This window comes from Pantherophis guttatus, chromosome 2 (genome assembly GCF_059756535.1).
Source record: "Pantherophis guttatus breed Tessera chromosome 2, ASM5975653v1, whole genome shotgun sequence".
In the NCBI taxonomy this organism is placed as follows: domain Eukaryota; kingdom Metazoa; phylum Chordata; class Lepidosauria; order Squamata; family Colubridae; genus Pantherophis; species Pantherophis guttatus.
Window position 1 is genome coordinate 175,774,568 of NC_142064.1, and position 144,179 is coordinate 175,918,746.

Sequence of the window (144,179 nt, forward strand, 5' to 3'; positions counted from 1 at the left end):
TCTGTGTTCAGGGACCTCACTCTAAAAATTAGGCAGAGCTAAGAGAGAGAAGTGGTGAGACCAAAGCAAGCACTACACTTGATTAGATGTACATTTAACAACCACAACCGACAATAATTAAACTTACCTAAATAAATTCATTCTAATGGGTTAACTGAATGTCATCAGTTGATTTCTTTCCTTATCTTCTTCTTCTTCGTAGGGTATTCCCGCAGGTGCATGGTCCACTTTTTGGATCATTGAACACCACTTTGCATGGTCAGCTGCATTTCCAGTGTCCAGGCCTGTGGGCTTGCATAGTTTTGTTCATGATGTCTTGCCACCTCAGTTTTGGACACCCATAAAGTCATATATTTTCATTTATCACCTTCTGTCATATTGGAAAAATAGTTTGCAGAATTTTAGCAGGATTATCCTCAAAGACTTGGGGAGCCATATTTGACCTTTTTATTTAAATTCTAGGTCTTCTGATATTTTCTCCTCATAGAGTTTTCGTATTTTGGGCATGTGATGCGACACCCAGAAAAATACAGCATCCTTCACTTAATCCTCCAGGGAAAAATTGAAGGCAAACGAGGTCCAGGCAGAAGAAGAACATCAAGGCTTCAAAACCTAAGGAACTGGTTTGGACAAAACTCAGCAGCACTTTTTCATACAGCTGTTGACAAAAATAGGATTGCCAACATGATCGCCAACGTCCAATGACGGACATGGCACAAGAAGAAGAAGAAGAGTTTGCAAATCAAAAAATGGAAATGGACATGATTGAATCAAAGAACCCATGGTTATAACTATATTATTAATATGTTGTCTGGCCTTTTGCTAACTGTTGGCTGAATAATTTATTTTGCTACGCTCATTTGAAATACAATAAATCAGAGATATGTAGAAGTAGGAAAATTTTAGGAAGTAACCATTTAATCAACATTTAGTATAGATCTTGGATTAAATTAAACACAGTGTTAAGGCAATGCTCATTTAACTCTTTTTCTCTGTTCCTTGGCTTTTTCAAATTTACTTGCATGGTATTTAGCAGTCCAAAAATGACTGCTGGTGCCTTTCACCCTGCAATATACTTCTTAGGAGTGTTAAGGAGAAATAAACAGGTATCTGAATATCTCCCATCTATTGATTTGTCTCTCTGTGTTATATATATGGGTAGCATCTGTTGCTCAGAGCAGTAAACCTCTACAAATAATCTCAAGAGTAAAGTTCCCATTGAACTTTATAATTGGGAACGATTTCTTACACACATCCTGCATCCTGCAGTGCCTCTGCTTTCATATCGGTTTCATATTCACTATTGTTAAATCTGCATGGAGCTAAATTTGCATGGAGTGAGGATTGAGGAAGCTGCGCGTGACACAATTGGCAAGCCTTGGTCTTTCCTAGCACTTTCCTCTTTCCTAGCACTTGATAACCATTTCAGGACGAAAGAGTTTGAGTTGATAATGCAGTGCCCCAAAACTACATAAAAGGTTTTCTGTCCTTGGGTTTCCCTGTGTATTTAATACCTCCCCTCATCTGTCACATTAAAATGTGCAGTTTAGACCAGACAAGGAAATCAACTCCACAGGAAAGGTAAAACTGCTTTGATTGACAGCATTTTGCAAATCGGATTGTGCTGTCCTTCCTTCCCCTTTTTGTACTTCAGATAATTGAATTAATTTCAATTATCTGTTTAATAACGTTCTTCTTAAACTTCTTCTTAATATTCTAACCAATGTGTTTTTAAATATCTGGATGGGGTTTGTTGGCTTCCAAGTCCTCTTGCAATTAAAATATAAGAAGTTGCAGACTACTGCAGTGAAGCTCATGGCCTTTTGGGCACCTTGTAAAATACAAAGTGAAAGCAAGAAATCCATGTTCTGCTCATGAAAATTTAACCAAAGAGTTATTCTCTTTCAAAAAATAAAACAGGAAGTCATTTTTGTTCCAGTATGTTCAATGAGAACGGGGTGGGGGGGATGATATTTTTAACACAATACAAATGAGAAGTCTACCAGCTGCCTAATCCAAAACTCAAAAGAGATTAGGAGACACTATAAATGATGCATGCAAACTTTTTTGTGCTGAACGCCACATTGCCCTTTGAGTAGGATGTAGGTATAAGGGCCACATTTCAAAAGATAGTGAGGAGCAGGTCCAAAACTAAATTTGATGTAATTTTAATTTCATGAATTAATATGATTAGCATGCTTATATTTAACATATTAAATACATATTAAACATATGTGTATTTAATACCTCCCCTCACCTGTCACATTAAAATGTGCAGTTTAGACCAGACCAGGAAATCAACCCCATAGCAAGAGTAAAACTGCTTTGATTGACAGCATTTTGCAAATCAGATTGTGCTGCCCTTCCTTTTCTTTCTTATACTTCAGTGAATTAGCTACTGTCAGTCTCAGCTGCTTCTGAAAATTATTCTATTATCCTGAACTTTAAAAAAAATATTTTAGTCCCTTTGCCTAAGTAATAGTTCCTGCATCACCATCAAGGTCATCTTCTTTACTCTGTCTATATTCTGAGGACTGTACTTAAGCTGTTGTATGTGGTCCATGAACTTAAGCTGTGTACTCCTGATTTACAATAACATTGTAAGCAGATCTAACATTTTCTTATCTGTCAGAATATTGTAGGAATTATGCTTTAACATCCTACATGATGCTAGAGATGGAATTTTACAACTCACACTATTTCTTGACTATGAACTGGAGGGAAGGGGGATCATGTGTTTCTAGATATACTCAATCAAACCTTAAAAAGTGAACAGTATTTTTTTTAATGAATAGGAAGCAATAGATGAAAATGGATATCATAGATTCTGGCACTCCAATAATTTATACTTTGGTAATAACAGAATAGAATGGCTATTTTTCTAACCAATCTTTTCTAATCTTTTTTCCCTTTGAAATATCTAAAAGTAGAAACACTGAAGGAAACCAGTCATTTGACTATGTATATTTAGTCTTCTCCAGCTGCTTGATGGGATTCAAGTTCTTCTGAATTTTGGCTTAGGCTTGCAGATCTTTCTTAGCAACAGTTGCTATGCAAAAATATTCAGATAGCTTCTTGTAGATTTGATGATTTTTATTTTAAAAAATCTGCACATTTAGACAGTTTTGAAAGTCTGTATTATGCTAGTTTTAGCAACCTAGCATTAAACTATTTGCTTTTCTCAAGGACTTTGGATGAGCAAGATTATGTAGTGAACTCAATATCCTACTTTTCATGTGATTGCAAGTAGTGATGAAAGAGCATTTCCTCCAATGGCTCTCTGCAGAATTGGGTACTTCATGATTTTTCTGGTGATGAATAGATTATTAAAATTAGACCTCCTTTCTTTAAGGATAAGCTCACTAAACTCGATTCCATCTCGAATGAATCCTTCTAAGACAGGTTATATTTTTGATCCTTATCTCCCTTTGATGTAAACAAGTAGCAAAAGAACTTGATGAATGAACTGAAAATTGCTTTTTTCCTTGTGAATCATTTTTGCATCAGTGTCCTTAACTAGTGGTATATTCAGCCCTGGGATGAGGGCATATTAGTTTCTTGTACATGGTCTGGGATAGGATTGCTCAATGCTACATCCAATTGAATAAAATTATTATTCTGGAATTCTCCAAATGCTTAGTATTACATCATTTTAGAAAATGCTAGGTTGTTTATCCCTGATCCACTTCTATCTAATTTTAGATATCACCAAAATATACTTGTTTGCATTCATAGAGATAACAAATGATTTTAATACTAAGATATCTTCCTATATTAGTTCTAAAAGTTGCATACCGAAGGCATAGTTGTTCTCTATTTTCCTTCTGAATAAGTTCCAGAAATAGATGGTAGATGATACTAGTGATTATGATAATGCTAAGGATCGGTAGCTTTTGACTTATTCATCTTATTCTCCAGCTTCTCCAACTTCTATATATATAGTCAGTTGGTGATAGGATGTATTAAATGTCCTGTCTCTGTTTGTGATTGAATATAGTGGGACTGGGAAGATGAAATGGCCTACAATCTAAATCAAGTATAGATTGTATAGTTGAACTAGACAATATAATTCAATATATAGATTGGGTATGTCTAGTCAAGTGAAAATAAGGACTAGAGGTAATAGCAGTGTTCCAATATTTGAAGGGCTTCCACAAATAAGAGAGGGTCAACCTATTTCCCAAAGCACCAGAAAGCAGGACAAGAAGCAATGATGGAAACTAAACAAGGTGAGTAGCAACCTAGAACTAAGGAGAACGTTTCTAACAGTGACAACAATTAACCTGTGAAATGGATTGTATCCAAATGTGTGGGTGCTCTATCATTGGAGGCTTTTAAGAAGAGGCTGGACAGTCACATGTCTGAAATAGTATAGGGTCTCCCGCTTGAACAAAGGGGTTGGACTAGAAGACCTCCAAGGTGCCTTCCAACTCTGTTATTCTGAACTGGTATTTTAACAGAAGTCCTGGCCTTTTATAGCAAAGATATAAGCATGTAGCTTTTTCTGAATGGATTTTTCCTAAAAGAGAGAATGTGCAAAGCTAAGGGCACTGATTTAAATAGGTATATGATGTGCCGATTTTTATTTACTTGAAAATTGATTGCACTTTGGCTTATATAAACAAGAGCAAACTGGTCACTGCCTCAAAAATAGTGTCACTTTCCTCTTAAGCTTTCCACATAATTTATAATTCATACAAAGGGATTTCATAATCTCATGTATATATGTGTGTTAAGTTTGCATCTTATTAAAAGTTCACATTAGATCACTCACAATAGTATATATAAAACAAAATTAGTACACAGAGTAAGTTAAGGAAGAGTCCAGAAAAACACAAACAATGTACAATGAGATGAATATAAAATTAAAAAGTAAATTATTAAAATCTACATTATAGGAAAAGAGCTGAAAATAGAATTTTTGATAAAATGACTGTTGATAAGAGAGAAAAAAAGAATGAGAGAGCGCGAGAAAGAGAGAGAGAGAGAGAGAGAGAGAGAGATGGATTTATAGAAAATGAATGTGATGCAGGAATAAAAATTAGTTGTAAAAATTAAGATAAAGTGGAAAACTAAGATATTCAGAGGATATACTGTATAGCCACAAGGAACTCCTGTTCCTTGCCATCAATTCTATTCAGAAAAGATAGAAACATGCAAAGAACAAATATTATTTGAGATCAGCATCACTCCCACACCCTCCCAAATATCTCTGGAGATTCCATATTAAAATTGTTCCCTACAATTAGAAGAAGTCATCCATTCTTTCATTTTACCCACCCCTGAAAGTTAAATTAGGTTACATCCCAATGCAATCTGGCACACTGTTAACCTTTCTGTGACTTTTTCAAGGACTACATTACTACAGAAAAGACATCACGGAATCTTGCTAGAATAACCTCACTTCTAGTGTGGTTGTATGATTACCATCAGAAATCATATTTTAAAAATGTTATATAGAGTTAAAAAATGTTGTTATTTTTTTAAAAATTTGATTTATATGCCGCCCTTCTCCGGAGACTCAGGGCGGCTTACAATGCGTTAAGCAATAGCCTTCATACTTTTGTATATTTATACAAAGTCAGCTTATTGCCCCCACAAACTGAGTCCTCAATTTACCTACCTTAGAAAGGATGGAAGGCTGAGTCAACCTTGAGCCTGGTGAGATTTGAACTTACAGTAATTGCAGACAGCTGGTGTTAATCACAATGCTTTTAGTCTGCTGAGCCACCAGACCCGTGCTTTATGCTTTAGTCCTTCATTCATTCCCTAGTCTTTATAATTTTTGTTTATGAATGCTCATTCAAAAACATAGATGGACTTCCTACTATAAAAACAAACAGGGCTTTTTAAATATTTTCTTGATTTTAAGAAACTTAATTTTATTTATGTTTATCAGTAGAACAAAACATAGTTCTGAATTCAATATTTTGCAGATGTTAATCGTATGAACCTTCAAATTTAATATTATGATATTAATACTAGTATTAATATCAACTGGAAAGAAGTATATGGAATTTGAGAACTGCAGCCTATAATGATAGAAATCTTTTATATTGAGCTGGCCCTCCACTTCCAGGTCTGAGGACAGCAATTGTTTCACAATAGCACAGAAAGATCTCTAATAAACACAACTGCAATTAAAATATAGATCTTAGATTGTGATGGCCTTTTAGGCATTTGAAAATTAAATGAATTTAATTGGAAATCCTTTTAAATATATTTGGCAGCCAGAAAAGTCCTTCCTTCCTTCCTTCCTTCCTTCCTTCCTTCCTTCCTTCCTTCCTTCCTTCCTTCCTTCCTTCCTTCCTTCCTCCTTCCTTCCTTCCTTCCTTCCTTCCTTCCTTCCTTCCTTCCTTCCTTCCTTCCTTCCTTCCTTGGCAAAGAATGCAATATTAAGAAAAAGGCCTTGGCAGCAGAAGTTTAGAATAGATTTCTTTGCTCATCAAAGAATGGCTATGAGCAAGTAAGAGATTCAGCAGAAAAGAATTAGATACAGAGTGTTCTTTTTAAATAAAATACAAACTTTGTGCTGGAAGGTTGTCAATACTGCTTAATTTGTAGAAGAAGAAAAAATAAATGTTGGGGTTTAAGTCTCTCTAGCAATGCTATTCTCTAATCTGAACACTCTTTCTTTCTTTCCTGATACACCTTGATATTTCTGGCTGTGATCTAATACTGGATTAAATGCATCTATTGATCGAGCTTGAAATTTTTTTTACATGCTTAATTGTGTATTGGATTGCGATCTTGTAGTTAGTAATGTTGCTGAGATTCATAATCACCTGATTTGGAATAGAAAACAGTCCAAGTCACAATGTCAGCGTATGTAACTTTTTAATGAACAGAGCTTGAGAAATATTTCCCTCCAAATATGTCTCTAACATTGTAATCAGTGGTGGGTTACCCCCAGTTTGCACCGGTTCTATAGAACCGGTAGTAAAACCGGCAGGAGGCTCCGCCCACCGACCCTGACGTCATCAAAACGCTTCTGCACATGCGCAGAAGAGCACGCGTGCAGCCCCACTGTGAACTGGTAGTAAAGGTAAGTAGAACCCACCCCTGATTGTAATATACAATGCGTTGTATTGTGGTTTAGCATGAAGATCGTGTTCATGATTTTCTTGACTTGCTTCCGAAATTTCAAGATAGCATTATCCGAAATAAAACTGAAGGCAACAAACAGGATTTTGTCTGCCTGCCTGCCTGCCTGCCTGTCTGCCTGCCTTCCTTTCTGTGTATATGTCTCTCTGTGTGGGCGAGAAATCTTTTATTTTTTCCCTCCAATATTGACCCTGTGGGGTAGATTGTGCTAACTAGCCCAAAGTTATCCAGGAAACGTCTTATGGTTGAAAGTAATTTTGAATCTAGGTCACCAACAAGACAGACACAGACTTCAGAGGATAATTAGAACTGCAGAGAAAACAACTACTACCAACCTGCCTTCCATTGAGGACCTGTATACTGCACGAGTCAAAAAGAGGGCTGTGAAAATATTTACAGACCTCCCTCACATCCTGGACGTAAACTGTTTCAACTCCTACCCTCAAAACGACACTATAGAGCACTGCACACCAGAACAACTAGACACAAGAACAGTTTTTTCCCGAACGCCATCACTCTGCTAAACAAATAATTCCCTCAACACTGTCAAACTCTTTACTAAGTCTGCATTACTATTAATCTTCTCATCGTTCCTATCACCCATCTCCTCCCACTTATGACTGTATGACTCTAAGCTTGTTGCTGGTATCCCTACGATTTATATTGACTGTTTCCTAATATGATTTGATTGCTTATTTGTTCCCTATGACTATCATTAAGTCTTGTACCTTATGATTCTTGACTAATATATCTTTTCTTTTATGTACACTGAGTGCGTATGCACCAAGACAAATTCCTTGTGTGTCTAATCACACTTGGCCAATAAAGAATTCTATTCTATTCTCAGCACCAGTCCAACATTTAACCACAATATTACACTGGGGGACATAACAGGTAATACAACTTAATTTAATAGATCAGTAAATAAATGCAATATGAGACGTGTGTATTTTATGTGGCACTGCAAACAAGTATAGGAGTTAAATCTCTGCAGTGCTTGGTCATATTGACTGATTTTTTTTTAAACTCAGCAAAATGATTAGTATTCTGAACTTGAATCCTGCATAAAGTTCTTATATCTGAAATGAAGAGGATGTTTGATATGTCTTCCTGGTCAGGTCTGAAGCTCAATTTGATTTCCAAAGCTCAAAGGACCAGCATGACAGCTGGTTTATGGGGGGAAAAAATCAAACCTATTTTAATTTGTAGTACCATGCTCTTCTTGTATCTTAGCACTGCATTAATAATAATCTATTACCGTGATGGCGAACCTATGGCATGCGTGCCACAGGTGGCACGCGGAGCTGTATCTGTGGGCACAGAAGCGTTGCCCTAGCTGAGCTCCAACACGCATGCGTGCGCCGGCCACCTGATTTTCAGGCCTTCCGGGCCCACTGGACGTCGGGAAACGGGCTATTTCCAGCCTCCGGAGGGCCTCGGGGGGAGGGGTCAGGAAGGCAGTTTTTGCCCTCCCCAGGCTCCTAGAAAGCCTCTGGAGCCTGGGGAGGGTGAAAAACGGGCCCACTGTTCCATCATTTGCCAAAAGCTGGGGGAGTGGGGGGGTCACGTGCGGATGTGTGGGATGCATTGGATTATGGGTGTGGGCACGCCCCCCGCAAACCCCCCACTCTCCCCCCATTTTTGGCACGCGACAGCAAAAAGGTTAGCCATCACTGATCTATTATCTGTGCATCATTATGCCTCTCACCATAATTTGATAATTTTTGTGGCATTATTCATATATTATTGATGAGAATCAACCTCATGCGGTTCGGTATCAGAAAAAGAGAAGGAAGGAAAAAGAAAAACAATCCAGTGTATCTCCTGCTAATTTTCAAAAGAATTGTTTTTCTCTTTACATCCATGACGTATTCCTTTGTGGCAGAAGTTCCTCGGTGACAACACAAAACATCCTTCCCCATCAGGCTTGCCAAGGTCTTCCTACTTCCTACTTCATAGACTGAATAGGCTTGGTTATATTCACACATCACAAGAATCAAGATATATCATTGTAAGTAGGAGAGGGGTTGAATCGAAGCACACCACTCTTTTTGTCATGTTCCAATTTAGTCCGATTTAATTACCTTCACAGAAGATGAAAAGGTTAATTCTTTCTGAAGGTTTACTTTCAGGGGCTCTCAACATAATTTACAATAGGGGGAAGCAACGTGGTCAAAACCCACAAGGGACTTTCTCAAGGTCATAATGAAATATTGCAAGTGAATACATTTGGCTCAGTTGGATAGGAATATGAGCTTTTGGCCTAATAAAACTGGGACTAATAGTTGTAATATTAGTAGGAATAACATTCAACTATATATAAATTATATATACAGTATATCACAGAATCATCTGTGACATACTGTGATACAGTATATCACAGGCCCCATTTGGACATTATTACTTAGGGGTGTACTCACTTTTGTTCCCACCAGTTTTGACATTAATGACTGTGTGTTGTGTTATTTTGAGGGACAACACATTTATACTGTTATACAAGCTGTATACTCACTACTTTATATTGTAGCCAAGTGTCATTTCTTCAGTGTTCTCACATGAAAAGATATACTTCAATATTTACAAAATGTGAGGGGGTGTACTCACTTCTGTGATATACTTTTGTGTGTGTGTGTGTGTGTGTGTGTGTGTGTGTGTGTGTATGTAATTATAAATAATATAAAAAATATAAAGAAATGAATAACATCAATATTTAACAATGTAATATAATTAAGAGGAAAATAATAATATTGGACTCACGCAGAACTAATAGCTCTGGATAGGAGGACCAGAAAAATAATGACAATGCTCTTCATCCTTGCACTAATGTTGACAGACTCTTCTTACCAAGGACTTTTGTAGGTGGGCATGGAATGTTGCAAGTATATCAGACACCTGAAGAAGAAAAAAAGAGCATAAGAAGGTTATCTGAAGAACAATGAAGAAGATGTACACCATGAAGGCTTACTGAATACCAGACAGACCAAAGTGGCCTAAAAGAAAGACCAAACAAAGACATGACAGAGCAAAGTATTACATGACCAATACATTAAACAAACAGATAACAACATGACCTGGCATTAGCTAAGAGCAGGAAAGTAGAAGAAAGAGACAGCGGCTAATTCTGGCTGCACAAGACCAAACCTTAACAACAAATACATACAATGCTGGAATTAAGAAGATAGCAACAGACAGCAAATGCCATTTTTGCAAAAAAAGCTGAAGAAATAGTGGACCACCTGGTTATTACAAACCACAATGTAACAAAATATGGTGCATTGGAATATCTTCAAGACATACCATTTGCCTGCAAGAAAGAACTGCTGGGACTACAAAATAGACAAAGTAATAGAAAATGAAGAAGCTAAAGTGCTCTGGGATGTTAGAATTCAAACAGACAAGCACCTGCCACACAACACACCAGATTTAATAATTGTTGATAAAAAAGACAAAAGAGTCTGGATAATAGATGTGGCAGTACCTGAAGACAGAATAGAATAGAAATAATTGAAAGAAAATCACAAAATACAAAGACCCACAAGTTAAAAATAGAACAACTGTAGCAAAAGAAAGCAAAAATAGTACTAATAGTGGTAGGTGCTTTAGGTGCAATCCCTAAACATCTGGAGCACCACTTGAACACTATTGGCATTGACAAAATCATCATCGGTCAATTACAAAAGCAGCTTTACTTGGAACAACTTGTCTGCTACGATCATATCTTTAATGCCATCAAACAACATCTGCCTCTCCCAAGTTCTTGGGAAGAACTCAATAGATGGATAAATATGCTAAATCAAGTCTAAACATCTGATTCACCATGTGATCCATAATAATAAAAATGACAATAATAATAGCGAAGATGGTGATGATGATGATGACAATGACAATGATGTTACCATAGGACAATGGTTATCATACCATTAAAGTAGCAGGTGTTTTATTTTCCCTTTGTAAAAGGCAATATGGCAACTATGGATGTCAACTTTCTTGGTACCTATCTGATACATTATTTCAAAATGACAACATGAAATAAAATGACAAGCTGGTATGGTATAGTATAAAGCAACATACCAGCATCTGTTTGTAGAAATTTTCAGTCATCCAGGTCATGGTTGTCCCAAAGGTGCTTTTTCGGGAGTCAACTTGACTTCCTTGTGTTTTCTTCTGAAGACATTTCACTTCTCATCCAGCAGCTTCTTGGATGAGAAGCCAAACATCTTCAAAGGAAAAAACAAGAAAGTCCAGTTTCCTCCTGAAAAAGCACCTTTGGGACATACCAACATCTGTATCAACTTTATTTCCCCAGAATGTTTTGGCCCTACAGGAACCCACCAGCATTCTTAGGAGCTGTAATGGATGGATAAATATGACACAACATCTGATTTATGACCACCTGCCCAGGGAGGGGGGGGAAGGGAGGAACCCAAGGAAATGTGAGTGGGTGGGAATTGGGAGCTAATCAGAACACTTATACTCACTATCTATACAGATACATACATTTTTGTCACCATATTTAGCAAAAGAAGACAGTTTTGAATTTGGAATGATTTCTTGCCTTAAAATGAAAGTATACAGAAAAAAAAACTATCATTCTACATTATGCCCAGCTTATCAATTTTGATTTTTAAGGCTGACAACTCCAGCTAAAATCAGTGAAACCTTGGAGATTTGATGTGGGCAATATTCAGCTATGTTGACTGATTTGAAAAAAAGTTGTTTCCTATATCACATTAGAATCATAGAACTGGAAGGATCTGTTTAAGTCATCAGGTCAAAGCATCTACCACAACTCTCTCTAGTCTCTCCTGTCAAATGAAAGGGAAACTATGAACTCTCTAGATCACGGGTGTCAAAGTTGATAGCGTCATGTGACATCATGTGACATATGCTGTTTTTTCCTTTGTGGAGCTAGGGTGGGTGTGGCCTGTGAGTGATGCATCTGGCCCACGGGCCACCAGTTTGACACCCCAGTTCTAGGTAATGGGTTTCATTTTCAGTATGCTTATTATTAGTTTCCCTAATATTTAACCAGACTCTGATTTCCTAAAGATCATTATTCTGTGTCCTATATTCTAGGTCATGACTTTTTTTGAGGGGGCAAGTGGGGGGGATTATACAACCATTCAGTTCAACCATTCATTCAAGACATCCAGTTCAGGCTTTAGGCCAGAGGGCTAACAATTCCCTTCGATGGTGAAAGGACTGAGAAGTGAGCCAAGGTTTTTTGCATTTGCTTGGGTGCTCTCTTGAGGGAGATTCAGGTTTTGTCTTTCCCAAGCTTTTGCTGACTCTAAATTTGCTTTTCATCTTCTTAAAGTTCCAACTCCTTTCAGGCTTTTCTCTCTTTTTATTAGCAGAATGTCCTTCTTCATATTTCCTGCATTTTTCTTTCCAGGAAAGTGGTTTGAATTGGTTTTGGAGGTTGCCAGCTGCCATCACCTCCCCCCTTATGGTAAACTTTGTTCTTTTCTGCGGCTTTTGGTTCCTCTGCTCTCTATTCCTGGTGGTATTTAAAATGGTTCTGTTCTAAGTCTGCGGTTTCAAGCCAGTACCCAAGGATCTTGTCAATGGTAAGGGAAAGACAAAGTTGCAGAGAAGACAGGAGGAAAGCAAAAAACACCATGTCAAATTCAGTGGTGGCAGCATGCTCAAGCCACTGGCATGACGAAACGTGGTTGTGGGTTCAGACACACAAGCAGCATGGAGACAATGCTATCCTAAATAACCAAATTTTAAGCTATGGATAATATGATTGCATGTTACAACCATTTGGTATCCTGGCTCCACTCACTGCATTCTCCTTATGCCTCAAGGGGAGCTTCCAAAAGGTTGCAGATTAAATGCACAGGCTGCTCCTTTTAGGCAGAAACTTCTATCTTCACTGACCCAGCTTGGTGCCATCCAAAGTTATTAAGTTCACCTTATTGTCTGAGCCCAGAATCCAATTTGCTTTACCTGCTTTGTTTAAAAGTTGGTCCCACTGAATTCAGCAGGATATCTGCCAAGTTTTGTGTGTGTATATAAGTGTAGCTCTCCTTCTGGGAAAGAAAAATCCCTACACAGTCCCTTGAGTTGCTGAGTAAATCAGCAGCTGAGGATAAATCATTTGACTCAGTAGATGGGCCCAAGGGACAGCTCATTAACTGTTTTTTTAACTCAGCTGAAAGGGAAAAGATGCCGCTGATTTAGGATGACAACTTTAGCAAAGGAATGCTGGGGAAGACTCTCTTGAACCTGGCAGAGAAGTCCCCTGAGCCAAAAGGAAGGAGATAGTGAATGCATGGGATAGAGTTTTTGTAGGGCCACACAACATCTCAAAAGGACTGCAGAGTTGATACACTAGTTATCGGCATCACTGCTGTAATGAGCGAGTGGTAAAACACTGTAAAGATGAGAATGCAAGAGACTTGAATTTCATTACTGTGGAAGAAAAGAAGAAAACCTGAGATTTATGGAGATTGATTTCCATAAAGCAACAATAGCTAAAATGAATGGAATTTGCTTCTGGAATCAAATGCCTGCTCAGAATGCAACAGAAAAAGAACCCCCAATCCTAAACTGAACAGATTTTTGAAAAGAAAAAGTTTAAATCGGTTTCTCCATCTGACATTCATACTCTCTACAAACTTCTTATTGCATGGATGCAAATGAAGTAATAGGAATAAAACCCAAGAAACAATAATTTTGGGGAAAGTATCAAGTATTTATTGATATTAATCCATCGGTAAATTTCCCAAGAGTCTCAGGGAGTTTAGCATAGGAAAATAAGAAGGGGAAAAAGAGTGGAATTCAATGTTTGCAAGGCTTCCTTGTAAGAAAGTAACTTTCACTAAGAAGACTTAACCCATAGGTCACTGTTGTCCTAGGCAAAAAAACCTTAGGACTGTGGTCAGAGACACCTTGGCTATCATCAAGGTCTGGAAAGGCTTCAATCCAGACTACAGGTTACCACCATCCTTCAGTTCCCTTGCTATTGTACCCTCCCAACTTTCTCTTCTAGAAAAAGAGATGGACATGGATATATCTCTAAATTTAAATCTAAATCACATGCATATAAACAAAATTAAAAGCATTAAAATATAATATATGCAGGTACAACAACTACCTTTTACAACCTATACACCCACAGACATAGTACATGCACCACCACACCTCAATTCTAATCATTATTAGAACATAAGCAACAAATATTCCAAAACATATCAAACTCAGTTCCTCTATCCTCACAAATCAAATAGTTAAATCAGGGGTGAAATGCTCCCGGTTCGGACCGGATTGCCCAATCCGATAGCGATTGAGGCAGGTGGCTTGGAGAACCGGTAGCAAAAATCCCCGCTCCCCCCCCCCATGCCCAGCTGAGCAGCACAATCATCAGAGGCTTTTTTTTTTTACTTTTAAAAGCATTTTTTCTACAACTACGGCCGAAAAATGCTTTTAAAAGTAAAAAAAAAAAAAAAGCCTCTTATGATCGTGCGGCTCGTCAAAGGCATTTAAAAGATCGGCAGCCCCTGCCGATCAGGGAACTCAGCTTGGATCGTCAGGGCATTTAAAAGAAAACAAGGGTTTTTTTCTTTTAAATGCTATGACCATCCCAGCTGAGTTTTAAAAAAGCCTCTGCCAATCAGGGAACTTAGCTGGAATTGTCAGAGCCTTTTGAAAACATTTTTTTACAACCTCTTAGCCAAAGAGGTTGTAGAAAAAATGGTTTTAAAAGTAAAAAAAAAAAAAATTGCCCACGCCCACCCAGTCATATTACCCCCCCACCAAGCCATACCCACCGGTAGTAAGAAATTTTAGATTTTTACCCCTGAGTTAAATAAATGTAATTATCATTAAGAGGTTAGACTACAGTGGATTACAACTCACCTTATTTCCCAATCAGGATTGCCAGTAGGAGAGGCTATCCGAGAAAATATTACAAGATTTTCATCAAGTTGCAAATGAAAAGATGCAGAGAAGCTGTTGCTTCTTGAAAATGACATGGATACCAAAGGCTGGCAGAGCTTCATTACAGACAGTCTTCATCTTACAACAGTTCATTTAGTGACCATTTGAAGTTACAACAGCTCTGAAGAAAGTGACTTATGACTGTTTTTCACACTTATGACCATTGCAGCATCCATAATCCATGGTCATGTGATCAAAATTCAGACGCTTGACCACTGACTCATATTTACGACAGTTGCAATGTCCGGGGGTCATGTGTTCACCTTTTGGGACACCTGATGAGCAAAGTCAATGGGGAAGCCACATTCACTTAACGATCCTGTTACTAACTTAATAACTGTAGTTATTTATTTAACAACTGTGGCAAGAAAGGTTGTAAAGTGGGGCAAAATTCACTTAACAACTGTCTCACTCAGCAAGAGAAATTTTGGGCTGTGTACAACTGTGTACAACTGTGGCCGTAGGTCAAGGACTATCTGTACATCAGCATTAAACCAATTCAAGGAAGATTCACCTTTAATGGGAAGAGTTGTGATAAAACAAATGTATTGCATGTTGAGGGTCCAAGACAAGGTCTCTGGCATTTTTATATATTCCTGAGAAATATTCATAAGTGAAACCTTGGAGATTTGATGTGGGTAATATTCAGCTATGTTGACTGATTTGAATAAAAGTTGTTTCCTATATCACTTTAGAATCATAGATCTGTTTAAGTCATCAGATCAAAGCATCTACCACAACTCTCTCTAGTCTCTCCTGTCCAATGAAAGGGAAATTATGAACTCTCTAGATCACGGGTGTCAAAGTTGATAGCGTCATGTGACATCATGTGACATATCATGCTGTTTTTTGCCTTTGAGGAGCCAGGGTGGGCGTGGCCTGTGTGTGATGCATCTGGCCCGCAGGCCACCAGTTTGACACCCCAGCTCTAGGTAATTGGTTTCATTTTCAGAATGCTTATTATTAGTTTCCCTAATATTTAACTAGACTCTGATTTCCTAAAGATCATTATTCTGTGTTCTATATTCTAGGTCATGACTTTTTTTGAGGGGGCGAAGGGGGTGGATTATACAACCATTCAGGTCAACTATTCATTCAATTCTTTTCAAACTAAACACATTTTGTTCCTTCTTTTTTCAACTCAACATTTTGTTTAAAGCCAAAGACATCCAGTTCCAACTCCTTTCAGGCTTTTCTCTCTTTTCATTAGCAGAATGTCCTTCTTAGTATTTCTTGCATTTTTCTTTCCAGGAGATACCCTAGATCCAAACTTCCAAGAGACTGTGAATAAAGTTAAACCAGCAAACCTGAGATAATTCTATCTCTTCTCATTAAAACAGAATGCAAGCCCACACAATACTTTCAAGAATAACTAACAAGATTTGAGTATACTCTTATTTAGAAGTGTTGTGGCTAAAGAACAAACAATTAAATTTAAACAATTTAACAATTTAAAACATTAAAATGGCACATCTGATTATTTTAAGATATGCATTATGCAAAGAAGGAAATAAATTGTACATTTCTTATGCTACCAAATTGTTTTAAAGCCTTTTGAAATTACAGAACTTCTCACTATCCCAATGCCATACCACTGAAATAAGCCAAGTACACTTTTTTTAATCTGATTAAACCTCTTCCACTAGACTTTATAAGCGTAGAAAGATTCCAGCACTGTTAAAAAAAAAAAGCAGAAGCTTTTGGTTAGCAATTCTCTCTGTAGCATCAGCCATTTGAAAACTCCTAGGTTAATATTCAGTCTAGTGTTCTCTGAATAATTTAAGGTTCTATTTCCACAATATCTTAAAACAGGCCATATTTACGACAGTTGCAATGTCCGGGGGTCATGAGTTCACCTTTTGCGACACCTGATGAGCAAAGTCAATGGGGAAGCCACATCCACTTAATGATCCTGTTACTAACTTAATAACTGTAGTTATTTATTTAACAACTGTGGCAAGAAAGGTTGTAAAGTGGGGCAAAATTCACTTAACAACTGTCTCACTCAGCAAGAGAAATTTTGGGCTGTGTACAACTGTGTACAACTGTGGCCGTAGGTCAAGGACTATCTGTACATCAGCATTAAACCAATTCAAGGAAGATTTACCATTAATGGGAAGGGTTGTGATAAAACAAATGTATTGCATGTTGAGGGTCCAAGATTAGGTCTCTGTCATTTTTATATATTCCTGAGAAATATTCAGAAGTGAAACCAGGGCTGGGTTCTAATTTTTTTTACTACTGGTTCTGTGGGTGTGGCTTATTTTGTGGGCGTGGTTTGATGGTCATGTAACAATTCTTTAGGATTTAGCAGAGGTACTGGTCTACCAGGCTTTTAACTGCTTGCAGAACTGTACCGGTCTACCTATTTGTTTTTGAGTGCACTGGTCTACCACCACACTGCCTTTTAACACTGATTAGCTGTAGGGCGTCCCTTTGAAGCCCTGCGGCAAAAGTTTAAACAGTTTTTTTTCTTTCTAGCTGATCAGCTGGGAGGCAGCGAATAGATTGGGGGTGGGGCCAAATAAAAGGTAACAATAACATGGGGGGGCGGGAGGGCCCAGCTCCCGAACAAAGAGAACCGATTCGGTGACATCATATTGTCACCGCTACCGGCTTGGCAGAACCGTGCTGAACCGGTAGGAACCCACGGGCAGGCCTATACAAATAAATATACTGAATGAATTAATAACTAATTGAAGTTAATTGACTCTAAAATAAGGTATCCAATTTAAAACCTTAATTGCTCCCCATTGGCATATACTAAATATTCTCTCTCTCTCTCTCTTTCTCCCTCTCTCATACACACACATACACTAATCCATAGATAGTTTCCTCTCTTCTTCCACAGAAATAGTATAGAAAAAGAGCATTCTTCCAAAGCAAATATTCCATGTTGTTCCTTGTGCAGAAGTATCTTGACGCAATTTATAATAAAAGCAAAAAGTAATCTCCCTATTAAAATAGCACATGGAAATAATATATAAAACAACATGAAATGGAATGGAAGGTGAGGTGGGAAAGGAAATTTTCCACAATTTATAGTGGGAAGTCCTGGGTAAAAATACAAGTTTTCAGCAGGTGCCCTAGAGGCAGAGGCCAGAACCTGTAGGAAAGTTTGAAAAGAAGTTAAATGCCACATCCTGAAATGGGAAAAGCAAGACGGGGAAATGGAATAGATAATAAAACAGGCCAAGCTTCCTGGCATGCGTATGGGGATTAAAGTATAATGGGGAAGAGAGGGTGTCCAAAAGATTCAATCTCAATCGTGCTAGAAATCTTGAAGGTCGGCAAACGTTTCCATGGTAAAGCATTCTCCTGCAAGAAGTATATAAGTGTATCTGCTGATTGTATTGATAAGACTCTTTGCATTTCCCATCTTACTTGTCTAACCAGGGTCCCTTGGATGCAAGGAAGTGTGCAAATATATTCAGGAGAATATGGTTACAAACCTGTTGTGCATTTTTGCACTGGACAGAGAAAGGCTAAAGTGGGCCTGAGAATGCGGCTATGGCAGGGCATAACCTATACAAAGTCACATATTATCTCTTAGATATTTTTCATTTATATACCGCTTCCCCTCCCCCCCAAGAACTTCCTGTTTCTAATGTCCTCTGTACCCTGTGAGTGTTTATTGAGTTTTCCCAGCCCAGCATCTTAACCACTGTACCAAACTGGCTCTTTTAACCCTCAAGGATGCAGGCCGTATACATCTTAGGAACTGGAATATCCACTATTAGCATCTATAAACAGGGAGGGCAAGGGACCAAAATACAATCGAACCTCTGTGAGTTTTTTATTTGGATGAAATTCCCCTCAGGGTCCTGTTCCTCTTCCATACATAGCTACCATATATTTTTGTATCAAAATAAGGAGGAAAAGAAAAAAAAAGGAAAAAGAAGCTAGGCTAAGATAACAGCTTTCTCCAAGACAGGAAAAGTCTATCTAGGCTCTTGGGTTCTCTTGAAAGGATGAACAATGAAGATGATTCTAATAGCAAACCAGGCAACCTCTTGGGGGATTACAGATTTTGAATTAGCCTCCTGGCAGGAAAAGATATTGGTAGCATTGGTTCCCAGGCACTATCTTTACTTTTCAGAAAGGGGAACAAAGACAAGATGGCATTCTCTATTTTGGGGAATGTCAAATAGTCAAGAATCCTATTCAGATTGATTTGCCAGCAATTCAGGATATTTTTTTTTAAAAAAGGAACCTTTCAAAACTTTCTGAGCTGCTTATTGTATTGACATCACTGTTATTGAACTGATTTTTTTTAAAAAAAATAGTGTTAAAGGTGCTTAACTTTGCTAAATTATGACCTTTGCCTTATAAAGCTTTTGTTTGAGTACAAGGAGCTGTAATATATTGCCAAATCAGTGGTGGGTTTCTACCAGTTTGCTCCTGTTCAGGAGGCTCTGCCCACCTGCGTGGACATCTCTGCTCATGCGCAGAAGCATTGCGTGCACGCACACCCACAAGCGAACTGGTAGTGACCGAAATTGAAACCCACTGCTGGACCAGAACTATACTTTCTGTTTAGAATTATCTTTGTATGGATAACAATATTGAGCTAATAATACCAGCTGAGACTTGATATCATTTCCAACATCAGCTAAGATCTTCAAGGAGAGTTCTTGTGATGGAATCTGCACCTGGAGAAGCAGTGGAAATGAGTTTTGGCAGCAGAGTTTTCCCAGGGGCAAAGTGCACACTATAAGAGAGAAGCACAAATAACGAACTGTGCAGGCCTGAGCTGGATGGGGCAGGGAGGAAGAGATTTGGGATAGCCACATGCTAGAATCTTTCAGAATATATCTAGTAGAAGGTTATAGTATTATTTTGGGAAGATTCTGTCGATTAGGTGTGAACAAATAAAGGATTGGACTTGATTGGATTTTGTTGTTGTTTTGGGGTTTCGGTCTGACAGTTTTATAAATTCCTCTATCTGTGGAGGAACTCCTAGAACTAGACCCCATCATCTTTCAGAATAGTAAGCCAAAGTTCCTGGATGTCAAATATGAGGTTGCACTTTTCCCTACACTTTAAAATCCATTTAAATAACATCCTAATCTAGTCATTTCCAACTGTGTTTCAAGCAGCTCTGTGGTTCTTGGATCCTTATCACCAAGGACTTAGCAGCAAGGAAACCCACACCCAAGCTTTTTTGAAGAAGAATTTTTATATGGCTATTGATTTACTCTCTGCAAAAGGATAAAGAGGCCTGCGGATAAGTTGGGATGTGCTCTGAAATCACCTAGGTAATTATGAGGCTCAATAGACTTGACTGATGCTTGGACTGTTTATCTCCCCAGATTCTCTAGAAACCTAAAAGTCCCTTGAATGTAGAATACTGGAAAAAAAAAAGCAGCTTTAATCCAATATGATTTGAAAATGAGTGTCACTGAAATCAAAGAGCCATGTAATGCGTTTATGATTAGACTATTGTACGTCAGTTTAAAATCCATTGTTTTAACTGACTTGGGAATCGGGCTTTTGTCTAAAAAACAAATCCAGAGTTCCCGAAAGGAAAACAACGCACACACAGTTATATACAACCCCCTAAATTCTATTGTTTTTCTGAAAAAAATACCTTTTGGGTAGATGCAAGATCAGCTCGATTATACTGCCAGAAGCAGCTGCGCTTTATCTCCAGCAAATCCCTTCTCATGACATTTGTTAAAAATATCAAATATTCTTTTCATAGCCTGAGTTATTTGATGTTCTCCTATAACAGTCAGAAAATTGAAACAGCCACTGTGCAGCGTTTTGTGAGTGGTCAACGATTGGAAAAAAAATAGCGACTGGTGAGGAGAAAGGGAAATGGGGATCAGTGGGAGAGAAAAGGGCTGCAGACTTTCAAAAGGTATCTTCTGCAGGAACTACATTAAGACATCTATAACAGCCACTCTTATTTAATATTTTGCATTAAAAACAAAATTGTCACTTCCAGTGGATCATGCCAACAAAATTTTCCTCCAGTTCATAGGCTTTAATAGCCAGCAAATGTATGATGTGTTGAAGGTGTACACGGCAACCTAGTAAAAGTTTTCCATATATAAGGTTATGGTCTGGACTGCCGCATGAATTTCAATATGCTGGTAGCAGTATAAGGGAATGGGTTACAGAATCATTAATATCCATTGCACCTGGCTGTAGATAATAATACAATCAGAGGACCACATAACCTGCCAGAGAGAAATTCCCCGAGGATGGGCTCCAGCACGAGTCTGAAAACTCAGAAGACTAAACCTCTGATCCCAGTAATCAATCCAGATTGGATCCTGCACTGTTATCCTACGACACGTATCTTTGCCTTCATTCATGAGTAACACAACCAGTTTGCAAGTATTCTCTACAGAAATGTGTATTTATGTATGTGTTCTGTCCCCATCTCACACACGCACACAAACAGATAGCCAGGGGTTAAATAAAACTGGCAGACAACAAATTCTTTCGATAAGAGGATTGGCAGCAACCCAGTAGCTGCTTGCCAAGTACTTTACTCATAGAGGGAGGGGTTGTTCCTCCGACAGATAAACCCAACAAGATACACACAGTTCAAGAATTGTCAAGTCCAGTCTGTATTAAATCCAAGGCAGATAACGTTGTTTCAAAGATACAATGTGACTCGCTAGTAGTTAGTTTTATCCGTCACAGAGTCTGAATGGCCACCTCACCCCCTTTTATCCCCTGTGGGGTGTGGTTCAGTGACTCAGCTTAATCTCTGGCACGCCTCCTTTTCTGCTGCGTGTGCTTGTCTCTCTGACGCTGGCATGGATCCAGCCAAGACTTATCTCCGTCACTATCTGACTGTGAGGAGATACCTGGCTCCTGGCCAATCTCTTCTCCTTCAGGAGACACCTGAGGTATTGCCAGAGAGGAGGGTCCTGGAGAGGAAAGCCTGGCCAACTCCTGTCCTTCATGTTCGGAGCCTTCTCCCTCTGATAAATCAGGCTCGGGGGTCGGAGTCACAACAGTATGTATACATACAAGACATACATTACAGTGTGGTGCAGTATCATCTGCGAAGCTCTGCAAAGGCATTCCATAAAACTGGCAACTGGAAACAGAGACAGGAAAATTTTCCTTTTGGCACACTCCTGATTTCTGTATGTCTAAATCAGTTTGATCAGAGACACCTACTTACCTTTCTGAAAGATTCTCTTTTGTGAATGTTTGTTGAGAGTAGGAATTTGCTTGCAACATTTCCTCTTCGCCTGATGGTTTCTATATGGAAGAGGATACTGCCTTTCTCCACATCCATTCCATCAGTGTTCGAGCTGCATTGAAATGCTGTTACAGTTTCTCCCTTCCCCAATGTTCCTCGGTCTTTTTGTCCATCAAAACTCTCATTCGCCAAGGGCTGCTATTGGCAGACAAGCAAAGGACTGGACAAAAGGCTCTTTTTTTCCTCCTGATTCACTGCTGAATAAGTGAGGAAGAAATAAGATCAGTTCTTACCCTGGCTTAGTTTTTCAAATGTCTGGTGCCCTTCACTTGCTTTTTTCTTTTGTCCTTATCATTTCCCCAAGCACATGGGGAGAAGGGAGAAACTGAGTCACTTATCATCATCAAATGAGTTCATGGCAGAGGCAAGATTCAAACTGGGATTTAGAATGAGCTGGAAGAAACCTTGCAAGTCTTCTAGTTCAGCCTCCTGCAGGACTAGACCTATAGCCGTGATGGTGAACCTATGGCAGACGTGCCAAAGATGACATGTGGAGCCCTCTCTGTGGGCACACAAGCCATCACCCAGCTCAGCTCCACTGCGCATGCGCACGTGCCTTCCACCGGCCAGCTGATTTTTGGGTCTCTGGTGTGGGGGTGGGACACATGTGGGAGACATGCACTCATGCGTGAAAGTCTAATGCACATGTGCGGGGGCAGGGCAGGGTCTCACACACATGCATGGTGGTAGTGGGAGCACGGGGGAGCGGTGCAGTCTCCCACACCAAAATGGGCCATGGGGGTGTGTAGCGCTCCCCCTGTGGCCCATTTTTGATCTTAGGAGGCTTCAGGGAGGCTTGCCAGGCCCAAAATGGGCCGCGGGGGGTCACGCGCACATGCACGGGTGGGCAGGAGTAGTGCAGGGGGTCATGTGGGGGCATTGCATTATGGGTGTGGGCCAGTGGTGGGTTGCTTCCAGTTTGGACTGGTTCGCAAGAACTGATAGTAAAAAATTTTAGTAGTTCGGAGAACCGGTAATAACATTGGCTGGCCACGCCCCCGAACTGGTCCCCGGCCTGGTCACCACTTGCTTACCCCGCCCACCTCATCAAAGGCTTTTTTTTTTACTTTTAAAAGCATTTTTTCTACAACTCTTTGGCTCAGCTGGGTCTCAGCTGGGATCATTAGAGGCTTTTAAAAGCATTTTTTCTATAACCTCTTCAGCCGAAGGGGCTGTAGGGAAAAAAAATGCCTTTAAAAGCCTCTGGCGATCTCAGCTGAGTTGCCTGATCGTCAGAGGCTTCTAAAAGCATTTTTTTTCTGCAACTTCTTAAGGTTGTAGAAAAAAATGCTTTTAAAGTAAAAAAAAGAAAAAAAGTTGGCCACCGCCACCCAGTCACATTACCCCCACCAAGCCACTCCCACAAAATAAGCCATGCCCACAGAACCAGTAGTAAAAAATTTTTAGAACCCACCCCTGGTGTGGGCATGCGTGCGTGCCCCCTTGCTCTCCCCCCGCTTTTGGCACACGACGGCAAAAAGGTTAGCCATCACTGACCTATACTATTTCAGATAAGGTACTAATACTTTACGTGATCTTGATTCTATGCCTCTGTTTATACAACACAGGATTGTATTAGCTTTTTTGGTGCTGCTGCACACTGCTGGCTCATATTCAAATGATCATCCACTAAGACTCCAAGGTCCCTTTCACAGTTACTATTTTTGACGCAGGTCTCACCTAATCTGTATTTATAGCTTTGGTTTTTTCTGCCTAAATGTAAAACTTTGCTTTTCTCCACATTGAAATTCATTTTGTTGGATAGGGTGCATTGTTCAAGTTTGTCAAGGTCTTTTTGGATCTTGAACTTGTCTTCTGGAGTGTTGGCTATTCCTGCTAGTTTAGTGTCATTTGGAAACTTGATGAGTTCCCCTTCTATTTCCTCATCTAAGTCATTTATGAAGATATTGAAAAGTACTGGGCGGAGCCTTGTGATACCCCACTGCTTACTTCTCTCCATGTGGATGTAGTACCATTAAGGACTGCTCATTTGTCAGCCGTCTCCAAATTCATCTGGTGATGTTTTCTATTCCACAATTTTCTAGCTTATCATGAAGTAGATTGTGGTCTACTTTGTCAAATGCCTTACTGAAATCTAAGTATACTATGTTCACAGCATTTCACTGGTCTACTAATTTAGTGACTTTATCAAAGAGTGAGATAAGATTGGCTTGGTATGAAGTGTTTTTAACAAACCTATGCTGGCTACTAGTTATAACTTTATTTGCTTCTAGAGGTCTGCTTTTTGATTATCTTTCCCTGAATCTTCTCAGGTATTGATGTTTGACTGATTGGTCTGTAGTTTCCTGGGTCTGTTTTTTGTTTTCCTTTCTTGAAGATGGGAACTACATCAGCTTTTCTCCAATCCCCAGGTACTTCCACAGTGTTCGAGGATTTTTGAAAGATATGGTACAATGGTTCTGAGATAACTTCCCAATTCCTAACTCAGTCTCTTTAGGAATTATGTCACATCAGCTCCTTAAGTTCCTGCCATGATTCCTAAACCAGGCTGTAATTGTGAGCTACTCTGAAAAACTGAAATAGTGGGTAAAACTAGGCCTGCCAGTTCATTTACATGGATAAAAGAAAACTGCAAACTTTTATGCGGTACGATGCTAGTTGCATTAAAAGATGAGGATGACTCAGCAGTTTGCCTGTCCTCATCCTCCAGCCATGTTTTGACTCTAGTTGGAGAGCACTTTGATATTGCTGGAACTATACCAGGAGGAAATTTTCTGTCCCTCCCTGTCCTGCCTCCATTGTCTCTTTAAAGTCATTGCTATCATCTGGCTTACGTCCAAGTTGGTGGCTGACAGATTTAATAGACCCTAAAGCTGTCCTTAGATGGTGTCAGGCTAAACCTAAGATTGTCTCACACATAGGCAGGGGATGAGATGAAAATAGAAAACTCACATGTGGCAGAAAAAAAGATATCCATTTGTGCAAATGAAAAAAGACCCTAAATAAATATGCAGGCTTGGTTCCTTTTTCTGGAGACAGATCCCATCATCCTTTCTGGAAGGTTATAAGACCTTCCATTCATCGAGACTGGCTCAGACAAGCCTTTTCATACTTACATCCACAAGTAAAACAACAGGAAGGCAAATACTGAGTTCTTGTACCAATTGAAGATGAGGGAGAGAGTGGAGAAGGGGGAGATGTAAACAGAGCCTTAATATGGACGTTCTAATTCTACTTAGGCTTGGGGGAAAGGGCAACTGAGCAGTGCTGGGGTTGAACCTGTGTTCGTCCAAAAAAATTTTCGTGCCTCCTTCTTTGTGTCAGGTCCATATCTTTCTGAATCTTGCAAACCTTTTTCTTCCAGGCTGCAAAAGTCAAGGTAGCAGGATAAGCTCAGGTTTCTAAAAAAAATGGAAGAGTAATTTCAGGAGATAATTATTTCCAATAACGATATTGCTGAGCAACTCTTACTCTGATTTAGATAGGTTGCACAATCTTACATCAAAGTGTACTTCACTGAGCCTATTGGGTGTCTTCATTATTTCAGTTCACTATTTCAGATAATACATTTGACACATCTCATAGGACAGGCTTTGAAAATGTCTAGAAGCCATTTTTACTCTCTCTTTGATCAATTTCCAGGCTCGCTATAAAGTGTACTATACTGTTCAGAAAGCTGAGATTAGCAACTCCTGTTTATTAACGTTCCTGTTTCACCCAGTTTTTGTAAGGGTTGATTGTCCCTGTGAATATGGCTGCTTTGTGTGGCATGGAAACTATTTCTGGAAAAGAAAATGTCCACTCTTTCATACATTTTTATACCACATCACAAACTACCCGCCCCCAATCAGATGCTGGGTGTGGGCGAGGGAGAGCATTTCGTGAATATTTTCAGTCGTTGCAAAAATGCAATCTTCACTCCCTTCCCCTTTGCACAGACTGTATTTCTGTGGTCAGTGCAAAAGGATCTGCATCCTTGTTGTTGAGGCAACAGATTAGAGTATCCCTCATATCTGGATGTGTGTTACAAATGTACTTCTCAGAGAAAAGCACAGCAGAGGACAAACATTTGCATGCAGAGGCTAGTCCAAATGCAGTTGTTATTCTCACTGGTACAGTATCCTTCATTGGATGCATATTTGCAGGTGCATCTTATTGCAAAAAATATTGATCTCGGTTGCTGGATTTGTTCCCTATTCTCTTCTACTTTCTTCCTTGGAAGCAGGTTGCAAATATTAGCTCAAACACATTAAGATTCACACATAATATTCAATCTTAAACCTGGATTAGCAAAACGCAGTCACAAGCCTTAAACAAATTAATTGTAGCATGAAGCATCATGTTGGCTTGCTTCCCTCAATTATGCTATGACCATGGCTGTGTTCCCATCATGTGTTAAATGACAAACTACTCAGCTCTGTTTAATTAATACCTTGGGTGAACCCAGTCAATTAATGTTCGTGAGTTGGAAGTGGTTAGCAGTTTCCCCCCCAGATTTTAACTCAATATTAACTGGTGTGGAACTAAACATAATGCAAACTTTGAACAGTTTTGCTTCGTTTCCAAATGTGATTAAAGCTGAATGAGGATTACTACATGTGGCATGATGAAGGCACTAATATATCTATCTATCTATCTATCTATCTATCTATCTATCTATCTATCTATCTATCTATCTCTATCTATCTATCTATCTATCTATCTATCTATCTATCTATCTATCTATCTATCTATCTATCTATATGCATATATATATATCCTGCATTGGGTCATTTAATAGAACTGTGCAGAGTTTACCTGATCTGGTGCAGGTATCCTACATCTACATTGCTCTGGAAGTAGTTTGATCCAAGTGATACCAACATCCAGGGTGAGATTTTTTTTTTTTTTAGGGTATGTTCAAGGTATGGTCTGGTGATGGCAAATGGTTTCTATACAGTTGTCAAAAAACTGCAGTTTTTGCCCATTGTAAAATAGTAGTAGGAGCTGAACTCAGTTTTTAACTTTGCCTTTAAAATCTGTGTTCAGTAATGTGATTTGGCACTGATTATGATTAACAAACACTATGTTTCAGGAACATAAATTGACAAAAGAAAAGTTTTCTGCATGCATAGAAAAGAGGGGTTTCTAAGGCACGATAACACTTCCTGAATGGACTAGACCTCATCATTGGCACTGCAGCAGAATAGTAAGACATGAATTGTATTGTAGAACACTATCTTTCCTATAATATAAACTCATTGCTGAGCCAGATTAGAAAAGCCCATCATATGGGATAAATTATGGGAAAGAAATTACAAAGTTACAATGGGGGTAGCATACAAAGAAAATCTTTACAAAATGTTTTATAGATGGCATTTGACTCCAGTGAGATTGGCCAAAATGTTTCTAAATTTATCACCCAAATGTTGGAACATGCTACCACATATGGTGGATCTGTCCCAATGTAAAAAAATTCTGGTGTAAAATTAAGAGATGGTTAGAAAAAAATACACTACAAAAGATAGAATTTAAACCGGAGCTGTTTCTACTGGGAATAATAGACCCAAAAATTAGTGAAAAATTTGCAATATATAATACTGCACATATTAACGGCAGCTAGGATTACCCTTGCACAATGGTGGAAGCAGATTAGCATACCATCAGAGGAAATAGTGATTATAAAAATTCTTGAATGCGCAGAAATGGATAAAATGACTATGGAAATAAAGGAAAGAGAAGATTTGGATTACTAGAAAGTGTGGAATAAAATGTACAAGTCGCTAGAAAACTGAAACCAAAATAAAAAATAGGAAATTTAATTTAATATTGATTAAATAAGAACCAAGAGCTACTAACTATTGTTAATGTTAAATCACTGACTATGTAAATAGGTATAATGTAAATATATGTATCTAGTGTGGTTTTAAGAGTTATCAAAGCTATAAAAGATAGAAAGATAAAGTAGAAGAGTTGAATATAAAAGCAGAATATACATGCCTATGCAGAAAGTTAATGATAACACTAAACATTTTTCTTCCCTGCTCCCCCAACAATCTCTCAAAGTTATGCCTAAGGCATCACGATTGAGTTGATCAATAGCAATTCAACTGCATAGCTGACTTTGATTTGATGGCAGATCTTTTGGTTGCTGAACAATGCCTTTCCATCTCCCTCCATGTCATAACTGATGAAAATGCTTGATAGTTCTCTCTCATCATTTGTTATCACTCAGTGTTGCTATCATTTCAAGGTTTTGTTAAATGAAGTCATAGGTGAATTGAAAGGGAATATATTCAAACCATTCCTGCTCCACCCCAAGGAAAGCAAAATCTTTCACATTAACTTGCTCCAACTGAGACAGAATCTGATATATACCTCTAATGTTTAGTGTTAATAAAATCCAAAAGTGGAACAATATAATGCAGGGCTTGAAGAGTATCACAATACTATTTATTTATTTTATTTATTGGTTCGATTTATATGCCGCCCTTCTCCGGAGACTCAGGGCAACTTACAATGCATTAAGCAATAGTCTTCATACTTTTGTATATACCTGCTTAGTAGGGCTTTCGCCCCCCCCAAGCAGTATTCTTTTTTATACAAAGTCAGCTTATTGCCCCCACAATCCGGATCCTCATTTTACCTACCTTGAAAGGATGGAAGGCTGAGTCAACCTTGAGCCTGGTGAGATTTGAACTTGCAGTAATTGCAGGCACCTGGTGTTACTTAACAGCACTTTAGTCTGCTGCACCACTAAGGCTCTTATATACAGTATTACACCACCAATACTCCCTATACAGTTAAGTTTGTAGGATGTGGACAAGCTTGATTGGCTTGCAAGATAGTCTCCAGATCAGAGACTCTAACTTGCATAGAATAGCTTGAACCCGCTAAGGAAAACTGGCCTTCCTTATGTTTACCACGTACTGCCTAATATGTGCCATAACTGACCTTACTTTTAACAGGGAATGCTGACAGTTATACAGATATAATTATGGCTAGCAACCTAGTCTATACACTCTCTACCTTATTAAACAGCATTATATAAATACCTTGATTAACCAAAGACATGGTACATGGAAGATTACAACTTGGAAGGTAAGATGAGTAATTGATAAAAAATATGAATTAAATGAAATGAAAAAATATGTCCTGTGTCTATGAAAGTAGAGAAGGGGAAGGACGTTATGGATTTGAATGAAGGTGATCTGATCTTGTGCAGCAGAGTTGAGGAATATATGCAGAAAATTAAAGGCACAAGGTGAATCGTGACTGAAAGTGCTAAATTGTAAGACAGAAAATTTAAATTGGCATTATCATTGTTATGAGTGCATGTGAAAATATAAATTTATAAATTTTTAATGTTGCATGTTATAGTCCAGTGAATTATGACAATGGAAGAACACTGGATGTGTTAGTAAAAATGTGCCACATTCTAACTGAATTCAATCCATATGAAACAAGGTATTGCGTTAAGTGACCTGAATGGATAAGTTGGAATAAGACAAGAAAATACAAAAGAAATTATTGGAACATGAAAACTCTCAAGAATGAAGTAGAAGGCTGAATTAAAATAGTGAATATGATCTGTTTATTTTAAACACAAGATTAAGTAAAATCTTTTCATATGTATACATGGTAAGAGATTGAATATTATAACTGATTTGTTTATGAAAGGCTGAGAGAATTAGTAAACGATGCAAAGCTGAGGAGAGGTTCCTCTTCTGAAAGCAAAGTCTGAGAAACTCATGATTGGAAGTTAATGAAATCCTGAAAAAAAAGAAAGAAAGAAAGATGAGAAGATTAAAGTGCACCGGCAGCATATGAAACGAGCTATACATATGGTGGAATCATATGGATTATAAAGGCCGAAGGATATGGAGCAATATATTGAATAGTCTAAAAATATGAAAAGGAATAAATAAAAATACAGAAAGGAATGGTAGCCAGGGCAGCTCAAGAAAGTTATATAGAACACAGTAATAGACTCTTCCTCTATAGGTTAATTTAATGGCATGACCTTAGCATTTCAATAGCTATCCTTTCATCCTCCTTCAGCTTTGCTGCAGATAGACTTCAATCTATACATCACATTATTGAAGAATCTCATCATTCACTGTAAAACACAAGGAAAAAACAGTAGTCCCTTCTGTATGCCCAAGCTGATATGCACACCCTCATCTCTTCATTAGCAAATAATGGTCTTGTTCTGCCTTGCACCGATGTTGATGATGATCATAGTTCAAAGCATGCGTAATCAAGCTGGGAATCAAAGCAAAAATAAAAATAAAAATGGTAAATAATATGGCTAGGAGGAAACAGATACTTTAAATCATATCAGAACTACAGTTCAGTACGTTATAGATCTGTAAGAAAAAAACAACTTTGCCTGTCCATAAAATTCCATGTTGTGTTAGAGACAGAAAAATATGTAGAGGCAATCATGAAGTCTATAGTCTTTTTGTTTTTATTTTAACATCTGTATTTAGAGTAGGGAAGAATCAGATCCCTCACATATATATATATATGGTGAGGTAAACAACTCTCTTAACTTTATAAACTCTGTTTCACTGAACTGGGCAGGCTGGATCACATATTTCATTACTCAGTAATATTATTGCAGTCTGAATTATTTAAAGTAGTTATTCGAGCTTCTTGAATTTTACATTTGTTATTCTTTTTACTGACTTCTCCACCATGAATCCAATACAGATAATAGGATGCGTAACAGAAGTGTAAGGAATTAGTTACTCATAACTGGTCAAACAGATTATTTTGAGTGATTTGTGGGGCTTAATTTGAACAAGCCTGGGAAATCATTTGATGCTCTTATTTAAAAAAAAAAAAAAAAAGGGGGGGGGGAGCAGTTCTTGCCATGGAACAACTGCTGCCTATTCCTTGCTAGTATCTTTGCTATCTTCACTGATTTTCTATCACACTTTGAATTTGTTCATTCCAGCAGTTCAGTTTATTAGAAATGTGTTAAGGAAAGGTATCATATTATGAGGTGATCCTTAGTCAAAGAATGAATATGACTGTGATTGACAATGCTTGACTTTCTTGACTTTTTCCTATGGATGTCTATAGTATAGTAAAAGATAAATGTTTGAGAATGGGACTAAATAGTCAGTATAAGAATGACTCCTGACAATATACATTTACAGTAATTGTGGGATGACTTAACAACAAAAACAACAATTAGGTTGTGAATTAAATCGAATCTATGATGAATAAAGGTTAAAGCTATTCTTCCGAGTTGGACTGTTGTAGTCTTCATCCAAAGGGATAATTTGGAGTCTGATCTACTGTCATAAAATTGTGTTCCCAACTGGACTTAAAGGAATTTCAGCCAGTTTGGTGTTTGTTTGTTTGTTTGTTTTTGCAGTGATCAGCTAATGCCCTGATATATTTTGCCAACATTCCCTAGGAACATCTGTTCTTGAAAAAGACCAGGCTTGACAGGAGCTGAATTGTCTTTAATAGCTGAATGTCAGGAAGAATGTCAATAGTGCAGATTTCAAAGGATTACTATCATGAGCTATATTACTTCCTTGCAGCCAGAATCTATCATCTTGCCTCTCTGTCAATTTAGTTATCTGTGGATTCCTTCCAGCAGTACTTGGCTTTTAACCCAGCATCTGATACAACTGGTGAAACTAGAAAGAGATGGGACTTTTGCAGATTTCTTCCTGAGGCTCCTCCCACTGCTGTTGTAGAGTTTTTTTTCAAACCTCCATAGCCTTGTTTCAGAAGGAATTAAAATGCTGCCAAGAGAACCCAATATCCCTTTCTAGTGAAAGGAGCATTCTTAATAGCCTGTGTTCAGTGTCCATCAATAAGAATATAGTTAGGATCCAAATTATGCATTCTGTAAAGTGCCAACAACCTGTTGGAACAACAATAGTAGCAATTCAATACAGATAGTCCTCAACTTACAACCATTTGTTTGGAAATTATTTGAAGTTACAACGGCACAGAAAAAAGTGACTTATGACTGCTTTTCATACTTATGATTGCTGCAGCATCTCCCATGGTCATGTGATCAAAATTCATATTTTGGCAAACTAGCATGTATTAATGCTGATTTCAAAGTCCAGGGTCACGATCACCTTTTGCGACCTTCTGACAAGTGAACTCTGTGATAAAGACAGATTCACTTAACCACTTTAGCAAGAAATATAGTAAAATGGGAGCAAAACTCACTTAACAACTGTTTGCTTAGCAACAGAAATTTTGAGCTCAATTGTGGTTGTACATCAAGGACTATCCGCATAAACAATTGCAACAGATGCTACTGCTATTAATACTGTTGCTAATATTACTATTCTGTCTTCGCTAATGTACTTTAAAACCCGAAATGGCTTTTTTCATCTCGAAATTGCGTAGTGGTACAGTGGTTACAAGTCTGTATTCCACGCTAATTCTGCTGACTGTTAGCAGTTCGATTGACTCTGGCTCAGCCTTCCATCCTTCCGAGATTAGTAAAATGAGGACCCAGACTGTTGGGGGAAATATGCTGACTCTGTAAAACCACTTAGAGAGGGCTGTAAAGCACCATGAAGCAATATATAAGTCTAAGTGCTATTGTTACTGCTAAATTGAGAATTTTTGTCTGCAGGAAATGATAGAGCAATATGAACTTTCAAGGCCTCGGTAGTGTTTGACCAAGAATACTGTACTTCTGTGGCAGTAGACTGAAGATTAATACGTAGATTGCCACCTACTTATATTGATCTCTGAAAGGATGAATTGAACTGTACACTTTAAATTTAAAATAGAATATGGGTCAGAATGGAAATTGATGACAAAATTACAACTGCTTGGAATTAACTCCTATTTTCCTCTTTTAGTGCATGATAAAAAAAGGTCTTACCAATTGTTGGCTGAGCACTACAGAGCTTCAAAAATATGTATTATTAAAGCAGCAATTATCAGTTTATATAAATAATCCAAGACAGTGCCACAAACCAGTAACTTATCCAAGTCAGAATATTGGGTCAATGTGTTCTTACTTTGGAAGAAGATCAAACCACTACTTTATTTGAAACTCAGGGGACGTTTACGTATTTTTAGTAGCATCATCTAAATTACATGAAAATAGACCTGTGAGGAGGAAAAAAAATGTGAAAAACCACATTATGGAAGGAAAAAGGGGAAATATCTGTTTTAAAATTTATAGACTTGCTTCAAAATACATAGATGCATCAGGGTTGAATACATAATTTGCATCACCCCCTTTTTTTCACAACAAATTTATTAAGTCAATGTTTCTGAAATCTGGCAACTTGAAGACATGTGGGCTTCAATTAGGAGCCTGAGTGGCGTAGGAGGCTAATGCCTCCTACTAAGGCAGCATTTAACATCCAGCTGCCTGCAATTACTGCGAGTTCAATTCTCACCAGGCTCAACGTCGACTCAGCCTTCCATCCTTTCAAAGGTGGGTAAAATGAGGACCCGGTTTGTGGGGGCAATAAGCTGACTTTGTATAAAATATACAAAAGTATGAATGCTATTGCTTAACGCATTGTAAGCCGCCCTGAGTCTCCGGAGAAGGGCGGCATATAAAAATAAATTAAAAAAAAAAACCTATCTGCTGGCTGAGGAATGCTCAGAACTGAACTCCACATGTCTTCACATTGCCAAGGTTCAGAAACATTGCTATAAAGTGCATTAGGCTGAGAAACTGTGAATGACCCGAAGTCATTCAGTTTGTTTCAGGCCAAGTTTGGATTTAGGTCTATCCAGTCCAGTGGTGGAATTTAATTTTTTTTTACTACCGGTTCCGTGGGTGTGGCTTGGTGGGTGTGGCTTGGCTTGGCTTGGCATGGCAGGGGAGTGATACTGCAAAATCCCCATTCCCTCCCCACTCCTGGGGGACGGATATTGCAAAATTTCCATTCCCATCCCACTCTGGGGTCAGCCAGAGGTGGTATTTGCTGGTTCTCTGAACTACTCAAAATTTCTGCTACCAGTTCTCCAGAAACTGTCAGACCCTGCTGAATAGCACCCCTGATCCAATCCTATTTTCTCTCTTCATATACAGCAGGACATTTGAAAGCACACCCGGGGTTCTCCTAACTGCCATGGAGACAATTTGTTGCCTAACTAAGGGATAAATTGTTGTTTCTTTTAACCAGGCCTTGGCCTATTTATTATTTTAAGTGATTGTTTTATTGTATTGTGTTTTCGTTTTGTTTACTAGCCAGAGTTCTCTTTTAGTAAATGGGCTCCTGTATAAATTTGTTTAGTAAATAAATAACAGAGATGGTAAGCATCTCACACAATTCACTGTGGATCAGAGGTGGGTTTCAGCAGGTTTTGAGCAGTTCTGGAGAATCAGTAGTGGAAATTTTGAGTAGTTTGGAGAACCGGTAAATATTGCCTTTGGCTGGCTCCAGCCCCATCTATTATCTGCCTCCTGAGTCCCAGCTGATCAGGAGGAAATGGAAATTTTACAGTATCCTTCCCCTGCGATGCCCACCAAGCCATGCCGTGCCACGCCCACCAAGCCATGCCCACAGAACCGGTAGTAAATTTTTTTGAATCCCACCACTGGTGTGGATGTACCTTTCTTCAATGCTGGCAACAGAGTAGCATTGTCCCTTTACTTGAGTACATACATACAATTCACTGTTCAATATCTCACCATTTCTTTCCTTATTCCCAATACCTGCTTTAAGAGTGGCTGATGCATTCTAATGGAAGACAGGATATACTGAATATACTGAATATTACAGGAAAAGGTTTAAGACATTGCAATTCCTTTCATATTATACCACTGTGTGGAAGGACTTTTCAGCATACTCCATCTATAAAATAGGGGAAAACTTTTACCAACTCTCTATCAAGGGCCAATTTTCTAAACATTTATTCCAAACATAATAGTTCATAGTTTCATAATAGCTTCAAGTGTTCAGATATTCCTGGAGTAATCAACAGATCTCTTGGAAGCACTTACTGGAATGCAGGGGAGTTGTTAATAATAATAATGAAGATGAAGTCTGGCTTGAATCCAAGAATGATTTTAATAGCATAATTGTAATTGGTAGAACGAGTACGTTTCCATAATATATTCCATAAAGTACTTTTAGGCCAGGATGACTTAGATGTCTACTGTGCGTGACCTGTTCAGAATAAACCTCTGTTTTGAGATTATATCCCTTCCCCACCCCAAAAAAGTAATAAACCAATTTAAACAATTCAATGCTAAGTTTGCTATAAATCCTTCATAACTATTGAAACATTTTCAGTTATTACAAACTAATATCTGAACTAGACCGGGTGATTGATTTAGAAGCTGATTTATTTTATTTTTTTAAAATTAACACCATGTTCCTTGAAAAATTAATCAAAAAGACAATTCACCAAAAGTATGAAAAAATGCACTTATAACCATGCAGAAATCTTAGGTGCTTCTATAAATATATTCAGTTAGCTTATTAACTATGTCTTAGTTTAGATCCGTTTTCAGTAACCTGAGATGCCAGAATCACATGCAGCTCTCAAGTAACTTTTTGTAATTTATTCTAGTAATTCTGGCTGAAAATTGATAGCACGATTTTCTTGGCCTTTTGAAATGGGAATTGCAAGAAAACGGAACATCCAAATGCAGCAATTTCATAATTAAATATTGATAACAACAAAGGAAATTCTCAGCACTTCAAAAATAATGAATTACATCTTTGGCCAATTAAAGATTGCTCAATCCTCTGTGCATTTTAGCTAATGAATCAATAGCTCTGCTTATGAATTAGTATGTAAATAGTTCATTGATATGCTCAATTTATAACATTTAATAGGAATTTAAACAGTAAGTCTAAGGCAAAAATTATAGACCTTTAGTTTTAAGTTGGGCATCTGCCCTTAGGATACTTTGGACTGAAACAGAAAAATGAGCTTCTGATTCTGAGAAACATGTCTCTGTGACTGCTTAAAGCAGTTGCATCTTTCTTCTTCTTCTAGAATTGGAGCTACCTTCTATAGCTGCAGCTCAGTTTGGGGAATGATGTCTTTTATTTAAAGATTTGTAGACCGATATTGTTTGCATGTCCAAGTGCATTCCAAAGGACCCTTTTGCCTTTGGAACTGAAGTGTAATAACATATATAGCATTGGTGGAACTACTTTTAATGCAATCATCATATATATGTGTGAGTTAATAGTAGTCGTTGTTAATTGGTTCCAGGAGCTTTACTTTACTTTACTTTTATTTGATTTACATACCGGCGGTGAACAGCCAACAATAAAATACATACATACAAAATTTAAAAAGCAGAGATAAAATCGAATTAAATAGTTCGGCCCAGACAGATTTAAAACCCCAATCAATTTAAAACAAATTTAAACTATGAATATTAAAAATACTAAAAAATATTAAAAATGTTTAAAAAGAGGGAGAAAGTTAGGCCAGGCCCGCCTGGTGAAATAAAAAGGTCTTTAGAGCGTGGCGGAAAGTACGCAGATCCGGGATCCTCCATATCTCCGGGGGGAGCTCGTTCTGATAGTAGGTGCCCCCACAGAGAAGGCTGTCCCCTGGGGGCCGCCAGTCAACATTGTTTGGCCGATGGCACCCGGAGGAGCCCCTCTCTATGAGAGCGTACCAGCCGGTGGGAGGCTATTGGTGGTAGTAGGCGGTCCCGCAAGTACCCAGGTCCTGAGCCATGGAGTGCTTTAAAGGTGTTAACCAAAACCTTGAAGCGCACCCGGAAGACCACCGGGAGCCAGTGCAGCTCACGCAGGAGGGGTGTTACATGGGAACACCATGTCACTCCCATTACCACCTGCGCGGCTGCACTCTGTGGCAGTTGGAGCCTCCGGGTGCTCCTCAAGGGGAGCCCCATGTAGAGAGCGTTACAATAGTCCAGGAGCTGTGATAAGTACTAAAAGTGATGAGTACCATGTGACTTAACACACAATCTTTTGTTTTGTCAGGAAAGGGTAGCAAGTCATGGGACAGCTGACACTGAGAAGTTCTAGCTTGCAAACAACAAACAATGAGTGCCAGGACAAAATGTTTACGTCAAAATGCATCGAGTACCAAATTTGACGAGTTTCAAAGCAATCAAGTAGCGAGATACGACTTTATTTGATAATTGACTTAAAAAGCAATGCTTCCAATGTTGTAAGTTGCCAACAGATGGCAACTGATAGCTCTAACACGTTCTATAGCATCTGTTCTTTCATTTCAGCTGCTGGGAAATTGCTGAAATGAAAAAGTTCTGACTATCGTTCATGAAATGGAAGCTTGTACTGAGCAATGATCACATCACTTCAAGCAATGAGCCATGGTTGAATTTTTGACTGCCGAAGGAGTCCCTCAAATTGAAACATTCTTCCCTAAATGAAGATTGTGATAATGATTACAATACAAGATGACCAGGCTGAGCCTGAGGGAGGGGCCAAAGAAGTCACCAGTCACAAGTCCCTTCATGTCCACAAAGGAACTAAGTCTAGCCCACCTTGAATTCTGTTGATTCTTATTTCTGCCAATTTGCTTGGACCATTAGTAGTTCAATTAGTATTTCTTGTAGAGAGGATAAGCTGATGTGAGTACTGTGCGTTGCTAAGCAATAAATAAATAAATAAATGGTGAAATGGAAAGCGCTGATTTGTGACAGCAACTGACAAGTTTCATGTGAGAAAGGTTGATGAACTGATTGAGAACAATTGGCATATCGTTCAAAAGGAAATTGCTGATCAAACCAACTTTTAGCTATTGCATGACCATCTACGTGGAAGGATCAAAATAAATAAATAAAATAAATCAAAGTGATAGTTGCAATTGCATGCTTGACGCTTTTTGTGATGATGTTGTCTGAAAGCACAAAGGGGATTTATTACACATTCATGACCCCCACTTTGTCATTTTGACCCCCTCCCCCAGTACAAATGTCCCTGAGCTAGTGCAGGTGATGAAGCACTGGCATAAAGTGATCAAATGCTTGGTTTTCTGCGCTTTCCAGCAGTGACGTTCAAGATATAAATCTCATAAATAATGGTGGGGGGGAAGGGAACATAGTCCTAAAGAGCAGATTTTTAATACCTTCAAACTTTAAGCCTGATCTTTTAGCATGTCTGCAATCTATTTAAAATTATCTGGACCAGAATGAGATGTTTCAAAATTTATTTGGGAGAGCACACATAATCTCAACCGCATTTGAAGAAAAAGAAAGGCAAATCTGCGTATCATCTATATTCATCTTAATCAACCAAGTTATCTCGGCATGTACATTTCCTTCATGTGCTTCACATAAAGAAAATTTTGTTTGTTGACTGTCAGTGTTTTTGTTCATTTACCCCAGAAGAAATGTTTGCAGACAGATGGTCCTCGACTTACAACCACAATTGAGCCCAAAATTTATGTTGCTAAGCGAGACAGTCGTTCAGTGGGTTTTTACCCAGGGGTAAAATGCTCCCGGTTCGGAACAGATTGCCTGATCCGGTAGCGATGGCGGCGGGTGGTTCAGAGAACTGGTAGCAAAAATCCCTGCCCACCCCCATGCCCAGATGAGCCGCGCGATCATCAGAGGCTTTTGTTAATTATTTTTAAAAGCATTTTTTATACAACCTCTTTGGCCAAAAAAATGCTTTTAAAAATAAAAAAAAAAGCCTCTGATGATCAGAGCTCAGCTGGGATCGTCAGAGGCTTTTAAAAGCATTTTTTTCTGCAATCTCTTAAGGTTGTAGGAAAAATGCTTTTAAAAGTAAAAAAAAAAAAAGTTGGCCACGCCCACCCACTCACATTAAACTTCCCCCACCAAGCCACGCCCACAGAACCAGTAGTAACAAATTTTAAATTTCAACACTGGTTTTACCCAATTTTACAACCTTTCCTGCCATAGTTGTTAAGTGCATCATTGCTGTTGTTAAATTAGTACCATGGTTGTTAAGTGAATCTGGCTTCCTCATTGACTTTGCTTAATGGAAGATCGCAAAAGGTGATCACATGATCTTGGGACACTGCAACCATCATAAATATGAATCAGTTGCCAAGAGTTCAAATTCTGATTGGATGACCATGGGAATGCTGCAATAGCCACGAATGTGAAAAATGCCCATGCCACTTTTTCCAGTGCCGTTGTAACTTTGAACAGTCACCAAATAAACTGTTGTAAGTTGAAGACTATGTCTACTTTGTCCCAACAATTTGATTTAGCACTTAAAGCCCAGAGGAGAAAGAACAGAACTTGGTGATTATATTGAGGCAAGAGTATTAATACCACAGCATATCTCTCTGGAAATAAGATTCAAAGTAGAGTAAAACCACTCATAAAGGAAGTTTCCTCACTATTCCAAACTGCTGGTCAAAGCTTGGTTGACTGAGTAACTGCTTTCTGCAAAGCAAGTAAACAGAGAATCTGTAGATAGAATTTATAGCTAAAAGAAGTGTTCCTAAGAAAATGCCTGGTAATTCTGATCAGAAAGTGATAATGAACAAAATTTGACAAGTGCAATGTAGCTTTATGCTTGGCAGAAAGTGTGCAGGCCAGGGGTGGGTTCCACTTACCTTTACTACCAGTTTGCAATGGGAATTGCGGGTGTACTCACTTTGTTCATGCGTGCATGCATTCTTCTGCACATGCGCAGAAGCTTCTGCGCATACGTAGATCACCCATGATGACATCGTGGCGAGTGGATGGAACCTCCTGCCGGTTTTACTACTGGTTCTATAGAACCGGGACCGAACCGGGAGCAATCCACCACTGGTGCAGGCCCAATTTTTGGTGGTTAGCAGTTCACTGAAAAGTGCATGGACATGAGAAAATCTACTGTACATTTGATTTTTTTTAAATCAAATGTAGAATTACTCCCTCTGAAAGATTCCATTACAGTACTTCACTTGTTTGATCTAAAATCTGGCTACTCCAGTCCTTTCCAGGCCTTTTCTTCAGGTACTCCTACAAGCTCACTGCGACCATATGCTAAGTTTTTCTTTTTCCAAGCAGAAATATAACCATCCATATTGTTGGAGTTTTGAATTCAGCAGGAACCATAGTTAGTGGCTATGTGCCTGAATGTTTGCTGAAATAATACTGAAAAATGAATCAGAGAATGTAGCATCAAGAATAGAACAATTAGAACAATTAACCAGTGGAATAGAACAAGCTAGAACAATTAACTAGTGGAACAATTTGCCTCCAGAAGTTGTGTACTGGAAGTTTTTAAGAAGAGATTAGATAACCATCTGTCTGAAGTGGTGTAGGGTTTCCTGCCCTAAGCAGCGGGTTGGACTAGAAGACCTCCAAGGTCCCTTCCAACTCTGTTATTCTATTCTATTCTATTCTATTCTATTCTATTCTATTCTATTCTATTCTATTCTATTCTATTCTATTCTATTCTATTCTATTCTAATTAATAATGCTCATAATACAGTTGTCTTTGATGCAGAAAGTAGCCTTAGCTATCAGGCCCAAGAAACGTGAATGACACATGGAGTTACTTCTGAAAGTTCTTTATTGTTGTTTGCCTATTTTAACAGAAATCTTGCCAAACTAAAGCAACTATCTGCATAACTATTAGACATATTATGTGAATTGTTCACATTAGCCCTCTTCCTGTCTGTCAAAGATTCCAAACCCTGCTGTCTCCTTGCTCTCTGGGTAAGACCCTCTTCCCCCTGTGACTCTGAATGACGTTCCACCACATCAGCACTGTTTTTAATTAATGCTAGCAGACATTCATTATATTTGAGGCAAAAAGTAAACTTCTTTGGAAATATGAAGTCAGAAAAGCCTACCTGTGGCTAAATTACATCTTGAAGAGAGACAGAGCAACAGAAAGTTCTCTTTATCTGTTAAACAGAAAAAAATCATTTGACTAAAAGGCTAGGTGACAGATAAACAGAGAAAGTATGAAGATTGTTCTCTTTATCTAGAAATAGAAAGTGGTCCAAACAACTCACAGATGGAAAAAGATAATGAACTTGCCAACAGCAGCAAACATTGCAAACCAATGGCATGCAACAGACCCTTTATTACCCACTACATTTTTATCAGCATTTGCATCCCTTTTTTTCTATTTCTTTTTCAATTTCTATATAAATTAATCTATGTTGCAATTATTCTTTATGCAGGTAACTATAGGTGCATTAAACAATCAAGATAACTTCATACACTGTCATAATTTTAAACTGTTTTAATAGGGCTGCTGATTTTAATTTTATTTCATTGTGATTTGTATTGGAATTTGTCATTTTGTAAGCCGCCTTGAGTCCCCAGGGAGAAAGGCGGCATATAAATCGCAATAATAAATAAATAAATAAATAAATAAATAAATAAATAAATAAATAAATAAATAAATATCTCCTTGCTTAGTCCCTGCTGATTGCTGACCTATTAACTAGTTTCCATTCATTCTCATGACGATTTTATTTCCATTGTATAATCGCTTATAAATTTCAGCAACAAAGCTGCAACTCCACATTTTGTATAAAACATCCTGTAATTCAAGCCTATTCCCCTTATTATATGTCTTCTCTCTTTCTTTCTGCTAAGTCTTCTCTTTTTTCTCATCATTCCCCCCCCCCCCAGGTTTTTCCTTGCTTGGAGGCAACAAATTATTTAAGCAGAGGTATGAACTGATTATTTCTACATGATCCTAAATTGCCCACTATTGACTCAGTTGTTTAATCTAACATTGATTGATTAAACATCACTGGAATCTGCATTACAAATCTTCTTTGCTTCAGAGATATCCCTGATAAATTTAACATCCATTTGATTCCCTATAGGAATACGTGATATGCCACACATCATTGTGTACCATTCTACATAATAGCAGAAGTGGGTAGTGATTTCTCAGCCATGGAAGCAAAATTGCAACATTGCATAGTGTTATTTTCTGTCTTTATTGTGGTGGTAGTGGTGCTGCTCTCTAATTTTGCATTTGAATGGGAGGAAGTTGTAAAGTACGTCAACTGAGCTTTAACAAATATTGTTTAATATTGCCCTAGCCCGAATCCATATTATTTTATCAGACAATGGTTTTGTTTCAGTGCCAACATATTGTTTATGTTTCACTGTAAAATATGGTTTCCTCTTGCCCAATTTCCAATGCACATGACAGAATTATTGCAGAATTATTTTCTTTTCAGGCACCCTTATAACTTTTAATGATATTTGGGAAATTTCATCTTGAGAAAAAAATTCATTTTCTCTTCCTCTAAAGTCCATATTAAGTTCTTTCTCCTCTTCCTCCTCCTCCTCCTCTACAAATCAACATGTAAAATTAACATCTCCCTTTCCAAAACTATCCCAGGTTTCCCCTCTTTTGTTTGCTTTGCTTTGCATGGTGTGCTGAATGCTTACTTCCTCAGAAGTCAGCACTATTTAATCATAGCCTTGATAGTAACAGCAGTTTCCCCTGTCAGAGCAGAAAGTGGGATGATAGAGATCTTCCACTATTATCATCTTTTACCCTTCCTTTGCTGTCTTGTGAAAAACTATAAATCTTTCCAGACTTCCCATTGTCATAAAGTAAGACAATGTCATTCCCAGTTGATATTGATTTCAGACATATCAATGTTGTGCATAATTGATTACAGATAGGAATTATTTTCAGGAACTATCCATTTTGATATGATAGGAACAAATTAATCATTTTCAGATTAAGGTTTACTCAATGGACTAGACCATAAAGGTTTACATTAAAATGGTTAACACCAAATCCTTTAATAATAGTTCTTTTTTCCTTGCTCTTTTCCTTTGTCTTCAGAAAAGGAAGCCTGAGAGCAAATATCTTATCAACATCTGCCAGAGATTAGGGGGGAAGTGCCTCAGCTTCACAAGTTTGGATATTATCATTTCATATATGAATACATTTTATCTGCATAGATAAAAAGTGGAGCGCCAAACTAGAGTTGCAATTTGTATTGGTCTCATCTTGCAGATAGTTTTCAGTATGCCTCTGATTTGACTTGCAAAAATACCCAATTTATTGTATTTCAGAAATCATCTCATTTGGATCATGTCATTGCTTTTAACTACCATATGTAGTATCAGTCATGCAACCATACAATCATTGGAACTGGCCATTCAGAGCAAAAAATTAGAGAACTCTTTTTTTTATATAATGTTGTTAAGCATTTGGTTCTCTAGAATTGTTGGGAAAAAAATGTTTTGTCCTATGCTGTTTTTGGAGACATGCTGACTTTGGAAGATTTAATTTGTACTTGATTTTACTATTTGAGAAAATAACAAATTTCATTGAATCAGAGCGCCCTGTTTTAATTCATACTAAATCATAGTAGTGGTACTTCTACTTTGCTGAATAGTACAAAACCCCCAAAATTATTTACTAACGAAATAAAAATAAAACAACAACTTTGTAGTTGATTTAAGATGAAACTTTCAATGAGAGTAGATTCAGAATTATTCAGTAGATTCAGTAGAGAATAGATTCAGGATTGAAATGGACCTTGGAGATCTTTTAGTCCAACTACCTTCTCAAGGAGGCCTTAGACCATTCCAAATAAATGGAATCTCTTCTTCAAAAGCTCCAGTAATGGTGCACCCACAACTTCTTGAGGCAAGCCATTCCACCGATTAAATGTTCTCACTGACAGGAATTTTTCCTTAGTTCTAGGTTGGATCTCTCCTTGATAAATTTCCATCTGTTACTTCTTGTCTTAGCCTCAAGTGCTTTGGAAAATAGGTCGACCCCCATTCTTGTGAAATTTGAGATGCGTCCAATGTCAGAGAAATAACTGTCATGAAGACTTCCTCACAAGTCCCTGTCATGCTAGTTTTAATGCTCGGGTCTTCTTCCGAGTTAAGTAATTTCTGAGCTTTTAAGCCATTCATAATTTTAAAGATTAAAACCAACCCTTTTAACTGAGCTCATAAAACAATTGACAAGTAGCACAGGGCTTTTAAACCAGTCATGATAAATTCCTGATGTCTAGCTGCCATATTCCAGAGTGTCTGAAGTTTTGGGCAAGTTCAGGGTTAGCACACATGAAGCACATGACACAGCAGACTATTGGAGTTATAATGAAGGTATTCCTTTCTATCCTTTCTACTGACAGTTGAGAAGTGCTTGAAGAGAGTTAATGAATAGAAAGGGCTTTTAAAGTAGCATATAAATGCAAAATGTCATCACTGTCATTCAGATCAGTTAACCATGCAAGGTAATTATTGACTTTTTGAAGCATTTTATGAATACAGATTAATAAATAAATAAATAAATAAATAAATAAATAAATAAATAAATAAATAAATAAATAAATATATCCAGCTATCCTGTGAGCGAGTCTGTATTTGCCCCAGAATTCCTCCAGGACCATTTCATCAGAAAGGTGACTTTGAAAGGAAAAATGAAATCTCATCCACAATATAACATAAATATTATCTGGATGCTATGATTAGGAACATTTAACACAGCAGTCACACCAACAACTGTGACAGCCATGCTATGACAGAGTAGGCAGAATTACTTGGGGATTTATGTCATCATTTGGGCACTTGATCTACAATTAACTGCTTTGGCATTCATAAAGCACACATTGTATTATACTGGTGGGCATATCTATCCAGATGAAAAGCACACAGATTTCATATTAAAGAATAGTATTAATATTTTACCAAAGGATTGTAGGCCCTTTCTTTGCATTTTTATGCATTGACTAAATAATGAAGGTATGAGATAACAGGTCATATCCAATTTTTCTTGATGTTAAACTGCTTTGTGCTGGAATCAGTTATTATGCCAATCTGACAAGTTTACAAATGGTACTGTTATTAATGCATATTTCTTTACCTATTTATGCACTGCTTATGTTTTAAGTCAGGAACAAGTAACCAAGAAGCTCTCAGACTACATGCAATCCCTCAGCTGCATTTGTGTGGCCTTGCTTGCTTGCAGAAGAATTGCAATGCATTTCCATCATTAGTTGAAATGAGGAAAACTAGGATGCGTGTTAGTTTTCAACTAACAAATAAGAAAAATGCAACCTCTGCCAAATATTTTGCTTCATTTATTCCACCCTTGCACCTGAGTTACCATTTGACATAATAACAAAGATATTTATTTATTTATTTATTTATTTATTTATTTATTTATTTATTTATTTATTTATTTATTAGATTTATATTGCCTCCTATTCACCCATGGTGACTCAAGGCGGCTTACAGAATATAAAAAAAACCACATTTAAAAAACTAAAACTCATAAAAAAATCAAATAAATTAATGTAATAAAATCATCCCTGACCCACACCTCCCACCCCAGCAACAGCCAATCAAACGAGCCATTTAATGGGCTCCATCCCACTCTGGGTTCCCTAGGCCCGCTGGCAGAACCAGGTCTTCAGTGCCTTCCAGAAGAGAATTAGGGTGGGGGTTGTTCTAATCTCTCGGGTAATGATGTTTCAGAGAGAGGGAGCCACCATGGAGAAGGCCCTTCTTCTGGGTCCCACCAGGTGTATCACCCTTGGGGATGGGACCTGCAGAATTCCCTGCCTCCCCGCTCTAATGGGTCGGGTAGATGTAACCGGCAGGAGATGGTTCCTCAGATAACCTGGTCCCAAGCCATGAAGGGCTTTAAAGGTGACAACTAGCACCTTGAATTGCACCCGGAACCAAATTGGCAGCCAATGCAACTCCTGCAGGAGAGATGATATATGTGCACACTGGGATCTGCACAAAACCGTGCAGGCCGCTGCATTTTGCACCAACTGGAGCTTCCGGATGCTCTTCAAGGGCAGCCCCGTGTAGAGCGCATTGCAATAATCAAGATGGGAAGTGACTAAGGCATGAATGACTGGGAGTAAGGATTGCCGATCCAAGAAAGGGTGTAACTGGTGCACAACTCGCAGTTGCACGAAGGCCCTCCTAGCCACGACTGTCACCTGCTCTTTGAGCAGCAGTCGTGAGTCCAGGAGAATCCCCAGATTACGCACAGGGTCTGTTTGGGGTAGTGCCACCACATCCAAGACCATAGATGGCAATTCTCCCTAAGCCAACGATCCCCAAACCCAGAGCCACTCGGTCTTGCCAGGGTTTAGTTTCAACCCATTGCTCCCCATCCAACCCCTAACAGCCTCCAGGCTTGACTCTAACTCTTTGCTCCCATCTAGTGGTAAGCTGGAATTTTGAAAACCAGATATGGTATCCCTCAGGGGTGGGTTCTACTTACCTTTACTACCAGTTTGCAACGGGATCACGTGCATGCTTGCTTCGCTTGCATGCATGCCTTGCTTCTGCGCATGCGCAGATTGCCGATGATGACATCCGGGATGGTGGGCGGAGCCTCCCACTGGTTTTACTACCAGTTCTTGGTAGTAAACTGATCCGAACCGGGGGTAACCCACACTGGTATCCCTACCTCACTTAAAAACATTTGTTGAAAGTATGGACAGCAAAGGAGCTGAAACTCCATTTCTATGAGCTTTGAGGTGGCTTTCTCCCCTACATTTACTAGTTTTATGCCACTGATCTGAATACGTATCTGCTTTCTGGACAGTCTCTCTGTTGGAAGATGGGACTATTCCTTTGTATCATTGTAAATGACAATTTGCATTATTGCATGAACTGGTGCAGTAGTTCATTTGCCATCTATCCAAGGACTATCCCTACATACTCTTTTGTGGTTGGAGCATTGAGGTACCACCTGATTTCTTATGGCAAGCATATGTCAAAATCACAACTCAGCATCATGCTCTTACAAATAATTATTGGAAGCCATCAAATGATGGGGTTATGTTATCATAAGAATTGACTAAAGGAGTGCTAAAATCACCATTTTCAGGATGATTTGGGAGTATTTGGAGGAGATGAGAAATTTTAATGGTAGGAATAATAGCAACGTGGAAGGCTTCCTACTTTAAGGAAATCTTATCTAAGATTTCTCCAAAACAGAAATATTAAGTTATTGGGGCAATAAAAAGGGTGAAATCTTCCACTTCTATTTCCATTCTAACTTTGGGGAGAAAGACACATTTTTCTACAATTTGATCATTTTGATGCTTTATTATCATAATGTATTATGGAGAGAGGCTGCCAATTCCACCTAATAGGGACTCCATTTTCCCACAGAATATAACTCAACTGGTTCTTTGACTATGAGACATTCTCTATGTACCAAATCTCAACCAAGGAAAGTCGTGACAACTTGAGTTTATAGAACTCAACAAGAATTGTATTAACAAATTTTCTTGGAAACAAAAGGAAGAAAAACTAACTCCAGAAAAGAAATAGTGAGAAAAGTCTTATAGAGGTTTCACTCTATAGTCCAGATTGGTTTCACTCTATAGACCAGATTGATTTTCAATTTCACCCACTCCTGGCTTGGGCACTAGAGAAAAAGTGTTGTTTTGCAACTAAATATGTTAAGTTATAATTTTTGGTATGTACAAGAGTATTTATTCCTCAGTTGCAGAACTCTTGGTAGCTTTTCAATTAGACAAGGTCTCCCAAACAAATTACTTATAGCTAGGAATAAACATATTATAGTAGTAATCCTCTAATTCACATTCTTCCTACTGATTTTAGCTTCTAAAATGAATGGTTTCAAATTTGAAAGGTCTATTTGCTCTGCCCTCAGTGAAGTCCTTTGATACTGAATTTATTGCATGCTTGAAGATTCACAATTACCACAATATAGTTTCCTCCTCATTTCAATTATTTTCTGCACATTTTTCATTTTTTTCCCCCTGCAAAGATCTCAGACTCCGCAGGGAGAAGTCCAACAAAGGGATACTTAATTTTCAGATGACACAGCTGGGAAGTTGTTCTACATCTTGGTGAGAAAAATTAAAGGCACAAGTATAGGATGGAGAAGGCTTGATTTGTCAGCAGTACTGCAGAAAGTAGTCTAGTTTGAGAGCTATAAGTTAATAGGAGATAGCTATGTACCTGTTAAAAACAAATGTGATTTTGGGAGGACAAGTCACTGCAGTCAACTCATGGTGACCAACTCACCCCAGGATGATTTGCCTTGGGACAATTCAATGCTGTGTTAATAATTTCATTCAGTTACTTTTATTATTGATGTCCATGTTTTCATCAAAAATTTATTGTAACTCTTGTATTTCTGGATTGACTTTCTTGATTTATTATTATTGGCCATGGTCTCTTGAGATTAATTTAATTTTTGTATTTGTTGGATTGTCCCACAATGAGTTGTCCTATGGTAAATTGACCTGTAGCCAGTTGGCTGTGGTCAGTTGGCCGTGGCAAGTTGTCCCATTCCCTATTTTTGGATTCATTAATAGCTGACAGGAAACTGTTCTGCTATGTCTGAAACAAACTTCATTTACAACAGAGTACCTAGTTGTGGGTACCAGCTACAAATAGGGAATAATAAACCATAACAAGTTTATAGGAGATGTGCTAAGGCAGTGAAGGTCTTGAAATCAAGCACTTTGAGGAATGGTTAAAATATCTTTAGATTACAGATGAGATGACTGAAGAATGATACAATGACTGTTTTAAAATTTTGTAAGGTTGTGTCACACACCCAAAAAGGAGTGGACTTAATTTCTATTGAATCAGGGGCATGACTAAAAACAATCAATTAAATTTACAAGAAAATAGTTTTTGAGCTAGTTGTCATGAAGAACTTCCTGATTGCTTGATCTATAGTCAGTGGAATAGGAATTCTCCTTTGCTAATCTTCAAACAGAAGCTGCATGGTCATCTGTTAAGGATGATCTAGTGGATCCTGCCCTGGATAGGCCAATTACTTTTTTCTATATTCTCTCATGTCATTCCTGCCCATCCATTCATGCTACCTAGCAGATATTTTTTTCCCCATTGGATCTCATTCATTCACAATATTGAATACTATTTCTTCAAAACTCAACTGTGGTTCTTCCAATACCATAATGTAACTACACTATCTATGACTCTTACTTTCATGCGGACTCACAATAATCTAGATAGCACCATATTTTACTCATTCTATTGAGAGAAACTACCTTGTAATATGTTTTAATAGAGGACTCATATTTTCTCTTTTTGCATACTCTGTATCTAATTGGCTTCATTTCCAACTGGTTTAAGTTGCCTTTTCTTCAGTATATTGACATTATCAAATAATAGTTTGTCCCACATTCAAAAACTCTTATTACTTTTGTATTATCCATTAATTCTAACAAGTCAGACTGTGTTATTTCTTCTCAGGAATTTAATGGTAACAAAGTTGGAAGGAACCTAGGAGGTCATCTATTCCAACCCTCTGCTCATGCAGGAGATCTGTACTAGGGATTCGAACTGCCGAACTGCCGACCTTTCTGATCGACAAGCTTAGCCACTGAGCCACCTAGTCAGGCACTGAGTCAGCCACTGAGCCACCTAGTCTCTTTCATCACAATCCGTGAAATCAATCATGCTTTTTTTATTCATTCCTTTTGACATATGTACACACATGACTAGATCCATGCTTAAACTACATATATAAAACAACATTTTATTAAGAAGCTATTCACTGGTCACCATATGCCTTATTATTGTACTTCTGAATGGCCAATCACTTTCTCTTTTACTTTCTCATTTTATTGTCATATATATGTATACTCCCACCAACCCATAAATCCATGTCACTATTTTCTAGACCCCACCCTTCCACGATTACCTTTATTTTCAATGGAGCTCAATTTTTCCTAAAAGCATCCATGGATTTTTCTTTATTACCATTCATTGGCAAATGGCATGAGTTATTTCCAAGCTATAGATTCATAATTTCATATATGTTCATATCAACCTATGCTGATTATGATGATTAGAATTACGATGCTAATTCATATTTTCTGACATAAATTTTAGCCATTTTGTTCATAGTTTAACTCACATCTGCCTAGATTTTTCAACTCACCCTGTCGCACAGCACACGGGTCTCAAACCTGGGCTGTCGGCTTTCCAGCTGACCAGCCCAGCATTTTAACCACTGAGCCACTCCACCATCCCTTGTTGACAGTTGTCAGTATAAATACTGAACTCCCATCATGGTTTGGATCAACTGAGGCCTCCCAATTTTAATAAGATGGAGGAGGGGCAGATTAGATTACCAGCCTTGGTCATTGTCATCCCACAGTGAAGATTTCCATGCTAATAGTAAAGCTGGTACTAATCAATTTGGGTACATTTCGACTATCCCACTTCAAACACAACCAACATCCAGTTTTACTTCAAATATGCTCATGCCATTCTGTGCAATCTAGAAAATGTCTAGCAAACCAACATTCTATTGCTTACACCTCACCATTTAGAGAGTATGTGGAGTGTACTGACACATAGACAGGATGCTTCTATCTTTTATATATTTCTTTTCCTCGTGCCTACTGTATTTCAGGGAAGAAATGAAATTGAATCTTTCTCAGTGATTTGGAAAATAAGATGATGGAATCCATTCTAAAGTATTATTCAGTCAAAATCTCTTAAATGTATTTGAACTTAAGGTCAAGGTGACATATGAAACTACCTTTAAAACACCCCTCTCCCCCTCTCCCTCCCCCCTCTCTCTCTCCCCCCCTCTAACTCCCTCCCTTCCTCTGTATGTGTGTGTGCATTTATGTGGGTTAAGTTAAATCTGGGATACAGTGCTTTTTAGAAAATTGCATTTTGGCTGGACAGAGAGGAAATGAGGTTACATGCTTGCTTCACAGAGGCCACTTATAATTTGCCATTCACTATGTATACTAGTCATATGCTATTCAAATCTATACCATAATTTCAGGAGTCTTTAATACATTAGGATTGCACTCTAAGATTTTCAAGGGCATTCAATGGAGAAGATTGCATTTTTTTACATACTAAAAAATGAGTTAAAATAAGCTGCCTTCTTATGCTCATATATTTTACTAATGAGAAGTATTGTCTTCTTATGCTCATACATTTTACTAACGAGAAGTATTGTGTCATTAGTTCTCATGTAAAATATTGAATTGGATCTAATAATACCTAATAACAAAGCTTCCTTTTAAAGAACTAGAACCCTGTAATCATTTTTCTACAGTAGTCGTTTGTTTGTTTAATTCAAAAGGCTCACTGAATTTAGAAGAATTTTATCTCAAGCAACCACATATGTTTGCAGTCCATATGGCTATTTTCTACATAAACCAAGTAAACCAATAAATTCTTTAATTCAAACAGCACAGAGCTCTGTATGATGAAAAATATGTTGACTGGAAAACTAGCTCTATGGGTTTCTTTTAAAATCAATCTAGTATTCAAAATATTATAACAAAACATGAAAAAGATAAAGGGAGTATTTAAAAGATTCCTGAGTTATCTATTGCCACTAAAGATCAAAGTAAAAACTCTACCCATATCACTGTGGGTAAATATCAAAACATTCGGGAACAACTAGTGAAAAATCTTTCCTTCCCTTATTCAAAAGACCTTCATCAAAAATCCCCCAAATTTCCAACTCCATCAAACTGAATGATTACAAAAAGAACTGAATATACAACTATAAGACCTTTTAAAATGACTATATCCTGATTGCCTTTAAAATACTGAGCACTTTCCTGGTCATCTCACTTCAGAATGTTCACCTAGAAAAATACAGAAGAAAGCAAATATGACAAATATGAGATTTTTAATTTATGTTACCTTATGGAGAAACAGATTTTTAGCTTAGAAGGGTAAGAAAAGGCATAATATAAAATCATGTAGTATGAAAAATGTGGACAAAGGTAAGTTTTTATCTCCCAATATTAGAATTTGAATCATTCATCAAAGCTAATTGAGAGAAGATTCAGAGATAATAAAATAAATTGCTTCTTTATATAACATAGTGTTTAACAGTGGAATTAGATTTGATGATGGCTTTCAACAGAAATGGCTTCAAAAGGAAACTAAATAAATCAATGGAGGATAGAGCTATCAGTGGTTCTTAATCATGATGACTTGTATATTTCCACCAAAATTAAAGGCAAATGGTACTTGGTACTGGAAGAGACTTTTGCCTTTACATCCTACTTGGATATACTTGGTCAGCACTGAATGACAGAAATGGTCGTATTTAGCAAGCTGCTTCTTCAAACAGCAGGAATATAAGTTATTCACTCCCACGACTTTCAATACACAGAAAAAAACACAACTCGCAAATCTATACCCAGAAGATGTTTCTTTAATGTCACCTCTGTTCTCTTGGTTTACATCTTGCAAGCCACTAGACTAGTCATAATGACCACTATATTGGGAGCTTTGACTTGGGCATGAGATTACTCCACGAGTTTCCTGTATTAATATTGTTGGAAGTGCAGGATTCTTTCCCAAGACCTCTATTTTGTTTTCTGTGGCATAAATTCCACATGCCAGTAGAAGGAGATACAGGGATGAACTCAACTGCTATTCTTTTTGCCTTTTATCCAAGTAGGCAACTATCTGTGGAATATATCCTCTTTTATTAAGGCATCTTCTAGGAGTTTAGAATGCCAATATTCAAGCACTTTAAATAACAGAAAAAAAGCTTCTGTAGATTGAGTAGGCTTTCCTCTATAACAATTGCCTGATATGCAGAGGTTTATAACAACTGCAAGGGAAACAGCATAGGCAGAATGTTGGTTTATTCTTCCTTTCCTTAGGTGTAATTAACTTATGTGCAATGTTAAAGATTGATTTTGAGAAAGAATAAAGAAAAAACCTGCATAGTTCTATATTTTACCACTACCCTCATCTCATGCTTCAGAGAAGACACTATATTTCTGCTGCTGTCACCCTCCCAAGATTAGGTATATGCTGATAGTTTGGAAATTGCTAAGTTAAAACCTAACAAAAAAAGTCCATCCAAGAGGTTAACATCTTCATCAACTTTTTCATATGGTAATAAATACTTCGATAAATTATTGAACAATAAAAATCTCAGCATCAGAAAAGGCTCTGAATATTTGCAGAATACAGGAGGTTTATTAAAATAATGATGCAATTTTCTTTCCAAAGCGGGAGGGAATGACATTGACACATAGTATAGTGAGGAAGAATGAAGTGGAATTACTCCCCCAAATCTTTCAGTAAAGCCCCAGTGTAAGTGTCTCCTTCTCTTCTTGGTGTATTGCTTTCTTATTCACATGACTTATTGCCAATTATTTTTATTTTCAGCTCAGGACAATTCTACCATCTCTTTCCCAATGCCCACACATTCCATAACAGACCACTGTATCTAAATCCAGTAAAACACTTTTTCTTAGAAATTTCCAATTATTAGCTTTTTGGAAGATTTGCATCCTATGCAAAAAAGCATTCACAAGTGGGCAGGTTTTTCCCCCATTCTGTTCAGTAGGGTTAGGTGCTGCACGAAAAAAGCACCTCCTTCCCTTTTGGCTTTCCAGTACCATGGAGAGCACCATTGTTAATCAGCTGTTTTTTGCTTTGAGAAATGCACCCATTCATAAAAGGAGCAGTTGAATTCCACAGATGAGTAGTAAGAAAAAGGAGAAGGAAGGCAATATAGCTATAGGAAGGTATATGTATACTTAGAGAAAGTCTAGTATTTAAGGCCTAATAGTTTGTTATTGTCCAATTGATTGTCTTATTGTGCTGGGTACTGTGGAGAGTGAGAGATGCTTCCTTGAAAAGAAACAGCATTAAAAGGATGCTTAGCTGATAAGGGACTTTCATTCAAAGTGATATTAAAGGATAGTATTTTTTTTTTAAAAATGCTGCCTTTATTACTTATTCTCCTGCACCATTTGGCAAAGTAAGTGAACTGTTCATTCAGAAACAGAAGTGGCACACACACACACACACATCCCTGTCAAAATATACCCCCTTCCCAATAGAGCTTGCCTTTCTCCACAATATTGTAAAGATCACTTTAGAAAAATGTTACCTCCCAATTAAGAGTACCCAAAGACGTAGAGTGGCTTAAGCATTTTATGCCTTGAACAGATCTTTCTTGAAGCCCCAATTAAGCACCCAGTGCCTCTCTGGCTGTACAAGACCTTTCCAATGAAATCACACGCAAAACATACCAAATGGGTGCATGTAACGAGAGAAAGAGAGAGGGGGGAGGGAGAGAAGGAGAGAGAGAGAGAGAGGGAGATCTTTAATCTCTTCCAGGTACCCTGTATATTTATAAACTGGGAGAATATTTGCCAAAGATTGAATAAGAAGGGAGGCAGAGTGAGGCGGATGAGTGGTGAGGGTGGTGTTTAGTGACGGTTATCGTTATTCCGCACCAGTTTTCGGTCGCAACTCTCTGAAGATTGTAAGTGTAGTTTCTCTCCTCCATCTGGTCTCCCAAATATTTCCCTTCCTTTCTGCCACAGCAAGCACCACAACAGCAACAGCCATCGTGATGCAGAGTGTAGAAAGGATCTGAGCATGCAGCCAGAGAGAAAGAGATTAGGGCGAGAGCGTTGAAGTTAAATTGTGCTGCATATTTGGACAAAAAAAAAAAAAAAATGGGCGGATTGGTCTCTAGATGAGAGCTTGGTACCACCTTCCTTTCTAAAATAAAATCTCTCTGGCATGAAGTCACAGCCTATTTCACATCCGGTTTACCCCGGGACGTACTACTACTGTCTTGGTAAAGTGCAAAGCTTTTTGTTGTAGAGCTGCGAGCCGAATCTCACGGAAAGGGAATCTGGGTGTTAAAAAAATCGAAGCGAGCAAAGCGACGGCGGCGGCGGCGGCGGCGGCAGAGTCCATGATGGCTAAGAGCTCGTGAATGACTGAGAAGAGCCGCGGAGACTCAGTGCTGTAAAGCGCCCTTTTCCCTCCTCGCCGCCCTGGCTTCTTGGCGGAGCCTCTCGGGCAGACTTTCCCGCTGCATCGGCGACACCGTGCCCAGAGGGTCTCGAGGTGAGTATCGCTCTAGCATCTTTTTTTCAGGCTCCCTCCCTTCCCCTTCTCCTTCCCCTTTGCCAGCCCGCTCCCTTTTTCACAGGCGGAGCATTTATGGACGGATGGGGGCTCCTTACTGCTGCCTTCTTGCTTAGCAGGTACCTCGTCGGAATGCTGGACCCAGCTTTCTCCCCCTTACCTCCCCCATCCCCCGACCCCCGGTGAAAATCCGCAGCGGTGGATGGGCAATTGATCAGGCTCGGGGAAGGAGGAGGTGGGTTGGAAGGCGGGGGGCGGGGGACTAAAACGGAGGAGATGGAGACCCTAGGATTAAGAGGGATTATTTCAGACGTTTCCAACCAGAGCTGGATGGATTGGGGGCAATGGATGACTTTCTCAGGGAGAGGAGAACAAAGTTGCTATGCTGGCTGCAAATCCATAAATACCCCCCCTCCCCTTTTGACCAAGTCTCCATCTCTGGCTCTGAAGCAGGCAGAAATCACTTAAGGCAGAAATGCCTCTTGAATGATGGCTCCAGGTTTGAACGGATGTGCCCATAGTGGGGGAAGAGATGGACTGGGATTTCCCTTTTGCTCTTTTATTTCGACTATTCCAAGATTAGGGTGGTAGAATGGAACGGCAGGAAAGGATCATGAGTGGATTGGTTTGTTTGGTCGATTTGTTTGTTTGTGTGGTTTGTTTTCGCACTTGGTGATTTCCCACTTTCCCCTCTCATCTAACAGGCAACTATAGCAATGTATCTCCCTGCCCCCATTCCCATTAATTTTTTTAAGGATGGTGGTATGGGAGAGATGTAGAGTAAGACGAAAGCATCTTGCCATCTGCCAGTATCTCTGAAATGACTTGCTAGAGGAGGTTCAGTGCAAAAGTTCAGGCTGAAAAGAAGTGGAGCTTTCCTCATCTCTCCTAGAGATGCAACACTCTTCTTCTTCTTCTTCTTCTTCTTCTTCCAGGAGAAGCAGCATTGTGAACCTCCATCTATTACACTCCACCTGGACACCTGTCATCATTTTGTTTACCTTGCCCTGCCTTTTGCTTTAGGTTTTTGGACATTTTATACAAGGACCATCCTATTAGGTTTTCTTCTTCTCTGCCTTTTTTTTTTTTTTTTTTTTTTGCGATGGTGGTTATGTTGTCTGGCGTTCTGTTTCTCTCTTAAACTGTAGTCAGCTTCAGGGCTGTCAGGAGGTTTGGGAGGAGGAGGGAGGAGGAGGAAGGACATATCTGGTAGAAACAGTGCAACCGAAGTGGATTTCAGCAGTAAATATGGAGCAAGGAGCAAGCAGCTAACCCTGGGTATAAACACGAGAATTACAATGGTCAGGCTGCCTTGCAAATTACCAGTTAAGTTTGCAAGGGGTGGTGGTGGGAAATATAGGGCAGGTTTGCTTTTAGAAAACATCTTTTAACTGAAAGTGGACTGGACTCAGTCATTAAGTGAAAAGGTGCCATATGGAATATTTTGCAACAGGATATTCTAAAAAGGAAGAGAGGGAGGAAGGAAGGAAGGAAGGAAGGAAGGAAGGAAGGAAGGAAGGAAGGAAGGAAGGAAGGAAGGAAGGAAGGAAAGGTTTGAAGGCAATGTGAATGCAATAATCTTCATCATTATTTCATATTTATTTCATATGCTTTGGGGATTAATGAAAATAATACTAGTCAAGGAAAGCACTAAAATTCTGTATCTTATACTCCTGTTCAGCTTTTTAAATGCATGCTGTTGTTCAACTAGCTTGCTAAATGGGTATGTTGTTGGGTCTCTCTCCAGAAGAAAGTTCTGTCTTTTTCAGGACCTTCTACAGCTTTCAAGGGCTTTAGGAGAAGACCTTTCCTCTTTCCCCCCCCCTGATATAATCAAGCGGTGGGATCTGACTCATTAAAGCTAAAATAGGTTCTAAGTTCTGTGTTATTGTAAAATAGATATACAAATTGTGAACTTAACAGTAATCCTTTTTTAGGGATGAAATGTATACATAAATACATATACATATACATATACATACATACATACATACATACATACATACATACATACATACATTCACATATATATAGACATTTGGATTCCAATGCTCTTGAAAAAGAAAATAAAATGATTTAACCTTTCTCTATGAAACTAACTCAGGGATGAGCCCACTTTCAAGAAAATGAAACACAAAGGTATACCTGGAAGGGACCTTTCCCTTTGAAAGTCGTACCATTGTGAGATTGCTCCTTGCTTTTAAGGAAAACCATCACAAGTTCTTTTAAACCTGTTGTATTTTCCAATCATTTGTCAAAGGAAAGAATGCTTACTTCTGGTTTTCTATTGTTTTCAGCTTCCATAATCTACTAGCAAAATGATGCATCTCCCTTATGACCGCTTTTGGGCCTGGGTTCTTCTTATGAGCACCTTACCTGGAAAAAGGTGGGAAAGGAGTTTTGCTTTAAAAAGAAATATTTTGGGTTGTTTTTTTTTATCATTGCTTAAAAGCAAGGGTGGAAAAAGGTTTGATTCATACATACTGTTTTTTGGAGTGGGGAAGTTGATTCTGCTTGAATCCCACCTGAGCCAAAATATGAGGAAATTAAAATAAAACTAAAGTTTGATTGCAAAACATCTTAGGTGGAATTGTGGTTGAGAAACAGTTTAGCCAGGACTATTGAATCCAAATGATGAAGAGATTAATGCCTTCAATGGGGAATAGTCCTCTTTGCAGATAAAGTTTGCCAGCAGTTATGCTGCATATAGCATTTTACATAGGAATGTTTCTGCTCCTATGATCTTGTGCTTTCACTGAAGGAATGAGACCAGGCTGCCAGACTTTAAGATTGGCTTTTCTTCATGAAAGTAGACGTCAGTAAAGATATTGGGTTGAAGATAATAATAATAATAATAATAATAATAATAATAATAATAATAATAATAATAATCTGGTTATTATACGTATGAATTGAACATTTCATATCAGCAGACAGTTTGCAAGATTAGGATGCAATCTACAAGCAGTAACTTCATTGGGAAGACTGTCACTAACATTAGTTGAATGAAATCCACTTCACCTTCCTGAACCCTCCCTGAATGGTAAATGGAAAGCCTTCTTATGCTGAAATCTATCTATATAGACTGCATTTCTGTTAGCAATGGAACTATTGAATGGAAAATACATATTTTCCTTTAAATTGCAAATACCAATATTGGTGCACTGGTAATATCCGTTGTTCAGGAGAGTAATTTAAGTTAACCTTATTTCAAATAATATACATTTGGAAAAAGAATCTGAGTGTCAGTTTTACCATGTAATTCAATTTTACCATGTTTTCTAAAAGAATAGAACATAAAAGGATACAATCCTTTATATAGCAGTTCAGTGATGAAAGATGAAAAAGCTGATCTCCTGAAGAGAAGAGAGAACAGAAGGGCTTCTGTTTGTTTTCTCAGTTTTTCCATACCACGTGCTGGCTTGCATGTTTCACCAGAACTATGATTTGCACCAGAAAATCAAGAAGCATTTCTCTGATTTTGAAAAATTGTATGAGGTGTTACTATTATAATGACCTGTAGATGGAGTCAGTGTACAGTGTTTTATTATACTTTTTTTTTTTACTGTGAAACACAAACATGTTAAATGACATTTTTCTTCAAGTTGCTTAAACTCTACATTAAAAAACAATCACTTTTTAGATAACACATTTGCCTGATCTTGATTCTAACCACTAACAAATCAATAATACAAAGGGAAAAAAATTACAAGGATTGAATGACCTCCAATTTTGTTCAATGTATCTAAGAGATCCTTCCTTCCTTCCTTCCTTCCTTCCTTCCTTCCTTCCTTCCTTCCTTCCTTCCTTCCTTCCTTCCTTCCTTCCTTCCTTCTACAAAGCTAAGTAAAAGTGAAAAACCTGAGCAGTATTTCATATTGTATTATTTTTTGGATCAGGCTATTAATGTTAAGGTACTAAATACTAGCAAAACATGTGAATGCCCACATTAACACAGAAATATCTGAACATGAGCACTTTTTATTGTAAAATAAATGGATATATGAATATACTTGCATTTTTTTTTAAGAAACTAATAGTAGCAGCTTTATTTATCTGGAACTTGATATTTATGATACATTTAAAATCCCATTCCTAACTTAATCACATCTCTAGTTTATTACTGGTATATCAGATTCACACTTGTCTTTTCAACATGCATATTTATCTGTAAAAATATAGGCTTGCCCACGGAATTCAATGCTGTTGAAGGCCTTCACTGTTCATTGGAAATTCCAATTGGTTTTATTGAAATATTCAAGCTTTAAAATGAAATGTGTGGCTTTTGGAGTGGTATCCATGGTTAAACCCATCTTAAAATTCAATTTGACCTCCAAAAATCAGGCTGATTTTCAACAAATTGTGTTGGTATTGAAAATAATGGTAGCCTCAGAAGACAATCCAACTTGCTTTTAGATAGTGCAAAAGTATACTAAAGTTTGATGCATAGACAAATCATTCCACCTCATGCATTAAAAAAAAGAGTGGGATTTCATTACATTTCGGTGAGAGTTTGTCTTCACTTTATTTGAATGAATCTCTGTGTGAAAATACAAGGGGATATTTTGTTTTACCAAATGGTTGTACAGTTGATAATAATAATAATCTGATTTTAATACAGAGTTTGGAATTGTATTCAAACTGGGATGACGCTCTAATATGCAAGTTTATATTAAGGCCATTTTGAACCTTTAAAACTAATTTTTAATGTCTGTAATTTTATCCTCTTTTTGTTTTGTCTTTTTTAAAATCGGTCTCTTGGAATTTTTTCCGCTTAGGAAAAGAAAAAATAAATAAATACAGGGAATTGCAAGCTTGGTACCTTCTGCCAGTCTTAGCTATTAATGACACACTCATAGTTAGTTTTCTGAAGTGAAAATAACTTTCAAATGCTACCCACCCGCCCACTAAAAAGACATAGTTGATAGATGATGCAATATGGAAGTGGGATTCCATCTTGAATGTATGAAGGCACTCATTTTTTTTTTAACCAAATAGTATAAGATAACTCATTCTGGTTCTCAATTTAAATTTAAAATAAATATAAAAGGTTATCTACTATCAAAAGAAGAAATATCCACTGGATTACCAATTTACACTTTGAACAGAAATGTAAGACATGGTCCCCTAGAGATGAAGTATTATTAATAAACAATCAATTAAATGTTATTGCTAATGATAGATAGACACCATTAGGCTAAAGGCATGTAAATTATTATAAAAATATGAACCAAATTTGCTTTTCTAATCTAGGATTTCACATTGTTCAAATTTATAGCGTATACAGTACACCCATGCACTGTATGCATATATATTATAAAACAATTCTATTCTCTATTATGATTACTGGTTAGAAACAGCTCACAGACTTCACAGAGTGAAGTTTAATTTTTAAGATTGCACAATTCATTGCTTAAAAGACATATTTCCTAGATTAACATTCGTGAAGCTCCATAGTTTGGAAGAGATTTTTTTTCGCTAAACTATGTTTGTTAATCACATCACATCGGATATCCAAGGAAGGCTGATTCAGTAATAATGTATGTGACAAAATGATGAAGAAGGAAGCAGCTGGAGGTTCAAGGGCTAAGTCCTGCTGAGTTTACATGGCAAACATCATATTTTACAAATGGGATCTTCCCTGGTTAAAGGGCAGAGGAAGGACTCTAGGATTTGGCTCTGAGATAACTATGATAAATAATTAGGAGAAAACAGTGTAATTTACTGTAGAAAAGAAAATACAGGACAGTCTTAATAACAAGAACAATACAGATCTGAAGATGAGACCAAAATTTGGCTCGTGGCTATTACAAAAACCTGGAAATTATTTGCTACAGGTATTTAAATGTTTTGCTACATACAGGCATGGGCCTACATATAGACATATGCAGTATATACTTTCAGGAATGTTAACTGCCAAATAATAGCACTATGGGAAAAGGAACAAGGATACAGATCCCTGGGCTATTGTTATAAAATCTGGGAAGAATGAGGAAAATATCCATGTTACTCAAAAATGGAATTTCCAATTCACCAGGAAACGAATTCGCTTTGCTTTCCTAAATCAATTCAAATATCAAAAAAATCCAAAATATTTAGATTAAAAAGAAAATGCATTGGACTAAACATAATAAAATCATTGCATTTTTTTTCCACAATAGGGATTGTAGACTTTACCAGTATATAAAAAAGGCTGATTATATGGAGCTATCTGTGCTCATAACGTTCAGTGTATTTTTCTTGTAGGCAAGAATACTAAATTATTTTAGAATTGGGTAGGTAATGGGAAGATATTTTGTTATACTTGCAAAGCACTCATTTATAAATCAGAAATACATAAAAGAGGGACTGAACAATAAAACCCCCAGTGTAATTTATGTAGGTTTGACGTAAGGTTTTTAAAGAATATGAATACTTGAAAAGTGAAAGGAGAAGGAATTGTATAATACTCCCATAATCCAGGTTGATGGAAGAGCTTCCGAATCTACTGATCAGTAGAAGAATGATCGAGTAAGTTTCAGAAATATCATTGGACAAGTTTGTTGGTGGATTAATGACTTAAGTTAATAGCATTAGTATCTTTATTTTAGGCATTAATCAGCATATAACATGGTGGCTTTGTTTTCAGCTACGGACAAACTTCCTTACAAGATGAAATTAAAGACAACACAACTATATTCACCCGAATTCTGGATCGCTTACTCGATGGTTATGATAACCGTCTAAGACCAGGATTGGGAGGTATGTATTGTTGCAATTTTTGAAAAATCTGCAAGAACAATGTTGTTTAACATGCTTTTAATGCATTTTAAGCCATTTTGTTTTATAGACTTATAAAATGGTAAAATTATTAAATTACTAAATGATGAAGATGGTTAAAGACACTGAGCGTGTTAGCTGGAATGCCCAGTTTGAGACCTGAGCGCATGTGACAGGATGAGCTCCCATTACCTGCCCCAGCTCCTGCCCATCTAGTAGTTTGAAAGCATGCAAATGAGAGTAGATAAATAGGTGTCACTTAGGTGGGAAGGTAATAGCATTCTGGGTGCCTCGGTGTATAGTCATGCTGGCCACATGACCACAGAAGTGTCTTCAAACAGCACTACCTCCCTCAGTTAAGAAACAGAGATGAGCACTGCCCCTTAGAGTCAGACACAAATGGACAGGGGAAACATTTTACCTTTACCTTGAAAACATACCAGATTCTTTGATGCAAAGCTGAAGAAAGGGGTTTTCTAGGACCCCTTCTAATTCTGAATTGAAACATATTGGTTTTTCATTATTATTGCATTGAATCTGGAAATAATGTTTCAATCAAAACAAAACAAAACCAAAAAAGAAAGAAAATTGGGAGATCCATTACTTACATTCCATGGCACCAATCAAGTATTTCCCATTAAACTTGATTAAAAAAAAGAAGAAGACATTTTCATATTAAAGTGTCTGATTGGCTGCTAGTCCTCCGGACAGATTGGTTTAAGCAGTATCAGTTCAATTCAAATGAATCTGAGGTAAAAAGCTCAAAAAGAAATAAAATAAGAATTTATTCAGTTCTAATTCTTACTAACAGTTCTTCAGTTTGTATGTGAAGTAGAATGCACTTACTCTCAAATATGTACTTTTTGGTATTGCCCAATTTAGTCCACAATTTTTTAAGCATTCTTAAAAATATGTATATTATGGAAGGGTATGATGCTTCGAAAGGTTGCCTATTCTTAGTTCTGTATGTACACATTCCTGAACATAAAGAGAAAGTAAAACTGTAATTTAGATCATGCATAAAAAATTGTATAGACTTGCAATTAATGACAGTTAATATCCCATATGGTTCTAGACATTACTATTAACATTTAATTTACATTTTCTATTGGAATTCTCCAGTACCCTCTAATATTTAGGGGTAGATTTTATTTTATTTTCCTATTTTTAGCATGTGTGTGTTTAGGGTCAAGGATGGGATGGAAGCATGAGATTTTTGGTGGGCATGGCTGGAATAGTCAAGATTGTCACACTAAATATAATATATAATATAATTATAGTGCTGTTTGCAGTTTTGATTGTTAATTTATATAGCAACCAGAAATATGAATTTCAGCTGAAACTAATATTTCATGATCTCATTGACTTTCAAGGGAAAGTCAATCTAAGAATCTTAGAAATCTAAGACTAGGAAAGCCCTATATGTGAAAATGGAGGAAATGGAGTACATAGCTGAGATGTCTATCTGCTTCAGGAATTATAATTCTTGGGAAAAAATAGATTGCATCCAAAGGTCCTATAAGCATTGTCTATCCTGAAAAGTTTATTTAAAAAAAAAAAGAATAATTGAAAATTCAGGAACAAAGTAGGAGGTAAAGGGCAACATCATAGTGCGAGATTTGAGGGCAAGCTTTTTCCTCTTCTTCCAATAAGAACTTTTACTAGATGATGGCCACTTACATAAACTAAAGAAACCGTTCTGTTCATACAGGAATAGTCTGGATGCAAACTGTATCTGTTTAAGGTATTGTTCATTAGTTTCTGCAACTGCTGTGCCAAGAGCAAAAAAAGTAATTTGTTTGTTTGTGTAGCCCTCACTTCAGAAGCGCAGTATGGTCTGTCTAGATCCTGAAGCATCCACTAAGAATAAAAATAGTAAACAATTTCAACTCTCACCTATGCATCCTTCATAGAAATCTAAAGATTTGACCAACTGCCGCATTTAATTGTAACCAAAAATCATTAAAGAGTTCTGTAGTTAACTAAATATTCAGTGCCTTTTTCACTTTCTGCAATCTATTTAGAATAAGTTATTTGATCATATTGTGTCCGGTTTAGTTAAGCAGTGTTGATCATTCATTCCACTGATGGGTATTCTAGAAGGTAATGTATCTCTTGTATTTTGAATATACTTTTGAAAGTAAAATGTAAGATTACCAACAATTATTTCATTGACTTAAAGTAACAATATTTCTTCTGCCAATTTTCTTCTGAAATAGCAATATTTCTGTGGGATTAGTTCAAAAATAAATATTTCTCAGTTCCTAATTAATACAATGGTAGCTGCTACATCAGTCATTGAAAAAGGGCTACCGAGTTTTCCCGAAAATAAGACCCTGTCATATATTTGGAACCCCAAAATAAGCGCTTGGCCTTATTTTCGGGAAGGTCTTATTATTTTGGGGTGCATGCAGCAAGATGGGGCTCCTCTTGCCGTCTTACCTGATTTCCAGCTCTGCATTTAAATATTTTTGGGGAGGGCTTATTTTTTGGGGGAGGTTTATTTTAGTGCATGCGCTCAAAAGCCCGATTGGGCTTATTATCAGGGGATGTCTTGTTTTTGGGGAAACAGGGTAATAGTATCATTTAGCGCAGTATAGAAATAAATGCAGATGCATCTCATTTAAGAAGAGTAAAGAAATTTATGTAAATGTTGGGTCTCAGATTTCAGGATGGACATTTGATGGCATACAATTAAAAAATTTCAGGGCTATTCAAGCTAGGATTTGGATAGCTCTGATGTAGGATTGAAAATCAAAGGGCCCAGATAAAAACTGGTTCATGACTATACCCTGTGGACAACTGAATAAGCCTAAGGGCATCCTATTATAGCTGAGATGGTTTGGAATTTTTTGTACATTCTGGTTTCCATGCCTAAGATTTATTTCCTGTACATGGCTGAGATCAGAGTATCTAATTATAGTACAAATATTTGATTCCTTATTCAAGGTTATCAGACATTAATTAGCACCCATTTATAACACTTGCATCAGTACTTCCACCAATGGTGGCCATTTGTAGAAGTTTTGCTCACCTGGCATTTATATAAAATCTCTTTTTGCTACAGAAAGTCTATAAAGGGTAAAATAGATGAGGAATCAAAGCAGAACCGCATAGACTGAAAAGAATAGGTGGCATGCAGGACATTTTCAGTCTCTTTGAATACACCATTGGTGCCTTACTGATGCCTGCAAATTTATAAGAGCCTTAGAGGTACATTGTACACGTGTGATGATATGCTAAAGCAGTTTGATTTAGGCAGGAACCCCCTGTAGTTTTATTTTATTGTGTTTTCAAAATAATTCCTTATTATCCTTAGGATTTGAAAAAAAAAAGTAATAATTTCAAATGAGAATACAGTAAGATAAGGGCACTTTCAATGTATATTTCTTTAATTATACCATCACTGCAGGTTACTTCTAATCAAACATGTAGCAACCTGAGAATAATCCATAGGAGGAGTGATATTTTTAGTTTTCCAGATGATCCTGACCACTAAAGCATAAACAAACAAAATATATATACCTTTTAATTATGATCGCTGTATAACTAGGAATAAATGGCTCCTAGCAAGCCCACCTCCCTAACATAATAAAGAATAAGAGAATATATGTGTTTAGATCAAGTGTAGATTAGACCTTGATAGTAAACAATGATTGATCACATATTCAGTACAGAAAGCCAAACAATTTCACAGACCTCAATTTAGAATTGTTTCAGGGAAAGCAGATATTTGAAAGAGCTGAGATTGGATCAAGTCATAGCTGAATAGCTGTGTCTATGAGGGCAAGATTTGGCCTTTCCAAATCTGGCAAAAGATTCTGGCCAAGTTTCTGATGTCTTTAGCAGCTTTCTTAAATCAGTCACTGCACTGCAACGTTTTCTAAGAAGTTCTAAGAGATAAACAATTCCATCTCTTTTGGATCGATTGAGCTATTTGAAATTGTGACATAAACGGCATCACTTCACAACTTTTGAAAGAGAGGCTTCACAAAGCATCTTAGCATGGGTGAAGCAGCCTCAAAACACTATCTTCTTTAAAGCACCCCTCCTCAGTGCTTTAAAAGCTGTTTCTGGCTGGCTGTACCTATGTGTGCATGTACCCTATGTAGAGTTTTTGGTTTCAATGATTATCTAAATGGAAGTGTTACCTTCCATTTAGCATGAGAAACATAGCATGATATGTTGACTCTGTAAACCACTTACAGAGGGCTCTAAAGCACTATGAAGCAGTGTATGAGTCCAAATGCTATGGCTATTGCTATGATCCATTTACTTTGTGGAATTGTCTACTTCAGTGTGTGCATATCAGGACAGATGATCAGAGCAGATTTGGCTGGCAGGTGTCTGTATATGAGAGAGATAGCCAGTGGAATTCTTTTGACCCTTAATCAAATTTAAATTCCTTTTTTTCATTTTCATCTTAAACTGCTTTAAAATTACATTGAAGATCAGTCTGGCAGTTAGAATCATGAATGAACAAATAGGTTGAAGGTTACTCTGTGGTACCTAGGAAACTGACGGTTTTGTAATGACTGTAGGGTTTTATTTTGGTTTTAGTTATACTAAAATATGCAGAATGCTGGAATAGATTAAAATGAAATCCTTTTATGTCTAATTTACATCTCATTAAACAAATATCCCAGATTAGAAAACTTAAATCAGTTTATAGACAATTGAAATAATATAAGTTGAATGATTGTATGGCTATTACTGAACAGAGTACAGTGACATTTACTGAAATTCAGTGTTACTGCTTATGATTAAAATGATTATTTCTCCTAAAATTCTATTCTTAAATTAAACACTTCCAGTGCCATTCCTATTACTTGGTTTATATGTGAAAAATGATTATTTCATCATTTACGCATAATTATTTAAAAAAAATCAAACTAGAATTAGGTAAAACACACAATAAATAAAGAAAGAAACAAACAAACAAAAAGATGGCTATTTAGACATCCAAAATTTGAAGTGCTACTTTGAGTGTTCTCAAATAAAATTATTAACTCAGATTAGTTAAAATCTTAACAGGTAGTTTTATTAGCAGGTTGTCGGTATGTTAGGGCAATACCATTCTTCCCTTAATAAGGAAATTAATATTTTCCCAAATTCTAAACACAAAGTGGAAACAATTTCTGGTTCTTGATTCTTCCAGTGCCTCATTCCTCGCTCACCCAAAATGTAAACATGTGAATAAATATGATCAGATTAAGAACAGAGTAACAGGAATTGATAGAATAAGAGTCTTGATTATTGATATGAATTCTATGTCCTAATATATTTTTGTCAATCAATTTTATGAAAAAATACAATAAATTATTTTTAAAGGCAAGATTATTATTAAACTCATGATGTTCATCTTATCAAAAGCACTAACAATATTTGAGAAAAATGTATACCACATTTATAATCCACCTTTTAAATATTCTACAGAAATTTGACAGAAATCCTCTTTCTGAAATTTTGAATAAAAGTATCAGCAGACTTGGGATTTCCATTTTAATCTGTTTTAACAAGCCATCTCTCATTAGAAATGTATCATACTGATTTATGTTTAACTGCATCCATTTATTTACACTTTTTGCTTAAAAAGTCAAGGAATTGGGAAAAATATATATCAGGCTTTGATAAATAATTCTGATGAAAACTTTCCTGAAAATTATAAAGTGGGGCAACATAAGAAATTAATTCAATGTATATTATAACCATTCACTGCATTACTGCAGCAAAATATTAAAAAACTGAAAGGCATTTTGCTTAGACTGATGATATTTTAAAATGTCTGAAATAACATTGCCTATTTTTTAAAAAAAGAATTTTGAATAATACTTTAGGTAAGGAATCTATAAATGGTCTCCATTTTTTTAGTTAACAAAATACCTAAAAGATTATATCAATTTTATGAATGTTAATTTTTTATCCCTCTTTAGTAGTACAAATATGGTATATTTATTCTTAAATATTGTACTTAAAAACATGTAGTTTTCATTTTTTTATATAGCCCTATTGTCCATTTACCAACATACATTTTTTTAAAAAATGAATAAATTGGGTCAATAACTAATATTGAATCAAACATTATGTAACTTAAAATAGTTGTTAAGATGATAAGGATATATTCTAAGGGATATATTTTATAAAGTGAAAGTCTATAATAGACAGAATGCAAAAGACTATTGGTTCAAGTAGTTTTGTCCCTGTTTACTATCAATATACGAACAAATTCAGATTCTTCAATTACCGCAGGAAAATTCATAGATATCACCAAAAGTTCCCCATATAATCAATTTGTAATATGAGTTCCTGCTGTAGTATTTTGCAATATCTTAATTCAGGGACTGGTAATAAGGCACCTTCCAAGATAATGTTATTTTTACTATATTGTAGACAAATATGGAAGCCAAAGAACCTTCTTCTGCATTAGTCTAAAGAGTAAAATTCTATGTCTTATAATATGCTGTTTTAGTAATAGTCCAGTTACCCAAAAGATATGTCTGTATAATCCAATAAAAACATTAAGCATTCTAAAGTTCATTTATATGGCAGCTTTCCTATCTGGGTTGTATGCAACACTATGCTAAGCAGCCCTCTGCTAATGAAATTCAATTTGTTCTTTCTTTTCCCTGTTCTATATTCCAACCCAAATTTGGAATATAGTCCATATATGTCCCTCAAATTTCTGGAATATATTTGGGGTGCTTCTCAATTGGGAGATAAAAATGACGTAGATTGTTTCTATTTCTTCCATGGCAAGACATTTAGACTTAACTTTTCATGTGTAATATTCTAGTCTATTGAAGGAGAGTAATATGTATTCAATCACAATAATGCGGGCAGACCTATTTCTACCTGAGCATTTTTTAAAATCATTTTTGCTTTTCAATTTATGCTTAGTGAAATGTTTTATGTAAACAACAACATTTTATAGATTGCTCATTCATGATGGGAACTTTGTTTGTGATATGGAAGAGGAGAGGAGTAGATGGCTGTGCAAAATAGATGAAAAGGAATTATTTAAAACAAACAAACAGACAGCAATACATGCCAATTGTTTTCTACAAGTTGTAAGGCTAACAGCTACATTGAAACATTGCAGCGATACAGATCTCTTGTGAGAAAAAAAACCCTTACATTTTTTGATTAAGCTGTGCTCCTATATACTTTTAATAAGAATTCTAGACTTTGATGCTCCCATCTTCGTTATCTCAGTCTTACACAAACTAGACATCATCCAAGCTTATAAATTTCAGCTCCTCAATTCTCAACTATGATTATGGTGGGTAGGGAATACTGGGAGCTATTGAGATCCATGTATTTGAAGAGAGCATAGCTTGGGCTAAATTGTGCTATCAATTAGACATGCTGCTTTAAATACTTTACATTTATTGATGACAGAAATCAATTTTTGTACCACATTTATTTAGACAGCCCTGAAAGAAATTGTACATACTTATTTTATTCAAATGCAGGAGATCCACGATATATTAATACTTCATTTGGCTGCAACTCAAGGAGCTGCAGTCCCCCGCTGCCCTTCCCCGCCCCCCAGTTCTACTCCTGTCCTTTTTAAATCAGTGCCACTTTTTCAATTTTTATTACACTTATTATTACATTTTATGGTTATACCTGTGAAAACCTGGCTTTTTAAGAAAACCCTGGGAAAAGTTCTAGAAAACTGTGGCCTGAGTTTGAGGGTTGGATGTTTGGTCCTCGGTAGTCTTTTTTTCTTTTCTTCTTTCTCATTTTCTGTTGCTATCCTTTTGCATTCTTGTCTCATTTTATTATATTGCTGCAATTAACCTGTGTACTGTTTACAAAACATTGTAAATCCTGTTATGTTAAAACAGCATGTTAATATGATTACTGATGCCCAATCCAAGGGTCTTCTCAGCTCCTGCTTGAGGAACAACTGGCAGCTGTAGTCAAGAAAGCATTTGCACAACTTCAGCTATTGTGTGCTGGTTGTGACTGTTCTTGATCAGGAGGCTCTCCTTATGCCATTGCTGCTTTTGTCACCTGATGGGTGGGTGATTGCAATGTGCTACCATTGGGCTACACTTGAAGATCATGTGGAAGCTATGGTTGATGCAGAATATGGCAAATAGATGTTTTTCAAGTTCAAGTTCTCAGTCTAAAGCTGGGCTAAAGTGATTGGCCTATTAAGGGAGATCTAGAGCCTGAGTCCCCAATTGCTAATCCAGCCTTAACCACTACTCCACATAAAAGCAGTCCAGATGTCCCAGTGAATGGATCTTACAAATAGCTGTACAGTATGGCTGCTTATGTGCTTTGATGGTGATGTGTCCCCCATTACTAAGTTTTTCTCCTAAAGAATGTGTATGTACATGGCTAGAGGGAGTTCCATTTTTTTTAAAGACTTTCCCCCCTGAATTGAAATAATTGCAATTCAGAAGCAGCAGCTGTAGTTATTTAGGGTGAAATTAATTTTACCACAAGCTGTATTTAACCTTTAGATAGTTTTGTTTGGCAAAGCCAAAGATATATTCTACAGATGAAATGGAAGCTATAGGAAGAAATTATCTGACATTTATGTGTGCTCTACATTACAAAGTTATATGTTTTAACATAAGTTATAATAGTTATGAAAATGAGCTACAATAGGCAGATAAACAGATTCATGTTGTCAACCTATTAAAAGCTGTTGCAAGTCCAAATTTCAAGTGGATGGTTCTATTGTATTGGCATTACTATAGAGAAAGATGCCCCAACATAATCTTTATTTAGTCAACTCTTGAGGTCGGATGTATTTCCTCCAAAAACTATAATATTTATAAAATTTGGAAACATTTATAAAATTTGGAACTGATTTTGCTATGGAGAGAGACTATTTTTGTTTACTTTAACTCCTAAATTGACATCATAAATATATAATGATGGGAATCACAATACACTAGGCTATATTTTATGGACTTGAACTTACACATTAGGTTAAAGGTTTCTGGACCTCCCTTATTTGTCCATCCCATTGCAATGTGAAGATGATGCAGAAGATGTACCATCAGAATATATGACCAAGCCAAGGAACAGATTTAGTTTGCTTAATCTATTTATGTGGGAAACCTTTGGAACTAAAGAAACTTATAGTAGAAAACTGATGTAGAAAAAAAAAAGTATTTCCAAAATGTCAAAGAGGAAAAGATCCAAGTGGCTTTCAGAACAACTTATCATGATAATCAGAGATACATGGAGAATGGAAGCCTTGGGCAAGAAGAAAGACATATAACAAATCAGTGCAGACTTTCCACATCAAGCAAGAAAAAACAAGAAAAGATAACACGATCAAGAATGTCACTAAACAGAGCAATCTAACAAGAAAGAAAGAAAAAACATGACTAATATTTTTAAGAAGTTCAGAAAAATCACCAAAAAACTCTGCTAAGGTAGGAATGTTCAAGTGTAATTATAGAAGAAATGTAATAAAGGCAAGTTACATGAAAGGAAAATATAAAAAATAATGAGATGCTAGAATAACAAAAATGTTGGCACAGATGGGAATGTATACAGAGACCACATCCTATAGAACATTATTTATAACTATCAGTTGACAAGTTATAAAATAGGCAGCCACCAGATGCTGACAAAATATGGCCTCATCACCTTCCAAATCGGCTACTGTAATTTACTGTATATGAACTGCCCCTGGAAATCACCCAGAAACTTCTGCTAGTGTAGAATGCAGATAATTCCTAATAGCCAATATTAGGGCAGCTGCATTCTACACTAGCAGATGTTTCTGGGTGATTTCCCGGGGCAGTTCATATACAGTAAATTACAGTAGCAGATTTGGAAGGTGACGAGGCCATATTACAGCTGGAATACCCAATATTGTCATTTATTAGACATATTTTAGAAAACTGTATCAATAAATCATTTGTGCCCAGGAATAATTAAATGGCAAGTAATAGCTTATGAAGTCCTACAGAGTTTAGGACTGGATATCTGTGGGACTACTTACTGCAAGGAAAATAAAAGTGATGTGTTGGCATAGAAACAATACTAAGAGTTTCCATGCCACACAAGGTATTGCTGAGGGATCTTATAAGCATTCTCTGCCAGAGATTCTTGTAGAATCAGTTCCCTCCCCTCCAGAAATAACAAAATGAAATCACTGCAATGCAATCATGTACTCTGATCATTAATGTTTGAAAAAATAGTGAAAATGTGACTATTTAAGCAGTCACAGAGGGATTGAGATGGAACGAATATATGTGTTTAGGATATATGTGGCTGTTTCTGTTGTGGTGGTACTCTTTAAATTATGATACTGATATAATAATACTAAATTTATTGAATACTGCTTTTCGCAGGTTAATGTGTTAGATTCATGTTTTGATTGAAATGATATAAAGGCATGTATTAAATAAACTGCCCACTGAAGTGTATAAAGTTGCTGGAGGAAAATCAATTAAAGTGGTTACAGCTTCATGTCAGCAAATATGGAACAAGACTGTGTTGAAAAGATCAGTATATACATTTATCTATATTAAAGAAGGTTGAAGGTTGATTAAAGAGAGGGCATATTCTTGAACCATTGCTTACAATGGTAACAATGCAATGCTTACATTGCTTACAATCTCACAAAGAAGGTCAGTGCCATACCAGTTATACTAAAATAAAATGGGTAAGAAAGAGAATGATATACAGTATAATATAATATACTGAGTATAATATAAAGAGCTGAGGTGGCGCAATGGTTAGAGTGCAGTACTGCAGCTACTTCAGCTGACTGCTGAAGTCAAATCTCACCGGCTCAAGGTTGACTCAGCCTTCCATCCTTCTGAGGTGGGTAAAATGAGGACCCAGATTGTTGGGGGCAATATGCTATTTAGTATACTGTCTTTGGTGTAAGCCGCCCAGAGACCTCGGAGAATGGGCGGCATAGAAATACGAAAAATAAATAAATAAATAAATAAATAAATAAATAAATAAATAAATAAATAAAAAGTATACATTTATCTGAAAATACTTTAAATTTAAATTAATACATCTACAGGAATACAGTTCAAATGTGTTTGAAAGAATTGATCTTGTTGCTTCCCTAACAACATGATCTTTTACTCAAACTGATACTTAACGCAAGGGAAGCTAATAATTTTGAAATATTATTTTTTGTTGAGTAGGACATATTAAAATGTGTTGAAGGTTTTGTGATTGATGTTAATGTCATCCCAATATAGAAATCCTTAATTCTTCATTCTACTGTGTTCAGTTCCTGACTTAAACCTACATTTCCCATAGGTTTTTTTAAAATTAAATCTGAGATTTTGGTAATCATATACCATCAGTTTACCATGAAAAAAAGGAATCAAAATGCCATTGCTTATAAATAATCTATGCTAGTGAGAGGAACCATTTGAAGTCCATTATATTTTGATTCCAATGCAATCCATCTGACTAAAAGTATTATAGACAAGATCCCAGGACATAAAATCTCCAGTAAGTGAAGTTGTTCATAATTTGGAGTTAACCAATAAATATGCAAAATGATGTAATTCAAGATCTGGAAAACAAAATCTTACCCATCCTCTTTAATAGAATGTTGAAACAATGGATGGAAACTAATTAAGGAGACAAGCAACCTAGAACTAAGGAGAAATTTCTTATCAGTGAGAAGAATTAATCAGTGGAACAGTTGTCTTCAGAAGTTGTGGGTGCTTCATCACTGGAGGTTTTTAAGAAGAGACTGGATAGCCACTTGTGTGAAATGGTGTAGATTCTCCTGCTTCAGTAGGTTGTTGGACTAGAAGACTTCCAAGGTCCCTTTCAACTTTGTTATTCTGCTATATCTGCATTTTTTCCAAAAGTATCTTTAAAATCTCCACAAAATATCACACATTGTATTAAAATTTTGAAAATAGTCTGCAGTTGTGGGTATAGGAATTCCATTGCAAATGTATAACATTCTAGGAAACACATTCATTTTAAAAGGGTTAACCTTGCCTAAAGGGTAAAATTTAAAGACTACTATCTATCAAGATGCAAAGAGGTTTCCTAATATATTTTGTTCACATTTAAATTAATTATCTGTGAAATAAAAACCCCAAGATAGTTAATATATTCATTGCAGATAAGGAACTTATAATTGCTTTATGAATTAACGAAGGGATTTTTACCTATTGGCAACAGTTCCAACTTTGACCAATTACAGAAAATTAATATCCTGCTATTCTTTTTCACACATTTGAATGAGTTTAGGCTGAAAGAAATAACCTCAAATTTGGCCCAAGGTGACCCAAGTATTCTCTGGGGTCAAGTAGGGCTTGAACCTGAATCTTACCAATATGCTATAATAACTTTTTAATCTTCTCTTTCAAAAAGTTGTTTGTTGATTTTTCAAAATGGCCTAATAATTTGGACAGAACGCTGGTATTCCCTGTTCATGACTCCACTGAGCAGGAGCAAAGAGAACCAAAATTATTGTCTTGTGCAGGCTGGTCTAGAAGATCTCAGAATCACGAGGTAGCAAGCAGTACTACTGAAGTGGGGAAAGCATTTGTTTTTCGGAAACAAATGGAAACCCCACCCATTCTTCAATCATCTAAGTGCAGTTAACCTGAATGTGTTGGCATTCATGTACACTTAAGCAAGAAATTCTGCTTTTCCAAAAATAATTTGTTGCACTGTTAAACATATTAAGAACAAAGTGTGTTGTACATTGTGGCTGAAATCAATGGAGCTACAATTAGGAGTTAAATTGAAGTACGACAAATATCTTTTCCACCAGAAGTTAAAAGCTATCCCAGTTGATTTATCCCAGGGAATATAAACTCTGCATTCAGAAAGGAAAGGAAGTGGGAACAAAGAAGAACAAGAGGAAAAGAGTTGGTTTCACTTATCTTGGATGTGCAAGAGAACACAGAGAAGGAACCAATGCAGATAAAACCAGTGGGCAATGTGTGCCTTAACAAACAAACCATAAACAAAACCTCCCTGCCCTTAACCTCACTATTATGACATTTTAGTCCAAGAGTATAAATCAGAAATTAGAAAGTTCTAATGTTCTTCTACATATCCCTTTTGCATAATGTTATATAATAGGTAAAGAAAACTATTGGGAAAGCTTTGATTTTATTGCATTAAATTATATACCTTCTTCATGGAAGTTAACATATTCTGAACAAAGGTTATTCATGCTTTAGGAATAGCAAAAAGAATAATTGTTAGGAGATGGAAAAATAGTATAACTCCAGATGTAATGGATTTGATTTTCAAGATGTGTGACCTAGCAATTTTTGAGAAAAAAATATATTTTCTGTCAATCAGAAAATGTCACATTATCTTTCCCTTTGGAAAAAAAATTATTGGACAGGCTGGGTGAAATATTGAAATGTGTTTCATCTTTTGAAGATTTATAAATCAAGTGCACTTGGAATATATTTTAATTACAGGATTTTTTTTGTCTTTGGGAATGTTTTATTAGTATTGGTTCCCCCCTTTTTTTTGAGCAGTGTGATTTTTAATTAATTTTTATTTTTTTAAAATATTTGTTTGAAAATGAACTGCCTTATATAACTAATGAAATATATTTTTAAAAAAGAATAAAAAAGAAATCAGAAACTGAAAAAGAAGAACAGTTGGATTAAGGAAAAAAGTTTTTAAGGAAAGTGATAGATTTGGAGTTGGTTAAAAGAAGGAAATCCTTTTAGAAAATGAGGTTTTCTGAAATTGCAGAAAACCATTTCACCCTCATCACCAAAGAGAAGCTTAAGTTGATGATACATACTGGTATGTAGTTTCCAGGAAGCGAGCATTGTTGTAGCCAATGGAACTTCTATCTGAAGAAATTTATGGATGATCTGGCTATGAGATGGCCAGTTCCAATTCTATAATACCCATTTCATTTTAATCTACATTATTGGAAGGTTACAAAAAATAATAATATTTGAAATATGGCATGAAACCACTGGCTGCTGCTTCCCGTTCTCCATGCCAGAGCACTTCTGGAGCTGCAGAAAGGTTGTAGTGTTGAATCCAGCACAATAGCGAAATAACAAAAACATTAAACAATTTATTTTCAGCATCATGGTGGGATGGGATGGTTAGATAGGGATTCCGAATGCAAATACATAACTAGTCGGTATAGTCAGATTTCAGCTTCATTAAGAATGGGAAAAGACTGCAAGATTCAATCAGTAGCATTAGTTAATTTTTTATAACACCCTTTTCAACCATTACAGTTAGCTTACAGCAATTTTCATTCAAAGATCCTAGCAGATTGATTCCCTGTTACATTCCCATCTCCCCTTGACATGGGATAAGATCCAGCTCTATTTTGAAATAATTGGAAACTTTCAATTGGTATAATAATGGTATATGGTATAATAATAATAATAATAATGGTATAATAATAATAATAATAATAATAATAATAATAATAATAATAATAATAATAATAATAGCAAATTATCTGTCACTTTTCTTTTCCTAGGCTTTCATTATTTTCAGAATAGACCATAGTCATAGTGTTTTTCACTGGACCTAAGAAATTTTCTTTTATAACTTGAATAACAACACACTAGAAATAATGAGAACCTGTTTCATGTTTCATTTGAAGACTATGGTTATCCCTGTATCTTTTTAGCTAAATTCAGAAATCCCAGAGGTTTTTTTTTCTTTAGTTAGGGTTTTTTAAAATTATTATTTCAGTAAAAAGCATTGTAAATGGAGAATAATTTGAGACAGACAGTTGGAATCAAATGAAGCATTAGAAACTGTCTCCCTTCTGGTTCTCTGCTTCAATTCACCCTATCTGAAACATTTCCCCCTGAAAAGGAAAGTACCTATTGCTGGCTCAGTTTGTAGTCTAACCCAGCTTGCACTGAAATCATGCAGACTCTAAGTTCTGGTATTGATTGCCAGGTTAAGAAAAAAATCATTTTTTCCCAGGATGAATATATTTCTTGGTGGAAATCACCTTAGACTTGCAATAACAGGTTAGTTCTCATTGTGTCAGTCTTTAGAATTACATCACAACCTAATTAAATTTTAAGAAACCCCTTCCTTCTTCTAATATACTCATAGGGAGATTTGATTAGACCATACCAATTTTATTGGATGGCTAATTAAGTGATTCTACCATCACAGTGCCTTTACAGCCATCATTCTTATGGCTGTTGGTCCTGGGAGCAATAAAGCAAAACAGAAACAGTATATTACAGTCACGGTTGGCAATGGTATATTGGCAACTTTCTTTAACGTTTAGACAGATGGATAAAATGGATATTGAAGCCTTTTACTGTCTCAAGTTTTCCATTTATATAATAGCATACTGAATTATTGGTCCATTATTACGGCCTTCCTAACCAGATTGTAACTATGATATGTCTGCTTATTTTTTCTTTTCCAAGAGGGTTATGGGGAAAGGATTGTATGTTGTACCACTGACCTTTATTTTATAGGATATTCCTCTGAATCACTAAGTTGAGCTGTAAATTTGGAAGACTATACATGTAGCCCTTGCCTTACAACTATTCATCTAAGGACCATTTGAAGTTACAAGAGCAGTGAAAAAAGTGATTTATGATAGTTTTTCACACTTATGACTGTTGTAGCATCCCCATGGTTACTTGATCAAAATTCGGGGTGCTTGGCAACTGGCATACATTTATGACAGTAGTGCTATTCCGGGATCACATGATCACCATTTGTAACCTTTCCATCCCGTTTCTGAAAAATCAAAACCAACGGGGGAAAGCCAGATTCATTTAACGACCATGTGATTCACTCAACAACCGCAGTGTTTAACAACTGTGGTAAAATAAGGTCATCAAATGAAGTGCAACTCACTTAACAACTGCCTCACTTAGCAATGGAAATGTTGGGCTTAATTGTGATCATAGGACTACCTGTACAAAGCTTTGAGGGTTCCTTCTGAGAAGTTCTTTTGAAATAGAATTCCTTCTGAGAAGAAATGTATATAGTATGCAAAAGATCACATATAGTTTGCAGATGATTTTATGGATTTAAGCTTAACCGATTAAATATTGATGTGGATCGGGGTGAAATCCAGCAGGTTCTGACAGGTTCTGGAGAACCGGTAGCGGAAATTTTGAGCAGTTTGGAGAACCAGTAGCAGAAATTTTGAGTAGTTCAGAGAACTGGCAAATACCATCTCTGGCCAGTCCCAGAGTGGGGTGGGAATGGAGATTTTGCAATATCCTTTCCTCAGGAGTGGGGAGGGAATGGAAATTTTGCAGTATCCTTCCCCTGCCACACCCACCAAGCCTTGCCAACAGAACCAGTAGTAAAAAAATTGAATTTCACCACTGATGTGGATGAACTATGGACATCTAAAGCTGCATCAGATTCTTGGTCTCTCTAGTTCTGTGTGATGTACACATGCAGTTGCATAGTAACAGCTCTCCAGAGGCAGGGTTTTACAAGTCTTTCATAAGTCTAGATGGACAGCCCAGAGATTGCACATGTAAAGCATCTAATACAGAGTTATCACCTCCTTTTAGTATCTTTAATAAAAATAGATGTGTTTTCTGTGGGAACAAGAGAATATGTTGCTTGAATTTAAAGAAAGTTAATGATAGGCATTCACTGTCCCAATTTCCTGCTTCATCAGAGCGTGTAACTGCAGTGAAGACTGACATCTTTGTTACCAGCTTTGGTCCTGTTTCAGATCATGATATGGTAAGTAAATGCTCTACTGCCTTCCGGTATGTTAAGAATTGTTTAGCCTTCAGGAACAGTGTGGAATTCTGAATGTACCTATCACTTCTCGTGTCCAAAAACCTTTCTACATCTCCAGCAGTTTTACAGTCTTGAAATTGACAGTTTCGGAGTGCACTGAGGCATTCATCTTGAAGGCAATCCACAGTTTAATGATTCAATTCATTTGAAACATTTATAATATTTGGCTCATTCCATGGCCTAGGAGCAGCAAATGGAAGGGAAGGGATGGGCTGTTTGAAGCCTAAACCATCTTAGGAAAATAAAGATTGGGATAAATACTGTTTTCTTATGATTGTTCAGGCCAGTGATCAAAATAGCAATAAAATAATTTGGCATTGCTTCATCTCTCATTTGTTATATTTAAAAGATTGGTCTTCCACTTCTATCTTTTGATTCTAAAGAATTCTCTCCCCTCCTCCCCCCTGTAAACATTTTGTAATTCTGAGGTCAGGCTTGACTACTCAGGTCTTTAAAAGCTTGGCAATAAATTGTGATGCATTAAAGCTCCAGCTTAGGACTGATTCTGAGGAATTTCATTATATATTATCTGCTGGAACAAAGCCACAAGGAAGCACATTGGAGCGCAAAGGAATTCTCCTACATTCTGGCTGCTGATGAACAAACATTATTATATAAGATTTGTTAGTAATAAAATAAATGAAAGGTTTAAGAAGCAATGTACTCAAACAATTAATAGAAAAAAATAACACCATTTGCCTACCAAAACTGATAGGGCAAGCTATTGGATATAAATGGAGCAAACCCCACACTCACTAGCACTGAGGATGTTACCTGGTCAGGTAGTGAAACATCTACAAACAATCAAGCTCAGAGGGCACCAAGGACTCCATAGTTCAATCCTAAACTACATATAATATATTCTCTTCTATGGCCCTATTTCGCAAAACTATAGCAGCTCTCCAATTTAAATTGGCATGTCTGTTGTAAATGTGCATTTCCTCAGTAATTAAATGCCTTATTTTTCATTGATGAAATTTTCTGTCCACTGTGACATTACCTTATGTATATCTTTCTGGGAATTTCTGAGAATCTTCTTGATTTAACTCCCTAGCTAAAGGATGATTTCAGGCAGATAGAGCATCCAGATCCTTTAGATCAGGGCTGTCAAACTCAAAGCCCAGGGGCCAGATCCAGCCCACAGGGTACTTAGATCTGGCCTGCAGGGCCGCCTTGGAAACAGAGGACTGGTCTGCAGTGCTTCTGCCAGCAAAAACTTGGAATTCGGAAGGGTTGCATGTGGCCCTCCCGAGCTCCATTTTCACTGCCAGAGGGTTGCTGGAGGCTATGGCAGCTGAAAACAGAGCTCAGGAACCCATTTTCACTGCCAGAGCACTCAGGCCACCACAGATGCCTCCGATATGAGTGACATTGAGATGGCCATGCCCACTCTGGCCACACCCACTCTGCCCATGCCCACCCTGGCCCCCGAGGTCAAACACAACCCTGCAGTGGATAGACAATGGCAAAAACTTTTAAAACGACTTGGGCCGAAGCTATGCTTACTTTCGATATGTTTCTCAGCTGCCACTCTTGGGGAAAGGGGGGAGTCAGAAAGTATTGGAATGTGGTGCCTTAACCCCGCTAGAAAAAACATCAACTAGCGTGAGAACCAAGGTCATGGCAAAGAACATCTGCTGAGACTGAGGAGAAAGCGGATACTGGGCTGATTGATTAATGTGACCCGGGACACTTGAAGGGGGTGGGAAGTTTCTCTTCTTTTAATTTCCCTAAAGCCTGAGAATTACTTAGAGCTAGCTTCACCTTTCTACGTGCCAATATAATATAATCAATAAAAGGTCTTTTGAGCCTGCCTGAAGCCTCAGAGTCCTGATTTGATTGGGTTCATTACTTGGAACCATGACATATATATCTTTATTAATCTAAAGGATCTAAAGCAAGGGTGAAATGCTTCCGGTTCGGACTGGATCGCCCGAGCCGGTAGCAATGGCGGCGGATGGTTCGGAGAACCGGTAGCAAAAATCCCTGCCCCCTCCACCCAGCTGAGCCGCACAATCATCAGAGGCTTTTTTTTTTAATTTTTAAAAGCATTTTTTCTACAACCTCTTTGGCCGAAAAAATGCTTTTAAAAATAATTTTTAAAAAAGCCTCTGATGATTGCACGGCTCAGCTGGGATCGTCAGAGCCTTTTAAAAGCATTTTTCTACAACCTCTTTGGCATTTTTTTTTACTTTTAAAAGTAAAAAAAAAAAAGTTGGCCACACCCACCCAGTCACATTACCCCCCACCAAGCCACGCCTACAGAACCGGTAGTAACAAATTTTACATTTCACCACTGATCTAAAGGATCTGGATGTTCTATCTGCCTGTAATATTCCTTTAGCAATGGAATTAAACCCAAGACATTTCTCAGCATATAAAGGAACATAACACACACACACACATACACACACACATTTCATGAAAAGTATTACATAATATATAATGTAAAGAAGACCCCAACTTTCTTATACAGCCTGCTTTCAGGATGGACTTAAAGGAACAAGAAAAAGATAAGCTTTCTCAATAACAATATTGTTTTTTCCCCCTACTTTGTAGTTATGCCATAAAATTTAATGCACTCTGCAATAACAATAAGCTGGGATTTAGGGTGTAATGACAGGGTTTTACAGGAGAAATTGGAATTTTCAAGAGAATGTTTGTTTTCACAGATATGTAGCTAGAAATATGTTTGTTCCTTCTTTCTCAAGAGATGTCATTTGCAGAAAACTAGTTCTCAAATATTTTGAACTAAGAGTCAAACAACTCAGTTGTAGCAGAACTTTCTGGAAGTCATTAATAATCATTGTAAAATTATTCACTGTTGCACAGCAAACATTCTTCAGAAAAAGGACCTGGGAACTTTCAGGTGAATATATAATGTTAATTTCAGTAAGCAGATGCTCAGAAATCCTTCCTTGGTTGCCCATCTAATACCTCATTTGTAGTCCTGGTTTTAAGATCCTATTATAATGTTGCTATAAGGTTAGTCTATGCATAGTGCTCCCAATCAGCAGCAAGGTACTTCGATGGAGATGCTTTTAGTCTAAACTGCAGTACAGTCAGTGAACTCTGCTGACAGATATGTGATTAAATTACTTTCTGAATCTAAAATGGCTTGAGGAGAAAAGTGGGTATCACCCAAGCCTTAGCAGCAAATGGAGTGCTGCCATTTACATAAATGGCTGCACAAGCCACATTTTACAGTTCACATGACATAAGCAGCCCAGCCATCCTCTTCTCAAGTCAATTTGCATAGATATATGCTCTCAGAGAGAGACAGAGAGACGGGAAGAATTAGCTACTTGTCATACAGTAGGCAAGACCAAGGCTTTCAGTACGGTATTTTCACAGCTTGATGGGGAATCTTGGAAACTTGGATTTTTCCATCTTCATATACTGTATGGTGAGTTAATTAATGGGAAGTCCCTCTGAATTATTTGAAATGCTTCTACCCATTTCCCCCCCCCACCTGGGCTAAGTTGTGTTTATACAAAACCTATCAACCAATTTGCATGCTATCTTATGATTATCTATGTCTGCATTTTTCTCTTCCATTTTTTTCCCCCTAACAGAAGCAAGAAATAGCCAGAGAAACCATGCTATTTATTTATAATAATTAAATTTTAATCTATATATCAAATAAACAATTGAACTCTAAAAATTTACAAAATCAATCCTTTTAACTGGAAATGAAAAATAAACTTCATGTTTAAAATTATATTTAATAGGATGAGCTTGCTTAGTTTTGCATTAGTTCTGAAATGTGAGTTTTAGTTTGGAGACGGTGTTTCTTGGTCATTTAGAATTTCTGCTGGTTCTTTATAGTGGCAATTTCAGAAAATCCTGAATTTGCTGCCAACTGTCTGAGCACCACAGGGACATGTGCAGCCAGTGATCCAGCTTTGCATATGTAAGTCATCAGGCTGTGCTTCAGCCCTTACCTTTATTTGTCCTGGACAAGCTGGCTGCTAAGGCTTGTGATGAAAGTCAAAAAATAAGGAAAAAAAAAAAAGCTTCTTTCAACATGTAAAAAGAAAAAAAACAACCAAGAAAATGTTTGTTCATTAATGGGTAAAAGTGGCAAGAAGGTAACAAGCAATAGGGAGAAAGTAGAACTGCTTAATTCGTTTTTTTCATCCGTCTCTACACAAAAGGAAAAAACAGTCCAACCTATCAAAAACAGTACTGTAAAAAACAGATTAGGAATACAAGTTAAAATACACAAGAAAATGGTAAGTGACCATCTGTCTACCTTAGATGAGTTCAAATCACCAGGACCAGATGGATTATACCCCAAGGTACTGAATAAACTGGCAGAGATGATCTCAGAACCACTGAACTATATCTTTCAAAGATCCTGGAGCACTGGGGAACTACCAAAAGACTGGAAAAGAGCTGATGTAGTTCTCATCTTCAAAAAAGGAAAAAGAAATAGATCCAGGAAACTAGAGCCCTATCAGCCTCACCTCAATACCTGGGAAGATTCTGGAAAAGATAATCAAGCAACAAATCAGTGAACACCTAGAGGCAAACAAAGTCATAACCAAAAGCAAACATGGATTTGTCAAAAACAGATCATGCCAGACAAAATGTATTGCATTGTTTGACAAAGTGACAAAATTAATTGACCAGAGGAATGCTGTTGATATAATTTACTTGGACTGCAGTAAAGCATTTGATGAAGAAGACCACAACCTACTACTTGATAAGATAGAAAAATGTGGGTTACACAGCATCACCACCAGATGGATTGGTAACTGGCTGACCAACCGCACTCAACATGTAGTCCTCAATGGAACTTCATCTACATGGAGGGAAGTATACAGTGGGGTATCCCAAGGCTCTGTTTTAGGCCCAGTACTCTTCAACATCTTCATCAGTGTTTTGGATGAGGTGATAGATGGGGAGCTCAACAAATTTGATGGGGAGCTGGCAGGAATAGCCAACACTCCAGAAGATGGGCTTAAGATACAGAAGGATCTTGACAGACTTGAACATTAGGCTCTATCTATAAAATAAAATTCAATGGTAAAAAAAAGTAAGGTTCTATATCTAGCCACGAAAAACCAAATGCACAGGTACAGTATAGATGGTACCTGGAACAAGAGTAGTAACTGTGAGAGGGATCTTAGAGGTATAGTGGACAATAGTGTGCTGCAGCTCCCCAAAAAAGCCAATACAGTTCTAGGCCACAGTAACAGAGGGATAGAATCAAGATCACATGAAGTGTTAATACCACTTTATAATCTTGGAAAGACCACACTTGGAATACTGCATGCAGTTTTGGTTGCCACGATGGAAAAAAGATGTTGAGACTCTAGAAAGAGTGCAGAGAAGAGCAACAAAGATGATTAGGGGACTGGAGGCTAAAACATATAAAAAATGGTTGGGTAAATCTAGTTTAATGAAAAGGACTAGGGGGAGACATAATAGCAATGTTCCAACATTTCAGGGGTTGCCACAAAGAAGAGAGAGTCAAGCTATTTTCCAAAGCACCTGAAGGCAGGATAAGAAGCAATGGATGGAAACTAATCAAGGAGAAAAGCAACCTAGAACTAAGGAGAAATTTCCTGACAGTTAGAACAATTAATCAGTGGAATAACTTGCCTCCAGAAGTTGTGAATGCTCCAAAAAAGTTTTAAAGAAGAGATTGGATAACCAATTGTATGAAAGGTAGACTGGGAACATGTTTTGATCTTGCTTTAAGTGTGGAAGCCCTACCAGAATTTGTCCCAGACTATGCTCTCTGTGCAAAGGTGGAGACTATAAAATTCTGCTTTTTTGGGTGTCTTTTCTATTTCTTCTAACCGAATAACTCTTTCAAATAGAGCCAAGGTGGCACAGTGGTTAGAGTGCAGTACTGCAGCTACTTCAGCTGACTGCTAGTTCAGCAGATCAGCGGATCAAATCTCACCGGCTCAAGGTTGACTCAGCCTTCCATCCTTCCGAGGTGGGTAAAATGAGGACCCAGATTGTTGGGGGCAATATGCTATTTAGTATACTGTCTTTGGTGTAAGCCGCCCAGAGTCTTTGGAGAGTGGGCGGCATAGAAATATGACTAATAATAATAATAATAATAATAATAATAATAATAATAATAATAAAAATAAAAATAAATTTCTTCTTTCTTCTAAATGAAGAAGCCTCGTTCAAATGTGAATCTCCCTCATATTTGTTTATGATTCCCTGGAGTTGTGACCCAGAGCTTGAAAATTCTTAAAATAGGGTTGGCTTTGCAAGCTGTTGAAATAAAAAAAATATATTATTTTATTGTAAAGTATAAGACATAATTGTGCTAACAAAAATTTGTTGGAGGTTTTAGGAATCCATTTTCTCCCCAGAAGAAAGGGCTAGCCTTATTCATACTTCTGTTCATCTGTTTTATGACTTTGACAAATGACAAAACACAGGTGTACAGTATGAACCTGTTAAAACTCAGTATTGTTCAGAAAGCCTTGTACTCTTCAATGGGGCTATTCATAAATGAAGTATGTTCAAAGCTCACGATTCTCTAATTTTAGGAGTATACAATAGATGTATTTTTCCGACAAAGCTGGAAAGATGAAAGGCTGAAGTTCAAAGGACCAATGCAAGTACTCCGACTGAATAATTTAATGGCTAGCAAAATATGGACACCAGATACATTTTTCCACAATGGAAAGAAATCAGTCGCTCACAACATGACTATGCCTAACAAACTTTTGCGGATTACAGAAGATGGGACACTGCTTTACACAATGAGGTAAGAGACAGGGATGTGGTATTTTATTTATGAAAAAAAATATCCTACATATTTTTCAAGAAAAGTGTTTTTTATTTTTGTTTATAAACGTTCTTTTGCTTTAATGATTTATACATTTTCCCAAGATTTGCATTAGATAGTAAAATATGTACATCTTTAAAGGAATCAATAGAATGTAACTGTTTTGAGCAATTTTTCTTCTAATTTGTACTCATCTTTTCATTTTCTCTCTGAGCTTACTACATTTTTTGGGATAGAAGCCACAACACCATATTTTATTTTAAGAAATTTGGAGATCAGACTCCTATTACAATCCAATCTTATGGAGTGGTAGTTTGTGTAATGTAAACAATTATATATTATCAACCTATTATTTGCAAATGGAAAGTAGGGCTTTGTTTCACCATATTGTTTTCAAGGGGGGAAATGATATATTTTGTGCTCCTTTTATAATCAAGTAAAATACACATTAGATGGAACAAGGATAGGGGACATTTCCGGTCTTCTTGGCCAATAGTAATCCCTACTGTGGAATAGAATAAAGGAATATCTTGTGTAACTGTAAGACTCAGAAATTAGATGAAGTTTAGTTTAAGAAGGTTAATATAATCGCTCTATAAAAATGTATTCTTTGTGCTCAAATGATGAAAAAAGTGGGACAATTGGAGACGCATAAAACAACCCTGGCATAAATCTATTTTAGCATATTATGCATCACAGAGAAACACTTTTGAATTACACATTGCAATTACCAGTTTTCATAAATGAGAGTTGATGTGGATATTGGAATAAGTGTTTGCTATTTAGGGCAAAAAGTAGCATAAACTTTGAGGTTTCTTTCAGTGAATTCTTGTATAGAACAAACAAATGGGCTCTTATACCAACCTTGCTGCACACAACCATTTGACACAGTTTGTTAACCAAATGCAGTAAAATAGATACCTTCTATTACCTGTCAGCATTCTGATGCTGTCATAAAAAGACGAGGCTTGACTTTTCACCTACTTATTTTCTCTGTAGATAATATCCCCTAGGAGATGGGATGGGAGGGGTGAACATTCCTGTGGGGTGAGGTCAGAAGCTGGGGAGACTGACTTGGAAGATGGCCAATGAGAAGATGAGAATTGAGGAACAGAAAGGGAAGGTTTTGGGGGTCAGAGGGTTAGTATCGGCTACGACGAAGTCGGGGCCAGATCTGTCGTACTCAATAAATGGAATATTTCAGCAAAGATTAATTGTTTGGGAGTGCAATTTATTTGAGATGACATCGAAACCTGACATTACCATTTTCATCAAAGCCACATTATATTCTAAATCTGTTCTAATGCTTTTGGCCTGATTGCAGACTTACAGTGAGAGCAGAATGCCCAATGCATTTAGAAGACTTTCCCATGGATGCACATGCTTGCCCATTGAAATTTGGAAGCTGTAAGTTGACTTTGATGATTATTTTCCAGATTTTCTCTTTCTGTAGGCCATTGACCAGTTAGAACAGGACCTTGGCTTACAGTTATGATACTTTCCAGTTATTGCAGCTTTTTGTAGATGTTTACATGGATAAACATAATACAATATTTAACGTGGACATGAAGAAATTTGAGGAGGACACTGTGATCCCTCAATTCTGCTTATCTGTGATTACATCTTATTATAGAAAGCATATCTTTAGTGACTTTATTAATGCATACAGAAAATATAAGATTTACTTCCAAGATAGATTGATTGTCAATCTGTATGTTATCTCAATTTTTTTCTGACTTTCTGAACTGCACAGAAGAAATAAGAGATTAACAGGATATTTTAAACAGCAACAATGCTGGGGGGGAAGCATTTGTCCAAATTGACATGGCCAAGGATATTAAAGAAACTTTGGAAATTTGTTTTTTTTTTTTTAACCAACTAGATGCTTACACAAAATCTGAGGTAATATATGAATGGACCAGTGCACCTGCAAATTCTGTTGTTGTTGCTGAAGATGGCTCTCGGCTGAATCAATATGATCTCATGGGACAAACAGTGGATTCCGGAATTGTGCAATCCAGCACAGGTGGGTAAAAACCTAAGTGCTGCCACATGTCCATTGCTTGTACCACAGCACAGTTTTATCTCAAAAATATGATGTCTTAGATGAGTATGGCATTCTTTTAAAGGCCCATCTTTCATTTTTTTTAAAAAAAAGCAAACAATTCCTAATTTGCTCTTTAAATATCTGTATTCTATAAATTGTGTATGTCACATTGAACGTATTTTATTTAAATATATCTTAGCTTTGCAGTGCCTCTGAAAAACAAAACAAACAATTGGCTGTACTCAGATAATGTTCTCACCAGGTTAAGATCTCATTAAAGCCAGCAAAGAAACCGTAAGAATCTTCCACCTTTCCTCCAGGTTCATTACATTTTGCTCAGCTTGATATCCTCTATGAACAGTAAAACTCAGCACATGTTGTTTATAGCTACACAGACACTGGATTTTTCAAGGCAATAAATTAGTTTATTTTCTCGTAATGCAAAAAAGGAAGAGTCTGAAAAGAAAAACACAGTGGAACTGTAATAGGCAAGATGTTGCTTAGACTGAATATTCAGCAATATAAACTTAATCAATGCCCTTTCTGTCCAAAAAACATAAGCTTCTTAAAGTACATGTCTTAACCCTTTGAAGGTACACAAATATATGTAGGCTTTGAGACTTTGACATGGTACGGACATGGATATGGAGCTTTGACACATGGTAATGTCTAGAATATAGATCAGTGATGGCTAACCTTTTCTGGACTGAGTGCCCAAAGCGTGTGTGTGAAACCCCAAAATGGAATGCATACGCAGGCCCTGTGCATATGCCCTGCCCCCACACATGCAAGTACGCGCCCCTGCCTTACCCCCCACGCATGCAAGGCAGAGATCCGAAGACCAGCTGGCCGGCGGGAGGTGCACGCGCATGCGCAGCAGAACTGAACTGGAGAGACGGCTTGTGTGCCATCAAAGAGGGCACTGCGTGCCACCTCTGGCACGCGTGCCATAGGTTCGCCATCACAGATATAGATCAGTATGAATATTTAATAAATTGATCCTCGGAAACCTCTTCGATAATAACATAAATTTCAAAAATGTTACATTCTACAACACTTTTTTTGTTTCTATTCTAGAAGGGAATATTATTTACTATTTAGTAAAACTGTACAGCCACTATAGTAAACCCAAACCATCCCTACATGTATATAACACTTTCCTCCATCAGTCATGAAGAGGCAACAAAAAACTTCATAATTACATAGACCTGCAATCTACATCTTCAAAAAATTCCCTCAAAGAAACAGAAATTAAAAACTAGTTTACAGAATCACCCCCCAAAAGTAATCTTAATGGAAGATCCTTGTTAGCATTCCAGCCCTATCACAGCATTTTATACATATTGTCAAATATGAGGCGGGGGGGGGGAGGGAAGGGAGGGAATTGCAAAGGTATCAAAACAAAATTAACATCATAGCCTAAAATACATTAATCATGGTTATTTATGGTTAATGACAAGTTCTGCATTAAGTTGGCACTGATTAGTAACAGAAAGCATTCAATAAAACCACTAGAAGCACTGTTATTAGAAAAGGAACAATTTCAATAATTACATTTAACACATGATTATGGTGTTGAATTGTAGTAGTGATAGTAGTGGTAATAATAGTACAAAATAAAGAAAAATGAAATTAAGTTGTAAAACAGGAAAGAAAAATGGGTAAAAGGAAGACTGTCTATAGACACTGACACTGAAATTGAAATTTAAGGTAGTGTAGTGGGTTTCAGAAAATCTAAGATTCTGATTTGATACCTTGGCTCTAGTTTAGTCGGTTTGCAGAATATGGCTGTTGCAAAGGCTTCCAATACTTTATAGATATTAGGGTTACAATTTGATGATTTTGTGAATGGAATACAAACAAAAAATACAATAGTTTGTGTACTATAATTGTATTATTTATGGTTCTCTGATATATTGTTGAACTGAAGCAATTTGTAGAATTAAATCTCCAAATTTATTGAAAATTGCTTAAACACTTGGGTAGTTGATGTTTTGTTAAGTCAGCTAACAAATTTTATGTAGTGAAAATGAAATTGTAAAGACAATCAAATTTCTCAAAACTTTTACAAAATAAAAACTAGAACACTTAACAGGATTTGCTGCACTCTGCAGTACAGAGTGGACAAATACTATCCATCAAACATCATTCAAATGAATGAAAGCTGAACAGGAATACATTTGTTTAGATTTTCCTATTTCGCTGATGAGACCTCTTTTGTGATGGCAGATTGGCAGTACAGTTTTTTGAAATCATGATAAAATGGCTATGCTGCACTTTCTTTGTTGTATGGATTTAGAAGTAAGGGTTCCTAAAGCAGGATATAGGAACCTGTTCATAGTTTGCTTACCTGAAGACCTCAAGGTGTCTATTTCAGAATGCTCTTACCTTAGACTGCTTCCATGAGTTGACAAAAATGTATGGATGGGGAATTGGATGAGATTAGGATTATGGCAATGATGATGTTATGGGCCTAGCTCGGTAACAAAAAGTCTACAAACAAATAATCAAGTTCAGAGAGTACCATGGACTCCTCTTTAGGATTATACTCAAGCATTATAAGCAAATGTTAGCAAATGATAACTTTCCAAGCCAGCAAATATCGAACAAAACTTAAAGTTCCAGCAGTATATTTGCATTAGCCCAACATTGAAATAATTAACATTTTTGGAATGGGCCGAGGGAGATCCATTTCCAGTTTTCCCTCAACATACAGTTCCCTAGATGATTTTGAGCAATGTATACATAGTCTATTTCACAAGACTATGACTGTGGCAGGGGTGAAATCCAGTAGGTTCTGACAGGTTCTGGAGAACCGGTAATGGAAATTTTGAGTAGTTCGGAAAACCGGCAAATACCACCTCTGCCTGGCCCCAGAGTGGAGTGGGAATGGAGATTTTGCAATATCCTTCCCCCAGAGTGGAGAGGGAATGGAGATTTTGCAATATCCTTCCCCTGCCACACCCATCAAGCCACACTACGCCCACCAAACCATGCTCACAGAACCGGTAGTATGAAAATTTGGATTTTACCACTGGACTATGGGCATAAAAAGAGAGGAGACCATCATATTCCTTGCAATGTTCCCAAAGAAGGATAGGCTAAACAATCATCATCATCATCATCATCATCATCAACATCATCATTGTCAACATCAAAAGAATGATGATGACATCATTCTTCATGTTCATCCAAGACACCAGTGCCTGATCTTGAATAGAACCAGATTGAAATTAGATTTTTTAAATCCCTAAGACTATTTCATATGTCAGTTCTAATTTTGAAAGGAGCCTTTTTATTTGATTTCAACCTTCTTGCTTCTTTTTTCAGCTAACATTTGTTTTGTTTTGCTTCTGTTTTGTCAGTGCTGAACGTAATGCCATATTACCAGTACCCTAAGGAATTTGATCTTTTCAAGATATTAAATTTTAAACTAATAGTCATAGAAGATAAAAATAAAAATGAGATGCTTGTTTAATTTCTTGAAAACACTCATATCACAAAAGCCATTAAATAGGGAACAGGCACCACCAATATTTGACTGAACACTTTCCCTTGATTTACAAAACAAACAAACAAAAACAAGAAATCTAAAAGTGGCACAGTGAGGAGAAAGAGAATGGGATCAAAAGTAGCTGTAGATTAATTGCCTCATTAAATGAAGTCAGCCCATTCATCCTTCCTGCAGATTGTTCTATGCCAAGCTCTGTAAGCATTCAATTATGAAACCAATGCATTAGACAGTCTGATCATCATTAGGGCTGCAGAAAACCATTCAAAGAGGAGCTCTGCAAAGAAAGCAAGCTAATCATTTAAAGCCATTGCTTGAAGCATCAAAAAAGTCATAGTCTGTTATAGGTCATCCCAACTACTTTATGGCCTTTTCTTGATTAAAAAAAAGGGATGTTATTTGGACTGATATCGAAGAAATGCAACATCAATATGCATGCCCAGGAATTATGCTTCTACACTTCAAGCAGCCAAGTCATGTGATGGCTTAGTACAGGGGTCTGCAACCTTAAACATTCAAAGAGACATTTGGACCTGTTTCCCATAGAAAAGAAAACACTGGGAGCCAAAAAACCCTTCCCAAGCCTAACTATTTCTTGAGCAACCACAAAACTAGCATATGTAGTTGAATTAAACATTCTGTTTTCTTCTGAAACTTTTCTTGGATTTGTCCATGGTTGGCCTACCTGGGATTGAAAAGCTCAATAAATTGCGTGCCAGCAGGTGTCACACATTGGTGGTTGTGATGCATATTTTGAGTAACAGGGAGCTGCAGCGGTGGGGTGAAAGAGCCACATAACGGCTCCAGAGCCACAGGTTGACCCCTGGCTTAGTGCAATGTCCTCCTAAATTTTGTACAAGCCTAGTGATCATGAAAACATGATCTTAATTTTTGCATTCTTTCTGGGTATCAAAAGAGAGTCTTATTTTTATGTTACAGACCATCATACCACATTTATGTTTATGGCTTTCAGGCAGTGGTGGGATTTAAGTAATTTAACAATGGGTTCTCTGCCCTAATGATTTCTTCCAACAACCAGTTTGACAAATTGCTCAGAAAGTTAACAACCGGTTCTCCCAAAGTGGTGCGAACTGGCTGAATCCCACCACTGCTTTCAGGCCTACATATAACAACAGGAACTTTGGTTGAATCTCCAGGTACTCCCAAAAATAGTTACCAGATTGACGTTTTAAGTGGAAGGAGAATAATCATGTGACCAGCATAACTCCTTAATTAGCTGCAAATGATATGAAATCCAAGTGTTGGGTTTCACCCACACATTTTCATAGTGCAGTCCTCAAGATGTCATCCAAGGGCCAAGTAGTTCCTTTAATTCACAAGAGATTCACCATCCCTACTGCTACAAGGAAGATGAGCTGTGTTCCTCTTGAGGACTAGCAAGTAGACAAGGAAGCCATGATATGGACTGAAAAAAAAAAAGAACAGAAGGTTGGAAAAATATTCTTTACCTCTAAATGTCATAATTGGCAAATGCAGTGAGTATCAAACTGTACTATTGAAATCAAATAAATCACATGAAGAAGAAAGGAGAGAAAATCCTGGATTTTCTCGCAAAATCCATTGAACTGAGGGAAAAGATTTATTTAACAATTATTAAGATTTATTTAACGATTATTATTTGCATTTATTAAATTTGCATTTGTTAAATTTATTTGCCACCCATCTTGCTGCAGGCGACTATGTTATGCCTGCAACTAAGAATATTTTAGAATGAAAGGTAAGGAGTTGAGAGGGCAGGGGCTCTTTCTATTTTTGCAGAATACTAACTGCTTCCTTCTAAAAGACTAGAACGTGGAATCATTCTTGCTGTTCTAGGTTAGTGTTTGTGGAAATAAATAATAATTTAATGCAACAAAGTACACTAATTTCTGAATTACTGTGTTTCTCATGGAAGACTTCCAAGGAGTTCTCCATCCCCTCTTCCTTATTTATATCCTATGAAATGTCACTGACGTTTTTCTTTCTTTCTTTTGCATACAGGGGAATACGTTGTGATGACCACCCATTTCCATTTAAAGAGAAAAATTGGGTACTTTGTCATTCAAACATACCTGCCATGCATAATGACAGTAATTCTATCCCAGGTATCTTTCTGGCTGAACAGAGAATCAGTTCCAGCAAGAACTGTGTTTGGTGAGTGTCTTGCATTACACAAATATGTTTGAATTGTTCAAAAGCATTAATGCATGTAACATTAATACTCTTTGATTAAAATATCACACTTAAGGTGTTCATGGCAGCAGTACTTTGTCTCAGTGAGGCATTTTGTACCGCAAAAATGAGAGAATTTGTCTTGGTGAGGTGATGCGTTTGCTTCATCAGGGTGTTCGGACCTGCTGGGCAAGGCTTTCGAATGAAGGAAGAAATCTGTCTTACATTGCAATGGAGAAGTGGGTGGTGTGCATGTGTGTTTGTGTGTGTTGATGTGAGAAAGAGATGGAGGGAGGGAGAGGGAGAGGGAGAGGGAGAGGGAGAGGGAGAGAGAGAGAAAGAGAGAGACTTTGTGAAAGCAAGGCACTGATTGGAAGCTTTGTACAATATTAATAACACTAAAGCATAGTGTGATTGATTGGTTTGTTGTTTAACTATCTACTGCCATTATGCATTAGTGTTTTGTAGGAACAAAAAAAAACACGCATGGAATTAAATCAATAAACTGATTTAAAAATTCTGTTTAACATTCATTCATTTATTAGATTGATAATTTGAAATTCAGTTCAATTAACAAAAGTTTAGTGAGGCTTTTAAACCATTTTTATGGGTGTAGTGAGTGCTAAGCACATTTCCTTCATGAGTATATTTCATATCTGTAATATTGAGGCAGAGAGGTGAGCTTTAGGCAATGGGAGAATCTTTGAACTGGTCTTTCCTACTGGGTTTCTTCAGATAGTCATACTTTAAGTCAGTGATGGCTAACCTTTTTGGCACCGAGTGCCCAAAGTGCGCATGCGTGCACAAATGCACGTGCATAATGGACCCATAATGCAATGTGCACATGACTCTCATGTGTGCCCCACCCCCCCACATGCACATGTGACCCCTGCGTCTCCCACATGCGCCCCACCCCCTTTCAGTAGAGAACTGAAAACCAGCTGACCAGTGGGAGGCATGCGTACATGCATGGCAGAGCTAAGCGAGGGACAGCTCACGTGCCCACAGAGTTGGCTCTGTGTGCCCCCTGTGGCACACATGCCATAGGTTCGCCATCATGACACTAAGTTGTTTAGGGATTTAAAGGCCAACATGAACTCTTTAAAATGCCTGGTAGACAAATGGTGTCCAACCAGATTTTTAAAACAGCATATAATCCATATATTGGTAAACTAGCTGCTGTATTTTGCACCGTGAATAACCATCACTAATTCCAATCAGTCCAAGAAAAGCTGAAGTTGATATGTTAACTGAAGTTAAGTAAGTGCATTCCACATCTTATCCATCAACTGCAAACCTAGTGTCAGGTGATCAGGTAAAACATCCAAAAGTGCGAACCTGGGCTTTCTGGACAAACTCATTACCATTCAACGCAGGCTTTATTTCAGTCCCAAAGGTTAACTTTCTTTTTACCAAAATTGCTTCTAGGCCTGTTTGGATTTAATTTTGGCTTGTCTGCATGATTCCTGGTAAAATCTGTGTGACAACTTCATTAGGGTACTCAACAAGTACCTAATTAAAGGGAATAGCTCATTTACATTTGAGAAAAGTCCCAGCCCAAATCTGAGTGTAACATGATCCTACCTATTGTTTGCATTGTTATCTTATCCATCACAACCCTTGGTTTCCTAAAAGTGTTACATATAGGCTTTGGGTGCCAAAATTCGCCCTTCACTAATTTGGAGTTCATTCAATTGTTATCTCCCTCAACTCTCTGTTTTGTTCTATTGGATTCATTGGTCTTTCTATATGAACTTTTGTCCATTTTGGAGTTGGGGTAGAGATGATTTCCCCCACCTTTAAGTCACCCAACAAGAATGTTTCAAATATTTTATGTAAGCACCTGAAACTAGAGAGATGGAAAATAGAGTGTGATCAAATAGTTACAATGATGAGAATGGTTGGATCCATCACAATTATATAACCAAATTAAAATAATTTAAAATTCTTCCTCTGAGTAGAATAGTAAAGTTGGGGGTAGTGGTAGTAGCAGTAGTAGTCTGACCATTTCAGAACAGAACTGATGGAAAATGGAAAAATCAGATTATTTTCTATAAATAATACATCTGAATATGGGTAATGCAAGATATTTTTGACTGCAGTACGTTTTGGCTAACAACTGACACTGTGAAAATATACTCTAGCAGATATTTAATACATGAGATGTCTGCAGTTGTCAAGGTAACTGGTGGGTAGTGATTTAAGGCAATGGTAGAAAGATGCAGACTTTTTACTCTTAGTAAAAGCTCAGTTGCTTAGTTAAAAGAAAACTATTCAACAGCAGGTAAGGAACAATGCTATAGAACATGCAAAATATATTGTCACAGTGGCATCTTTCCTCATTTCTAACTCAATCAATATTAATAACTAGCTTTTGAATCTGAGTTAAACAGTGGCAAAAACCAGCTGGAGAATTCAAGGTTTCTAGAAATGAGCTAGTGAACAGAAAATGTCTTCCATTTTTCTTTAAGATTATTATATCACAGCAAATCACACTGTAACTTTAATTCATCTCAAACAATTGGTTTTCTGTCAAACCAAACCCATCTAAGAGGCATAAACAAAATGACAGACCATCAGTGATAAATAAGTAGTAAAGTAAAACCTTGATACAGTCTCAAATTTTGAGTGCAGTATGATCAATTGTCACTGGTAGACTATTTCACCCTGTCCGATTAATTGCCCAATTTCCCATTTCATTCACTTTTATTCCCCTCTGGGTGCAATTTTAATTTACCATTGATTTTCAGACAGAATGGAAAATATCAAGATCTGCAAAGAAAGTTCTTTGCAGATTAATCTAAAATGAGAAAAACAACTTCCTCTTCTGTTTGAGCCACAACTACCACAGTCTCTTGATATACACTTTATTATCTAGGACTAGTGAGAGTCTGCCTCTACTCTAAATTCTGAATCTTCAAGTCTACACACTTTATAAATTGACAAATTATATAAAGAGCCATGGCCTTCTTGCCTTCTGTGTAATAGGAGAACAAAAAAAAAAAGAGTTGCCCAAAAAATCATTAATATAGAAGCTGAAAATGACATAGCCACTCTTAGTAAGGCTGGTAGCCTGAAATGGCTGAGCAAATATAAACACACCTTCCAAATGGACAGCTATTTAAATTTACAACTGCCAAAACATCTCAGGAGACATTTACCCAAGATTCGAACAGCTTGATACAATGGTTAGATTTGGGAGATTCCATTCTATCCCATACAATGAACATACATGTATTTGTGGAGCTGAAATGAAAAACTAGAATCTAGTGTGAACCCATATTCATTTGTAGACTACAACTTTCAATATCTATTGCTTTCTATCAGTGAATGGGATCTGAATTATCTCAATTTCCCCATTATAATATCCTTATTACAATAGCATTTTGGAATCAGAAAGATCTGTTTTACTATTGATTGAAATATTTTATTGAATTTAATGGATCCCAGGTTCCTTCTGACATAATCATTTAGTTACTTTTAGCAAGCTCAGGAAAACAAAGAGAGCAAGTTTGGTTAAGGTTGGTTAAGGCATCAGCCTGGAAACTAGAAAACTAGAAAGCGGATGAAATGTCACCGGCTCAAGGTTGACTCAACCTTCCATCCTTCCGAGGTGGGTAAAATGAGGACCCAGATTATTGGGGGCAATATGCTATTTAGTATACTGTCTTTGATGTAAGCCGCCCAGAGTCCTTGGAGAGTGGGCAGCATAGAAATATGACTAATCATCATCATCATCATCATCATCATCATCATCATCATCATCATCATCCATTGGTACCACGCCTGCCAGTCGTTTTCTTTTGGCCCTAAGAAGGAAGCATTGACAAAACACTTCTGAAAAAGCTTGTCAAGAAAGAGGCAGATATCTGCCAGGATAAGAAAATTCTTTACCTTGAAGTGAAGGTAGCAACAAAATAGAAAAATGGGAAAAATTCTTATTTTGATGTTTTTTTTCCAGGTGTGACAACTGTGCTAACAATGACCACCTTGAGCATTAGTGCACGGAATTCTCTTCCCAAGGTAGCTTATGCTACCGCTATGGATTGGTTCATAGCTGTATGCTATGCATTTGTCTTCTCAGCTCTGATCGAATTTGCCACAGTAAACTACTTTACAAAGAGAGGTTATGCATGGGATGGCAAGAGTGTAGTTCCCGAAAAGGTAATAAAACAGATCTCCATATATTTTATTTGTATTTGAAATGATTGCTTGTTGTTATTACTTCGTATGCTATGGACAACGTGTAGAGATGTTGCTTGGGCAAAAAGAGGCCAAAGCATTTTCTAAATCCAGAATGCTCCAAGAACATTCAGAAGCAGCTCAGATATCTCCTAATTTTCTGAACTGTAAGAACAAAGAGGTATGGCATAATCAGCTTTTCAAAATGCTGTTACTATAGCAATCTCAATAAAAGTAGTTTTAATCTTCCTATGGAGTTGATTTCATGGTCTCATGTACCAAGTGGGTTTCACAAGCACAAACCTGATAAACAAATTATTATACAACACATCATGGTTATATTAATAGTAACCTACTGAAAAAAAGTTCTCAGACTTGCAATCTGTTATATAAAAGTTTATTTAAAAGTAAATCTATTGAAGTTTCAAATCATTGGCTTAGATATTTGTCTGTACTGAACTACTTTCAACTATTTTCCCAATCACAAGGAAAGAAATATCAACGACTTTTGAAATAATCAAAAAGATAAAACTTCACTTTAGATATTCAGAAGCGAGGAATTTATTAATGCATTAGTTAATTAGATAATTAAAATCATATTTAAATCTATATGGATATTTCATTGCTTTGGGCTGTTGTCCAGGTCACCACACATGCATGCTATTTACTCAGGGATTATCAGGCAACTGCTGATACATGTGAAAAAGCTATCACTCATCAGAATCCTCAAAAAGAATTTTCATACCACCCACTTATTATCATCTAAAAATAAGACTTTTCAATAGAGAAAATCGGGACATTCAGCAGCAAGTTGTTGAGTGATGATTCATCATGCCATAGGACATGAAGTGATGTATATGCATGTGTGATTCAGACTCTTGAGTTTGGAACAAAAAAAAAAAAAAAAGAACTGTAGAAAGCAGGGATTCTGAGAACACGGCCAAAAAAATTAAATAACCAAGCCTGGCTATTTTATATTTTACATATAACCTACAGCACAGGAGGTCTGATTTCCCTATCACATCCTCTTTAGAAGAAGGTGGCTTTGGAAGTGAGACTGTTCTTTGGCTTTTAAAAGGATCCCAACAGAAGCGTGAAGACATCTGTCAATCATTCACAGTAGTCCAAGTCAAGAAATAGGCACAAGCAAGGATTACAAGAAAGATCTTCATTGTAGCAATATAGAATAACAGAATATTTAAAGCATCTCCAAATTTCTCTGTCCTTTCTGACACTAAACAAAATCTAGGTAGGATCATTTGGGGTTTTTTTCCCTTATGTTTCCACTTTCTCAAGATGGAATCCCAGTCTCTTTCCCTCCCCCCCCCCATGGATTGCTCATTCCTCCTCAATTTTTTACTCTACAGTACATTCCTTCACAGAGTTTGTCAGCACAGCCTGTGAATCTGACCCATCAGAAGTTAAACTTTGCAAAACAAAGTTTAACCTTGGCTATCCAGTCCTGTTTCTGCCAAGAAATTATGATCAAATTCAAGATCTGACCATAAATCAATTTTGTTCTACCAAAAAGAACACTCCAGTCCCCAGATCTATGAAAGAAGTGAAGGATATCTTGGACTCCCAGCTGTCCAACAATGACCTCAATGACATATTGCTTCGTTCATTGAGGTTCGTTTATAAGAATTAAGATGAAGTGACAAAGTTTTAGGATCCTTTTGCCCTATGTAGGATTATAAGGATATTGGAATATTTTTTTAAAAAAAATAATAATAATCAGAAGGAACTTGGAAAGCAGTGCTGCACAAAATCAGTTAATCAAAGTATCCTTGACCTTAAATAAATGATTTTTGGATCATGCTCTGCAAATGGGATTAACTGTGTTTATTTTGCTTATCAGATGAAAATAGGCTGCACCTTTTATCTAACAGACTTCTAAATGATTTATTGTATCCATGTATTATTTAACTTCAAAAATATCAGTGAAACATTTATTCTTGACATTTTACTCTACCTTTCTGTTTATTTCAAAAGAAATATAAAATGTATCAAATTAATAGAATTAAAATTAAAAAACCAAAATTAAAATCATCCATGAATATAGCTATCAATTAAAAGCTCGGTGAAAGAGATTTGTTTAGACTAGACTTTCCTAAATATCTATTGATGTTTAATATTTAATTTCCTCAGTTCCAGAGATAAATGTTAATACAGGGGGAAAAAACTACAAACCATCTGAAAAAAATACATCACTGGGGACTCCAAAAACAAATAAATAACTTTCGTGAGTACAGAATCGCTACCAAAGGTGTCCTCTGACAGGTTCAACCATAATGCCAGAAGCAAAAAGATTTGTTGTGCAGAAAGTATGTGGGAGGGGGAAGTTGGAAAGGGCAAGATATTTTTTTTTTAAAGAAATTGTCTATGCTGCTTACAGTGTTAGGTTTTGTTTGCCCCTCCATGTATTGAAGATGTATTGTGCATCTGTCTCTCTCTCCCTCTCTCCCTCCCTCCTTCTCCCTCCCCCTCCCTTCCCCTCCCTCCCTCTTAAAATAGAAATCAATATCTAACATGTTTGATGCTTTGTTTTTGTGCTAGTCAAGCTGTATTCTGGACAAGGGCCCTCCTGTCACATATTTGGCATGCCACTCCTAACTCTTTTTTTAAAATATAATTTTTATTAAAAGAAAATTTGGCATAATGTTGAAAAAGACCTATGGAAAAACAAAAAGAAAAGTAGAAATGTGAAATGTGAATGAATAAAAGCAAATGTGAGGTAACAACAAAAACAACAAAAAAGAAATATATGTAAAGAAATGATTTATAATCTTTGCAGTAGTTACAATCATAGTAATTACCATTTTCACTTTCCCAAAGTACATATCAAGATTCCTTTCTTCTCATAAACAAAACTTTTTAATCGATAAATCCTGAAATAATTAATTCATTTTTACCCATTCTCAGAAAAATGTCCATAAACGTTTCCAATCTTTTAAAAAGCAATAGTTCTTCCTTCCTTTTTTTAATAAAACAAGGCAGTTTAGCCTTTTCTGCAAGCTCTGCCATTTTCATGATCCATTCCTCTATTATGGAACTTTCTTCATTCTTCCATCCTTATGTCTATAATAGCCACATTATAGTTGGTTACATACAGTGGTGGGTTTCCAAAATTTTTACTACCAGTTCTGTGGGCATGACTTGATCGGCGTGGCTTGGCTTGGTGGATGTGGCTTGGTGGGTGTGGCAGGGGAAAGATATTGCAAAATCCCCATTTCCTCCTAATCAGCTGGGACTTGGGAGGCAGAGAATAGATGGGAGTGGGGCCAGTCAGAATTTTTACTACCGGTTCTCTGAACTACTCAAAATTTCCACTACCGGTTCTCCAGAACTGGTCAGAATCTGCCTCTGGTTACATAATATATATGCCACATTGTGTATGAACCTTTTCTAGCTGACTGTCCATATTCTGGTTTAATTTGATTATTAATTTTTAAAACTCACCGCATCAACCATTCACAATGGTCTTTTGATTGACAGCACAACTTTTCCATTCATATCACTTAGATTTAGAACTTATAGTAAAGTTCTGTATCTATGATATAGATATTGAACTTTTGAGAATCTTAGTCTTCGCTTCTTACTCCAAGATACTGATTCTAAGATTACATTAAAGGTAGCAAAATTTTTTGCTGCAGTCTTGGGATGTAAGAGCCGGGGAAGGGACGGGCTGGACCCATTGACTGAGGTTAGCTTTATAGATTGCCAGCAGTCAAGTTAGCTGGTGGTTGTATAAAGTGCCGATATGTGGATTTTTTTGCAAATTGCAATATAGCATTTTCTACCTATGTACAATTTTAATCGATTATAATCCATATAGATTGGAGCTAAAAAGTTAAAATACATGAACTGTGAGTTTGACGGAGTGGTTTCCACCATTAATCTTGTTGCCGTACTGCACTTCAGTCTGGTCGTGTGCCAGCTATGTGCCTTGGATGTTTTGGTTTTTTGGTCTATGACCGCAATAAAGTATGATGATGATGATGATATTGAACTTTATCTATCTATGATAAACCAGAATGGGAATCATTTTGGCCAAATGAAATGTCTCTTTGGTGACAGCTGAACAAGCACTGGTTTCTCAACAGAAAATAGGGAATATGCCTGATTCTGTTTTTTCTCCTTGTCTATTTGGCAACATACAATATCAGGACAAAGGGGGTGGAAAAGTCTGTTTATACCTGGCTATCTGAAGGACATCTGAGCTGAACCAAGTATTCACATTCTAGATTGGTAATACTTTTAAATGGATGAAATGTTGTGTCATTTAAAATCTGTGTTCTTTATTCCTAGCCAAAGAAAGTGAAGGATCCTCTCATTATGAAAAACAACTCGTTCACAGCACCAGCACCCGCAACCAGCTTTACCCCAAATATTGCAAGAGACCCTGGACTAGCTACCATTGCTAAAAGCGCAACAATAGAGCCCAAAGAAGTGAAAGCTGAATCAAAGCCACCTGAACCCAAGAAAACTTTTAACAGTGTCAGCAAAATTGATCGACTATCAAGAATAGCGTTTCCACTGCTCTTTGGGATTTTTAATTTAGTGTACTGGGCTACCTACTTAAATAGAGAGCTCCAGCTTAAGGACAAAAACCCTCCACACTAGCCCCATCATCCATAAGAGTTGTCCATCTGTTTTGCACTGGGAATTGCTTTTTGGTTCTAAACACACAGCAGTTCTCATTTGCTTCATTGCCTCTGTCTTAAAGAAATTGAGATGTCCTTATTTTATAAAGCAAAAGTATATTATATATAGACATATATATAATAGAAAAGATATTAATTCTGTATTCTAGGGCTGTAATAATGTGATGTAGACACCAGATTCTGAACCGTGACTTTGAACAAGGGAGGGAAATATAAAATAAATCCAAATCAATTGTTGATAGCTTACCGCTGGATGTTCCCAGAAGGGATGTTGTACATGTCAGAGCAGAAATATTTTTATGCAAAATGATAGAAGGTAAAACTGTCTTTATATATGTTCATGTTGCACATAAGGTATTCTAGTTTCCATTTTTGGAGTGCTGCTTATTTGAATTCTTTTATAGGATATGCATCTATCCAAAGTGCTGGATTCCAGAAAATATAGTATTTTTCTTAGATTTCCTATTTGCTGAATTTCCCAACCACCAATTTTAAAGCAAATTAATGTTCGTATTTACATACAAAACAGTCTATTTCCTAATGGTAGATCTTCTCACAGAATAGCACATCGATTCGTATAATGAATGCTTTAATATGCTCTCTCACTTCAGTCTTATTTTAAACATCAGATGGTCACTTGACTTGATAATATCAACCAATGGCACATTCAGTGCAGATCTAAATCTCTTCATTTCTGTCAGATAAAAAACAATACAGGGTCAATTCTTCTTTTGTGCTTCTCTATTTGAATTAAGGCTTTTGTTTGTTTGGTTGTTTGCTTTTGAAGGAAAACAATATTTAACAATCTCTGGAGGGTACATTGAATGTATTATTTTATCAAGTGGTACATGAGGCTTGCAGTCCTAAGCACCCTAACCTGAGAATTATCCAGGGGCTTGGGGGCCATATCTTCAAGTCAATAAGTAGAGAGATTGCACTGGAAAGTTTTAGGTTGCAACACATGGCAAAAAGTAAGACAAAATGTATTATTTCAACAACAATGTGTAAATATACTACATGAGACTGTACATTTTTTTTTACTTTTTTATGTTCATATTATGCCGTGTGGGGGTTAGTTCTCTGAACTCTTAATAGGTTGCATTTTTAAAAGAAACATTTAGAACCTGCACGTCTTTTTTTTTTTTTTAAGAACAGTCAGTGGCATTTGAAAGAAAAGGGAGAAAAAAAAAAGACAAGGAAGAGAGCTTGGAATAGGATATATTCCATTTGTAAAGCGATTATCTGTACAATAGCTTGCAATTTGAAATTTATCATCTAGTTATACTATTAGGCTAATGACTGGTATGCTCAGGTAATGCGTGAATACAAAAATATGGAATTATATTTGGTAGGAAAATGGTAAAATATTTAAGACAAATGTCATCTGTATATTATTGCTATATTTGCTGAAACATAACTGTTAACAATAAGTGATGTAATATATGTAGCATTAAATACAGAAAAAACATAAACAAACGAATGTACAGGAAAATACATTTTATTGAGTAAAACTTATTACATTTCATTTTTACTGTAGCAATATATTTGTAGGAACAATATGTAAGGGCTTTAAATACAAAATGTCCATTTTTCAAGTTATTAGTATTCCCAAAATAATTCTACCCAGTTTTATTTCTGCTGAAAAATTATTTTAAAGAGGGGGAAAAAGATCAAATTACCAAGATGAACATTTTTAAAAAAATTGAGTGGAAGCATGGATTTGGGGAGGTGTTAATATAAGGGTTCAGAATTCATAACCACATGGTAGTGAATGCATATTAAAAAAAATAACAAAGTTGTATGGACCTTCAGTCAAAATAGCTAACACAATTGTGAGATTGATATCTATATATGTTACAGGCAATGTTTTATATACTATTTCTCAGTCAATCAAAAAGTTGCTGCACAGTTAGTATCTACAAATGAAATCGTTTACTTTTTCTTTAGAAAAGGTGACTTTAAAAACAAAATAAAACCCTAACGCTTCATTGTCTACCATTTAGTCCTGTCTAAACTTGATGAGCTAATCTGACTGAAGCTTACTAAAGAGGATGTGTTATCTTCTGGTATTATGTGTAGATATATGTATAGAAAAACAATCAAAATAAAATATGAATTTCACTTCAGTATTTGTTTATCTTGTTATTTTGGCGTTTAATCTAGTGTGTTCATAAAGGGCATTTGACCTTCAGAGTTATCCATTTGGCTCCTTTCAGCCCGCACTTGGCACATTAGAGATGAATATTACTTAACTAGTCTGCTTTTTTTTTTTAATTTTGCTATGCAATGATGCATTATTTCATCTCTTAGTTTGTTAGTCTCTGTGAACAGTATCCTGTATAAATCTGATTGCACAGTTATCAAAGACAAGGTACTCTCTGTGTAGCTTTTTTACAATGCTTTGCTAAACCATGTAATAATAGTAAGTCTTCCTTGAAAATAATGATACACTCTTATAGAGGTCAGTTTCTGTTTACTCCTGGAATAATTTAAAACAAGATGACATTGAATGTTTATTGCACTTCAGTGCAGCAATGTGGCAATAAGACCTAAATCTATAACAGAGATTGTTTATGGCAGATGCATGTAATGCTTTACAGAGTTTAGCAAAATCTCATTATTTTATGTTGAACTGTAATTCTATTATACTAATAAAGTTTAAAACAAAAACTATGAGTAACACAAGTGAATGTTTTACTTGGTTTATTTATGTTTATAAATGACCATGCAGGCCAATGTCCCTTTTGCTCTGCTACCAACGAAAGACTAAATGATTTAGATTATATGTCAGAGAAAATTTGACAAGAGATGTAAAAAAGAAAAAGAAAAAACAGCTCCTGCGGTTTGTACATATTGTTTGAAGCATTATTCTATTTTCTTTTTTTTTTTTGTACAAAGTAGTCCTTGTTTGATGTGTTTCCTTTGATTTATGAATGACCCATGCTTTATGGCTTGAGATGGACCATTAAATGCACAGTAAACCCAAGAAGAGCACAACCCAAATGAAAGCATAAAGCACTGATGAGAGTTCCTTCAGATGCTTTGATTCCAGCCTTTCAAATCCAATCCAATAACAGTGAATGACTTGAAGACATTTTCTTATCTACTACATATAATTCTCGTAAGGTCTAATAAAAATAAAAGCTGAAGCAGATATGGAAGGCTTATCATAAATATAATAATCAATCATCTTATATTTCATCTTTTTCTCTCACATGGAACTCTTCTACAATAGTAACTGACAATGTACTTTTTCTGGTCCTTTTTATCAAACTATATATGTAGTTAATCCAAAAAGTCGCACCGAACTATGAACCTACATACTATGTATCTGTCTGGATGAAATTCAAATCATAATGAAATAAGCTACAACTTTGATCCAATCGTAGAGTAGTTAACTGATATATTTACACTTTAAAGGTGTACTTTTAAAAGAACTACACTTCCAAGGTCCATCAAAATGATACTAATTTGATTTCTAGTTTTTTTCTTTTTCTTAATATATAAACTTTACTAAAAGTTGTAAAGAGAACATAAAAATTAACTAATACAGAATAAACAGAATAAAGAAAGAGAAAGGAAAGGAAAAACTAAACATGCATAAAGAAAAGATAAAAGCTTCTGATTTTATTTGCAGTAAATTACAAAGTTAAGTCTTTATATTCACAAAAAGCTCACTTTCTTCTATTATTCAATTTTTTGATCAACAAAACCATAAACCATAAAAGCTGTTTCATGCAAAAAAAAAAAAAAAAAAGAGAGGGGGGGTCTATAAGGGGTTTCTAGTCAATCATCTTTTTTTCTAACCCAACAAATCAGCTTAGCTGATGAGATGCCATCATCTCACTAACCATTCCTCTATTGTTGAACTTTTCCACTTCTGAATATAGAACAATTTCTCTATAGTTGTCATATATAAAAACAAATTTCCATGGCTTTTTTTTCTAGCTCTTCATTAATCCCAAAATAAAAGCCTTTGGCTGCAGTTGTACGTAGTCATCAAACTCTTCTCGACTAGTTTATTTATTTGTATATAGTTTTTTTGGATTATTTTTTTTTACAGATCCACACTACATCATAAAATGCATCTCACCGCTTTTTATTATTTTTCAAAGCAGCTATCTTGACATTTATAGAAAAAAGTCACCCCAGTTTTTCCAACCGCACACCTGTTTCCCTTCTTTCCAGCTGTGCAGCCATCATTGCTTCTTCCCTAATGCCCATTGATTTTAAATAATCCTCAAAACTGCTTAAAAACCTAAAATATGACTGTGGAAAGCTACATTTTTGTCACTGCCAAATATCAAATTAATTCAATAAAAGAGAATGGCATAAGAGTTCTTAAGATTTCCTGCGGAGATTAGAAATATTACCCTATCATTGTCTTAGTACATCCAATTACAAATGAGAATTCTTCCATTCAAATGAAATGGTCAAACTTAAAGCTTATAAAAGATGTCAGAGCCTGGGTTTTCATCTCATTGCAGAGAGATAGTCAAACTAAAACATCACTGATGTTGATAATCTCATTTGATTGAACTGCTGTGGGAGTTTTGAAATATCAGACTAGATTTTGTATTCACAACATAGCTATTGATTACAGACTTTTAAGAAAAAGGTGCATTCTCTTTACTTCTTTTCCTTTTATAATATTGTCTAGTCTGCATGAGACACTGCTGATTATTGAACACCCTATAAAAACCAATGTGCATTCTAAGCTTAACCATCAAGTGGAACTATGATCCAGTATTATACAAACCAAGCAAACATAGATTTTGCTTTGTTCTTTGACCAAATATATAAAATAGTTTTGTGCCAAGAATAAAAAAAAAATTCAGCAGAACTGAATATATATTAGAGATATACAAGAAATTCATTTAAACAGTTTTTCCTACTTCATCAGTTGTGGTCTTGGCCAAAAATATTAGCTTATGATATGGGTACTTCCTGAATGTGAGTATACCAATGAAGATATCCTTTCATCATGAAAAAGAAACTAACAAAATAACAGGGTATGTTGGTGTGCTCTCTCCAGCCAAAGTATCTGGTCTCAAAATTGGATGACTGATATTCTGGCTGGGTCTCAAAGGGAGGCTTAGATACTGCCAAGAAAACCCATCCAAAATGCATCATCCAGACTCCTGGATATATCCTGATATGGAAATTAATGGGAAAAGTGAAGAGTTATTTATTTATTTATTTTTAAAACCCTTTGTGTAGTGCTCACTTGAGAATGAACCGCTTATGCTTAGGTCCTTCTGTCCCTCTTGTCAGATGACCAGCCTGCCTGACATCAACACACCTTGTGAAATTTATGGGGCTTTAATTAAGATAATACTCCTCTCTAGACAGAGGTGATAAATCAGGAGACTGCAGCTGTATCAGGAATGTAGCCGTTTCTAAACGCCACCTCTGGATTAGGATTGTCACTTCTCTTATGGCCACAGCATTTTTATTTTATTTTATTTATTTTTTTTGCCTCAGAACAACACTGTCTCTGCCTTTCCAGTCCTTCTTCCAGGTCTCTTCCTTTTTCTCCTCTCAAAACAACAACAACAATACATGAGCAAATAATAGATACAAACTCAAGGTAAACCGCTCCAAACTCGATTGCATAAAATATGACTCTGTGGTTATTCCCCAAACCCCAAAAACTTTAACCTTAAACTGTCTACTGTTGGCCTCACCCCATTCCTAAGAGTCTGTAAGGGGCGTGCATAAGCACACCAGCGTGCCTACCATCCCTGTCCTAATATGCCTTTTTACTTACTCTTTTCATGTATTCAAATTATGTTTATACTTTTACCTGCTATCTTATATATTCTGACAAAACAAACAAACAAACAAACAAACAAACAAACACTCTCTCTCCTTCTCCCCCCCCCTTCCCTCACATTCATTCTTGCATTCATTGGTGTGTCTCTTTCTGACTTTTTTTTAAAAAAAGAAATACTGGTAACAGGTTTGCCTTGTCGCTCTTCAACTTTTCTGAGTTGCCAATGAGCCATTATGAATGAAGCCTTTCGTTTCTTTTTTTCCTAAACAAGTTCTTCAGATGAGAACTGCATCCTTTCCTTTGGAATGATGTAAATTAATTGTAAACAATTAATCGTGAAATTAACATGCTTGGTAATTTCTAGGCAATGAATTTAGAAGGAAAGGCAACTAGCATTTCTTTTTGTCTGGTCAAGTTTAGCTGCTCATACTGATTTAAGTATCTTTTATTTGGTAGACATAGTTTAGCCCTCTTCAAACTCTGGTTGTTTGTTACATGATACTTTGATACTGTGCAGCTTTGTTCATATAAATCTGAAAGTTTGTTTTCAAACATTGTAAATCTCATAAATGCATAATTATGAAGACACTCATTACTAAAAAAAACAATGACCCTCGAGTATCCTATGAAACATCCTATTCTCTTGCTTCTGTGGGTCCTGCCTTGTACATTAAAAAGGCAATTTCTTGAAGATTAAGGACCATTTCCATCTTCAGGGACTAAAGGGAGAGTTGTAGTCCTTCCATCTTTTGTAGGAGCTGAAATTTTCCTGATCCAATTATCTGCTTTCTTTTCTAATCTTTCCTTTAACTGTTCAGAAAACTTAAGTCATTTTCCCTCCCTTTGTCCTGCACTGACTGGAACCATAATTCTGTTGCAGGTTGAAGTGTTCTCTTTATTTATTTATTTTGTGCAGGCATCCAACCTGGGCAAAAATAAATAATTAAAATAAAACATTTTGTTTTTAATTGTTGAAGCATATCCTTATTCTTTTCCACATCCCTTCCCTTCCTCTTGTGCATCATATTTTTAAAAAAATTTGCTTTATTGTTCAATTGGTGTCCATGTACAGTGCCAGGAGCCAGCAATAGCAACTGCTGTCACATTTACTGTCTTTGCCTTTATATAATAGAGAACTTGGACTCCAAAATCCACAACCTACAGAAGGGATGCTCAGCAAGGGTGACAGTCCTTGGTACCAAATTGTAGCTGGAAGGGCATCAATGGTGGTTGTGCTTTTTCAAGAGGCAACTGAACTTTCTGGGGTTTTTTGTTGTTGAAGATGTTTCGCTTCTCATCCAAGAAGCTTCTTGGGTTTGAGGTCTTGAAAAAGCACATTTGGGACAACCATGACCTGGATGACTGAGAATACCACTATAGACATTCATCAATGGTGGTAATACCGAGCAATGGAAGTCAGAAGTAAATGGGGTTATATTGAAACTATTTGGGAGGATATGACTAAATGACTATGATGCTGTCTGTCTCAACATTTGCCAGCAAGCCTTTCTGACAAAGCATAAAGGTAAAGGTAAAGGTTCCCCTCACACATATGTGCTAGTCGTTCCCGACTCTAGGGGGTGGTGCTTACTCTGTTTCAAAGCCGAAGAGCCAATGCTGTCCGAAGATATCTCTGTGGTCATGTGGCTGGCATGACTAAACACCAAAGGCTCACACAATGCTGGCAAAGCATGAATTAATGCAAATTAGGATCCAGGATGAAGGAACTTCTTCAATTATTTCATTATCAGTTTTCCTGCACCCAATCTGCTGAATGGGACTGGAAACTTCAGAGTCTGTATCTGTAGTTGTACCATGGAAAATTGGCAATGGGCCTTTGGGGAGATGCATGAGGAACTCAGGCCTTGAAATAAACAGAAAGAAATCAGCAAATGAAATGCTTGGGAAAGGAATGGACTTGGATGTTATTAACATCATCCACGGTGAATCTGATTAATAATAGCATGAAAAAGAAGAAGCCAGAATTAGAAAATTAGTGATTTTCAGTTCAGCAACTGAAAAATATGTATACCAAAGTAGAGAGAATAGGGAGAGACCTTTTCTTCAAAATCTGCTATTACAATCATTATATAAGTGATTCGCTTATTGCTGCCATAAACTTACACTTCCTAGGTATTTTCCGAATCAGGAAAGTTTTTATAGAGTCTGACCTACAAGTTTGTTAGTTCACCAGGATGCCAGGAGTCTAGAAACAGTTCTTTACAAATTAGGAATCACAAAATACTATTCTCAAAATATATAATGTTGAAGTTGATTAATAAAGAATGGATGAAAAGAAATGGGTTAGCACGTGGCTAGAGATGCAAGCTTTTGTTTGTCATGAATGTCTAGTGTAAAGAAGGGAGTGGAATAAAATGGAAATAAGAAAAAGACAATTAAAAAAAGAAAATAATAATAATGTGACCGATAAATCAAGAAGTGACAAACCTCTAGGAAGAAAAAAAACATATGCTTGCTATACATTTATATGTAAGACACACTATTTATAACTACTGGTGTTCTTAATGGGAAAAATAGTAAGACAACAGGCTGTTTTACTACCAGCTCTTAATGGGAATTACACAATGGATGGGTCTCAGGAGGCCATAAGTAGCTATAAAGGTAAATATTGGCTCTAAAGAATGTCAGACAAGCTATTATCTCTATGTATCCTGAACTCACAAAGGGTTTTATCAACTATTACTTTGTTTTACTACCATTACTGTTCTATTAACCAAGAAAGTTCACTTGATAGATAAGGTAAATTTATGGGCTTGGAAATGCAAGTTCAATACAAATAGAAAATGAAAATTCATGTGCCTTTATAACATAACCACAGCTGAACTGGGAATATTATTCAAGGAATGTAACTTTTTGCTCAAAGCATATAAATCAGACAAATCAAAAAGTAGCAGCTATGTTATTTCACTAGGAAATGATGCAATTATAGTCCAAGACCTCCCTGAATGGCACACATTAGTCCTGCCATAAATCTACCTACTGCTCTCACTACAGCCCAAAACCTATACTGAGTGGGAATTCAATAGGTGAACCTTCACAATATTAATCCGAATATGCTTAAAATGTTCTGGGTAATCAAGAATTGTAAGTTTAGTTTTCATATTACCCAAACATGCAAATATTTCCTTTCAATTTTTTCCCCCAGTTTTCTTAAGTTTGAGTTACATCCACCTTCAGCAGTAGGCAGATGATGGGGCTAGGCTAACAATATGAATCATTAACTGGTTAGAAATTGTGCATGCAGCTTCCTAGGTACACTATAAGTTATCTATTATCTATCCATCATCTATCTGTCTGTCTGTCTGTCTGTCTGTCTGTCTGTCTGTCTGTCTATCTATCTATCTATCTATCTATCTATCTATCTATCTATCTATCTATCTATCTATCTATCTATCATTTGTCTATCATCTCTCATCAATCAAATTCTCATGAAATTCCTGCCTCTCTCCCAAACTACAACTCTCTCTCTTTCTCTCCCCCTACTCTGTGTGTACGAATGAATGCTAAAAAATACAATTCAGGCTTGAAGTTAATGCATTTTGTCATGATTTTTCCAAGTTTCTCTATACTGCCAGAAAAAAAAACCCATAGCCTTAAGGTTGGATATCTTTACATTATAATCTGTCAGGCCATCATTATATCTATGTATCCAATCTCCAACTTTTAATTGTTTAATCTGACCTAGTTTAACAAAATGCATTTGCTAGACACTATTCTTTTCCAAGTCAGTGCTTTTGGGTGATCTAGGATGGTTGCAGATTAAGGGATGTATGGAAGTTGCTAGATTTGAGAAGGCTGATACACACACACACACACACACACACACACACACACACACACACACATCCTTGGGAGTGGGTCTGATTTCATATAGAGCCGCCCTGAGTCTTCGGAGAGGGGCGGCATATAAATTGAATTAATTAAATTAAATTAATTAAATACATCTGATCTCTGGAATAGGATTTTGTTTGTACCTATGTTTCTGATATAACAAGTCTTCTTAGTGATAGGCATGGTAACCCAAACCTTATTCTAAAATGAACTGATAGTGATCCTAAAGAAAGGATGTTCCTTCAAAATATATTATTTGAATTTTCAATTTTCTGATTTCCCTTATTTCTGGAATTCAGCCACCAAAATGTTTGGTTTAGATTTTAGCAGACAAAACTTTTAAAATAGAGAAGACTAGAATTGAAGAATGTTTGAATCCATTTTATAATCCTTGCTACTAATGAGTTGTTCGAAACTAGATGAAATGTGTGAGATAACATTAAGTAATGAAAAATGTTAAGGATAGTCAGTAGAGCACCATCTGTCTGAGGTATTGATCTGGGGTTAGAAGCTTAAATGGCCTGGTTAAGTAATTAGTTGTTGGTATTGTTAATAATTAACAGATCTGGTTAAGTAGTTATTAGGCTTGGTTAGTAGTTGCATGGAAGATGATCAGGCAATCCTACAGGCATATTTATCAAATTTATATACCATACATCTCCCTCACAGAGGGACTCTGGGTGGTATACAGTAAACTATTAAAACATCAAAAACTATAAATAAATTTTAAATAAGAGGCATATCTTTTACAGGAAGGGGAAAACATCCTAGAAAGTGGCAATGGCAAACACCTTTCATATTATTGTAACTGGTCTGTCCACAACATGTCATCAAGAACAGAACTTGACTTGAGAACATTTTTAACGTGAAAGAGAACTGTTCTGATACTTGACTCTCTATTATTTAGCTATTTAAATACCTTTAATGTTTTGATTTTTTTCAAGTTTTAAATAATTGTTGGTCAATTTGAGGAATATGGTTTGTTTGTCGGGTGTTTTTGAGTCAGTGTTGACTCTTGGAAACCACCTGCAGTGTTCTTGCCAAGACTTCAGAAGTAGCTTAACATTGTTTCCTCCCTAGGGCTGAGAGTGTATGATTGGCATAAGGTCACTCAGCTGGATTCACGCCTAAGGCAGGACTAGAACTCAGAGTCTCCACTTTAACCTCTACACCAAAGTGGCTCTTTTGAAATATGTGGTGCATTATAAACACTACAATTAACTTAAAATGAATTAACTCATGGAAATGTACTTGATGGGGAAAAACAGGATTGACAGGATTTTGAGGGCCTTGTGACTGAAAATATTGAAAACGTCCTGCTAGCAGCAGTGTTGTGACCTAGGCTTCCTGAGTCATTAAAACACACAAGTAATCCCAAAAGCCTCTTTTATTGCAATAGCTGTGAATTATGTTCATTCACAGCTGAGTCCCAAAAAGTCCTTCGGGAGAAGTCCTTCGAGATAATCACCAACCTTTATGCTGCCAAAGACCTATTTGGCAAAGCCACATGGATTCCAGAATCAATAGAGATGCCAATTGGGAACAGAATTAACAATGTTGCTTTCCCGCAAAGGTCCCATGTACCTTTGCTCCTCTTTTAAGCCTTATGGGAGGGGCCAATCATCTCCAGGCCTTATTCCTGAGTCGTCCTGTTTTAACTATTCTTGCCTTCTGGCAGCTCTGTGCATGCGTGCATTAGGAACAGGCTCCTCCTGTTCCTCTGCCTCTCTGATGTCCGAGTCTGGAGGCTCCGGAATCCACGCATAACGCCCAGGTGGCCCTGGCCCCACCTTTGCCTCCGACGCAGAGCCCTCATCCGAGCCTTTGCCAGACTCCAGGACTGGTCCATGTTCCTCCCCAGCCTCCTCACTGTCCAACTCTGCTGCCAGCTCCGCAGGCTGCTGGCGGACCACAACAAGCAGCAGCAATGACTAGCTATGATCTAATGTGCAAAGATCATGAGTAAAACTTTAAATGCACTGTGTGGAATGTATCAGCACAGCAAATAGCAAATGCAGACTCAGCAAAATTGTCATTGATTGATTGATTATGTGCCATCAAGACTACATGGACAGATTTTATCCATGATGATTTGTCCCTAGATTAATCTTACAAGCCTTCTACATACACCGATCTATCTGTCGCTATTGCCAAAGACAGTTATGAGTCAGGAGACAGGCAAAACATAAAACTGAAATAATAATTGTTTGTGCCATAAGGGGCTTGAAAGCTGAAATGGGTTCAGGCAAAGAGCAATCTGCTCCAGGCGTCCTATCTCAGCATCAGAAAGCTCTCGCTTTGAGACAGCCATGTCCCAGAATTTAACTTACAAGGACTCAGTGGGCTAATATCAACCACTTTTTTAACCACAGCTGTATTGTAGAAAGGAACAGATGCAAAATATAAAATTAATAGACATAAACATTTTCTTTCTCTTTGCCCTGAATCTTTAGGACGTAGCACTTAGACTTGTATACTGCTTCATAGAGCTTTACAGCCCTCTCTAAGTGGTTTATAGAGTCAGCATATTGCCTCCAACAATCTTACCCACCTTACTCATTTTACCCACCTCGGAAGGATGGAAGGCTGAGTCAAACTTGACCCAGTGAGATTTGAACTGCTGAACTGCAGCTAGCAGTCAGCTGATGTAGCCTGCAGTACTGCATACTAACTACTGCGCCACCTTACCTCAATTCTAATCATTATTAGAACAAAAGCAACAAACATTCCAAAACACATCAGACTCAGTTCCTCTATCCTCACAAATCAAATAGTTAAATAAATGTAATTATCATTAAGAGGTTAGACTACGGTGGATTACAACTCACCTTATTTCCCAATCAGGATTGCCAGTAGGAGAGGCTATCCGAGAAAATATTACAAGATTTTCATCAAGTTGCAAATGAAAAGATGCAGAGAAGCTGTTGCTTCTTGAAAATGACATGGATACCAAAGGGTGGTAGAGCTTCATTACAGACGATCTTCGTCTTACAACAGTTCATTTAGTGACCATTTGAAGTTACAACAGCTCTGAAGAAAGTGACTTATGACTGTTTTTCACACTTATGACCATTGCAGCATCCATACTCCATGGTCATGTGATCAAAATTCAGATGCTTGACCACTGACTCATATTTATGACAGTTGCAATTTCCGGGGGTCATGTGTTCACCTTTTGCGACACCTGATGAGCAAAGTCAATGGGGAAGCCACATTCACTTAACGATCCTGTTACTAACTTAACAACTGTAGTTATTTACTTAACAACTGTGGCAAGAAAGGGTGTAAAGTGGGGCAAAATTCACTTAACAACTGTCTCACTCAGCAAGAAAAATTTTGTGTACAACTGTGTACAACTGTGGTCGTAGGTCAAGGACTATCTGTACATCAGCACTAAACCAATTCAAGGAAGATTCACCTTTAATGGGAAGGGTTGTGATAAAATAAATGTATTGCATGTTGAGGGTCCAAGACAAGGTCTCTGGCATTTTTATATATTCCTGAGAAATATTCATAAGTGAAACCTTGGAGATTTGATGTGGGCAATATTCAGCTATGTTGACTGATTTGAATAAAAGTTGTTTCCTATATCACTTTAGAATCATAGATCTGTTTAAGTCATCAGGTCAAAGCATCTACCACAACTCTCCCTAGTCTCTCCTGTCCAATGAAAGGGAAACTATGAACTCTCTAGATCACGGGTGTCAAAGTTGATAGCGTCATTTATTTATTTATTGGTTCGATTTACATGCTGCCCTTTTCCGGAGACTCAGGGTGGCTTACAATGTGTTAAGCAATAGCCTTCATACTTTTGTATATACCTGCTTATTAGGGCTTTCGCCCCCCCCCCCCAAGCGGTATTCTTTTTATACAAAGTCAGCTTATTGGCCCCACAAACTGGGTCCTCATTTTACCTACCTTCGAAAGGAAGGAAGGCTGAGTCAACCTTGAGCCTGGTGAGATTTGAACTTGCAATAATTGCAGGCAGCTGGTGTTATCTTAACATTGCTTTAGTCTGCTGTGCCACCAAGGCTCTAGGTGTGACATCATGTGACATAATATGCTGCTTTTTGCCTTTGTGGAGCCAGAGTGGGCGTGGCCTGTGCGTGATGCATCTGGCCCACGGGCCGCCAGTTTGACACCCCAGCTCTAGGTAATGGGTTTCATTTTCAGTATGTTTATTATTAGTTTCCCTAATATTTAACCAGACTCTGATTTCCTAAAGATCATTATTCTGTGTTCTATATTCTAGGTCATGACTTTTTTTGAGTGGGCAAGGGGGAGGGATTATACAACCATTCATTCAATTCTTTTTAAACTAAACACATTTTGTTCTTTCTTTTTTCAACTCACCATTTTATTTAAAGCCAAAGACATCCAATTCAGGCTTTAGGCCAGAGGGCTAACAATTCCCTTTTGTGGTGAAAGGACTGAGAAGTGAGCCAAGGTTTTTTGCATTTGCTTGGGTGCTCTCTTGAGGGGGATTCAGGTTTTGTCTTTCCCAAGCTTTTGCTAACTCTAAATTTGCTTTTCATCTTTTTAAAGTTCCAACTCCTTTCAGGCTTTTCTCTCTTTTTATTAGCAGAATGTCCTTCTTCATATTTCCTGCATTTTTCTTTCCAGGAGAGTGGTTTGAATTGGTTTTGGAGGTTGCCAGCTGCCATCACCTCCCCCCTTATGGTAAACTTTGTTCTTTTCTGCGGCTTTTGGTTCCTCTGCTCTCTATTCCTATGGTATTTAAAATGGTTCTGTTCTAAGTCTGCGGTTTCAAGCCAATACACAATGGTAAGGAAAAGACAAGGTTGCAGAGAAGACAGGAGGAAAGCAAAAAACACCAGGTCAAATTTGGTGGTCGCAGCATGTTCAAGCAACTGGCATGACGAAACGTGGTTGTGGGTTCAGACACACAAGCAGCATGGAGACAATGCTAGCCTAAATAACCATATTTTAAGCTATGGATAATATGATTACATGTTACAACCATTTGGTATCCTGGCTCCACTCACTGCATTCTCCTTATGCCTCAAGAGGAGCTTCCAAAAGGTTGCAGATTAAATGCACAGGCTGCTCCTTTTAGGCAGAAACTTCTATCTTCACTGATCCAGCTTGCTGCCATCCAAAGTCATTAAGTTCACCTTATTGTCTGAGCCCAGAATCCAATTTGCTTTGCCTGCTTTGTTTAGAAGCTGGTCCCACTGAATTCAGCAGGATATCTGCCAAGTTCTGTGTGTATATATAAGTGTAGCTCTCCTTCTGGGAAAGAAAAATCCCCACACAGTCCCTTGAGTTGCTGAGTAAATCAGCAGCTGAGGATAAATCATTGGATGCCCATTGTCCCCATTATTGTTTATTTTGACATTGGAAATTTTAAATATAAATATTAGAGAAGAAAAAGAGATAAAAGATATGAAAATTGGAAAAGAAGAATACAAATTACAAGCTTTTGCTGATGATCTGGTCTTTATTATTGAAGAACCATTAGCATCAATTAAAAAACTGATAGAAACTATTGGAGAGTTTGGGGAAGTTGCTGGTTTGAAAATTAATAAAGATAAGACAAAAATAATGACTAAAAATATGTTAAAAAAACAAAAAGAAGAATTGATGAAGATTTCCAAGATGCGGGTCACAAACAAGGTAAAATATTTGGGGATACATTTGACAATGAGATGTAGTTCACTTAAAGAAAATAATTACAATAAGCTTAAGCAACAGATAGGTTTAGACTTGGTGAAATGGGGAAATTTGCAGTTATCTATGATTGGTAGGATTGCAACTATTAAGATGAATATTTTACCTAGAATTTTGTACCTTTTTCAGACTATTCCAATAAAATTGGGTAAGGAATTTTTTGTAGATTTGAACAAAATGGTGTTGAAATACATTTGGCAGGGAAAAAAGGCAAGAATAAAATTTAAGCTGTTACAAGATGCTAAAATGAGGGGTGGTTTTGGACTACCAAATTTTGAATTATATTATCAAGCAGCTAATTTTATGTGGATTAAAGAATGGATAACATTGAAAAATACTAGACTATTGAATTTGGAGGGACATGATTTGTTGATGAGTTGGCATGCCTTTTTATGGTACAAAGGAACTAAAATATAGGAGTATTTTAGAAGACACCAGATACGTGAAGCTTTATTTCTGAACTGGGAGAGGATTAAAAAATATCATTATTTGAAGATTCCAGTCTGGGTATCGACAATTGAAGCCTTCTCATATCCAGTGATATTTAAAGGAGAACAAATTGTTAGATACAGTGAGTTATTGGATGAAAAGGGTGATCTTAAGTTAAAACAAGATTTAGAAGATCAGGGATTTAAGATGGACTGGTTTTCATATATGCAAATACTTTCTAGATATTGAGAAGATCTCAAACAAGAAGGTATTCATAATGTTTTGACTATTTTAGATAAGATATTAATGGGTTCTGATGACCATGTAATTAAAAAGTTATATGGATATTTGTTAGAGGTAAAATTGGAAGAAGAACAAGTTAAAGAATCAATGATAGCGTGGAGGGAAAATTTTGGTTATGGTATTGATTTGGAGAAATGGCAAAAATTGTGGTCACATAACTATAAAATGACAATGTCTACAGCATATAAGGAGAATTTGTACAAGATGTTTTACAAGTGGCATTTACCCCCGATGGGGATAGCCAGAATGTTTAAGAATAAATTGGAGAAGTGTTGGAAGTGTCATCAGACCCCAGGATCTTATTACCATATGTGGTGGACATGCATAGAAGCAAGGACATTTTGGACTAAAATACACATGTGGTTGGAAAAAATGACAAAGAGACATATTGACTTTAAACCAGAGATATTTTTATTAGGGATCTTACCAGAGACATTTAATAAAGAATTGCAATATTTAATTGTGAATATTTTAACAGCGGTTAGAATTGTATTTGCAAAAAACTGGAGAGAAGATAATTGCTGATGAAGAAATTATTAGAAAAATATTGGACTGTGCTGAAATGTTTGACATTTGAATTTCTTTATTTCTTTATTTCTTTATTTCTTTATTTCTTTCTTTCTTATTTATTTATTTATTTATTTATTTATTTATTTATTTATTTATTTATTTATTTATTTATTTATTTATTTATTTATTTATTTATTTATTTATTTATTTATTTATTTGAATTTGAATTTGAATTTGAATTTGAATTTGAATTTGAATTTGAATTTGAATTTGAATACCGCCCTACTCCCGAAGGACTCAGGGCGGTGAACAGCCAAATAAAATACATATAATACAAATGTTTAAAAAACCCCATTAAAATACAATTAAATAATTGGCCCGAAAAACGAAATTTAAAACACCCCAAATTCATAAGACAAATTTAAAATTTAAAAATTTGTCTTATATGGGTTGAGCCTGAGACTGTTCCTCCCATCTAGATCTGTACAGCCTCCAGGCACCGGGACATCACTTCAAGGGCATCATTGGGGTGGTCCAGGGTGGAGATGTACAGCTGGGTGTCATCAGCGTACTGGTGGTACTTCACCCCGAAACCACGGATCATCTCACATAAATGTTGAACAGAAGGGGTGAGAGGACCGACCCTTGTGGCACCCCACATACAAGGGGCCTCGGGGTCGACCTCTGCCCCTCTGCCAACACAGACTTCAACCGGTCAGGGAGGAAGGTGGAGAACCACCGCAACACGGTGCCTCCCACTCCAACTCTTCCAGCCGGTGCAGCATGATACCATGGTTGATGGTATCAAAAGCCGCTGAGAGGTCTAATAGGACCAGGACAGAGGAGCAACCCCTGTCCCGAGCCCTCCAGAGATCATCAACCAATGCAGCCAATGCTGTTTCCGTGCTGTACCAAGGCCTGAAGCCCGACTGGAACGGATCCAGATAAGCCGATTCATCAAGGTACTGAGGGAGCTGTCGTGCTACCACACTCTCAACAACCTTCACAACAAAGCGAAGGTTGGAGACTGGATGGTAATTTGCCAATACTGCCGGGTCCAGGAAAGGCTTCTTGAGGAGAGGTCTCACCACCGCCTCTTTCAAGGCTGCGGGAAAGACACCCTCACTCAGAGAAGCATTTATAATCCCCTGGAGCCAGCCTTGTGTAACCTCCCAAGAGGCCAGCACCAACCAGGAGGGACACGGGTCCAATAAACATGTGGCAGCATTCAGTCTACTCAGTATCCTGTCCACGTCTTTGGGAGTCACAGAACCAAACTCTTCTCAGATAATATTCTCAAGACCTGTCTCCATCCTCCCCCCTGAATCTACCCTGTCAGAGTCCAGATGTTCCTGAATCTGAGCAATTTTATCATACAGATACTGTACAAAGTCCTCGGCTCTACCCTCCAAGGGGTCCCCCCATGCTTCCTGAAGGAGCAGGGAGTGGGTCACCCTAAACAGGGCGGCCGGGCGGTTATCTGATGACACAATAAGAGCAGAAAAATAGTTACATTTTGCCGCTTTTATCACCACAAGGTAAGTCTTAATATAAGACCTTACCAGTGTTCGGTCAGATTCAGACCGGCTGGCCCTCCAACCGCTCTCCAGGCGTCTTTTCCGGTGCTTCATCTCCCTCAGCTCCTCGGTGAACCAAGGAGCCAAGTGAGATCAGCGCCGAGTCAGAGGCCACAAAGGCATGACCCGATCCAAAGCTCCAGTGGCCGCCCTATCCCAGGCAGCCACAGGTCTTCGGTCGAACTGTGAGCCAGAGCCTCAGGAAACAGCCCAAGCTCCATCTGGAACTGATCTGGGTCCATCAGGCACCTGGGGCAGAACGACTTCATCGGTTCCACCTCCTTGCAGTGGGGTGTAGCAGTTTGAAGGTCAAGGCGAAGGAGGGAATGATCTGACCATGACAAGGGTTCAGTCACTATATCCCCAATATTGAGATCATTCAACTGACCAGAGACAAAAACCAAGTCCAGAGTGTTTCCCCCCATGTGAGTAGGGCCATGCACTAACTGGATCAGGTCCATAGCCATCATGGAAGCCATGAACTCCCATGCTGCCTCAGACGCTTCACCGATGGATGGCAGGTTAAAATCCCCCATGACCATAAGCCTCGGGGTATCAACCGCCACTCTGGCTATAAGCAGTTTGGGCAGGGCCGCTGCCACGTGGCAGGGAGCCAGGTATGTGATCAGCAAGCCCACCTGTACCCCATGACAGCACTTCACCAGGAGGGACTCACAACTGGCAATCTGAGGAACAGTGGCCTCCCTCAGACCAAGACCTTCTTTTATAACAACCGCCACCCCCCGCCCCTACCCTGTGACCTCGGTTGATGAAATGCGTGGAAACCAGGAGAGCACATTTCAACGAGGGGGACACCCCCCTTGACCCAACCAGGTCTCCGTAATTCCTGCCAGATCCGCTTCCCCCTCCTGAACTAGATCACAAATGAGGGGGGCTTTATTTACCACAGACCGGGCATTGCATAGCATCAGCCGAAGGCCCAGGGCCTGAGGGTCTGTGCAACCTGGGGAACGAGAGGAGCATTGGAGGCCGGAGTGCGCCACCGCTCGAAGACAGCGAGCGCACACTCCAATAACATGATATGGCCCCCTGCTCCTGCCATATCTGCCCCTCCCACCCACAGTACTGATATAATATCCATCAACAACACAAGCTCTAACCCCCTCCTTGACCCCGAGTCCCGCACCTCCCATACCATACTCTTCAGCCGGACCAGGCCTCCTCCCCCGCAGATTCTTCCCCAAACCCACACAACCCACCTCCTCCCTGAGCCCTTTAAAATCCTATCTAAAAACTTCCCCCCAAAACCCCACAAGCCCCTCTTCACACCATGCCACCTCTCAGGATTCCAAAATCCGTCATCAAGGTAGGCCCTCGATAGTGAGGAGGGCCAAACCTGCAAAAGGGGGGAGTCTTGCAGCGCAAGAAGGTCAGCAGCCGTAAACATCACAAAAAACAGAGAACAGGAAGATAAACAATATTATTTGATATGGGAGCTATTTTATCAATGGGTAGATAATAAAGAATGGAGATGAATTATTACATATGAAATGAAATTTGGATAAAATGTGTAAACATTTGTTTTTAATTAGATGAAGAACATTTGTCACAATTGAAATTTTGAAAATGTTGAGAGCACGAAATGATTTTAACCGATCAAAACACTGTCTTAAGTATATGGAAAGATGATGTTTATTATGTTGTTTTTGTTCAAAAATAAAAAACTTTTCTAAAAAAAAAAGAAGCTGGTCCCACTGAATTCAGCAGGACATCTGCCAAGTTCTGTGTGTATATATAAGTGTAGCTCTTCTTCTGGGAAAGAAAAATCCCTACACAGTCCCTTGAGTTGCTGAGTAAATCAGCAGCTGAGGATAAATCATTTGACTCAGTAGATGGGCCCAAGGGACAGCTCATTAACTGTTTTTTTAAAACTCAGCTGAGAGGGAAAAGATGGCACTGATTTAGGATGACAACTTTAGCAAAGGAATGCTGGGGAAGACTCTCTTGAACCTGGCAGAGAAGTCCCCTGAACCAAAGGGAAGGAGACAGTGAATGCATGGGATAGAGTTTTTGTAGGGCCACACAACATCTGCAAAAGGACTGCAGAGTTGATACATCAGTTATTGGCTTCACTGCTGTGATGAGCAAGTGGCAAAACACTGTGAAGATGAGAATGCAAGAGACTTGAAATTCATTACTGTGGAAGAAAAGAAGAAAACCTGAGATTTATGGAGATTGATTTCCATAAAGCAACAATAGCTAAAATGAATGGAATTTGCTTCTGGAGTCAAATGCCTGCTCAGAATGCAACAGAAAAAGAACCCCCAATCCTAAATTGAATAGATTTTCGAAAAGAAAAAGTTTAAATCGGTTTCTCCATCTGACATTCATACTCTTTGCAAACTTCTTATTGCATGGATGCAGATGAAGTAATAGGAATAAAACCCAAGAAACAATAATTTTGGGGAAACTATCATGTATTTATTGATATTAATCCATTGGTAAATTTCCCAAGAGTCTCAGGGAGTTTAGCATAGGAAAATAAGAGGGGGGAAAAGAGTGGAATTTAATGTTTGCAAGGCTTCCTTGTAAGAAAGTAACTTTCACTAAGAAGACTTAACCCATAGGTCACTGTTGTCCTAGGCAAAAAAACCTTAGGACTGTGGTCAGAGACACCTTGGCTATCATCAAGGTCTGGAAAGGCTTCAATACAGACTATAGGTTACCACCATCCTTCAGTTCCCTTGCTGTTGTACGCTCCCAACTTTCTCTTCTAGAAAAAGAGATGGATATGGATATCTAAATTTAAATCTAAATCACATGCATATAAACCAAGTTAAAAGCATTAAAATATGATATATGCAAGTACAACAACTACCTTTTACAACCTATACACCCACAGACATAGTACATACACAAACATGTATGCATATATACTGTTGTGTCCCATTTTCCTAACTTTTCTTCCAGAAAATCTGTTGAAATTTCTTATACAATGTAGTAGGTCTTTCTGAGTGGTATGGTGGTTGTACTATTTGATTGGCATGCTTAATGAACCTGGTCCAAAACCTAGAAGAAGGTTTTTTTTTTACCATTCTTATTTCTCTATGCTATTTGTTAAGGATATTATTGAGTTACACCCAAAGTTGTGGCTTATGAAGCAGAGTACTGTTAGAGTTTTACGCACAGAAACAGTTTGAGAGTAATTGTGAATAACATACAGACAAACTGGGTTTTATAGTATTTTACTATTAGGGAACAGCAAAAATCATACTCCTTTAACAATTCAAGTCTTAGCCATATAAAGTGCAATATAAAATCAATCCAGGGATATAAAATCTTACCAGTTTGTAGAAAAATACAAGGAACAATCAGGAACAATATAAAAACAGTTCAATAAATATCAGAAAGCAGTAATCATGATCAAACAGTTGACCATAGAGAGATCAAAAAGAGTTACAGCGTAGCAGCAAGTAAAAATGGTGTAGTGTTCCCATCTAACCATACTTTAGCTCTCCTTAAATACATTGGCTACAGAGCTCAGCCAATCAGAATGCACAATGACTCAGCACAGTTCTTAAAGCTACATAATACATTCACATAATACAAACATACAATGTTGGCTTATACATTTCCTAGCCAACCAATTAGGCAATAACCATTTCCTAACACTATTTCTTTTCCTTTCCTTTTGTGGCCCTAGCCAAGCTACAAGGACATCAGTAGGATACATTCTGTAGCATTGAGCCATATGCTCTCTGTAGTATAAATAAGATTATTTGGCATTCTCTTCTCCAGATGCTGCCTAAAACCTGAAGAGCTGTAGGATGGTTGTGTGATGCTCCTTCAGTTCATAGCTGTAGATGATTAGACAAGAAAACTTGTTGATTATCTTTTTCCCCTCCTTTTGGATCTGCATGTGTGTGGTATTGTAAATAAAACATGGGTGTCAATCAATTGCTCTATCTTTCTTACTTCAATGATGCGGACAACAGTCTGTGGATCATATTAGCTATTATGTTGTTATTGATAATAATTAGCCCCCTTTGAATGGGGATTGCTTCTTTAAGGGCACAGGATTTGGATTTTTACCTGACTGGTATGGGGGTCTTTAACTTTTCACCCCAAATTCTCTGCTCTACATAAAAAGCTCCTGTGGCATTTTGGGTAACCTTCATATACCTCCTACCAGGTACTCTGGAACTAAAGCTTGTCATCTTGGGTTTCAGACACAGCTACATAATCTATTACATTATATTCTACAGTGCAAAAAACTATTCTTTCTGAAACATTTTCCAAGATAGGAAAAAAAAAAACATTTCTTTAAACAATTTTTTCTACCTTATACAAATCAATCTCCGTCTATGCACAGGCAGTGGTGGGATTCTGCCAGTTCTAGGCAGTTTGGCTGAACCCTTTGTTAAATTGCTGGCTCGCCCCGCCGCTTGCCCCTTGCCCTGCCCCTTTGCACCACTGGGCGAGGGGTGGGCGAGCCAGCAATTTAACAAACGGTTCGGTGTTTTTTTTATAATTTTATTGGCCTTGCAGCTGCTGCGGGGCTTCAAAGGGCCACCCTACAGCTGATCAGTGTTAAAAGAAAACAAATGAGTAGACCAACGCCTGCAAAAATAAATGGGTAGACCCAGTGGTGGGATTCTACTTCGGTAGAACTGGTTGTTAAGTAGTTAAGTAATTAAGCCAGTGGTTGCCAAAGTGGGCAGTACCGCCCCCTGGGGGCAGTGGAATGACTTAGGGGGTGGTAAGAGGCAAGGGGGCAGCGGGAGGGGGGCTAAGTGGCAAGGAGGTGGCTCCCACCCTTTGGCTGTGCCTCACAGCACTTACCTCTTTGCAAGCAAACAGCAAGAAAAAACAGCCCCTTCAGCTTTAGCATCGGTTAATTAGCACAAGTTAATTAGATCGGCCTCCCGACTCTCAGCTGATTTGCTCTCAGCTGTTTTGCCAGGGCTCTGTTGCTATCTGCAAAGAGTGCTGGAGCAGATTTTTTTCCCCTAGTTATGCTGAAAAAGCTAAACTAAAAGTAAAGCAGGGTCTTTGCTGCAAGATGACAAAATGAGGCAGAGAGAGATTTCTTTTACTTTTTCCTCACCAAAAAAGGTAGGTGCAAAACTGCAAACAATGGGAAATTTAGGGCAAAAGAGGAGAGTTCAAGATTTTAAAACACAAAAGAAAAAAAGCTCTATTTAACTAGGGAATTGTACTAATTGAGATACTATTAATTGTATATTGTGTTGAAAGCAGAAATGGTTAAGTTGTGGTTTGGAGGAATATATGGGGGAAATTATTTGGTTTATTATTATTGCTAAATATAATTAATTGATTTGTAAGAAATTGGATTGCATGGAAATAATTGGAATATTCATGTTCATATTGATTAATATACAAAAAAATAGTTATATAACTAATTGATTTATATTAAAATGTTGAATTTGTATTTAAACAACTGTATTACATAATTACATAATTAACCAATGTGAGGATGGATATAAAAATAGATGACAATGGGAAGGGGTGTAATATAGAATAGAAGGGAAAAATTGAATTTGATTAAGATTAGAGATGAGGATGAAGGGTAATATTGGTTTTTTAAAAAAATAGATGAGGAATAAATATGGCAAAAAGGAAATATAGAAATTGTAAATTTAATTGAAATGACTAAACACTGTTTAAACTTGTGAACACTGTTTAAACTTGTGAACAAATACTCTGTTCAAAGAAAATACATTGTATGTTTGTATGTGTGTTTCTAATTATTGCTATTTATTCATATTTGTTCTCTTTTATTTTTTAAAGTTTAACAATTCATTCTTTATCTTAATATCTTTATATTTGTTTGGGGTTGGCTTTCTTCCCTTTCATCTTTTTTATTGTACAGCAATCTTTCTCCTCAAACCTACCACCTCTCTATTTTCTTTCCTTCTTACTTTCTCTTCCCCCCACTCTTCTTGTCCTCCCTACTTCCTCTTCCTCTTTCTTTCTCCTTCTCCTCCTCTCTTCCTTCCTCTCTTACCCTCACTCCTACTCTAATTTCCCTTCCCTTCCTTCATCCCTCTCTATTGCTGTATCCTTTTATGCATATGGACTACTCAGAGGGCTGAAAAAGTTATTTTTGACTGGTCCTCGCACTTTTGACCAGTCCTCAAACTTACAACTGTCCTCACATTTTATGTTTTTGCTCTATCTTGTCACCATGGTGAAGAGAAGCAGTTGTGAAATGAGTGAGACGGTTGTTAAGAATGCTACAATGGGCATAAATGATGACCAGTCATAAGTGCGAAGACCGATCACAAGTGCGAGGACCTGTCAAAAATCACTTTTTTCAGCCCTCTGGGTAGTCCCTATGCAGATAGCCACACCCACCCGGTCACATGACCAGCTAGCCACGCCCACCCGGTCACATGACCAACTAACCACACCCACCCGGTTACATGACCAGCTAGCCAGGCCCACCCAGTCACATGACCACCAAGCCACATCCCCAACTAAGCCATGCCCACAGAACTGGTTGTTAAAAAAATTGAATCCCACCACTGTGCACAGGTTTTAAAATATGCTTTATTGGCAGCCTGAATCCCCCTTTAATAAAAATGCCTGAGCACTTGCTATAAATAGATGTGAGATGAGCTGCATTCACCTGTTGCTTGGCTTTTGCAGATAATCGCACTGTCAGGAAAAGTTTAGCTAAAAGGTTCTGCAAAGCTCTGCTAAAGGACTATTGTTTCAGCCTTAGTCAATGAACACTAAACCATAATCATCATGCTTCAGTGAGAATTAATTCAGGCTATATCCATAAGAGATTCTTTCTATTTTGGGAAGCTATTTATATTTTTTTATATTGACATTCTCCATTTGCCAAACAATCTGATAAATAACCCAGTAATTTATTCACTTCCCCTGCCCCAATTATAACTTGCAATCAAATATCACAAAGTTTGTTTCTTAGCTGTTTTAGGAAGCTGTTGGCTTAAATTTGCTTTTTCTTTTTTTTAAAAAAAGCATTTTTTTCTGTAACTGAACCTAAGTGGCTGTGGTTTAGCAGTAATAACAGGAATGAGTAAAGTAGATATCCTTGAAGGACAGGGGAAAGCTTTAGGTCTTCATGGCTTCAGTCTCTTAGGCCGGTGACTATCTTGTAAGGGTGACAGTGCCTCTATATGTTCATCCCACCTGCATGGCAACACTAAGCCACCCAAAAGCTGTTGATCTGATGATTTTGGATCAGAGCTTCTGTTCTGGCACTTTCTGTAAAGAGACAGAGTCAAAAGATGCTTGCTAGGGAACTGTCAGATAAGAGATTGCATAACCCACAACTGGATAGTAGGTGGGCAAGAGGCTCAGAAGAGACCTTCACTAATGCCTCAGGCTGTAAAGGAGATGGTGAGAGAATTGTACTTTAAGACGTGCAAGATATGAAGTATTACAATAATGTTGAATGAACTCATCTGGTTGTGTTTCCTGTCTGGTGTACCTAGGAAAGCTGAGATCAATCTTGCAAGTCTGAAAGGTCTCCCAAGCAGTGGTGGGTTTCAAAAATTTTTACTACTGGTTCTGTGGGTGTGGCTCGGTGGGTGTGGCATGGCTTGGTGGGTATGGCAGGGGAAAGATACTGTAAAATCTCCATTCCCTCCCCAGTCCAGAGATAGGTAACTGAAAAATCCCCATTTCCTCCTGATCAGCTGGGACTTGGGAGGCAGAGAATAGATGGGGGCGGGGCCAATCAGAATTTTTACTACCGGTTCTCTGAACTACTCAAAATTTTCGCTACCGGTTCTCCGGAACTGGTCAGAACCTGCTGAAACCTACCTCTGCTCCCAAGGTCTTTCCCACATACCATTATACTTTCCTTGTCCTGGAACTTTTAGATGTGTTTCTATAACATGGAATTCTGAAGAAGGTAAATAGAGAATTTTGGAGGGGAAAAAATCTTTCTGTTTCTCTTGCATTTAGGAGGTTGCATAAGAACTCGGAAGGATTAAATGCGTCTTCTACACTTCACCCATGAAGAGGAAACCTCAATATCAGCATGAAAATAGCAGCACCAGCTTGTTTCCCCCCTGAAATTCCATAAACCGGACCTTTACTCTATAATTCCATAAACCGGACACTCCACTCTAAGTGGTAATGCCCTCTTGTCATAAATTAACCATGGGTAAATATATCTTAAAGCTTCAGGCTGTGTTTTCATGAGATGTTTACCCATGCTTAACTAAGCCACAGTTCTGCTCAAAATTGAATTAACTCACGTTTTCTAACTCTGCACAATATAGACAATATACTTTAGCTAAATTGTGGTTAGGCAGTCTCGTTGAAGATATATTATGAACACAGCCCCAAGTTCTAGCTAATGGCTACTATCACTAATTAAATTCTACAGTATGTGTCAGAAGTGGAACCTACTGTTCTCATAACTCATTTAAAGAATGCATCTCTTACTACCTTGCCATTTCTTGTTTGCTTGCTTGCTAAGTAAAAAGTCAATTGACCTGAATCAAAGAAATTCCAGAGAGTAATTATAAAAAGGTTATATGTATATTATTTAGTGTTTTTTTACTTCCCTAGCTGCAGAAAATAAGGAACAATTTACATTAAGAAGGGGTATAGAAAGCATCAATTGGCATAACGCTCTAATTGCAGTTCAGACTCTGCATATTAATATTTTAAATTCATAAAATTGCACTAGTAGAATGAAGTTGTCAATCACATGTCTGAGTTGAATATAGCTGGAAAAAATATCCTAGATCCAAGCTTCAAAAAGACTGTGAATAAAGTTAAACCAGCAAACCTGAAGGATAATTCCATCTCTTCTCATTAAAACAGAATGCAAGCCCACATGATACTTTCAAAAATAACTAATAAGATTTGAGTATACTCTTATTTAGAAGTGTTTTGGCCAGTAAAGAACAAACAATTACTTTAAAACATTAAAATGGCACATCTGATTATTTTAAGCTATGCATTATGCAAAGAAGGAAATAAACTGTACATTTCTTATGCTACCAAATTGTTTTAAAGCCTTTTGAAATTACAGAGCTCACTACCCCATCCCATACCATTGAAATAAGCCAAGTATACTTTCTTTCATCTGATTAAACCTCCTCCACTAGTCTTTATAAGCGTAGAAAGATTCCAGCTCTGTTAAAAAAAAAAAGCAGAAGCTTTTGGTTAGCAATTCTCTCTGTAGCATCAGCCTTTTGAAAACTCCTAGGTTAATATTCAGTCTAGTGTTCTCTGAATAATTTAAGGATCTATTTCCACAATATCTTAAAACAGGCCATATTTACAACAGTTGCAATGCCTGGGGGTCATGTGTTCACCTTTTGCGACACCTGATGAGCAAAGTCAATGGGGAAGCCACATCCACTTAATGATCCTGTTACTAATTTAACAACTGTAGTTATTTATTTAACAACTGTGGCAAGAAAGGTTGTAAAGTGGGGCAAAATTCACTTAACAACTGTCTCACTCAGCAAGAGAAATTTTGGGCTGTGTACAACTGTGTACAACTGTGGTCGTAGGTCATGGACTATCTGTACATCAGCATTAAACCAATTCAAGGAAGATTCACCTTTAATGGGAAGAGTTGTGATAAAACAAATGTATTGCATGTTGAGGGTCCAAGACAAGGTCTCTGGCATTTTTATATATTCTTGAGAAATATTCATAAGTGAAACCTTGGAGATTTGATGTGGGCAATATTCAGCTATGTTGACTGATTTCAATAAAAGTTGTTTCCTATATCACTTTAGAATCAAAGATCTGTTTAAGTCATCAGATCAAAGCATCTACCACAACTCTCTCTAGTCTCTCCTGTCCAATGAAAGGGAAATTATGAACTCTCTAGATCACGGGTGTCAAAGTTGATAGCGTCATGTGACATCATGTGACATATCATGCTGTTTTTTGCCTTTGTGGAGCCAGGGTGGGCGTGGCCTGTGCGTGATGCATCTGGCCCGCAGGCCACCAGTTTGACACCCCAGCTCTAGGTAATTGGTTTCATTTTCAGAATGCTTATTATTAGTTTCCCTAATATTTAACCAGACTCTGATTTCCTAAAGATCATTATTCTGTGTCCTATATTCTAGGTCATGACTTTTTTTGAGGGGGCAAGGTGGGGGGATTATACAACCAGTATAATCATTCAATGAACCATTCATTCAATTTTTTTCAAATTAAACACATTTTGTTCTTTCTTTTTTCATCTCATCATTTTATTTAGAGCCAAAGACATCCAGTTCTCTCAATCACTCTTCTGAGGATTTTAGTTCTAAACCCCTGGAAATCCACATGCCAAGAATTCCTCCATAATTCAGATTGCCTCACTTATGTGATCTGCAGTCGTAATCTGGGTGAGGATTGAGGAAGCATCCCAGAGCACCAATTCCACAGGAGAAATATATCATCCAATTATGCTCTTGGTTTTCTTGCAGCATTATAGGTAGTTATCTCCTCCCCTTGCATTGTTTGAGGAGTAGACAAATGTAAATTTATTCAGCTGTTTGATCAGCCAGAGGGCTAACAATTCCCTTCGGTGGTGAAAGGACTGGGAAGTGAGCCAAGTTTTTTTGCATTTGCTTGGGTGCTCTCTTGAGGGAGATTCAGGTTTTGTCTTTCCCAAGCTTTGGCTAACTCTAAATTTGCTTTTTATCTTTTTAAAGTTCCAACTCCTTTCATGCTTTTCTCTCTTTTCATTAGCAGAATGTCCTTCTTCATATTTCCTGCATTTTTCTTTCCAGGAGAGTGGTTTGAATTGGTTTTAGAGGTTGCCAGCTGCCCTCACCTCCCCCCCCCTTAGGGTAAACTTTGTTCTTTTCTATGGCTTTTGGTTCTTCTGCTCTCTGTTCCTGGTGGTATTTAAAATGGTTGGGGGCAAGAAAACATCTTTTCTTTCACTTTATAGAAGTATTTCCCCACTACTTACTTTTTAAGAAGAATTCAAGAGATCAGGAGATGACTGATTTTGCATATTTACTCTTGAGAAAAGAAGACTGGGGGAGTAATGTCACATCAAAGAAAGTCAAGACCTATCTTCCATCGTTCCAGATAGCAGGATATGGAAGAATTGATTTAACTCACAGGAAGGCATATTCCAGGGGTAAAATGCTCCCAGTTCGGACCGGCTCGGTGAGTAGGTAGCAATGGCGGCGGGCAGTTCAGAGAACCGGTAGCAAAAAACCCTGCCCCTGCCCCCCTATGCCCAGCTGAGCCGCACGATCATCAGAGGCTTTTTTTCTTTTAAATGCCTCTGACTCTGACAATCCCAGCTGAGTTGCCTAATCATCAGAGGGTTTTTAAAAAACCTTCTGCCATCAGGCAACTCAGCTGGGATCGTCAGAGTCTTTTGAAAGCATTTTTTACATGGTTTTACATATTAAAAATGGTTTTAAAAGTAAAAAAAAAAATGGCCACACCCACTCAGTCACATTACCCCCCTCCACCAAGCCACACCCACAGAACCGGTAGTAACAAATTTTAGATTTCACCACTGGCATATTCCAACTGAATGGTGGTGGGGGGGAGGGGGAGAATTCCTAACAGTAAAAGCAGTTCAACAGCAGAACTGTTAATGTACAAAGATCTAGCCCAATAAATACTCAGAGACAATGGTATGTATCAATCATTATTTATTTGTCCAACTCTGTTCACTTGCAGGTGGAGTTGAAAAAGAAGAACAGTCTAATGCCTTGTGTATGCCCCTTATATACCATGGAGGCGTGGTCAAAGGTAAGAGGAGTGGTAATGGAAATAAAAAAGTGGGTGTTAACCTTGACAATATAGAACAAGGGGTGTTATGGATATATTAGGCATTTATATGTGACAAGAACCAACTGGGAAAGGGAAGAGAGGCTCCTTTTCACTGGATGTGGTCAAGCAGAGTTAGATAATATTCTCTCCAGGTTGGTTTAATTTGGATACCTGCACTGAGTATGGGTTGGAGTCAGTGTCCTAAATTGCCCTTATAAATTTATAATTCTTTGATTCTTGTGTTCACTAATCTCCTTCCCATAGCAGAAATTACATTAGTCATATATCACACTCTGCAATGATATTAGTAAAAAACCAAAATAGAGAGAAGGACAGCTTGAAAATAAACATAAGAGCAATAAGAAGCCTTTTCCAAGCTATCCACCTAAACACATGAAAAGGCAAGTAAAAACTATGTGAAGATTTTACAAATATCATTTCTTCCCTTTGCATGTAACTCTTTCATTAATGTCTGGTCAGCTTGGTCTGAAGGGGAGTGCTTAGAACACATAGAGACTGGAACGCTGCTCATTTGGGACTGCTGTTTCATGGAGGAAGCTACTTGGATGGGCCACCCAGCCTGTAATAATAGCATTATCAGACACATGGACTAGCTCCTCCTACAGTTCTACTTTTTACCTGGTGTTTCCTTTCTTCACAAACACTAAACAGGAGCGGCATGGGTGGACTACAGAAAACATATAACATGCATATATAAAATTGATTTTGGGTTCCGTGTAATTTAAAGCAACAGAAACCATTGTGATACACAATAGAAATAATTAAGCATTGAAGTAGTCCATCTAAGTGGCCCATGAGAATTTCCATGGAGTCTGTGGTGTTCTCTTAGTTTCAGACAAAGTAGCCATCATAGAGTTAAACTATATTTACCTGCCACTCAAAAAAAAAAAAAAAAAACAATACAAGAACTAAGAAGGGAACAAAAAGACCAGAACACACCCAGTCTAGTAGCCAATACCCAAAGAATTAGGGATTAGCATCAGACAAACAAGCAGAAAAGAATATACTAATTAAGAACTATTAAGGATAAAAAAACATATCCCTGCCTGTATTGTACATAAACAGGGAGTAAACCCTACATTTTGGGGTACTGAGGATGTTATTTACTTTGACAATGAACTATCTGCTGCAAACAACCAAGCCCAGAAAGCACCAAGGATTCCACAGTTCAACCCTGAGATACAGACATTCTCTTCTATTAAAAGGCTTGGAGTTGAGACCCCCCCCTCCTTCTCTCTCTCTCTCTCTCTCTCTCTCTCTCTCTCTCTCTCTCTCTCTCTCTCTCTCTCTCTCTCTCACCACACACACATTTTTAAAAAGTAGATTCTAGTTTCCATAGTGACCAGAGTTAGCAGCTCTCTTCTTTTTTCTCCTTCTGGAAACATCTTAGATTTTTTTCCTCCTAAGATTCAGTACAGAATAGTAAAGAATGTATAATTTGGTATGCTATCATAAATTCCATAAATTTTGATTAGAAATTATACTGTTTTTGAAAATCTTTTATTAAAGGTGAAATGTAAGAAAATCACAATCTACTCTGTATGACGGCTTCATTTCATAGCCAATTAACCAGGCTATGGAAGTGGGTCATTACCAGACAGGCTTTTATAAAGAAGACTGCAGTGATGATCTTTTATGCAACTGCATAACTAAATGCATAACTAGATTAGGTGCAAAGTAACTGAACAGTTTACTGTATTCTTCTATTTCCCTTGATCTGTCATGCTGCCATCTAGTGGAACTATTTCTTACATACATACATTTTTCACAATTTTTTATATTTGGGTTAATTGCAACATAGGGAGCAATGTAACCAGTTTTAAATAATCTTTAAATAGAGCTCAACTGCATTTTGGGAAGTAAAGCACTGCTGCTGGAGAAAAAAGCACCTCCATAAATTAGCTAAGCATTTGATGCTGTCAATCACATTTTCCATCTAGAAGGAAAAGTGGAAATATTGTAAGAGATATGAGATTGCTATCCAGGGGGAGATAGATTGTGTTTTCTGTAGACATTGAGAAGAAAAAGATTAAGAATATGATAAAATAAGAATCATTTCCATAACTCAAGTAGAACAAATTAGGAGATAGTTTGATTTGGAAGAATATGATACTTAATTTTTTGAAAGCGGAAGATAAAAAAGAATTCAAACTTTAGGTTACATGAAATTAGTACTATCAGCTTTAGAAGCTCCAATACTGCCACCTTCTCATGTGTTGGAAAGTAGGAGAGGGGGTTAGTAGACATAATAGCGTTCTTTCTGTCGATCAAGGTCAAGGCAATCTCGCATCTGGAGAAGGAGTGGTCCGGGGGCTGGATCGGGATGGAATGGACATTGATTGGAGCATGTGACCAACTGGGTGGAAAAGGGGATGGTTTTGGGGGGCTTTGATTTATGGGGGAAAACCCGGGCTTTTCAGATTCAGGTTTCCCCAGATGTGCCAGTTTGCCTATTCTAGTAAAGAGAACTTTGGAAAATGCTTGCTTCCGCGTCTTTACTTGGAGTTGGGTTTTTTCTAGAATGCTGACATTACACTCTCTGACTCTCAAAACATCTTTTCTAACTTCTGAGAGTAGGTCAGGCTTCCTAATATCATCCTCCTCCTCCTCCTCCTCCTCCTCCTCCTTCTCCTCCTCCTCCTCTTCCTCTCCTTTCTCACCATTTCTATATTATCCCTCTGTGTGATCTGATAGGCACAGATAGATAAATAAATTCTAAAGGTTAACAAATTGAGTGGCCTTTAATATTCATCTGTGGCAGCTTCAGCAAACCACCATTGTAACACACATACACACACACAGCAACAATCTTCATTTGTTTGAAGCTTTGACTTTAGAAAGACCTTCAAATAATGGATTTGGATTAATTAAGGAGAACACAGCCACACAAACAGCAATCACTGGAACTAATGTTATTGCAAAGCCTAGATGTATAGTATAGTCAGCAACTTCAATGTGCCAGGGTCTTGTCTAATTTCATGTCTCTTTTTTTTCCAGTTCCTCATAACCAATAATCATTGGCTCAAGACTTCCATAGAATTTCTATCTCTACCTCAGATAAGCCTGAGCTCACCAACATCTTTTCCGTTTATGGCTATATAGCCGTGATGCCGAACCTATGGCACACGTGCCACAGGTGGCACACGGAGCCATATCAGTGGGCACGCAAGCATTGCCCTAGCTCAGCTGCAGCACACATGCGCGTACAAGCCAACTGATTTTTGGACCTTCTGGGCCAACCATAAGTTGGCAAATGGACCATTTCCAACCTCCAGAGGGCCTCCAGGGGGGTGGGGAAGGCCGTTTTCAACCTCCCCAGGCTCCTAGAAAGCCTCTGGAGCCTGGGGAGGGTGAAAAATCGCCCTACCAGGCCCACAGTGCCATCGCATGCCAAAAACGGGGGGAGCACGGGGGGTGTCACTTGTGCATGCGCGGGGAGGCGTATTGACTTGTGGGCATGCACCCCCCCGCACTCCCCCTCCTTTTGGCACGTGACGGCCAAACGGTTAGCCATCACTGGTATATAGGAACTACAATGCATACTATCAGTATTTATCCTATGGCCATAATCCTGGTTTTCATTAATGTGTTAAGATTTTTTAAATATATATATATATTCAAAATTAATTTTTATAGTGAAAATTAAATGTTGGGTCAAAGTGTTCCAAACCAATTTTCTTTTTGACATGCTTCCCCCGCCCCCCCATGACCAGAAAGCAATATTCAATCACAAGAGAAGCAATCTGTGTTTGTGATGTTATAGAATAAATGCAGGTTTTCCACTGCAGTGAAATGTGACCCAGAAGAATAACATTAAAGGGCAGTGTTAGTTGCTTCAGGAGGGTTTGAGTTTGTTTTTTTAAAAATGGTTGCACTAATGTTGCAAATGTTTTTGTAATAAGAATCAGTGTGCTTGTCTTCAGTAAAACAAATTCAACTCTGCTTCTATAAGCTGCAGTAGATTCCCAGACACAAAAGAGGTACCGTACATTCCTAATACATATATGTTTAATGAATTCAGTTTATTGGGGGATTAACTGATAGAATGTTTTGACAGAACTTAATTATTCTTAGTGTGATAAAGTAATAAATTAGAGGCAACTGGGAGGATTAGTAAATAAAACATTTATTTTCTATAATTAAGACCTCGCTTACTATTCCAAAAAAAATAGGTTACGTTATCTACAGATAGTTGACTAAATTTTCTCTTTTTGCTTGCATGGCCCAGTTTTCTTTTCAGAAAGCTAAAGGGAGAAATGCAATTATAGGTAGAACAGACCAATTCAGAGTTTTCACCCAAGGCTTAATTTTATACTGTCATGGTTTCTATAAGATTCCTAAATTGTTGGACAAAAACTTAGCTCTCTTGAGGAGTCCATAATGCTGGGGAAAGTAGCAGGAAAGAGAAGACAACAATGACCAGCAACAAGATGGATGGACTTGATTGCAGTGGTTGTGAGTACACCTTTCAGAGACCTGAAGGACCAGGTTGGTGACTAATTATTATGCAGATCTACCTGTTTTTTTACGAGAAGAGTCCTCCATTCGTCTAACCGCAATAAAATACTTTATGCCACCAGACTCCAAATTTTGGGCTTAGATCACTTAGAACTACTCCGACTTCAGTCTGACCTAAGCATAGTACATAAAATTATCTGCCACAATGTCCTTCCTGTCAATGACTACTTCAGCTTCAGCCACAACAATACACAAGCAAATAATAGATACAAACTTAAGGTAAACCGTTCCAAACTCAATTGCAGAAAATATGACTTCAGTAACAGAGTGGTCAATGCCTGGAATGCACTACCTGACTCTGTAGTTTCTTCCCCAAACCCCCAAAACTTTAACCTTAAACTGTCTACTGTTGACCTTACCCCATTCCTAAGAGGTCTGTAAGGGGCGTGCATAAGTACACCAGTGTGCCTACCGTCCCTGTCCTAATATTCCTTACTTACTCTTTTCATGTATTCAAATTATGTTTATACTTTTACCTGTTATCTTATATATGCTGACAAATAAAATAAACTTATGAAACTTATAAAACTTATAATTAATCAAAGCTCCATATAAGCTATATATATATTTAGCTTAAAAATCTCAATTCAATACAACCAAGCATGCTTCAATACAATGTGCAGACACTCTTCCAAAATGCTGATGTTCTAGAATGATTTTGCATCAGATGGGCTAAATTGGAAAGAGGAGCATGGGCTACTTCGCAAGACAGTGACGACATAACTCAGAAGTTCAATCCTTAGCTACATATATACTCTTCTATTGACACACAATATTTGACTTGGGATCTGACTTTGAATAAAGGGGAACTATCATTTGTTATCATTTGGAAAGTACACTTAGGTTCATACAACCTAAACTTGTATCAGACTTTTTTCACAGCCACATCATATTGCTCATACCGATTGGTCTATAATTAATTACTATTGTGGGACTGTTTTCATAAATATTATTAACAAGACATATATTGTCTATCCCTCCTGTGTACTTAATTTCTGTTTCTTAATGTTTCTATTATAGTATTAAATCACAGTTGCCTTTGTATACTGTGTTAAATGTTCAATAAAGACAAATGCTCTATACATTAATGTATAGACAACAAAGATTTTCTTCATTTGTAATGTGTGTCCAAATTATTTTTGAAGTGCTGCACTGCCCTATTATTTATTTATCTGTTGTTTACTTACTGGATTTTGAGGCTGCCTGGCTCCACAACAACTCTGAAGAGCTTACAATTTTTGTTTTTAAAGAGGAGCGTATAGCAAAAAGGAGAACATCTGTAACACAGAACCAAAAAGAGCAAAAAACGAAATCAAAGGGGTTTAACCTACCATCCTAACTAAAGACCTGGAGGAAAAGTTAGGCCTTGAGCAGTTTATGGAAAGTCAAAAGGTTGGGAACAATACAGATCTCTATTTGGTATTCAATGAAAGCATTTTCAACCCAGTCACCACCAATAACAAATAAGTGCAGTAAACTACATTTTCAAGTCTTTAACGTACACTTGATACAGAAAATATAGTGGTCTAACTACTCTGCTTTTATAATCAGTGTGCTATAATCTCTAGTCATCCAGGTGGATATTGACTTGATGATATTGCATTAGATGACAATAACCCTTTGGTTTATAGACATGGATTATTTGTAACTTTTTCAAGGTGACTTCCTTTATTACGGCAAATTAAGAGAACAAAGAGCTGGAACAAAAGCATGGAAATCTTTTCCTATCAACCTTCAACAGGCCTGTTCCATGCAGACAAGCCATTCTTTGATTTGGTGATGGCATGAATTAAAAGCACATTCATCTTTTGGTAAAGAACATTTTGTCAACATAGATTAAGATTCCATTTTGTCATCCTTACTATAGCCAGTGGGTGAAAAAAGCAAGTGTGTGCAGCCAAAAAGGAAAAATGAGATTGGAATGTAAAAGACTTTATTAGAAGCTAAAGATCAAAATAAGTCTGAATTGTGTAAATGGAATGTGAATGTTGGCTGCATACAGATTGTTTCTTTTTCAGAGAAACTTCTTCCTCCAAGAATGATAAAAGTATCCCCCCCCCCCCCGTATATCAGCCTTTTGCTGTAGGCGCCAGAGATTATTACAATATGCAATTCTGAGGTCATATTGATCTATGGGATACTAGGAATGACTAAGCATGTCTATGGATAGCTAAACATGTCTGTTTCCACTTAATTTTGCAGTACCTATTTTCTGATCTCCTCTAGGTTAAACCTAATGCGTTTAGGTAATTAGCTTGCAAAATACCCTTCTTAGTGTGGCACTGATGTTTTTAAAGAGGAAGGACAATCTTGGTAAGTTTTTCTAATAGAAACGTAGGCTTTATGTGTATTATCACAAGTTTTCAGAGACAGATACAGTGTTCTTCTAGCTTCCAATTGCATAGGTTTGTCTCCCAAAGTCCCTGATAAAAAAGTAGTGTCGAGGAAGGAACAAAAAGAATCATAGTATCACGCTGCCCTGTCCCTAGTTTTCTGCAATACCTCAGGTTTTCCACTGGTATTCAAGCAAACTTGAATTAATCCAAACAATATTTGGAAGGGAGAGACTCTGATGACTTACCATATTTTTCAGAGTATAAGATGCGCCTTTCCCCCCTAAAAGGGGGTGAAAATTTAGGTGCATCTTTTACACCAAATGTAGCCCTGCCCACCCCATGGCCCCCACCCTTTGGCCTCTGCCTCCCAGCAGTTTACCTCCTTGCAGCAAGCAGCAAGAAGAAACAGTTCATTTCAGCTTCAGCACAGCTTAATTAGCACAAGTTGATTGGATCTGCCTCCTGACTCTCAGCTGTTTTGCACGGGCCTCTGCTGGTTGCTGCAAGGAGGTAAATTGCTGGGAGCAGATTTTTTTTTTCTTGTGCTAATCAAGTTATGCTGAAAACAAAAATGAAAGTAAAGCAGGCTATTTGCTGTTTGCTGCAACAAGGCAAAATTGCTGGGAGGCAGAGGCAGATTTCTTTTTCTTGTTTTCCTCACTGAAAAAGGTAGGTGTGTTTTATAGTCCAGAGCATCTTATATTCTGAAAAATACGGTAATCAATCCAATATTTCATTGTAGAGTCCATTTTTAAAGTAGTCAATTACATTTCTTTTTATAACAGCCCTATGGTCTTTCTCCAAGCTCTTACCATATTGGAAGAAAGGGATTTTTGTAGTTGGCGGTGCTTTTCTTGATTGGATCAGAAAAGTTTGGCCTCAGGAATTAAATGTTATGGTGAGATTATGAGCTCTGCTTTGTTAGTTTTGGCAGTAGGAGTAGCTGGTCTTGCTGTTTGCTTTCAAGCCAGCATGGCTATAAATCCCTGGCCTCTCAGAAATGCAAACCTCATTCAAGAATTAGAATTAAAGAATTAGCAGTAAAAAAAAAAGCTTCAAGAATTTACTATTGCTTAGATACTGAAAAGAAGTTATATACAGAAAAATAAATTAAAACAGGAAAAAATAAGGTTCTTATTGTGGGGATAAATTAAAACAGGGAGTGCTATGTAGACTATCTTCAGCTTCTATATAGAAGACAGAACGAAAATGTTTAACATAGAGCCCTGCCCCCCCTCCCCCCCCACACATCTTATATTCTGTCTTCTGGATAGAAGCTGAAGGTAGTCTACATAACGCTCCCTGTTTTAATTTATCCCCACAATAGCAACTTGATAAAGTAGCTTGTCATAGTTTGGTTATGTCATGAAAGCTGATTCACTCAAAAAATCAATCATGCTGGGAGTGATCATGGAAAAAGGAGAAAGAACTGCCTTAGTACCCCTGGCTGGAAACTATAAAGGATGACACCAGGATGACCATGGCGGATCGGAAGGAGGCAGTGCAAGACAGAAAGACATGGAAAGTGCTGATCCATAGAGTGGCCGAGGGTTGGACATGACTGAATGGCTTACAACAACAATGAAGGTAGTTTGGATTGAGAAAGTATAAGTGTCTCAAAGTCATCCAGTGAATATTTATGGCTAAGAGTGAGCTAGAATCTGGGTTTCCCTACTTTTAATCCAACATCATATCCACTTTATTGCACTGGTATTCTTTCATGCATGCTGTCTCTTCCTTTCACTCTGACACAGATTTAAATCTTAAAACTTTTTCTCTTACACTTTTGAGTAAATGGACTCTTGGCTATTGTTTCCCCAACTTTCCGCAGAAATAGCAATAGCAATAGCACTTAGACTTATATACCGCTTCATAGTGCTTTACAGCCCTCTCTAAGCAGTCAGCATTGTTGCCCTCAACAATCTGGGTCCTCATTTTACCACCGAAGGATGAAAGGCTGAGTCAAACTTGAGACTGTGAGAATCTAACTCCAGTGAGTTAGCCTGCAGTACTGCCTTCTAACCACTGCACCACTACACAGAGAGAGAAAGAGAGAGGGAGGGAAAGAGGGAGGGAGAGGGAGAGAGAGGGGGGAAAGGGAGAGGGAGGGAGGGAGGGAGGGAGGGAGAGTGTTAGGTTGGGTGAATGAGGACACAGCAAGCCAGGCAGTGAGTGACAACAGCTCTTTAATGTAGGGTGAGAACCCAGCAACTGACCTGGGGAAACAGCTCCCCTTATATACCTTGCAGCTGTGGTGGTAGCCAATCAGCTGATGGCTAGTTAATTCAAACTTCCTGCCAAAACCTATATAAGAGAGAGAGAGAGAGAGAGAGAGAGAGAGAGAGAGAGAGAGAGAGAGAGAGAGAGAGAGAGAGAGAGAGAGAGAATGAATGAATGAATGAATGAATGAATGAATGAATGAATGAATGAATGAATGAATGACAATGACAATAAAGTTCCAAAAGAAGTTTGGAGTCATGTTTACTTGGGGGGGGGGGGTTGAGGGGGTTGATAAGAGCATGAGATGGTATGGATGTCATAGATAATGGTCTCTGCATTTCTTGTAAGGACTGCTGCAAATGAGAAATCCAACTTAATTACATATTAATTTACAAAGTAATTTGTTACTTTAATTTTAAATGTTATAATTGTAGAGTTTTTGTGTACTGATATTTTATTCTTTATCCATTATATCCATTAGTTTTATAAAAAATAAAAAGAGAAAAATCTGCAATTACCACCTGTAAGATAGGAAAGGAAAAGGAGGAAAGATTCTCTAATTTTCCACACAAGACACAGCTTGGTTCTGTAGTGCTTAAGGCATCAGGTTAGAAACTGGGTGACCTTGACTTCTAGTCCTGCTTTAGATATAAAGATCGCTGGATGACTTTGGGCAAGTCACTTTCTTTCAGAACTAGGAAGCAAGCGGTGGTAAATCCTTGTCAAGAAAACTGCAAGGAGTAGAACAGGCAGTCACCAAGCATCTAAAACTGACTCAAATGCAACTCTTCCCCCCAAAAACACCTCAGTGCATGCAGTGTATGGCTGCTTCTGCTATCAAGAAGGTGAGGGCTGTATTTGGACACTGGCGAGCAGAAAGACAGAAAAGCATACTCGCTCCTACTCATTATTTATTTTTCTAATTTATCTCTTTCCCTAATTATTTCTTTTTTATTTATTTATTTATATGCCGCCCTTCTCCGGAGACTCAGGGCGGCTTACAAGGCATTAAGCAATAGTCTTCATACTTTTGTATATTTTATACAAAGTCAGCTTATTGCCCCCACAAACCTCACAAACCCCACAAATTGTCCTCATTTTACCTACCTTAGAAAGGATGAAAGGCTGAGTCAACCTTGAGCTGGTGAGTTTTGAACTCACAGTAATTGCAGGCAGCTGGAAGCTAAATACTACCTTTAACAGTAGCATTAGTCTTCTGCGCCACTCAGGCTCCTGGAAGATTAAAAAATCTTTCTTCTGGAAGATTAAAAAAAAAGAGGCTAACTAGGGAAGAATTTCAGTGGACTTACATGTCTTTTTGGATATAAGCCCATGCACTATGGAGAAAATTGGAGGAGCCCCAGTTGTGGGGAGGTGAGTGTCTGTCAGAATCTGCCCTTCATTATACAGTCCTTCTCAATTTCTTGACAACATAAAACAAAAGCTTCCAATTCTTAGAACTATTTTACTGTGCTGCAAAAATCAGAACGATCACTAGGTTGGTAGCAAATAATTAAGAGATTTCAGTAGCTCTCTATTTGCCCTATCAAAGCTCCTATATATTTCAGGCATTAGAATAGAATAGAGTAGAGTAGAGTAGAGTAGAGTAGAGTAGAGTAGAGTAGAGTAGAGTAGAGTAGAGTAGAATAGAATAGAATAGAATAGAATAGAATAGAATAGAATAGAATAGAATAGAATAGAATAGAATAGAATAGAATAGAATTCTTTATTCGTCACATGTGATTGGACACATAAGGAATTTGTCTTTGGTGCATATGCTGTCAGTGTACATAAAAAGAAAATATATATTCGTCAAGAATCATAAGGTACAACACTTAATGATAGTCATAGTGTACAAATAAGCAATCAAATCATATTAGGAAACAGTCAATATAAATCATAATGATACCAGCAACAAGGTTACAGTCATACAGTCATAAGTGGGAAGAGATGGGTGATGGGAACAATGAGAAGATGAGAAGATTAATAGTAGTGAAGACTTAGTAACTAGTTTGACAGTGTTGAGGGAATTATTTGTTTAGCAGATTGATGGCATTCGGGAAAAAACTGTTCTTGTGTCTAGTTGTTCTGGTGTTCAGTGTTCTGGTGCTCTATAGCGTCGTTTTGAGGGTAGGAGTTGAAACAGTTTATGTCCAGGATGTGAGGGGTCTGTAAATATTTTCACAGCCCTCTTTTTGACTCGTGTAGTATACAGATCCTCAATGGAAGGCAGGTTGGTAGCAATTGTTTTTCCTGAAGTTCTATTATTTCAATTATTATTGCAATCTTTCCCCTTCCCAAACTTTGTGAGTGTTGTGACTCCAAGTCAGCCAGCAAATTGGAAAAAAGAAGGGAGAAATTTTTTAACAAATTAAGATTAAATCCAGCCAAGGATAATGGATGTCTACTTCATTCTGAATGGCTCTTTGAACAGAAATGCCTCCAGCATTTGGGAATTATACTTTGCCTTAGGCTTTGGCAAACTTCCAAGTTTTGATGAGGGTGCTTTTTTGTGTAACAGCCAGAGATATTGGTGGGTTTGTTTTTTTTTACATATTCTCATTATAGATTTGATATGTTTAGATTGCATCAAGAACCAGATGTTCTTGTTTGATGTTAGGCACAATCAATTAGACAAGTGCATTGTATGTTTCATTAATAACACATTAAATTAGCTTCAGGGCTGGTAGGCTCTACAATGTAGGCACATCACTTCATTGTATCCAGTTGTGTGCTGTCATTTTTAAGATCCAAGCTTAAGACACTCTGAGTTTCACTGAATTATGGTAATTGGAAGTTCTCAAATAAGATTGTTGGAGAGATTTCTATTGAGGTAGCAAGAACCTGCCAATTTGTTTGCAAGGGGTTCTCCAATTGCAGACAGCAAGAAGCAGGGAGAAGGAAAGTAATTTGTTGATGGTCTGGAAAAATCATCATCCTGCTTTTCTTTCCTGCTGTTTTTCTGGAAAGAAGTTAGCCAGGAGGCCAAAAGAAGAAGAAGAAGAGGAAGAGGAAGAGGAAGAGGAAGAGGAAGAGGAAGAGATTAATCCTGCAGTAACAATGCATGAGACTGTGTTCTTTTGGGTTTTCCTGGAGCACTTTCTTACTTGGCATTCTTTATGGGGGATTGCAAACTTCTGGGTCTTATTTTAATGTCTTTGCAATGACAAGACTCCTGTGGCTGGATCATTTCTAGGTGTTCCTCTCTGCATTGCCTTGCCCACACTGTTAATATTTTTGTAACACACAGTTTAAAACTGTGCTCATTCTGGTTTCACTTTGCAACTAGTAAAACTAAATAACACAAGGTGCCCCTCAGATTTTTCTGAATAATAATACTCAACAGCCTCGACTATTATGCTCAGTGGTCAGGGAGGTATTGTTTAAAACATTATGTCATAGTTTTCCCATCCCTG

The 144,179-nt window shown here is 37.4% G+C and overlaps 3 protein-coding genes across 9 annotated transcripts in view; 2 read left to right on the forward strand and 1 right to left on the reverse strand.

Annotated features, from left to right (window-relative positions):
* The window catches only part of GABRB2 (gamma-aminobutyric acid type A receptor subunit beta2), a 321,436-nt gene extending 299,070 nt beyond the window's left edge, over positions 1-22,366 (reverse strand). For all 4 annotated transcript variants that reach the window (XM_087887361.1, XM_087887359.1, XM_087887354.1 and 1 more), the window contains exons 1-2: positions 22,199-22,366; positions 9,862-9,996 (exon numbers count right to left, since the gene is read on the reverse strand). The gene's annotated coding sequence lies outside the window, so the exon portion shown is untranslated. The remainder of the gene's footprint in view (positions 1-9,861; positions 9,997-22,198) is intronic.
* A 31,812-nt stretch (positions 22,367-54,178) lies between these two features.
* Positions 54,179-104,494, forward strand: LOC117658212 (gamma-aminobutyric acid receptor subunit alpha-1). Of its 4 annotated transcripts, none has more exons than XM_034406335.3 (10): positions 54,179-54,965; positions 57,284-57,372; positions 61,615-61,727; positions 78,340-78,407; positions 84,992-85,212; positions 86,558-86,640; positions 87,116-87,259; positions 92,793-92,945; positions 96,925-97,127; positions 101,454-104,494. In XM_034406335.3, the coding sequence occupies exons 2-10, from the start codon at positions 57,305-57,307 to the stop codon at positions 101,766-101,768; spliced, it is 1,368 nt and encodes a 455-aa protein (XP_034262226.1). In that variant the 5' UTR covers positions 54,179-54,965; positions 57,284-57,304; the 3' UTR covers positions 101,769-104,494. The 4 variants fall into 4 exon arrangements, with proteins under 4 accessions (XP_034262226.1, XP_034262235.1, XP_034262243.1 ...); XM_034406344.3 differs by lacking the exon at positions 54,179-54,965 and adding an exon at positions 55,064-55,105; XM_034406352.3 differs by lacking the exon at positions 54,179-54,965 and adding an exon at positions 55,464-55,485.
* A 12,179-nt stretch (positions 104,495-116,673) lies between these two features.
* On the forward strand, positions 116,674-137,321 carry LOC132710955 (uncharacterized). Its single transcript, XM_087887372.1, has 3 exons — positions 116,674-117,074; positions 131,576-131,647; positions 134,687-137,321. The coding sequence occupies exons 1-3, from the start codon at positions 116,844-116,846 to the stop codon at positions 134,789-134,791; spliced, it is 408 nt and encodes a 135-aa protein (XP_087743498.1). The 5' UTR covers positions 116,674-116,843; the 3' UTR covers positions 134,792-137,321.
* Positions 137,322-144,179: the final 6,858 nt, after the last annotated feature.

Bases quoted from the DNA above. Each gene is read 5' to 3' on its own strand.
- LOC117658212 (XM_034406335.3), top strand. From the start codon at position 57,305: ATGATGCATCTCCCTTATGACCGCTTTTGGGCCTGGGTTCTTCTTATG. The intron at 57,373-61,614 runs GTGGGAAAGGAG...CTTTGTTTTCAG, and splicing joins AGCACCTTACCTGGAAAAAG to CTACGGACAAACTTCCTTAC. The intron at 78,408-84,991 runs GTAAGTAAATGC...CTCTAATTTTAG, and splicing joins CTGTTTCAGATCATGATATG to GAGTATACAATAGATGTATT.
- LOC132710955 (XM_087887372.1), top strand. From the start codon at position 116,844: ATGAAAATTGGAAAAGAAGAATACAAATTACAAGCTTTTGCTGATGAT. The intron at 117,075-131,575 runs GTAAAATATTTG...GTTCACTTGCAG, and splicing joins AGATGCGGGTCACAAACAAG to GTGGAGTTGAAAAAGAAGAA. The intron at 131,648-134,686 runs GTAAGAGGAGTG...TTTTTTTTCCAG, and splicing joins CCATGGAGGCGTGGTCAAAG to TTCCTCATAACCAATAATCA.